The sequence below is a fragment of the Megascapheus bottae genome, chromosome 34 (genome assembly GCF_031878675.1).
Source record: "Megascapheus bottae isolate mThoBot1 chromosome 34, mThoBot2.hap1, whole genome shotgun sequence".
In the NCBI taxonomy this organism is placed as follows: domain Eukaryota; kingdom Metazoa; phylum Chordata; class Mammalia; order Rodentia; family Geomyidae; genus Megascapheus; species Megascapheus bottae.
The window spans coordinates 285,620-427,556 of record NC_143542.1 but is presented as its reverse complement, the minus strand read 5'-3'; the positions used below and the strand labels follow the sequence as shown (position 1 = coordinate 427,556).

The 141,937-nt window shown below is 49.8% G+C and overlaps 2 protein-coding genes and 1 long non-coding RNA gene across 3 annotated transcripts; 1 reads left to right on the top strand and 2 right to left on the bottom strand.

The window, feature by feature from the left end:
• Positions 1 to 22,576: 22,576 nt before the first annotated feature.
• On the bottom strand, positions 22,577 to 23,909 carry Foxl3 (forkhead box L3). The gene is made up of 3 exons (XM_090324216.1): positions 23,803 to 23,909; positions 23,118 to 23,286; positions 22,577 to 22,954 (listed from the first exon to the last, which is right to left on the bottom strand). Exons 1-3 carry the CDS (start codon positions 23,907 to 23,909, stop codon positions 22,577 to 22,579), a joined length of 654 nt encoding a protein of 217 aa, XP_090180342.1.
• Positions 23,910 to 37,668: 13,759 nt separating this feature from the next.
• On the bottom strand, positions 37,669 to 85,250 carry Fam20c (FAM20C golgi associated secretory pathway kinase). The gene is made up of 10 exons (XM_090324037.1): positions 83,554 to 85,250; positions 81,451 to 81,629; positions 71,500 to 71,578; positions 48,038 to 48,130; positions 47,032 to 47,147; positions 39,842 to 40,022; positions 39,072 to 39,181; positions 38,775 to 38,856; positions 38,243 to 38,302; positions 37,669 to 37,929 (listed from the first exon to the last, which is right to left on the bottom strand). Exons 1-10 carry the CDS (start codon positions 84,162 to 84,164, stop codon positions 37,680 to 37,682), a joined length of 1,761 nt encoding a protein of 586 aa, XP_090180163.1. The 5' UTR covers positions 84,165 to 85,250; the 3' UTR covers positions 37,669 to 37,679.
• A 33,705-nt stretch (positions 85,251 to 118,955) lies between these two features.
• LOC150042580 (uncharacterized) lies at positions 118,956 to 122,826 on the top strand. The gene is made up of 3 exons (XR_016533579.1): positions 118,956 to 119,117; positions 119,714 to 119,934; positions 122,487 to 122,826. It is a non-coding gene; the product is annotated as an uncharacterized LOC150042580 (long non-coding RNA).
• The last annotated feature ends 19,111 nt before the right edge of the window (positions 122,827 to 141,937 follow it).

Below are 141,937 nucleotides of genomic sequence, written 5' to 3'. Positions count from 1 at the left end.
GTATGCGAATGAATCTGCTGATGGTGGCTGCCTTCTTTTCTGGAGAGTTTAATTCCTGAGCTTTGATCTGATACCAGGACCCAAAGGACTTGTTATTTCTAAATAATGAGGCGAATGTTTGTGCTGTGAGATTTGAACTTTTCTGGTTTGGGGGAAAAACATGACTTACCATAGACGTTCTTTGATGCGGCCAGTGGTGTGAAGATGAAAGCTCTTTCAGAAAACAGAGACGGGAGGGGTAGCTGAGTCCTGCAGTACCAGCCCTGGGGACAGAACTCTTAGCACGGGCTCCACCCACTGGTCACCCTTGGGAGGAGTTGACCCAGGTCCACTTAGTTGGTGGGGGCCAGGGAGGGGGCGGGTAGGGTCTTCAGACTGGGGTCTGGATCCAGGATCTTTCTGTAATGGACACGCCCAAGAGACGAAGCTCAGAAACCCAGTGCAAGGATGGACACTGGAACCCATTGCTGTGGGCTGGGAGCGTAGGGTCCTCTGCTAATCGTGAGCATGAGCCTACCCCAAAGACAGCTCATTACATGACAACAGAATAGGACAGGAGGCAGTGGTAACTGCCTCTCCTAAAAGTGCTCTGTGACACCTTGGAGAGAATTGGAGAAGGGCACCCCCTACTGGTGCCCGGACAGGAGCCTTGCAGACGATGTGATCCAAGCCCTCAGACCTGAGCTCTCACTAGTGCCCTTTGCTGGCTGCTTCCCTCCGGCCCAGAGCCTGTGCTGCTTTCATCTGAGCTGGGGTCAGGGTGCAGGGGTGAGGCAGATGCTCCCTGTACTGCAAGCCGAGCAGTGACTTCGGGGGCCCTGGGAATGGCTGATTGCACAGTCTGGTAATGTTTCCCCTAGGAAGCACCCAGGCGTGGTAGAGGTCAGCAGGCGAAGTTGTCAATCATCCTCGTCAATCATCCTCCCTGGTAATTAACCTGGAAAAATACCACAGCCTGTTTCGTGGAGCTTCTGCCCTGAACTTTATCCTCAGTGTTGGCTGGCACATGGTGGCTGGGCCTGTGGAGGGCTCTGCCCCAGCTAGGCTTAGATGGCTCTGAAGTACCCTGTCCTTCTTTCTCCAGGTTCCTGCTCCACTTGGGGGGGCCACACAGAAATGCACCCAGGAGGCACTGCTCGGAGACACTCACTTGCAGCAAGTTGGGCTCATCTAGGAGTTTCTTTTCCTCCCTTCCTCCCTCCCTCCGACCCTTCCTCCTTCTCTGTTTCCCTCTCCCTGTGTGTCTGTTTTTGTCTCTGTCTCCCTCTCTCTCAGTCTCTTCTTTTCTTTTGCTGACACTCATTGCCTCATACTTGCTTAGGTATTACTTGAGCTGTACTTCCAACCCTGGCTTTTTTTTTCTGGTTATTTTTTTTTCCATTTCTTGGAGTTCATTTGAATAAGCTTCATCTTATTTATTTTTTTCTTTATTAACGTTGATTTTTACATCGTATTTTAAATGACAGGTTTCACAAATGAGTGTTCAAGAAGGGAATCTCTATTTTTTTCTGGTTATTTTGAAGAATGGAACCTCTTAGACTTTTCTAGCCTTGGAACCTTGACTTTGCTGCTCTCAGTCTCCTGAGTAGTTAGGATTACAGGTGTGAGCTGCTGGTACCTGGCTTCCATCATGTGACATTTTCTGTCTGTGGTGTCTCAGACAGGACCTTGGAGGAGGGAACCTGGAACCTGTGCCACTCAAGCTGAAGCCCCTTGGCCAGTACTACCTGGGGCCCTGGTGGACCCCCTTTGAGACTGGCAAGTTTGTTCTTGTTGGTACAAGGTGACTTGGGCTTTCTCTCTGTGGAGTCAAAGCTAAACACTGTGGGAATAGTCCAGGAGAAGGGTTTAGTAGGCAATAGAAAGAGCTAGGTAATCTGGCCAGGTGCCCCTTGGGTTCTGAAGGCAGGATTTCTGGCAGGTTGAGCAAGAGGAAGGAGAGTCCAGGTCCTTTTCCAGACACCTGTTTGAGGATGCTGTATAGAAGGGGGTGTGGACAGTCTCAAGGGAGATATCAGGTTGGTTGCATTCAAATCTAGGGTAGAAAGGAGGGACTTTCCTTCAGGGTCACAGGCTGGTTGTCTCTGGGTTGTCCCTCAGGAAGAGAGAGAGACAGGCCTAAACTTCTGTCTCCCCCCCCCCCGCCCCTCTCTCTCTCTCCTCCCCAGACTTCCGCTCAGACTCTGTACATCTTCCCTTCACTGCAAACCCCAGCTGTCCCGCTGCCTCCCTGACAGTTACCTGATGTTTTGGGGGCAGCTGTTCTCTCAAACCTCGCCAATCAATGCTGCAAGTGGACCTTTGTTCTTAAAAGTGGCTTTTCAGGCCGAGCTTGATGGCTCATGCCTATAATACCAGCCATTTTGGGAGATGAAGATGGGAAGATGGAGGTTTGAACCGACCCTGGACCAAGTGTGGTAACACACACCTGTCACCCCAGCTATGGAGGAGGTATAGGAGGAATGTCATTCAAGACAAGTCCTGGGTAAACATTTGAGACCCTATCTGGGGAAAAGTATTTTTTTTTTTTTTTTTGCTAGTCCTGGGCTTGAGCTCAGGGCCTGAGCACTGTCCTTGGGCTTTCTCAAGGCTAGAGCTCTACCACTTGAGCCTCAGCACCACTTCCGGCTTTTTTCTATATGTGGTACTGAGGAATCGAACCCGGATCTTCATGCATGCTAGGCAAGCACTTTAACCACTAGGCCAAACTCCCGGCCCTGGAAAAAAGTATTTAAAGCAAATGGATTGGAGGCCTGGCTCATGTTGTGGAGCAAGTGTGAGGCTCTGAGTTCCAACTTCAGCATGAATGAAGTTGCGTTTGATTTTATGGATCTTATGATTTATCTCACTACGACTGGAGTAAATGTCCACACCCATGGCCCGTTCATTTCTCCTGGGCGAGGAGGGTCCCCTGCAATACTGAGAGATGTCTGGGACAAAGAGTACAAGGATCGATGTTGTTTTTATCTGTTTTTGTCGGTCCTGGGACTTGAACTCTGGGCCTGGGCATTGTCTCTTAGATCTTCAACTCAAGGCTATTGCCCTACCCCTGGAGCCACAGCACCACTTCTGGTTTTCTAGTGGTTAATTGGAGATAAGAGACTCACGGACTTTTGTACCCGCGCTGGCTTTGAACCTCGATCCTGAAATCTCAGCCTCCTGAGTAGCTGGGATTACAGGTATGAGCCATTGGCACCGAGCAGGTGTTTATACTTTTTATTTTGTATTGACCATAAAAGTTGTGCTCAGAGAGTCATCGGCTGTGTGAGGCCCTGCTCACTTTCCCACAAGCTGCCTGCCTTAGCTCTCCACCAGCAGGCTGGGTAATCAAGTGTTGTTTGCATCTATGCAGTTTTTGGCTTGCATTTCTCTGATTATGAGTGCAAGCAGGCATAGCTGGCTGATTTCCATGTTTCTCCTTCTCCTGTTTCCCCCTCCCTCAGTCCTGGGACTTGAACTCAGGGCCTGGGTGCTGTCCCTGAGCTTCTTTTGCTTAAAACCTCTTTGGCTCTACCACTTCAGCCACAACTCCATCTCTGGCTTTTTTTTTTTTTTTTTGCAATTTATTGGAGATATGAGTCTCACAGACTTTTCAGCCCGGGCTGGCTTTGAACTATGATTCTCAGATCCCAGACTGGGTAGTTAGGGTGTCAGATGTGAACCATGGGCCTCGGCTCCAACTTTTTTTTTTTTTTCATTTTAATTCTAGTTTGTTTTTGCTCTTACTGCTGGTGGAATATGCTGGAATCTCTTTTACTTTGGGGAACAGAAGCTGGCACTGTGGGGAATTCAGTCAAGTTTGCTATCACATGGAGTGGCAGCAAATGCTGACCCATTACCCACATTGGACTGAAAAATGCTTTTTGTAGTTCAGGAGACACCATCAGCTTGTTCCAAATTGAGTGGAGAAAGACAGAGAAAGGCCAGGCATAGTGATTCACACCCATAACCGCAACTACTCAGGAGGCTGAGAGTGGAAGACAATGAAAAGTTATCAAGACCCCATCTCAATCAACAAGTCAGGAAAAGTGCATGAGAGGCATAAGTAGGAAGAATCCTGGGTCCAGACCAGTTCCAGGCAAAAATATAAGACCTGTCTGAGAGATACATAAAAAGGCCTGAGTGTGTGTGTTTCCATTGAGAGGCACTGCCTGGCAAACCCGCGGCCTTGAGTTCAAATGCCACAACTGCCTCTCTCCAGATTAAAGAAGGGCAAATACAAGCATGGTTGGAAGTCTTACCAACGATACAATGCTCTCCCCTCAGTGCTCCAGCAATGAGATGCTTTATTTTCCCAACAAAGTGGCTAACGCTTTCTCATGTACAGTAGAGAATGCAACAGCTGCAGGGTGTGGGGATCCTGGGATGCGGGGTGCTGGCCCTGTGAGGTTGTGGGGTGTGGGTCTCATCTGCTCCCATACATGTCTGGCCGGGGCTGGCTGGAGCACCTGGAGAAGGTGCAGGGATGGGAAGATGGGTCCCCGATGGCTGGTTAGCAAGGGGTGCAGGCACGTGGGGAGCTCCACCCCACGTGAGACCCAAGACCTTCCACTACCACCCATTGTGGCCACAGAGGAAACCTAGCAGTGGGGGGCTGTGCAGTTCCCCCCCCCACAGTAACACTCAGCCATGTGTGCACATGCACACACACTTATGTAGACACACCATGCCCTCTGGCATTCATGAACACTCCCACTATCACACGCTCATACACACCCACCCGTGTTCACACACAAATATAAGCACACATACCCAAACACTCATCATACTCATGCAGGCACACCTTGCACCCACAAACGAGCACCACCACCACACACCCACAAATATCCATATTCACACATGCACAGACTGACACACATACTTGCACACCTGCACACACACACGGCTACCCAAAACATTCACGTAGGTATACTATGCACTCACAAACACCCTCCACAATCACACACACTCATATATCCCCATACGCACTCACTCAAACACACGGACACACTTGAGCACGCTTCTACACACACACCCATGCACACACACAGACAGCCATGTAGGCACACCACACACTAACAGATACATTAAGTAATATTCCTCATAATCACACACATTTCTATACACCTATACTCACACTCATGGATGCTAAATACACCCCAACACACAGTCCCACACTTAAACACATCCACCCACTCAATCACATTCATGTAGTATAGATACCATGTCCTCACAAACACACACCTTCACAAACACCCCCACAACCACACACAATGCTCTGTCCATACACACTCACACACTGACACACACACATAACCACTCACATACACTCAGCCCCTCCCATATGCACACACATTGACACCCTCACCAACACTAGGAGATATACATACACTTGTGCTAATACAGCCACACAATCACACTCACACAGAGGGAAACAGGTGCACACGTCCACCAGCATCTCCTCACCTGCTCCCTGCAGGTGGCTTTAGGTTCCCCTGAAGCACAGTGGCCCCTTGGGACCCTGGCCTGGTGGTCAAGGTTCAAGTGCCTGAGCCAGTGACCAGGCCAGAACTGATACTCCTTCAGGACCCTGAGACCTATGACATGGCTGCCAACACGTCCATCCCTCCAGGCTGAGAAATAGGGTCCCACCTCCCACAAAAGAAGGTTCATGACCTAGGGAAGCTTGGCCTGCCCCCCCCCCAGGCTGTGAAGGTCAGCAAGAGGGCAGATGGGGAGACATGGGTGGTCACCCTTTGTGGCTGCTACCTAGACAACCAGGGCAGAGGGGAGGCTGTGCATGGGAGGCAGGGCACAGGAAGGCTGGACACAGAAGCTAGACATAGGGGTAGACATGGGGGAGCTTGGTCTGAGGAGGCCAGCAGGTCCCTGCAAGCCTGTTGCGGGGAGGGTACTGCACCCACAGGCCTCCCCACTCCCCTCCCCCTCCCCCTAGGGAGCCTCCTGTTTATAATGTTTTGGCCCGTGCTTCATTTCCACCTTCTTGAGTGTGTGTGTGTGTGTGTGTGTGCACACACACATGCACGTGTGTGCGTGTCCAGGAGACACACCCTCCAGGTCAGTGGGGATATTCTCAGGCAAACAACATCGAAGTGTAATTGCAGCAAAGACAAACACTGTAAAGCTGTGGCAGAGAATTCCTGAGGCCTCTGGCCTCCCGCCTCCCCCAGCAGCTGGGCCTATCCCCCTAGGTGGTTAGCCATTCGTTCTCCTTGATGTGGAAGGCCGGATTTGCTTTTAATCGAGGCTACTTGTAATCGCAGACCACTGAAGTTTCCAGAATCCAGAGCATTTCAGGACATGGAGGGAAACACAAGCTGAACCATGACCACCAGGGACTGGGGTGGAGTCTGCAGGCTGCCACTGCTAACTTGCTCACCCCGGGCCCCTTTCCTAGGGTTCAAGGCTTTTCTGGACAGGGACCACCTCAGTGAGTGTCTGGAGCCTTGGGCATCAGTGCCAGGTAAACTGGTGGTTATCTGGAGATAAGAGAGTCACGGACTTTTCTGCTTTGAATGGTAATTCTCAGAGCTCAGCCTCCTGAGCAGCTTGGCTTATAGGCCAGAGCTACCAGCCCGGGATAGGGGCTTCAGCGAGATTCAAATAGAGATGGCTCCTGGGATGGGCTCCTCCTACGCTGTCTATCATTCTGGATTCACACTCGTGTGAACACATTGTGGCCTCCCCTGAGATGGAACCACCTCCTAATCCAGTCCACTGCTCACACAGCGTCCTGCCCACTCCTCTGGGCTTCTAGCGACCTGGCTCTTACTATAGTGTGAATGGCTGCTGCTATTCATGGCTTTCTAAGGTAATCACAAGCCTTTCTGGGAACAGAGCTTTCAACATCAGAGGACATTTAACTGTGGTCTCCTAGGACCTGTGGGCTTGACTGCCATTTTTCCAGTGAGTTTTCTCCTGGAGAATTTTCTCTCCACCCTAAAAGGCTAGGTGCTGCTTCAGTTCATAGAGTGTCAATGGCTGTGAGGGAAGGGAGAGCCCATTCTTAGAGATGGATCTCTAAATCCTGCGGCTCCCTCGAGGGGCCTCCTGGGGGAGGGGGGGCCTCCAGTGCTAGGCAGGGCCTCCACCCCCCCCCCCAGCCTTACAGCACAGGGGACAGCACAGGGTCCACTGCCAGATGAGGCTCCCAAACTCAGCCCTTCTGCAGAATTGGGGTGTGGAAGGTTCTAGAATGTTCAAAAAAAAGGCCGGGCCCCAGCAGCCAAGCCCCAAAGGCTGCTACCGCCCAAGCTGGTCAGCCGAGCCCAGGCCCAGGCTCAGCCTGCGGAGGCGGGGCGGGCGGGAGGGGCGTGGCCTGCGCCGGCCGGCGCCCCGCCCCGCGGGCGGTCACCGGCGCTCTGCTGCCACCTGGTGGCCCAGCGCGTCCGCGCAGCCGCTCCAACTCCCTGGCGGAGAGCAGATGTGCGCATGCGCTCACAGGGCAGGTGCCCGCCCGCACCCAGCCCTGGAAGGGTCAGCTGGGGTCGGGACGCAGGTTCAGGACTTGCTTGCCCCGACGGGGATAGGTTCCTCTGACGTCACCTCGTCACCTGCGTGGACCTGTGCTGCACCGTCTCGTGTGGCAGTGGGGGGAAACTGAGGCTTGCCAAGTACTGGCAGGGCTTGGGCCTCTCGCCACCCCACGAGGTGTAAGTTTCTGATTGGGGGTGGAGGTGGGAGGGTGGGGAGGTCCTGGGTTTGGAGCAGAGCTAGTGGTGCAAAGGCCCTGAGACACCAGTGGACTGGGCCTTGGCTGCAAGATGGGTGGGGGAACAGGTGCGTGACCGCTCAGGGGGAGCGGCTGAAAGTGGCCCGGAGAGCAGCGTCAAGATGGAGCATCTGCTCCAGGAATGGAAGACAGGGAGGATCAAGGCCACCTGCCCGGTGAAATCCCCACAGGTGTGACTGGACGACTGCCAAGGGGCTCTTTAAACGGCCCTGTCTTCCAGCCCCCTGTTACCTTGCACGCTTTATCTCAGTTATCCTAGTGCAATTACCCAGGGCGTTCGTCTCCTTATCACCTCTTGGCCCGGCATGGTGTGAGTAAACTCTTATTGCCTCTATTTCAGGTATAAGGAAGCAGGTGGCCAGGTGTCAGGGTCACGAGCTCCCTGGCACACTCAGCGGTTGCACAGTGACTTCACCCCGGGCGCAGTGGGGGCGGGGAGGTGTAGGTAAACAAACCTGAGACAACTCACACCATGCGAGTCCTGATAGATCTGTGTAAAACGGAGTAATTCAGCTGTTTCTGGCCTATTCACAAGTGTTACACGACTCTCTCAACCCCCCCCCCCCATCCCTGCCTCCTTCTAGATCTTTCTCAACACCGCAGGAAGAAGATATGTGCCTACTGGTGCCCATTTCAGTAGCTGACTTAATGTTCTGCTCCTGTGGGATTGTCCAGCTGTGGAATGAAAATGGAGTTCTCCGCTTCAATGTTTGGCTCCTCTCCTCGCCCCCCATCCCCATGGTCAGAACTTAGGACTTTTGATCTTTCGCTCTACTTATTTTTCAGATAGGGTCTCACATCATCCCCTCCCTCCGGCCGTCCTTCCTTCTGCAGTTAGGATGACAGGTGCCACCACCATGCCCAGTGTGTTTGTTGAGATGAAGTCTTGTTCACAGTTGTCCCCAGAGATACCTCCAACTTGAGTCCATGTCTGCCTCCTGAGTAGCTGGGATTATAGGCGTGAGGCACCACCCCCGGCCTGTGTCTTCAACCTCTTCTAGGATGTAGCCGGGTCTGCCTCATTCTTGGGAAGTGAGCAGCAGTCCTGTGTATGGCTGGTCCACGATGGGTTTTGCCATCTGACTTTTGAGGGACAGCAGGTTGCTACCCCTTTGGGGCTGTATTGATATTCAAGTCTGGAGTTCCAGTTTTGGAATGTGTGGGGCCCCAGGAGTGGGATTCTGGATGAAAAGATAACTCTAGCAGGGTACCAGCCGCTCACATCTGTCAGCTACTCAGGTGGCTGAGGATTGGGTCTGGACCAGGCACAAAAGTCTGTGAGACTCCTATCTCTAGTTAATCACAGAAAACACCGCAAGTGGTGCCGTGGGTCAAGTGGTAGAGTGCTAGCTTTGAGCAAAAGAAACTTAGACATAGCACCCAGGTCCTGAGATGAAGGCTCAGGACCAACAAAAATATAAAACAAAAGAAAGAAAAGGCAACTGCATGTGTAACTTTTCCAGAAAAAACACCAAAATCTTGTATGTATGTGGTACCGAGGAATCGAACCCGGGTCTTCGTGCATGCTAGGCAAGCACTTTAACCACTAGGCCAAACTCCAGGCCATAAACACCAAAATCTTATGCCATCTTATAATCCACCAGGAGCATAAGAGGTGCTCATTAGACTGTGTGTGTGTGTGTGTGTGTGTGTGTGTGTGTGTGTGTGTGTGTGCGTGCATGCACAGGTACTGGGACTTGAACACAAAACCTTGCACTCTTGCTGAAAGCTGGGGGCTCTGTCACCTGGTCCACGGTTTCAGTTCCACTTGTTTGCTGGTTCACTGGAGTCTCCCAGCCTTTTCTGACCAGGATGTCTCTCAACCGCAATCCTCAAATCTCAGCCTCCTGCGTAGCTAAAATGACAGGGGTGAGGCACCATCCTCATCCACTTAAAAGTGGGCAGAAATAGGGCCGGGAGTTTGGCCTAGTGGTAGAGTGCTTGCCTAGCATGCATGAAGACCCGGGTTCGATTCCTCGCTACCACATACATGGAAAAAAAAAGCCAGAAGTGGTGTTGAGGCTCAAGTGGTAGAGTTCTAGTCTTGAGAAAGTCCAAGGACAGTGCTCAGGCCCTGAGCCCAAGCCCAAGAATGGAAAAAAAGTCTTTAAAAAAAAAAACTAGGCAGAAATAGCTCCTGTCCAGTGCCCAGCATGGCTGCCCTCTGTCTTCACTAGAGAAGGTGTGGCTCAGGTGGAAAGTTCTGGAGGCTTAGCCGGCCATGCTGCCTTGGTAATCAAGAGCAGGTTTCTGTGTGGCCTGTGAGTGGGGTTGTGTATGAGCCAGAGCAGCCCAGAGTGATAACTTAGGGACAAATAACAGGGACAGAGACTGTGATGCGCCACTCCCAACACACACCTGTCCATTCAGCGGCTCACATCTGTCCCTTAGGCATCAACTGAGTTCCTGGGGTTCACAGCTACACCTGGGTGGGGGTAGAGGCTGGGGCTGCAGTACCCTAGCAGGGGTGGGGAAGGAGGTGCCATAAGAAATCAATTACCAGGGAGGCGGCCCTGTGTGCACTGATTGTCCTCAGATGTCCCCTGGGGCTGGGGCGCCACATATGCATCTGGGGAGCATCTGAAAGAGCTGAGGGCTCCCACCAGCCATCCTCGGATGCCAGACACGGAGCACAGCAGCCAGGCGATGGGGGAAGCTGGGAGGAGAGGTGTGTGGTGCCCACCGTGGCATCCAGTGGTAGCACCCGAAATGGAACAGGACTCTGTGTTGGCAGAGAAACAACAGGATGGTGACACACAGTGATTTAGGTGCTGCCTTTGGGTAGGCGAGCAGATTAAATTAATTTCATCTTAAATTTTTAAGAGGAAAAAAAGCCCTCTGCTTGGTGATGGTGGCTCACGCCTATCATCCCAGCTATTCAGGAGACTGAAGGCTGAGGATTGCAGGTTTGAGGCCAGCTGGTCCAGAATAATCTCAGGGGTGGGGAGCATAGCCTAGTGGTAGAGTGCTGGCCTAGCATGCACAAAGCCCTGGGTTCCATTCCTCAGTACCACATACACGGAAAAGGCTGAAAGTGGCACTGTGGTTCAAGTGGCAGAGTGCTAACCTTGAGCAAAAAGTGTCCAAGGACAGTGCCCGGGCCGTGAGTTCTGTAATAACCCAGCCATTTTGGGGTCCCCAAGCAATAGAGTCACCAGCACTCAGTGAGGGCTGATTCAATGAACACCACCTTGGGGCTGAGGTTTTAAAGGGGAGCAGGTGGTGGTCCTTTCACCAGGAAAACATCACACGCAGGTGGCCAAGTATTTTTACAAAAAAAAACAAAACAGAATTAGACAGCTAATTCTGACAGGTTACTACAAGTTCAAGTCCCAGGAGTGGCAAAAAAAAAAAAAAAGAATAGTCTTAGAGACCAGCAAAAAGCTGAACTGCAGGTATGCTTCAAGTGGTAGAGCACCAGCCATGAGCAAGTAAGCTGTGTGAGAGCAGGAGGCCCTGGCTTCAATTCCCAGTACTGGCGCACACGTCCATGCACGCATGCGTGTACACACACACACACACACACACACACACACACACACACACACACACAGGTTATAGAATCGTCCTAGAGGACAGTTGGCTTTCAGTGCTTTGGCTGCATGCTAGTTATTCTTGTGGAAGCTTCTAGTGGCACTGCTTGATGCAGACACCAAGGGACTGTGGCAGATACTCAGCTGAGGAGCAAGCACCTCTGCGCACCTCCTCTCCCTTTTGGCCCCCCTTCTCTGTTGGCTCAGGGCTCACGTTGACGACTTGGGTAGTCTGATTACCTGTAAAGCAGAAACACTTGCTTTCCACCAACAGTTCAGATGGAAATAATTTAGAGTTCCCATGAAAGCACCGCAGGGTCCTTTCAGCCACAGGGCTCAGCTTCCCGGGCGAGGCTGCACACCCAGGCAGGCGGAGGCTGCTGTGAACGGGGGTCCAGGCTAGTCTCGTGGGAGAGTGAGTGGGGCCCCCACTAGGGGGCGCTGTGGTCAGGTGTGGAGGGAGGCCTCGCTCCCCAGTCAGGGTGGCTTTCTGGAAGAGGCCACCAAGGGTTGCCCACAGAGGGCTGGGGTCTGGCTGGAAAAGCCCTGGACAAGCCAGCTCTGCATGGAAGATCAGAGCGTGTTTGGGGGTTGGTGGTGGAGAAAAGAGGAGCTGCTTTGGAAATCAGAACCAAATTTTAAAAAATGATAAAAGAATTTTTTTTTAATGTCAAAGAAGCCAGGTACTGGAAGCTTATGCTTATAATCCTGGCTATTCAGGAGCTGACATGTGAGGATCATGGTTCACAGCCAACCTGGGCAAAAAAAAATGTCCATCAGGGCCAAGAGTTTGGCCTAGTGGTAGAGTGCTTGCCTAGCATGCAGGAAGCCCTGGGTTCAATTCCTCGGTACCCCACATACACAGAAAAAGCCAGAAGTGGTGCTGTGGCTCAAGTGGTAGAACACTAGCATTGCAAAAGCTTAAGGACAGTGCCCAGGCCCTGAGTTCAAGCCCCAGGACTGGCAAAAAAAGAAAGAAAAGAAAAAGTCTATGAGACTCTTATTTCCAATTAGCTACCAAAAAAACAATCGCTACAAGTGTAGCTGTGACTCCGTGTTAGAGCACCAGTGTTGAGTGAAAAAGCTAAAGGGACAGTGCCTAGGCCCTGAGTTCAAGCTCCAGGATTGGCACGAGTGTGCACACACACACGTGTGCCAATACCAGGTGCTAATGGTTCACATCTGTAATCCTCACTACTCAAGAGGCTGAGATCTGATGATCAAAATTGGGTGGGAAAGTCCCTGAGACTCTTATCTCCAATTAACCAGCAAAAACCTGGAGGTGGTAGAGCATGAGCCTTGAGTGAAAAAGCTTAGTTCCTGACCTCAAATTCCCCACCTCCCAATAAAAACAATAGACAAAAGAAATAAAAGAACTGGCCATCCAGGGCTACAATTGAGAAATATTTTTATATTTTATTGTCAAATGCAATCTGTATATAAATTATGCATATCTTGCAAGCATTTCCTTCTGGGATTTATGCTCAGGGCTTTTCTGGTGCTCTACCATTTGAGCCATACCTCCAGCCTTTTCTGCTTTAGTTTTCAGATAGGGTCTTGCACTTATGTGAGAGTGTGTGTGTGTGTGTGTGTGTGTGTGTATACTTGTGTGCTGGTCCTGGGGCTTGAATTCAGGGCCTGAGCATTGACCCTGAGCTTTTGTGCTCAAGACTACTGCTCTACCAACTTGAGACACAGCTCTACTTCGGACTCTTTGCAGCTTGCTTGGAAATAAGAGTTACTCAGATTTGTCTGTCTAGGCTGACTTCCAACCACCATCTTCAGGTCTCAGCCTCCTGAGTAGCTAAGATTACAGGCCTGAGCTGTCTGAGCCACCAACCCTTGCATCACTTGGCCTGGATGCCTTGTATATGGTGGCTCCTCAGTGCCCACACGTGCCCAGTATCCCACTGTAAACATTCACCCTGTCCAGGGCAGAGGACTCAGTCTTGATGCGATCAGGGCCACATAAAGAAAGAAACAGCGTCGCAGACCCCGCCCCCAGTCACAAGGAGGAGGCAGCTGACATTTCCCTGTGATTTATGTATTAACCTTTCCTTCCACTCGTGTTGATGGCTGTCATTGGCTGCATGGGTGGCAGTCATTGAGCTGGGGGGCCTTCGGTGGCTTTTCTCACCATATCCCCCACCCAGATGAGCCTCTAGGATGGGAATTTCCATGTGCACACTCCAGGCCAGAGGAACTCCAGGTGGCAGGAGCCTTAGGGATGCTCTGGGTATGAACTCGGATGCTTGTGTTGTTGTTAAGAGGCCTAGTGGGTGTAATAAGCTGTGGCTGTTAGAGGCTTTTCAACCCAGGCCTCAACTACCTACAACTACTTGGGCCTCAATTTACCTACAACTGTCCTGTCGGTCATAAATGAAAGATAAGTTTTCTGGGCTGAAAACCTTTGTTCTCCCATTATTGGACAACGATGAGAACCTCTATGCACACACAGAGACTAATACCCTTGGAACTATTAGACTCCTGAGTCTGATTGGTGCACGTAGCTGGGGGGAGAAAGGAAGCAGCTTCAGGTATGGTTGGATCCAGGTGCTTCCATTACAACATGAAGGACTTCTGCCTCTATGTGTAGCTGCTTCTGGAATGAGCTTTCCTTGAGTGATTCTCTTCCTCAGTCCATGGAACAGGAAGTGCTCACTGCTCTGCCTTATCTCGGTATCCCCCAGGGTTTATTTCACTGTTTGGGATTATGAGACCCTCTGAGCCTTTGATTACCTTGGGGTCTCTCTGCAGCTGAAGGGAAGAGCTAGGGCTCAGAGTGGTCGTGTGGTTGGTCAAGGGTGCAGGGTGGGTCTTGGATGGAGGAGGGGGAAGCCGAGGGGAGTGACCCAGCATCTGGACGTGGCTGTGACCTTGAAAAGAAATGAAAGAGGTGTCCCCTTCTGTAGCCTGGAGCAGTGAATCCCCCCACAGCCTAGAATTTAATTTTTTTCATGTGCTGCTGGGACTGAGGGTGCCTGCGGCAGAGCTCCAGCTAGTGGGGGACCCCCTGTCTTCCTGGCAGCTTTGAGGGTGGGGGGGCTGCTCCAGGGAAGAATGGGCCCCAGTAGCTGTGGGTCCTAGATCTAGACTAGCCCCAGCCACATCTGGCTGAGCCAGTGCATCTAAACAGAAAACTGGGGGTGCAGGGGGGATTGATCCTGGCTTTTCAAAACCACAAGACACATGTGGCATGCTTGCTTTTGTGTCTGGCATGCTGGGATCTCATCTGTGCTGGCTTTCTGGGGGGATGGGGTGAGGTGGGGAGAAAGAGGACCATGTTTGATGCATTGGGACAGCTCTAGGCCCCTCCTCCTCCAAAACTGGGGTGCACAGGGGCTCAGCCTGTGGCTGAGCAGCTTCTTTTCCTCTCTTCCCCTGCCTCCCAACATAGAGTAGAAGTGTCCTGTGCAAATTCCTTGAGGCAGAAGGAATGCTTCCCCCTGAGAGAGGTGGGGGGCTGGGGCATGTGCAGGGGTCTCTGTGTTCCAGGACAGGAGGCCACACAGGAGTTTATACGGTGGGGAAAATGAGAACGGCCTTGTGGAGAGGCAAGTGTGTGTGTGTGGCAGTGTGGGCCGTGACTGTGACAGGTTAGTGGAGCCAGCAGTGCGCTTAGCCATGCATCTGTCTGCATGCCAGGATGGCCAGGCTGGCGCCCCACAGCCCTGCCTGCTTCGCTCCCTACATGGCCTGTGTTACACAGCAGCTCACACAAGGGCGTGGGTTACTGGGGTGTACCTGTGTGTGTGGGGGGGGGGCGATGCTTGCCCATGAGGGTGGTGTGTGTGTGTGTGTGTCTATGCATGCATGCACTGGTCCGGGGGCTTGAACTCAGGGCTATTGCTCAACCACTTACCCACAGCTTTGCTTCCGGCTTTTTGCTGGTTAATTGGAGATAAGAGCCTCACAGACTTCACAGGTTGACATCAAATCTTGACCCTCTGATCTCAGCCTCCAGGGTAGCTGATATTACAGGGGTGAGCATGGGCATGGGCATCCAGCCCGGTGGTCTGTCTTTGAATATCCCATCTGTGGATGCAGGTTCTGCAGCTGCCATGCACCATAGGTGATGAGGGGGTTCAGGATCAGAGCAGCCTAAGGGTTGAGGCACCAAGTAGAAAACCCCCTTCTCTGTCCAGAAGTAGCTGGGTGGGGATCTGGAGAGTAGATTGCGTCTGAATTTGGGCGTGCAAGGCCTCAGTTTCCCCACCTGTCGGAGGAGGGTGTCCTTATGGCGATGAGTAGGGCTCAGTGGGTAAGGAGGCTTTTATCACACTGCAAGAAGTAGGCAGACTATGAAATCACATTCATGCTGGTGCCAGCGACACATACATAGCTGTAATCTTAGCTATTCAGGAAGTGGAGATCTGAGGCTATGGTTCAGAGCAGGAAAATCCATGAGACTCTCATTGCCATTTAATCTCTAACAAGCCAGCAGTGGAACTGTGGCCCAGTGGTAGAGCTCAAGCCTTGAGCATAAGAGTTGAAGGACAGCACCCCCTTGAACATCTGGGTGGGGGTGCTGGCTTCTGACAAGAAGAGGCTCATGGGGAGGCTGTGAGGAGGGTGGATGGCTACTGCCAGCATGTGATAGGGTAGCTGAGCCTCCAGGAGGTGCCTGAGGCCTGGTGAGGGCAGGCCTGGCTGTGCCCCCATGGGTGACAGCAAACATGCACCTGTACTTACCTGTCTCTCACCTGGGACCAACCGAGAGAGCAGAGCCAAGCCCAGCACAGCCCAACCTCCCCCACTCAATTTCCTCTGTAAAAAAAAAAAAAATGGCAAAGCTGAGTGACCTCTCTTTGTTTGTTATAAATCTAATACTGCAAGTTTCAGTTGAATGCACGCGGGTTATATTTGGAATGTGAGTTTCAAGTCGCCTAAAGCTGGTAGAGTTGTGATTGTACCAGGCAGAGTTCACTTCTGTCTTGGTGGCCTGGCCTGAGGAGCCAAGACTGGGGCTGCAGGCTTGGGGTCATCTCCCTGGAAGAGCCCAACTTGAGAATCCCACATGTTGTGTCTGAGATGAACTTGATGTTTCACATATCATTTTGTGACTATTTGGCAGGATGGAAAACAAAACTGCACCCTTTTCTTACCAATGTTTCTTTTTGGTTTATTTGTTTTTGCCAGTACCAGGGTTTGAAGTCACAGTCTCACATTCAGTTGGCTTGTTTATCCAACTGGTGCTCTCTCTACTAGTTAACCATGCCTCCAGTCAGGTTTTTTGCTAGTGAAGTGGAAATAGAGACTCTCGGACTTTTCTGTCTGGACTGGCCTCAAACCATGATCCTCCAGATCTCAGCCTCCTGAGTAGCTGGGATTTGAGGCAGGAGCCATGGGTGTCCGCACTTTTAAGTTTCTTACATGATTGGCCTGTAGGAGGCTGGGTGGCACTAGACACCCCCAAACCAGACAGTAGCCCCCTCACAGTGGTGGCCCCACAACCATTTTGTAGAGCAGGAGTGAAGCTATCTTGGCTCACTGTGCACCCCCTTATTTGGGACCCTAGAGCAGTGGCTGAAGCTCGTGGGAAGTCTTTAGTCTCAAGAAGTCTGGTGATGCCTTCTGCCCTGGCCACACATCCTCGGCCATGGCCTGGCCTGGCCTCTGCTCCCAGAGCCTCTGCTCCTCAGCCTGCAGGCTTTCAAGTGGTACCTGGAGTCACCAGGGCTGCTCTGCTCCTGGCCGGGTGGGTTGGCCATGCACTGAAATCCCCCTGGCTCTGCAAGACAGAAGCTGAAGCCCAAACCTCTGCCGGTTGCTGTGCTCACGTTCCAGCTAGCAGATTCCTGCCTGCAGGGGAGGGGTGCTCAGCTATCTGTGCTCATGCTACTGGGGTCCCAGGGAGAGGAGGATGGGGGGGAGGAAGCAGAGGAGGAAGAGGAAGAGAAGAAGGAATTTGAGTGGAAAGTAAGAGAGGAAGAGAAGAAAGAAGAGGGAGAAGAGGAAAAGGAGGAGAAAGTAAAAGAGGAGAAGGAAGAGTAGGAAAAAGAGAAGGAAGAGGAAGAGGAGGAAGAAATAGGAAGAGGAAGACAAAAAAAGAGGAAAAGAAGAGGAGGATGAAGTAGGAAGAGGAAGACAAAAAGAAGGAAGCAGAAGAAGAAAAAGAAGAAAAGAGGAAGAGGAGGAAGAAAAAAGGAGGAAAAAGAAGAGGAGGGAGAGGAAGAGGAAGATGAGGAGAAAGAGGGAGACAAGGAGGAAGAAAAAGAAAAGTAGAAAGGAAGAGAGGAAGGAGAGGAAGAGGAGGAGGAAGAAGAGGAGGAAAAGGAGAAAAAAAAGGAAGGGGGAGGAAACAAAGAAGGAAGAAGGGGGAGGAGGAGAGAAGCAGAAAGAGGAGGAAGAGGTGGGGGTATCCCACGGGTCCCCCCATCCTTAGCCCCCTCATATCCCACAGTGGACTCCAGCCCGCCCTCCCCCATCCCTCTAGGTAATTGGCTGGCAGGTGAGTTTGTGGCTCTCTCTGTGGCTGTCCTCAGGTCAGGAGTCCTGTCTAGGTAACTTTACCACCAGCCTCCTTGCCACCAGCAAGGCTGGGCTCCATGGCTTCTGTGTAGGACAAACTCTACCTCCCAGGTCCTCCCAGACCCTCCCAATCTCTCTACTTGTTCCTGAGCACTTAAACTGCCTCTGGCAGGGTGAATCCTGTAATCACCCTGTGTGAGGACAGGTGTCCAGGAGTCCAGCATGGCAGAGGGCCCCATGGAGGCCTTTCCTGGGCCTCTACCACACTGTGGGGTTACGGTAGAACTGCCTCCCCTCTGGTCTCTGCCCTCACTGTTTCACTTGGGACTTTTCCAGTAGCCCTGGGGTACTGGCAGTGCCTGGACACTGAGGTCACTTAGCCTTGGTGCCAGGGCCAGCTCAGTTCCCTCCTCCAACAGTCCTATATTTGTGGCTGACAGAGGACAGGGACCAGCTCTAGTCTAGCCCCAAGTCAGGGCTATGGTTCGATTTCCAGGCCATACTTTGATGAGAAGCCAGGCTGTTTCTGCAAAAACTTCAGGGCCAGCCTGGTACTGGTGGATCGTACCTGCAATCCTTGGTACTCAGGTGGCTGAGATCTGAGGGTCATTGGTTTGAAGCCACTTAGTGCCCAAAAGTCCATGAGCCTCTTATCTCCAATTAATCACCAGAAAACCACAAGTGGCATCCACAATGGAAAAAAAGCAAAAAACAAAAACAAGAATTTGGAAGTGGAGCTTGATGCAAGGTGGTAGAATGCCTTGAACAAAAAAGCTCAAGTACAGCACACAGGCCCTGAGTTAAAGCCCTATGACAACAAATAAATAAATTAATTAATAAATAATCCACCTCCCCAAACTTCCCAAACCAAAAAACATCCCCCAGTACACAACACACCAAAAAGCAACCCAGGGTCCCAAGATGAACTCACTGTTTGCTGAGGCCCAGAGCCTGGGTTGGACCTGCAGACATCTGGGGCTGCAGCCCTGAAGCCCAGCCTGGGAAACAGAAGTTGGCACAGCTTTGTCAAGGAGCCTGGGCAGGGCCAGCAGGGCTACTGGCTGAGTCAAACAGTGGCATGAGCTGCCTGGAAGCACCCCATGAATCTGACACACTCCTGTTGCTCATGTCTGCTTAGATGCCTCTGTGGCCCTGGCCCCCGGCCTTCTTGTAGGACAGATGATGGGGGAAGCGGAGGGAGGTGTCCTGAGCTCTGCCTGGCCACGAGGGCTTCTGATGTTCTTTGGTTTGTTTTGGTGCCACTTCTGTGACTTGCACTGAGAGGTTTACATTCTCACTTGGTTTTCTCATTCAAGGCTGGCACTACCACTTGAACCACAGCTCTACTTTCTAGCCTTTTGTTGTTTAATTGAAGGTAAGAGGCTCACAAACTTTACCGCCCAGGCTGGCTTTGAACCGTGATCCTCAGATCTCAGCTTCCTGAGTAGCTAAGATTACAGGTGTGAGCCACCAGCTCTGGCACTGGTCCAGTCCCTTTGGCAGGCTAGGGTTCCCTTCTAACCTCAACGCTGGACTTCCTGTTTGTTTCCCTCCAGATCTCAGCTCATAATGGCCACCTACCTCAGAGCCCTTCCACCTTGTGATTTTGTCCATTGTCCCGCCATGCTATTGAATGGTGCTGTGGGGCCTGACACCACTAGTCAAGACTTGTGTTTGTTGAGTTGAGTAAACAATAGCCTTTTCCCCACAGGCAGGAGGCAGGCAGGGCTCAGCAGGTGGCAGTTGTAGCCCATTGCAGCCTGGTGTACAGGGAGGGTTCCAGTGTCAACCAAGGACTTTTCTGGAGGGACTTGAGGCTCGTTGGACTGCATGGGATACCCAGAGCTGGCTGCTCTGCCTGTACCCATGGAGAGCTTGACTGTGGAGTCCCTGCTTCCTAAAGCGCTTCTCAGGTGCTTCTTTCTCTCTACAGCACTTAGTAAAGACACCTTGAATCTCCCCCACGTGTTGGGGGAGAAAGAGTCTGGTACCCGGTGCTACCCAGCCTGGGAACTTTGATTGGGGCTGGAGTAATTTGCACAGTCTCCCCACAACTCTTGAGTTTGTTAATGGAAACCTGGCGATCCGTAACACGTGCATGGCAGACATCTGCTCGGGGGTAATGTGGTGGTAATGTGTGTATTGATGATCAATCTGTGGATTTGCAAGAGAGGCATAAAGTATTTAATTATAATTGCGTTGGGCAAGCCTGCATCTTGGCAGCGACATTTGAATAGGTCACGGCCAGCCCTCACCCCAGTTATGTTGTTGGGATTAAATGCCATTCACTCCAAGGGCTGGGAACATTCCCGAAGTTGTAGGAGATCACAGACTAGCAAATTGAAAATGTCCCTTTGCTTTTAAGAACATGATTGATATCCTTTGCAAAGCAAATTCTACACCTCATAATACACCGACTTTGCCCAGTGCCCAGCTCATTTCATGTGGCCGCCAAACAGGCATTTATTTGATCGGGTCACCAAGAAACCCTCTGGTTCTGAGGCCCAGTCCTGCAAAGATTCTGTCTTACTTAGAGGAAAGGGGTTTTCTGTTGCAAATCAAGCTAACTAGGAAAAAAAAATATAGAAAGCAAGAAGAAAGCAAGAACTCCAAAGATAAAATGTAAATTTTATTTGCTTTGTTGGTCACAGGAAAACAAAATCTCTTGGCATACTCTATGCCCTGTACTTCTGTATAGAACCATCTGGACCTCAATGGCATCTGAATTATGTCTAGTCTAATTTGAATCGACCACATTAACAAAGGGCTATAAATAACAGTGATGCTTAGGTACAAATGACACATGCTATCTATGACACATGCTGCCTGTTCCCACAGGCTAGATAAGCCCTAAACAGAGACAGAACTCAGAAGGGAGGCTCAATTTGTGCTCAGGTTCCAGCCATTAAATGGGCACACAGCTGGCATTGTATGCCAGCCACAGATGCATGATTGGACCTCTGCATTGTGTGCAGCCAGTAGGGGGAGCCCATGAGAACCTTGCATGGCAGGCTCAGCTCTGCCTTCAGGAAAGGGCAATGGAGGCCTGGTGTCCTCTCTTCCTGCTGGCCTGGAGGGCAGTGATGGGTAGAGGCTGTGGCAGGCTGAGCCTGAGGGCCAGGAGTGGCCATCTCACCCTGAGTGATAAGGCTAGCACCATTGGACAGCATCTGCTCTCTGCCCTCCACAATTCAAGAAAGGTGCAGATTCTCATCTCTGAGTAGGTGTGCAAAGCTGACACGTCAGGCCTTCCCAACAGAATGCAGCTGGATGCTGGTGGCTCATGCCTGAAATCCTACTCGGAAGGCTGAGATCTGAGGATCACGGTTCAAAGCCAGCCCATATAGAAATGAAGCCCAGTGGAAGTGGCTCTTTCTTATGGCTCTAGTCAGCCCCTATAGCCTACCCAACTTTGTTTCTGGAAAGAAAGCAAGACTGTAATAATAATTCCTAGCCCAGACAGCCAGCTTCATTTTGGGTGGGGTTTTGTCTTGTTTTGTGTTGCTATTCACAAAATTAGCCAATCATCTGTCACCCTAGTGAATCTGATTAGGTTGTAATCCATACTAATGTTCAAATTAAGTCACGGGAAGCAATTAACTGCACGCATGCATGCACGCACACACGCACACATGCACACACACACATACACACACAAAGGGCTGGTGAAAAATGATAAGGTTGGCCAAATAGTTTCACTGTACATAATTGTGGTTTTTAAAAAAAAATTGCCCATCTCTACACTGTAATTAAATCATTTGCATTTCAAATGGAGTGTGCCCACCTCCAATGCTAGTAATTGTGTGACGATGAATGTGGCAGGCTGTGAGAAGACTCACCATCCCTCATCCAGAGAGGGAAGGCAGCTTTTGGGACTCAGCTGTTAATGAACAGGGGCTGGCTTCCTTCCTAGGAAAAAAAGAAAACAGCCAGGAAATAGGGCTTTGTCCCCAATGTCCCCATTCACTTAAATTTGGGATCCTCCCTCTCACATTTCCTTCTTTTGTCCTTTTTTTGTAGACAAAGTGTAAGAGAACAAAATGCCTGTCATCCTAGCTACTCTGGAGGCTGAGATCTGAGGATGGCAGTTGAAAGCCAGCAGGGGCAGGAAAAGTAGGTGAGACTATCTCTAGTTAACCCCCCCTCCCCCAAGGTAGGACATGAAGCTGGGGCTCAAGTGGTAGAGCACTAGCCTTGAGCACAAATGCTCAGGACATTGCCCAGGTCCTAAGTTTAAGCCCAGGACTGGTACACACACACACACACACACACACACACTCGTAAAACCTTCACCAAAACACTCTGTGAACAACACAAGAAAGAGTTGTCACTTCTGATCATATTGTAACATGGACATGATCCTAAACCTGATGGTGGGGGGTGTGTGTGTGGAATTAATAGTCAGGTGACCCTATTTTACCTTATTTTCAGCTATGGAGGAGGCACACCCCAACTTGAACTCTTAGCTTCGCCAGTGCTCTGTCAGCTCTGGGATGAGTTTTTCTGGGAAGTCACTTCTCATGCTCCATCAAGGACAAAATACTACTCACGGTGGAGTTTCCATTCTTCAGAACAGCTGAGCTCTGGGGATCCCCAGCCAGTCTTGAGGCCACACTGAAACTAAGCTGGGATCCCCTTGCAAGAAATTCTCTCTCTCTCTCTCTCTCTCTCTCTCTGAGTGTTAAGTCATAACATCCTAATTAGTCTCAAGTCATCTTCCCTCCCCTTCCTACACGGGTGTGGGGTGGGTTTGAGTGTGGTAATCCCCCCACTTTCTTAGCTCTAGGTGGGACGACCCCGCAGCCACTACAGCAACTAGCCTCAGCTTCTGGGCCTCCCCTCATGCTGCCCAGAAGTGGAGGCTCATTGGCTGGGGCTCCAGCGGGGGGCCTCTGGCCTCCTGCGTGGACCGGGGCACCCTGAGCACGGGAAAGGGGTCGGGGGAGGAGAGGATGTAATCGATGCTGAATTTGATGTCGCTGTGGGCCCCGGCGGGGCTGGCGGGAGCCGGAGGCCCCCCCTGCGGGACGCGATCGCTCCTGGGGGACACGCGTGCCTCTGGGTCCGGGGGACCCGGAGGCTCCTCGCGCTTGAGGCCGCGTCTCCGGCGCCGCCGGCGGAAGTTTCCATTCTCGAAGAGGTCCAGGAGGGACTCGCAGCCACCTGCGAACGTCCAGTAATTGCCTTTGCCTTTCTCGTGGCCCTCGGTCCTGGGCACCTGTGGAACACCAGGGCCTCTGCACTTGTACGCGCGCGCGTGCTCACGGGCCTTGGGGAGTGGGGTGGGGTGGAGTGGGGGCAGCCTTGCGCCCGGGTACCAGAACTTTCCAGCCTCATCCACAGGGATGCGGGGGGTGGGGTGGGGTGGGGGGGGGCCTCACCTTGACGAAGCAGCTGTTGAGCGACAGGTTGTGGCGGATGGAGTTCTGCCAGGCGCGCTGGTTGGCGCGGTAGTAAGGGAACTTGCGCATGATGAAGTCGTAGATGCCGGACAGGGTGACCCTGCCTGCGGGGCTTTGCTGGATGGCCATGGCGATCAGAGCGATGTAGCTGTGGGGGGTGGGGGGGCGTCAGGCAACGCCGGGGCAGGGTGACCGGATCCCCCCTCCCTGAGACCTCTGGGCCCCTCAAGAACTCCGACACCCCGCAAGCACTCTGGATCTCCCCCTCCCCAAGAGCTGGACACTCCTGGGCAGGGAGTACCCCCAAAGCGCAGTGTGTGTGCGCCTTTAGGGGCCACCCCACCCCTTTTCAGGACTCCAGTAGCGTGTGCAGGTGCAGAGTGAGGGGGCTGTCTGCGTTCATGACTCCCCTCCCCGGTGCTCGCTGCTTCCCGCGTCCACCCAGGTCCAAGAAGGCTCGTGGGATATGGGGGACCCCCCCCACTGTGGCTCCCCCCAGATGAAGAATGCGGGGAGCTCACTCTCACTAGGGCAGAATGTGTTCGTGAATCCCTCCCGAAGGGAGGAAAACCCGTCCTCCCCCTCCAACCAGGACAGGTCCTGGAGACCCCCGCGCTCTGGAGGCCCCCCCATCCTCCTCCCTGTCCCTCAGCCCAGCGATCACCTGTACGCGGGCCGCGTGAGCCGCTTCTCCTCGTCGGAGCTGCAGGCAGGATAGTCGTCGGCGTCATAGTTGAAGCAGTTATAGGGGTACTGCGAGCTGTCGAACATCCTGGCGGGGCCTGAGTGCTGAGAGTCCCCGCCGCCGCCTCCTCCGCGCAGCCCGCCGGCCGCGCTGTCAGCGCCGCGTCGTCCCAGTAGCCAGCCAGCGGCGTCTGCGCCGAGGCAGTGGGGAGCCTGGGCTTCTGGGGTCCCTTCTGCGCCCCGCCCGGATCTCTCGTCCAATCCCGGTGCAGGGGAGGCCCCAGCCACCCGCAGAGTGGCGAGTGGAGCCGGGGTGTGTTGGGGACCCTGTGACCCACAGGGGAGGGGGACGGAGGGGGAGGCACGCACTGGGTGGTCGGATCCGGGACGGCCTCGCCGAGTCCCCGGCTGAGCGTCTCGCAGCCTCTGGACTCAGAGCTCCCAGGCGCGCGTGTCCCGTGCGCCTTGGGCGCGCCGCGCACCCGCGGCAACACTCATCCAGTGCGCAGATCCGACAGCTCTGAAAAGTCCTCAGCTGGGGACAGGCCACCCAGAGCTGGACTAGGGTCAGCCGCGGCAGACCAGGGGGAGACATTGTCTGGGGCCACGTGGCTTCAGGGGCCCTGCCTGGCTGCGTCCATCCCCGCACTCCAGAGACTCCTCTCTCAGCCTCTCCTCCAGCCTCTGTACCCTCGCCCCACGCTCACTCCTGCCCACACCGGGGTCTCCTCTGGTCTATGGATCCTGGGCAAAGGGCCTGCCCTTCTGGGAGGAGACTTCAGCTGAGCGGCCATAGATCTGGTGTGTACCCCCATGCTGTGGTTCCAGGATGGTGGGTACAGGTAGAGTGCAGAGGATAAGAGGTGGAAGTGTGCGTGTGTGTGTGTGTGTGTGTAGGAGAGAGAGGGAAGGAGGGAAGGGGAGGAAAGAGAGAGAGAGAGAGAGAGAGAGAGAGAGAGAGAGAGAGAGAGAGAGAGAGAGAGAGAGAGAGAGAGAGAGAGAGAGTGTCCTGGGGCTTGCAGGCAGGGCTTGAGCACTGTCCCTGAGCTTCTTTTGCTGAACACTAGCATTCCACTTGAGCCACAGGGCCACTTGCAGCCTTTTTTGGTAAAGTTCATTAGAGCTAAGAGTCTCCCAGATGCTCCTGCCCTGGCTGGCTTCAAAGGGAGATCCTCAGATCTCAGCTTCTTAGAGTAGCTGGGATTACAGGTGTGAGCCTCTGATGTCCAGCTGAGAAGTGGGGACTTAAGGGGAGGGGGCTTCACAGTGGGCATACATTTTTTCCAATAGTTGCACAAGTCTGGTTGACAGCTGCATCTGTGAGTTTGGCTGAGGCAGGAAGACCAGAGTCTTTTTTCTCTCCCTAACCCCCCAAACCCCAGCCCTGAACTCTGAGATGACCCCTCCCAACCCCCCCCCCCAACTGCTCAGGAGCTCCCAGGGCTACCCACTGGCCTGGCCCCTACAGCTCATGGTCCTCCTTGAAGGAGAAGCCTGGGTGAACCTGATCTAACCACAGGACCTGGATAGTGGCAGAATGCCAAGAAGTACCACTGTCCCTTGCTCCAGACATGGTTTGATTTGACCCTGAGCCTTATTTAGCGACAGTATTGCCCTTGTCATCAGAGGTCAGAATTAAGTACAAGAGTACAGGATTATAAACCATCACAGATCTGTTTGAAGACAGTGTTTTAAAAAAAAAATAGAATCTAAGCTGGGCACTGGTGGCTCATGCCTATAATCCCAGTTACTGAGATTGGAGGGATCAAGGTTCAAAGCCAACTGGTGTGGACAAATCTAAGAGAATCTTATATCTAATTACTCATAAGAAAATAAATGAATAGCAACGACCAAAAGAACCGAAAAGAAATGGAGGTGTGACTTAAGTGGTATAGTGCCAGCTTTGATTGAAGAAGTAAAGAGAGAGTACAAGATCCTGAGTTCAAACCCCATTCCCAGAAGAAAAAAAAAATGAAAGTCTTCTAATGCCCTAGACTAGGTAACATGGGATCTGAGTGTGGACAGTCATCTGTAGCCAGGACTACAGTCATAAACTACCACTACCAGCTTGTTTGAGATGGGCGGGGTCTCATTTTTTTTAAAAAAATTCAGGCTTATTCAGTATCCCAGCTCTCCTATCTCTCCCTGGGATTACAGAGGTGAGCCACTGTGTCAGTACCAGTCATCCTGAAGTCTCAGCAGCAGGGGAGATCCTTATTCTCCGCTAAATGCTGCTGATAGGTCCTGTGGTTTTATGTTAGTAACAATCACACCCACAGTGTCTTATATTTTAGGCTCCAAGCTCAATGGTTTATGTGCATCATCTCTCAAACTCAGCAATCCTGTGCAATAGAAAGCTTCTATCGCGGGGCCGAGAGTTTGGCCTAGTGGTAGAGTGCTTGCCTAGCATGCATGAAGTCCCTGGTTTGATTCCTTGGTACCACATATATAGAAAAGCCGGAAATGGTACTGTGGCTCAACTGCTAGAACACTAGCCTTGAGAAAGTCCAAGAACAGTGCTCAGGTCCTGAATCCAAGCCCCAGGACTGACAAAAAAAAAAGTAAGCAAGCAAGCTTCTATCACTGGCTTCATAGGGAAAAAAACCAAACAAACCTGTATTTATGCCCTAGATAAAACCTCTGACAGGTGGCTCGCTCCTGTAATTCTAAGTACTCAGGAGGCTAAGATCTGAGGATCTTGATTCAAAGCCAGGCCAGGCTCTAAAGTCTATGAGACCTTCAAATAACCACCAGAAAACTGGAAGTGATGCCATGGCTCAAGTGGCAGAGTGCTAGCCTTGAGCTGAATTGCTCAGGGACAGCGCCCAGACCCAGAGTTCAAGCCCCATGGCAAAACAATCCCCCCAAACAAAAACAAAACAAAAACTCTGACAGACCCAGAACACAGACTAAGTGACTCTTGAATGGCTTTAGATAAAGACTAGAGCCCATTTCTGCTTTGACTCTAGGTTTGCTTAGGGGTTCCATTAGTAGGTGAGGTAGCCAGCCCTGCTGCATGTAGAACAGCCACAGCTTTGCTGTGGGGCATCCAAAGGTAGGGAACAAAGGCTGATCTGATGTCTTCATGGTCCACGTTCGTATAGGGCCACTGAGGGAAAGAAATAGTACTGGGTGTGTGTGTGTGTGTGTGTGTGTGTGTGTGTGTGTGTGCCTGCCAGTATTGGGGCCTGAACTCAGGACAGTGGGTACATTCCCTTAGCTTTCACTCACATCTTGCTTTACCACTTGAGCCACATCTCCACTCCTGGATATATTTTTTTTTGCCAGTCCTGGGCTTGAGCTCAGGGCCTGAGCACTGCCCTTGGACTTTCTCAAGGCTAGAGCTCTACCACTTGAGCCACAGCACCACTTCTGGCTGGGTTTTTGTTGTTTTTGTTGTTGTTGCTGTTGTTGTTATTTTGTTTGTTTTTTTAATATGGTACCAAGGAATCGAACCTGGGTCTTTGTGCATGCTAGGCAAGTACTCTACCACTAGGCCAAACTCCCGGCCCCCACTTCTGGATTTTTGCTAGTTAACTGGAGAGAAGTCTCATGGACTGGCTTTGAACCATAACCCTTAGCTCTCAAGCCTCCTGAGTAAGTAGGCAATATTATAGCCTGAGCTGCAGGCATCCCATTCCTCTGAGTTCTGCCCGGTGCATAGCCCAAAGCCCATGATCTTTGTGACCTTGGGGCCTAGCCCCTGTCCCTGGCTTGTTCTTTACCTCTTTATGACCTCGCTCCTCAGCACCCACAGCTCACACCCAGCTGCTGGCCTTGCCCTCCCCATCTTCAATATCAAGGATGGTGTCCACTCCCCAGTGGACGTTCACCCATGAGGGGAGGGCAGGTAGTATGTGTCACATAGTGGATGACTGCCTCAGTGTCCTCAGGACTAGGCAGAGGCCCTGGCTGGAGGTCCAGGGAATGTCACTTTGAGGACATGTTACATTTCTGCACCTGTGCCATTAGCCATGGGAATTCAGTTCACATCTCAGGACAGGATCTTGAGCTCTCAGCTGTCTCAGCTGAGACTCAGACTAAAGGATTTGTGTTTTGTCACCATCATGTCTACTGTAGCTTCCTGGGGATCTGGATATGAGCCAATCATTAGCTGTTTCTCCCTGGGTTAAATGGGACTTCTCTGAGGAAATCCAGGCTGAGCAGCAGTTGGGATTCTATAGGTCCCTGCTGTGCTCCATTCTTATACAAACATGGTGTTTTACAGCTGATGCTCCTGCAAATGAAACCAGGGTATACCATGAGGTGGGGGGAGGGAGGGAGGAGAAACTCTTGTCACCTGGAAGATGTCCTAGAGTCACCTATCAGCAGGTCAGGCCCCTCTGCTCTCTCCACATACGAGTTCTGAGCAGGCAAAGAGCAATTTATTCCCAAGTTACCATTCCTTGTTTGATTGCCTCCGATTTAGGGGCTGGATTATCAGGCCCAGGAAATTCACAGTCTAACCTCAGAGAGTGTTGCTCCAGGTTTTAGAAGCCAGAGAATTAGGGCTCTCATTAGGCTTGAGGCTGATTGCTCTGGGCTTTAACCTCAGTGGCCCTGCATTGGCATCTGCTGTAATCCTGAGCTTCCACAAGCTGGGGGTAGCAGCATCAGGCAGTCCTTGCCAGGGTTCAGGTTCCTCAGTGGGCCTGCGGTACTGGGAGTCTTTGTTCCTACACTTGACTGTGTTATAGCTCTAGTCTAGGAGGTCTGAGACCCTTGAGACTCAAGGCTTGGCAGCTTGGCCCCCTATTTTTGTTCAGCTGCTCCCTATTTTCCTATTCCTCTCTACCCCTGTCAGTTCTCATTGTCCCCTCCTCTGTCCCCATGTTTCTGCACTGGCCACTTTCTGGAACTCTTCCAGAAAATGTGGCTCCCCCAACTGCCACTGCTTCTACTCTGCCACTTTTCCCATTTTCTTCTCTTTGTGTTACCAGCTCAGCTGAGGCTACTAACAATAGTGATGGAAGGTAGACAAGAAAAGACCAGAAAATGTTACAACAATAAGGGCTAGAATAGGTGTCTCTCAGGTGACTCAAAAATTGAGAACAGCCTGCTTATATAGCCCAAAGGCAGCATGGTAAGGGTGTTTGTACCAATCATGGTTCTTCATGCAAATAAAAGACTGAATTTGCACCAAACACAGCACAGCAAATAGTATTTTTTTTTTACCAATCATAGCAACCTTTCATGCAAACGAAGCACTGTATTTACACCAGTCACAGCTCAGCCTGACATGCAATTGAGAAATTATATTTTTATCCATCACAGGCCTTCTCATGTCCTCCAAGGGAAGTACTCTCTCTCTCTCTGGCCTGGGTGAAGAAGACTGTTTGAGTTCAAGGAGGCTCAGAATCTGAGGATGGCAGAAGGTCTGGTATAAGCTCTGGCCTGGGCAGTGTCTTCTATAGCTAGAGCTGTGTTTGGAGCAGCAAGCAGCTGGGATTGTAGGGTCGATTCTTCGAGGTTTGGGGCATGGTCCGGTGCTCAGGGCAGTAGAGCAGCAAGGAAGGTCTGACAACTGTCAACCAGGACTCAAGTAGCTCCAGTCCCCAAAGTCTTATGGGCTCACCCCTGTAATTCTAGGAGGTTGAGGATCTGAGGATCTTGGTTCAAAGCCATGCTGGGCACAACAATCCATGAGACTCTTTTTTTTTTTTTTTTTTTTTTTGCCAGTCCTGGGCTTGGGCTCAGGGCCTGACCACTGTTCTTGGGTTTTCTGAAGGCTAGAGCTCTACCACTTGACTCACAGCACCAGTGCTGGCTTTTTTCTATGTATGTGGTACCAAGGAATTGAACCCGGGTCTTCATGCATGCTAGGCAAGCATTCTAGCACTAGGCCAAACACCCGGGCCAGTTCATGAGACTCTTATCTCCAGTTAACTACCAGAAAGCCAGAAGTCGTGCCATGGCTCAAGTGGTAGAGCAGTAGCCTTGAGCTGAAGAGTTCAGGGAAATGCCCAAGCCTAGAGTTCATGTATATATGTATATATGTATATATATACATGTATATATATATATATATGCAGAGATATAACAGTATTTGACAGTGTTCTCACAATGCTTCACTCCTATCCCAGAACCCCAGGGAGAGGCTGGTTCCTCTTCCCCAACTCTCCAGTTCACTTAGAAACAACAATGAGACTAAAGAAGAGATAGGATGCGCCTGGACTTAGGGCATCAGTGACTCGATAGTGATTCTCCACACCTACCATCCCTCTTCCCTGCCTCCTAATAATTCTCATCCATTGTGAATCTCCAAAGACAAGTTTCTTTAGAAATAAATAGCTAAGAATCTTGAAAGGAAGCCATTTTGGACTTTTCAAAGGCAGTTTTTGCTGGGTGCCAGCACCCAGGCCCAGAGTTCAAGCCCCACAACAGACAAAAAAAAAAAAAAAAAAAGAAAGAAAAGAAAAGAAAAAAACAGTCCTTAATTCAATGCCAGGAATCCTTATTAAAAAAGAAGAGAAAAGCCTAGGCAGGGTGTATTGGGTATCTACCACTGAATAACACAGCAGAGTAAGTTTAGGATTTGTCATTGTACAAGATTTCTGAAGGTCAGCATTTCCTTGTGGGCTTAGCTGGGAATCTGATCTAGGGACTTAGGCTGGATTGGTTGAGCCTCAGATTCTTCATTCCCTGGGCCTCCACAGGCTGCTCACTATAGTAACCGCCCACAGAGGAGAGCCAGGGGAAAGTATACAGAACCTACTCTACTGGGGATTGAACCCAGAACCTTGTAAGTAAGTGCTAAGCAAATGCCATGCAAGCCATGCTCTAAGCCTTCTATTTTCTCAGACCTCAGTCTCCTGAGTAGTTTGGATTATAGGGCCACTTGATTGCAGTACAGCGGCTTCTAGGGTTCACCTAGCAGGTTTCCCTCTCTTTCTTTCTCTCTTTTTCTTTCTTTCATTTTCTTTTTCTTTCTTTCTTTTTTTTTTTTTTTGCCAGTCCTGGCCTTGAGCTCAGGGCCTGAGCACTGTCCTTGGGTTTTCTCAAGACTAGAGCTCTACCACTTGAGCCTCAGCACCACTTCCAGCTTTTTCTATATATGTGGTACCAAGGAATCGAACCCGGGTCTTCATGCTTGCTAGGCCAGCACTTTAACCACTAGGCCAAGTTCCTGGCCCCTCTTTCTTTCTTTCTTTCTTTCTTTCTTTCTTTCTTTCTTTCTTTCTTTCTTTCTTTTTTTGTCTCTCTTTCTTCCTTCCTTCCTTTCTTTCTTTCTTTCTTTCTTTCTTTCTTTCTTTCTTTCTTTCTTTCTTTCTTTCTTTCTTTCTTTCTTTCTTTCTTTTCTTTCCTTCTTTCGTACTACTACCGGGACTTAAACTCGGGGCCCAGGTGCTGTCCATTAACTTTTTCACTCAAAGCTACTACTTGAGTCATGCATACACTTCTGGTTTTTTTCTTTTGTTTTGTTTTTTTCCTGGTTAATTGGAGGCATGAGTGTCAGACTTTCTTCCCCTAGCTGGCTTTGAACAATGATCCTTAGAGCTCGGCCTCCTGGCTAACTAGGTCAAGTTTATCTTATTTTTTAAATATTTTTTTGGTCAGTTGTGAGGCCTGAACTCAGATAATGGCTAGTGTTCTACCACTTTGAGTAACAGTTCCACTTCTGGTTTTCTGGCAGTTAATTGGAAATAAGAGTCTCATAGACTTTCTTTCCTGGTCTGGTTTCAAGCTGCGATCCTCAGATTTCAGTCTCCTGAGGAGCTAGGATGGCAGGCGTGAGCCACCAGCATCCAGCTCGTTTATTTTATTGGACATTTTTGCCAGTCCTGGGGTTTGAACTCAGAGCCTGAACTGTCTTTGGGCTTTCTCAAGGCTAGAGCTCTGCCACTTATGCCACAGGACCACTTCTGGTTTTTTCTATGTATGTGATACCGAGGAATTGAACTCAGGGCTTCATGCATGCTAGGCAAACACTGTACCACTAGGCCAAACTCCTGGCCCTCCAATTTATCTCACTCTTAACGCTATACTGGCCTTAGACCCTATTTCTGAGTATCCGATGGGATTATAGACATGCACTACTATGCTCGGTTATGGTGCTGTGGCACAGGTGGGTTGTGTCACAAAACAGAGGTCTTCTGTGTGGAATGTCCTGTCTAGCGGAAATGAATACTGGCAGATGGATCTAAGACATGGCATGTGATTTCTAGTATGTGGATGAGGGTGGAGGCAGAGAAGAGGACACACTGAGACAGGAGGGGTTGACTAAGCCCAGGGACTGTTTGAATCATGTTCAGAACAGAGATAAACCAAGTGAGGAGAGGAAACAGGGACATGAGTTCTAGGATGAGATTTCTGGACATGCAAAGGCCCTATGGTACCATGGAAGTGGTGGCTTCCAGAAGTTTCCATGAGGCCAGAGTGTGCCAGTGCCACTGCCTTCTGGATATATTCATAACTTCTTACTTTGTGCCTCAGTACCTTCGTCAGCGGGCAGGAATCATCTTCACCACTTGTTAAGGACGTTTGTACTACATTTATATTACATCTACAGGCATGAGCCAGGTGCCGCGGCTCATGTCTGTAATCCGACCTATCCAGAATGTAGAGATCAAGAGGACTGACGTGTAAGGCCCACCTGAGTAAAAAGGTATTGCGATAATCATTTCAACAAAAAAGCTGGGTGCCGGGGCATGTGCCTATAATTCCAACTTTGTGGGGGTTGTAGGTTAAAGAATCTTTTGTCTAGGCCAGCCTCGGCAAAACAACAAAAAGAACAATGTGACATCTTATCTGAACAGTAAAAACAGAAAAAGTAGCAGGGCACGGTGGCTCACATCTGTAATCTTAGCTACTCAGGAGGTTGAGATCTGAGGATCAATGTTCAAAGCCAGCCTGGACACTAAAGCCTGTGAGACTCTTATCTCCAATTAACCACTAGAAACCAGGAAGTGGGGCTGTGGCTCAAGGGGTAGGCTGGGAGCCTTGAGCTGAAGAGCTCAGGGATAGCGCCCAGGCCCAGAGTTCAAGCCCCATGACCCCTCCCCTCCCCCACACAAAGTAAGTTCTGTGGCTCAAGTAAGAGCATCTGTTTAACAAGCACAACTCCTGGAGTTTAAACTCTAATTGACAACAAAAGACTGTATACATGGCCCGGAAGCATAGCATAGTGGGAGAGTGCTCGCCTGGCATGCACGAAGCCCTGGGTTCGATTCCTTGGAATCACATACTCAGAAAAAGCTGGAAGTGGTGCTGTGGACTCAAGTGGCAGAGTACTACTAGCCTTGAGCAAAAGTGACCAATGACAGTGCCCAGGCTCTGAGTTCAAGCCTCAGGAGTGGCAAAATAAAAAAAAAGAATGAATAATGTATACATTAGAGAATCTATTGATCAAACAGAAATTTTTGGAAAGCCAGATATATGCTGGGCCCAAAGTAGCTACAAGCTGAATTCTGACCACCTTTAGGCTTGACTGTGTGAGGCTGGTGGGGGACCCTGAAGCCCTGGACACTGGTAGGGTCCAGCTGGCTTGGATTTGAGACTGGCTGAGGATAGGCTGTTGTTTTTCTCTGGTTCTCCTCTAGATGGTGCAATGGACCAGGCAGAGCAGGTGCCCCAAGGATACTGGCCTCCCCTGTGCACAGCAGGCCAGACACACCTGGATATAGCCAGCACTGAAGAAGGTTCTGCAGTCCTGAGTAGATGTCCTGGGCAGGAAATGCCTCTTCCTTCCCTGCCCTCCCCTCCCATCTCCTTCCCTCCCCTCCCCTCCTCTCCCCTCAGCTCTCATCTCTCTACTCCCTCCCTTTCCCTCCCTCCTTTCCTTCCCTCCTTCCCTGCTTCCTTTTGTGTTGGCACTGAGGTTGGAATTCATGTCCTTGTGCTCTCACTTGGTGTTCTATCAACTGAGCCACACCTCCACTCGGGCTTTTTGCTGGGTAACTGGAGATAAGAGTCTCATGGACTTTCCTGACTTCGAACCTCAGTTCTCAGACCTTGGCCTCCTGAGTAACTAGGATGATAGGTGTGCACCATGGTGCCTGGATCTTCTCACCGACTTTCTGGTCACTCCCTTGGTCATTTTCTCACCATGCCCAAGGCTGCATCCCTGGGTTTTGTATCTGCCCAGGTGACTGGAGCCAACCTGCAGTTCATACGTACGCTTGAGACCTGCAGGTGAATATGTGTCCTTGTCCTCACTATCCCTCCTTGTCCTCCCTTCCCTCCCTGAGGACTCCAGTGACATTCTGGAAGTGTCCCTTTCTCCTCCTTTCCTCCCTTGCCTCCACTCAGCTCATCAAAAGATCTTGCCATTCACTGTGATGGATCACTGACATCCCCGAGCCAGGCTCACCCATATGCCAACCTCTGCTCCCCTGCTTCTTGCATATCCCTCCATCCTCCTAGCCCCCAAATTTGTTAAGCATTAATTAGATTAAGGCTGAATACCTAGCACTGACGACACTGGTTGTAATCCGAGCTAGTCAGAGGCTGGAATGTGAGGATTGCAGTGTGAAGTCGGTCTGTGAGACTCTTATCTTGCAGTAATCAACAAGAAAGCCTGAAAAGGAGGTTTGGCTCAAGTTAGTAGAGTGCCAGTCTTGAGCAAAAAAAGGTCTAAGGACAATGTACCCAGGCCCTGAGTTCAAGATCCAGGACCAGGACCGAGCAAGAGGGAGGGAGGGAGGGAGGGAGAGAGAGGAAATATTCCCCTTTTGCTGTTTCAGACTCTGCACCTCCATGGAGTGATGGTTCTCTTAATAGTCTACCTGCTTCTTGTCTCTCCCCGTCCCAGTCTCATCCTATCTATAACCCTGCCTGCTACCTGCTACGTGTGTCCTTAGTCCTAGCATGTCTCACCTAAGCCCTGGGCATCAGGTTCCAGGGACCCCCAAACCAAAGTAGTGAACCCTAGAACTCTGTTCTCACAGTGATGGGGGCTAGAGCCCCAGGGCCAGAAGGAGCAGGGGGGTCTCCTTCTGATATGGGTCCCTGGGCTGGCTTTTTCCCATCTCCTCATAGTTTGTCCCTCTGGGACTGTCCCCCAGAGGATTAGGTGAATTTATCTAATTGGTTTCTCCTCCATAAAGATCCCGTCCCTCAGAGTGTCACTGGAGACTGGGTATCAGCCCTGGGACTCAGGATCTGGGTGATATCCTTTCTATTCCCAGGAGATAATGTGTCTTTGGTGACTTTGGTCCCCTTAATGTCCCCATGGGCTGTGTGGAGAGCAGTGACTCATCTAGGTGAGTCTCTGATAATGACAGGGTCAGCCACAGGTCTTTGTAGGGCTGTTTATGACTGGCCAAAGCCATGAAGACACTGGAGGGATGGGGTGGAGATGTGATGGGTCCCCACCAGGCTGGTGACAGTCAGAATGTCCCTAGTCCTCAGACCCACATGTGAAGCTATGGCTGGCCTGTCCCCTGGCAGAAGGACAAGCAGGAGGTAACTCTGCTGCCTCCTCCACTGGGTAAATGTTGGGCTTTGTGCTAAGGCAGGAAGATGGGGAGTTTTCTGGGTCACTCTGTCACCCAATGCTTCCCTTCCAAGATTCACCAAAGCTGGAGCCCAGTTAGGGATTTGGAGTCCCACAGGGGCCTTTGTGTTCCTCTGGGACTTTAGGCTGTTCTGGGAATCCCCTTAACTCTTCCCTCTCAGCCTCAGTTTCCCATATGGGGAAATGAGAAAAAACAAGGTGCCTTCATGTTCAGTGTTACTTCCAGGTCTACAGCTCACTACAGCTGTATACCCCGACAGTGGAGGAGGACCAGCCACCAGTAAGGATATACCTAGAATAGGAGAGCTGGGTTGGCAAGTCACACCTAGCTCTTGGCTCCTTTTTGGGGGGTGGACAATCCTGGGGCTTGAACTCAGGGCCTGGACGCTGTCCCTGAGCCTCTTTGTGCTCAAGGCTAGCACTCTACCACTTGGGCCACAGTGCCACCTCCAGCTTTTTCTGAGATTTTTTTTTTTTTGGAGATAATGAGTTTCAGACCTTTGTGCCTGGGCTGGCTTTGAATTGCAATCCTCAAGTCTCAGCTTCTTGAGTAGCTGGAGGAGTGAGTTACTGATGCTCAAGATTCTTCATGTGTGTGTGTGTGTGCAGGTATTGGGACTTGAACTCAGAGCCTAGGTCCTATACCGACAGTTTTCTTTTCTTGTCTTCCTCCTCCTCCTCCTCCTCCTCCTCCTCCTCCTCCTCCTCCTCCTCCTCCTCCTCCTCCTCTTCTTCTTCTTCTTCTTCTTCTTCTTCTTCTTCTTCTTCTTCTTCTTCTTCTTCTTCTTCTTCTTCTATTTCTTCTTCTTCTTCTTCTTCTTCTTCTTCTTCTATTTCTTTTTCTTCTTCTTCTTCTTCTTCTTCTTCTTCTTCTTCTTCTTCTTCTTCTTCTTCTTCTTCTTCTTCTTCCTCTTCTTCCTCTTCTTCCTCTTCTTCTGAATAGCTAGGATTACAGGTATGAGCCACCAGTGCCCGGCAAGGATTCTTGTGATACAAGAGTACAGAGGTATTCATTCGAGAGTGTATTGAAAATGAACTGTGTGTAAGGATGGGAGAGAAAAACTGGGAGACAGTGAGGGAAAGGATGACATTGTCCACAAAAGAAATGTATTCAGTACCCAACATATATACCTGGAAGCCCCCTGTACATCACCTTTATAGTAACAACCCCCCGTCCCCCTGCTAACCAACCAGTACAGAGTATAGAGGCCTCTGTCACCTTGCCCCTGGACCCTGCTCCAGACATTTGACCCCAGCAGGGGACTCCACCAGCTGGAAGGAGCTGGGCTTCTGGGCTCAGTCCACAGCTAGCTGTGAGGGGGAGCTAGCTGTCCCAGGACCCCAGGGTCCTGGTCCTGGGGGGGTTCTGCTGGGCTCAGCCCTCCAGGCAAGGTAGGTAGGACACTGTCGCCCAGGACCTGCTGCAAATTTGTTCCTCTGATCCTTATGGGAGAGAAATGGCAGCTCTTGTCCCCTGTCCTGCTTCTTGGAAGCTGAGGGTTCCCCTATCTGTTTATCTTGGGGCTCAGCAAATAGTTTCCTCTGCAGACTCGGTAGGACTGCAGGCTCCTGGCCACCTGGGCATGGGAAAATGGGTCTTTGCCCAGGCCTCACTGTCTGGGAGGTGGGCTGGAGGGGGCAAGACAGACAGCCAAGCCTAGGAGGTAAGACCCCACCCAAGACAAAGCCAGGACCCACACTTGCTGTATCTTTATTATGACTTGTACCATACTGAAAACAATCCACAGAAATGTTGCACAGTTGGCCTTGTGAGGCTAGGGCCCATGGCCATGGGGCAACATTGCTACACCAACTGTCCCCATCAAAGCCGGGGTGCGCAGTGCCCCTGCCCACAGGGAAGGTCCAGCTACTGCCAAGCAGTGGACAAGTACATACACTAGCCATTGACACCCCAAAAGCCATGCTCTGGAGCCTGTCTGTCCACACATTTGGGCCCAGGTCCTCTTCTATGGTGGTAGAAATCGGCAGCCTGAGGTCAGAAGCCCCTGGAGGGAGAACTCACTTCCACTGAGGTTCTGAGTTTGAGAGTGAGCCAAGGAAATGGGGTCATGTAGGAGCTACTCTGCTCCCTCATTTAATCCCAGATGCAATGTGAGGTCTGTGTGGGTCGCTGCCCGTTGCGTTATATACACCTTATATAAATACAAAACAGTAAGTAAAGGCATGGTGTCTTTCTTAAAAAGGACATAGTGTTCCCACTGCAGCTGCTGGGTCGTGAGTTTCGGGCGACTCCTTCAGTCTCTGTTGCAGACACTTGGAAGGTCCAGGCCTCCAGGGTCGCAGTTCACACAAGGTGTGGGGATAGCCCCAAAGCTGCCTCTAATTCCTGTGTGGCTGCGCCCTCCTCCTTCCTCAAGGTCATTACAGACGGGCACAGGTCACTACCTCTCAGTGGTGGCTGTGTGCTCCGTGCCCAGGTCATCCTCCACCACACTGCCCAGTCCCTGCTTGTCCACGCAATCCCGCACGGCCTGCAGAGCGATGCGGAGCCGGCGGTCCAGGGCGTCCAGGTGCAGACGGTATAGGACAGGTGTCACCCGATCCCTCCGCAGGGACTCGGCCATCAGCAGGCTCAGTTTGTACTCCTCCTTGGCCAGCAGCTGCAACCGCAGGTAGGTGGACTTCCGGATTCTGGGGAAGAAAGAGAGAGCACTGGAGGTGACAGCCTTGGGAAGACAAGGCAGGCTGGCACCTTGGATGGGGTGGGGGGGGGGCAAGCTCAAAGGCCTCCTGGCTGCTGTGTTCTAGTGTTGGTTCTACCTTGAACATGTGCAGGGCCTGGTGGCACAGCTGGTGCCCTGTGTCCCTAGGGGACACTGGTAGTGGGCAGTTCACCAAGGGTACTGTCCCCAAGTAAATTGGTTGTCTATCTGGACAGATGGACATGGGGGGTGTTGGGCAGAGGGGCAGATGGGCATCCATTAAGGGCTGGTGGAAACCATACCTGCAACACTGCTGTAAAGGTGCTAGGATAGAAAGTTCATCGTGAGAATACTTCCCAAACCTGTGGAAAGAAGGAAGAGCTGTGAGGACCCCTTGATGGCTGCAGATACCCAGTCCTGGGACAGCCCATGTGACATCTCTTCAGGGGTCCATGACCACAGAGGGGCCAGCCAGGCGTTAAGCAGGCCTTCATGGCATCCAGCGTGTGCCATTTTTGTTGTCATTTCAGAATGGACTTTGGGAATTCCAAGATAGCTTTTCCCAGGTGTCTGCCTGTCAACCTTGTTCTTGGGGGGGAGGGGAGCAGTCTTTAGTCTCAGTTTCCCTAGGTGAACAAAACATAAGTCATAGGGGGACTGTCAGAGACCCTGCAGCTGGCCATTTCCCAGCCCTGTGCCCCTGTCCCTGCCTTTCCCAGTGGGAGGGGATGCCTATCTCCACTGGGGCCTGCTACTCTCCCCTGGGGTGGGCTGGATACCCATGGGCAAGGAAGGTGGGCAGCCATCTGGGGTCTTCAGGGCAGGAGGCCTCACCCTCGCCCGTTGTCCAGGTGAATGATAAAAGTCTCATTTCCGAATTTCTCAAAGGTCTCGTAGTGGTGACGGTCCATGTTCCCTAGGGGGATGAAGAATGCTCAGAGGCTTCTGTCCCTTCTCCCCCCACCCCCATGCAGGCTCAGGCCCCACACAGCCCAGCAACAGTGGCTCAATCAAGCTGCTCCTCAAGCCTCCAGGGTCCCCATTGCTGACTATGCCCAATCAGTGTTGCATGGGTGGGACCTGAGTCTGGACCTGGCCTTCCCATTGGCCAGCTCACCCTGATGGACATACCCATGAGGAAGTCAAAAATGGTCATGTCTATGATGTCCAGGATGCGGTGGCCGCTGTCATAGGGCGGGGTCTGCTTCACTTCTTCACAGTAATCGGGGTCTACTTCCCACCTGCAGAGAGCCAGCATGAGGGGTTCCTCCTCTGAGCAGGTAAGGGGGTGCAGTTCAGGAGGGCATGGAGCGAGTGGGGTGATGCTAGGAAGAACTGGAGCTGATCCCTTAGACTGAGTGTCTGCTGACATCCAGCCCTGGCCACAGGGCATTGGTAAAAGTATGGGGCTGGGAGGGGGCCAACAGAGCTCAAGCATTGAGGGGATGTGGACCCCAAGGGAGGGCAGGCTAAGCACATGTTGTTAGTCATGGGACTTGAACTCTGTCCCTGGGCTCTTAAGCTCAAGGCTACTGCTCTACCACTTTGAGTCATAGTGCCACTTCCAGTTTTCTGGTGGCTAACTGCGGATAAGAATCTCACAACTTTCCTACCCAGGCTGGCTTTGAACTGCAATCCTCAGATCTCAGCCTCCTGAGTAGCTAGGATACAGGTGTGAGCCACCAGCACTGGGCTATTCCTAGGAGTTTCTGATTCTCAGATCAGAACTCTGCTGGCCAGCCCATAACCCAGCCACTGTTGTCACACATATACTGGGGGTGCACATGTCCCTGTCACCCTCTATGTGTCCCGGGATAAGAATAACCTGACCCCCTCACTGGGTTGTGGGTACTATAATACTCCAGACTTTCCTCAGCCACAGCCAGGGGCCCGGCACTCACTCTGCCTTCTTGCGCTTATGGTAGGAACGGCGCCAAGGGTTCCGCCATGTCTTCCGCTTGGCCAGGGACAGGTCTGGCAGGAACGCAGCCAGGGACCCCTCTATCTGGTCCGGTCTCCCGCACAGGGCATGCTCCGTCGAGCAGTAGTATGAGCACTCTCCATAGAAGCAGATGTTGTTGGCTGATGGAGAGACAAAGCGGTCACCTGCAGTTATTCCCCCAATGTGGTCCCAAGGGGACTGATGTCCCTAGCCAGGCTTTGTTCCATGTGCCATCCCATACCCTTCTCAGGGTTCTGCCAAGATCTGCCTGGGCAGGAATCATCACCATCCTCACCCATCCTCAACAGCCACCTCTAGCTCGGAAAATTGAACTTCTAGAGCCACAAGGCTTGGAGTCAGAGCAAGGATCCAAACGACTTTGTCTCTCTCAGAACAATCAATGTTCAATAGCACCCCGTTACCCCCCAAATGATTCACATCACCAAGAAAGCGAAGAAATACTTCACAGAACAGGAGGAACTAATTTTGCAAAGAATACATTTGGCAAGCATTTTCTAGGATTTAGAACATGTGAAACACTTTTGGGTCAGGCATGTGGTACATCCCATAATCCTAACTCCTTGGAAGGCAGAAGTAGGAGGATCTTGGTAGACAAATATTATGTGAGATTGCCTGCAGAACAAACTAAAAAGTAAAAGGGGTGGGGGAATGGCTGAAGAGGTAGAGTGTCTGCCCAGCAAGTTCAACACCTTGAGATCAATCATTAATCACACACACACACACACACACACACGCGCGCGCACACACACACACAGAGTGAGAAAAGGAATACTTAAAACTCAATAACAAAAAAAAAGACAATCTGACTAATACATGGGCAACGGATGGAATTGGAGGTATACATCTTCTTTTTCTGTGTTGGTCTTGAACTTAGGACCTCAGTGCTGTCCCTGAGCTTCTTTTGCTTAAGGTTAGCATTCTACCCTCTGAGCCACAGCTCCACTTTAGGTTTTTTGGTGTTAGTTGGAGATAAGAGTCTCACGGACTAGGGTTGGCTGTCTGGCTGGCTTTGAACCACAATCCTCAGAGCTCAGCCTTCTGAGTAGCTGGAATGACAGGTGTGAGCCACCAGTACCTGGCTCCAGCTTCTTGAAGAAGCACAAGTGGTCCAGAAGCTCATGGCAAGACCATTGGTTATCCAGGCAACTGGGATAATTGTGACCAAGTATCAAGAGGATTGGAGCTTCAGAACCTGGGTGCAGACATCGAAGGAAAGCTGATCTCTCTCAGATCCTTCTTTCCACCATAATTATCCAGACCTGGTTGTGGCGTGCTGAGGCCTGGGGAGAGGGTGTGGCGGGGAGGGAGCGGCAGGAGGCTGAGCAGGGAGCTCAGCCAGTCCCCCTCAAGGTAATCACAAAAGAGAGGAGGGAAGCTATTTCTGTCAAGCTTAAGAATGTTCAAGGCAGCAGTGATAACACGTGTCACAAATGCCCAGAAGCTGGGCAGGTGATAGAGAAACATTCAAGTTTTCATATGGTGAAATATTACTTGCCACTGAAAAGGAATGTGGCTCAGATACAAGCTGTAGCTTGAATGAGCCACTAAGAACCTCCTGCACAGTGAGAAAAGCCAGGGTAAGTCATGAGTGGGATTCTACTTACACAAACCACCCAGAGCAGCTAAGGGCTGGGGGACAATCTTGGGGTTCTGTGACAGGTATGGGGGTTTGGTTCTGGGTTCTGGATTTAGTGAGGGGTCAGGTTTGAGCACATCAAGAATTGCTGGAATCACTCAGTCACTTGTTTACGATGATGAGTTTTATGCTGTGTGGATTACAGCTCGATTTTTCTTTAAGAATTTACAAGTTCCTATCTACTTATCAGGTACCTTCGTTCAAGGGTTTAAGCCTTCCCCCTTGGCAGGGGAGGGGGCGTGGGCTTCCGAGCAGATCACAGCCCCACAGCCCTAAGCTTCATTTGCCTGACAAGGAGACCCTTGAACACTTGGGGCTCTAGAGGTTCAGTTATGTTACTTCTTCCCTGAGTAACATGTCCAGAACTTTCCCAGGATCTCCCTGAAAACTCTTAGGGGATGGGGCAGCATTACCAATCTACAAGCTGAGGCCCATGGAGGCAGAAGTGCCAGCAGGGCCCACGGCACACTCACCTTGCCCTAGGCACAGCAAGCCAGGACCAGCTCCCCTGGCTCAGCCTCCTGCCTCTCCCTGTCCCCCCTCCCTCCCCAGGCCTCAGCACTTCACAACTAGGGCTGGATAATTATGGTAGAAGGAAGGATCTGAGAGATATCAGCTTGTGTGGCCCCAGGGTGCTGATACTGTTTAATCAGCAATCCAGAGATTTGGGGGCGGAAAAGAAATCCCAGGCTCAGCTTAGGCAACAGCTCTATTTTCAGATGGAAAAAAAGAAAACAAATCTCTATCTCATCTCTCACTGGCTGGAACTGTGAGATTGGATGGCTCTGTTGGGCTTCCTGTCTTGCCTAAGCTGGGTTTAGATGCTATCATGTTGAAAGGAAAAATGCATTTTGCAGTGCCCGTTCCTTCCTCTCCAGATGCAATGCTGGTAGTAAAACTGCACTCAGAGTGGAGAGATGGGGCTTGGTGGGCGGGGTACTCATCTCACCTGCTGTGTGACTTGGGGTGAGATGAATACCATTTTGTGTCCACTTGTCCAGCGAGGATCAAATAGGGCTCTATGTCCATTAAGACAGAGCCAGTGAGCTCCCTGGTGGCCAGAGAGTAGTGAATTCACATCCTTAGACTCCTGACCCCAAAGGGCTGTGTACCCACAAAGGGCGGTGTGACTGTCCCAGAGTTACTCAGTGGTCCCCAAGGAGGGAACCTTTTGTCCTCCCTGGAAACGCTATTACATGGGTCTGTTCACTTATGCAGGGTGGTGCTCTGGCCACCACCAGCAGAGGGCCACATAAGGACCTTCTTCCCCCCTGGAACTGGACAAGGTGCAGATGATCTGGAGGATTCCCCAGGTTCACCCAGGCAGCATGGCAGGAAAAGACGTTTATAATTATGAGCACTGGGCAGATCCCATCTCTGCTGCATGGGGCTGAGGTTGGGCAGTGCGGGGGGGGGGGGGGGGGGGACGGTATCTGGCTCTGGAGGAGCCACCTAGGCCTGTCTCCCTCCATAGAAGGGCATAGGCTGGCCCAGGTGACTAGGTTGAGTGTCACAGGTCTGGAAAACTTCAGAGTAAGGCTGGGAGCAGAGCTCAAGTGTAAAACACTGGCTTAGTAAATGTGAGGCCTTGAGTTCAAGCTCTAGTAGAGAAGAAGAGGAAGGAGGAGGAGGAGGAGGAAGAAGAGAAGGAGGAAGAAAGAGGAGGAGGAGAAGGAGGAGGAGGAGGAGGAGGAGGAGAATTCCACAGAGAAAGTTGTGTTCCATGGGATTGGGGGGACTTTGAAACCTGGGGTTCTCTCTTGACGCTGCTTCTCATAGCTATTCTGTGTGGGGCGACTTAACTGCCATCTCTGAACTCATTTCTGAGTTCCCTTTTGGTGCCAGGGTGAGGACTTGGGCCAGCCTGGGCTTGCAGAAGGGCCCTGGGATAATGGGGGGCAGCTATCCTCCTCTCCCCTCCCTGTCTTCCAGCTCTCCCTGGGCAGGACAGGGTTTTCTCTTTGACCTACTCAGGAGCAGAAGGAATCAAAGGATTTCCTGAACTTAGCGGCTGCAAAGCAATGAAGGCAAATCTGGCATTAAAGAGAGAGATGGGGAGAGAGAAAAGTCTAGAAGTACAAGCTAAGCAAAAAACCCAGACTCAGATGAATTCAAACAGGCTTCATTTTCTAAAGCAAGATCAAAGCTGCTTCCTGAGACCCCACACTTTGGAGAAACCAGACATTCATTCCCAAGGGCTTCTGGGGGAAAAAAAAAATCTTGCTGACAGACTCATGGTTGGGTAGACTGGGACAGCCCAGCAGAGAGAGAGGTGTGTGTGTGTGTGTGTGTGTGTGTGTGTGTGTGTGTGTGTGTGTGTGTGTGTGTGTGTGTGTGTGTGTCCCCTGGGTACTGGGGCTTAAACTCAGGGCCTGGGTGCTGTCCCTTAGTGTTTACACTGAAAGCTTGTATTCTACCACTTGAGAAACACTTCATTTTTTTTTCTTTTCCTTTTTTTTGCTAGTTAACTGGAGATAAGCATCTCACGACCTTTCTGTCCAGTTTGTCTTTGAACCATGATTCTCAGATCTCAGTTTCCTTAGTAGTTAGGATTTATATAGGTATAAGCTACTGGTGCCTAGTGGGAACTATATAAATTTATCTGCTTAGATTCTTAGCTGAAGACTTTATTTAAGAAAAAAAAGAACAACAACAAACTAATGGCTGGGTCCCCATGTGTGCCTCAAACCTGTAATCCTAGCTTTTTGGGAGGCAGAGATACATGGATCTTGGTTCAAGGCCAGCCAAGGCAAAAAAGAAGCTCAAGAGACTCCATCTCAATCAGTGGCTGGGCCTGCTAGTGTGTGCCTGTTATGGCAGCCATAGGGGTGAGCACAGTAGTGTGTGTCTGTCAAGCTCTGAATGGCCTGAGCATAAATTGATGCCTTTGCCTTAAAAATAACCAGTGCAGAAAGGGGTTGAAGATGTAGCTCATGCAGTGGAATCCCTGACCAGAAATTGTGAAGCCTTGCATTCAAATTTCAGTAATTTCTGCCTCCCCTCTCCCCCAAAAACCCCTAAGACACAGTAGATAGATGCACAGTAGATAGATGCCATTCCGCTATGATGCCCATGGGTTGACAACAGCTGGATAGAGGTGAGTTGGCTCCTTGGGCAGTGGGAGAAGGAAGTAGAGGTTGGGAGATAGAGAGGCTGGGATTTGAGATCTGAGGAGGGAAAATCGGGGCTGACGCCCCAATGACTGAAGCAGGCAGGAGCCCAGATATAAGGAACCCACTATGAAGCTCTGAGATGCGGCTGGAGGCAGGGTTCAGCCTTTTGGGAAGGAATCCCTTTCTAACTATGAATTACTCTCAGCCGGGATTATGCTATCTGGACCCCAAGATCTTCCCAATAGAGAGGGTCCTCTTTAGTTCTTTTAAGAAAAAAACACTTTCTCTTGTTAATAGGCTCTAAGGAAGAGACCATGCAAAAGTCAGAACTGGGTGAGTTTGGACAGAAGTGGCACTTAATTAAAACAAGCATTCATAGTCCTCGATTCTGACAAATCTCTGACTGCAGTAAAACAATGCAGAGAAGCTGGGTGCTGGTGGCTCATGCTTGTCATCCTAGCTACTCAGGAGGTTGAGATCTGATGATCATGGTTCGAAGCCAGCCCAGGCAGGCAAGTCTGGGAGACTCAGCTCCAATTAACCACCAAAATGCCAGAAGTGGAGATAATACGGCTCAAGTGGTAGAGTAGTAGCCCTTAAATGAAAAAGCCAATGTTGGCAACACCCAGTCCCTGAGATTAAGTACCAGTACCAGTTGAAGAAGCAAACAAGTAAGCAAACAAGTAAGAAAGCAAGTAAGCAAGTGAGGGAGAGAGAGAAGGAGGGAGGGAGGGAGAAAGGAAAAGTGTAGAGTATCAATCTCAAACATCTATAAGAAATGAGCTTTTAGATTGGGCTTTTATGTGCCAGCAAATCCTTAAGACCCAGCTGACAGAAGGTCTTATAAATAAACTGAATTTATCTATGGGAATGGCAGAGCTGGAGGGTACAGGGTTAGCTGGTGTTGGGAGGGGGTAGCCTCCAGACAAATCAGGTCTGCACAGCCCCAAAACTCTGCTTTGCCAGCATTTGTTGGCCACTCAGAACCTTCAAGAAGGGTCCACACATGGAAGGGGCTCATGGGAAAGAGCTCGGCTAAGCTCAGAAGAGCTCAAAGATCAGTGGGTCATCAGGGCCTGGGGAGCCAGGTCAAAGCATGCATGACAGCAAAGGGACATGACTTTATTCTCCGTGATTTTGGGGGTTCAGACAGTAAAGGCCTCGAGGGCTTGGAAACTTTCCATCTCGGCCATACACATCTTCTCACAAGGCAGGTCATGCTGGGTGACCTTGGGGCAGCATCAGGGATCAGAGAAACCACAGTTTAAGAACCACTGCTGTAGCCAGGCGTGGTGGCTCATGCTTGTAATCCTAGCTACTCAGGAGGTTGAGATCTGAGGATCTCGGTTCAAAGCCAGCCCAGGCACTAAAGTCCGTGAGACTCTTATCTCTAATTAACCATTAAAAAGCCAGAAGTGGTGCTATGGCTCAAGGCTCAAGGGGTCGAGAGGTAGCCTTGAGCAGAAGAGCTCAGGGACAATGCCCAGGCCCAGAATTTAAGCCCCACAACTGACAAAAAAAAAAAAAAAAAAAAAAAAGAACCACTGCTGTCTCCAGGAAGGGAGGCCATAAGCCCTTTACCAGGTGAGTCCTACTGTGGATGCTGTCAGATCTGGGCGGGCCTCTACCTGGAGGCTTCCTGGAGAAGCTAGGTACTCAGGAAGTGCTTCCATTGAGAGCTGGTATTCATACCTATCATCCTAGCTACTCAGGAGGCTGACATGTGAGGATCATGGTTTATAGCCAATCTGGAATAGAAAAATCCATAAGATTTTTTTTTTTTTTTTTTGCCAGTCCTGGGCTTGAGCTCAGGGCCTGAGCACTGTCCTTGGACTTTCTCAAGGCTAGAGCTCTACCGCTTGAGCCTCAGCACCATTTCTGCCTTTTTTCTATGTATGTGGTACCGAGGAATCGAAGCCGGGTCCTCGTGCATGCTAGGCAAGCACTTTAACCACTAGGCCAAACTCCCGGCCCCAAATCCATAAGACTTTTCTCTCTAATTAACCACCCAAAAAGTCAGAAGTGGAGGTATGGCTCAAGTGGTAGAGCATCAACCCTCAGGTCACACACACACACACACTTTTAAAATACACACTCAAGGTGGGGGGGACATTGTCTAATCAGAAACGCACCCTTTATCTGACTTATTTATATCACCTTTATAATAATAAAAGATTAAACAGTAATCCAAAATAATGCAGGAAAATAACTGACCAATAAAGAAAACTCTTTGATTAAACAACAACAACACAGCAAACCAGAATGGAACCAGCGGGTAGGAGGAGACAGAAAGAATGGTGGAAAGCTTTCCAACTCTTTCTTAGAGGGGACCAAGGTCATATGACAAGGTCATGTGAGGGCAATGCCCATGGAGGCTACCTGGAGAGACAAAGAAGGTCCGCCACAGCTTCTTGTCTCGGGTGACGTCCCGAATTTCCTTGGTCATATTGATCATCCTGCCGGCCACAGGAGGGACCCGGCGGAAGTCCAGGATCCTAGGGAGAAAATGTCAGGGGGAGAAAAATATCTTTATTTTCCATGGCTCATGGCTAGGGAGCTGCACCTCTCCCATCTTCATTTGAATCTGGCTTTGGGGGTTTGTGGCTCTACCTGAGTCCATTAGAAATGGAGAAAATGTACTCATATGGAGGCACCCTCACCCACACTTTATGTTCTTGATGCCAGCCCTACCAGGGCCCGGGGAACTAAAATATGCCCTCATTCTCGGGCTAAATTTAAAACAAAATTAAATTAACCCAACTTAATGGAACTCTTTCCGAACCGAAGTGCACACACGGCCACTTTCTTAATTAAGTGGGGATGCGGAAGTAGCTTTTCTGCTGACACAGGACGTCGCCATGGGCGATCCTGGCTGGGCCCTGCTCAGAGGTGGGGGGAGGGGCAGAAGGCAGAGTTGCGTGCCTGGGACCCAAGCTCTCAGCACCCTACACTGCCCAGCGTCCTGCCATCTCTCCACTGGTAAAAGCCCCCTAGAGTCTGCTGCTCTATTTTCTAGATGAGTTGACCTAAGGGTTAGCTGAGCTGAGATGCTGTGTCTGGCTGGGACTTTCCTTTACTTCTAACCATCCATCACCTGCCTCCTGTTTGACTGAGAGTATTAGGTGCTTTGAGATCAGTATTCACCTCCAGTTAAGGACATGGGCTCTGGGGAAATTGTTTTCTCAAGGCCTCGGTGTTCTAGTCTATAAGACAGGCTTGTGGTGGATCTCTCCACTTGTGTGTCTAAGCTCTGAACAGAGACCCAGGCATCGAGAACAGCAACTGTGGCAATAACCCCTACCCCCCACTCCCACCCCAGCCCAGGCATTTCTAGGACCAGTGTGGGCAGCTCCTCTGAGGAAGGCTGATGGGGAGAGGGACTCACCTGTCCAGGTGGAAGGCTGCAATCTCTGCATTGTGTCTCTCATAGTCTGAGAAATAAAAGAAGTCTGGGGGTGTTTCTTGCTCCCTTGTCTGCCTGGAGGAAAGGGGGCAGAGATGGAGGGGTTTGGTTCATGGAAGAACAGGGTTCAGGCTGGCTTTCAGGGCTCATGTGTACTTCTGAACATTCTGTTAACCAGTTCTCATGGCCATTAAACATTCAATTATAAAGCCAGGCACCTGTGGTTCAATCCTATAACCCCAGCACTCAGGAGGCTGAAATGTAAGCACTCAGACGGCAGACAAATCCATGAGACTCTTATGTCCAATAAGACAGCAAAAAGCCATTAGTGGAGATGTGGCTCAAGTGGTAGAGCATCAACCTTGAGTGAAAAAGCAAAGCCAAACCTCTAGGTCCTGTATTCAAGCCCCAGAACCAGCACAAAATAAAACATAGAATTAAATGATATACACATAGAGTGAATACATTGCATTTTTTTTTTTTGAGCTGCTGATGGAACCTAGGGCCTTGCAAAATCTAGGCAAGAGCTCTGCCACAGAGTGAATCCTAAATACACTAGACTAATTAAAAGTCATAAATATGAGGCTGATTGCTTATTAGTTGCTACATTTTGCTACTCTGGGATTGATAGCCCATAACTTTGGATAGAAATGCTGGTACTGAGCCAGCCCTGGCCCACACTTAGTGACCTCCCAGAGGAGCTCAAAATCAGCTCTCTAGACAGTGTCTACATCATGGGAATTGGTTAACTAAGAATCAGCACCTCTACCCCATGGTGCTGGGTGTTAAGTATTTACCACTCCATCAACAGCCAAACCTATCCTCTATTGAAAGGGCCAAAGGGCAGTACTTGCTTCTGGGCCAAGAGATTTGTGGCTCTGGATAGACAGAAGTCTGGCTGACAGACTAGACCAGCTTGACTTCTCTGGGGTATGTGGCCTAAGGGGTTAGGGCCAGTCTATTCTACACATTGGCCTTCTCCATAGCTATTCTTTCATCTGGCACTGAACCTGTGCCTCAGTTTCCCTGCTCTTTTGACCAGCTCCTGGGATTATGTCCTGACTACCTGCACCATCTCCAGGTCCTCCATCCCTGGCTTTCCTCAAACCTTCCTGTTCCACATGTGTGAACCCCGCATATGGGGTCCTTAGTAAGAGGAGTTGGGAGCTTGGCTCACAGAGGTCCCAGGATTCCCTCCTGGAGTCTCAGCAGTATACATTTACTTCATAAAGGCTCTGATAAGACCTGTAGTCACACTGCTTTTCCCAGCTATCCGTGGACCTGGAAATAGCTAGGATAGTAATTTGTCACTGTGACCTGCCCTTCCGGCAGCTCTGGCTAAGGGTTTAAACAGAACTCATTTCCAAACCCAGCTGGAAGACAAACCCCATCACCTGCCACCCCTGATGCCACAGCAGAGACACAGCCCTACCCGGATGTCCTCCTCGGCTGGGAGCCAACAGGGATATTCTGTTGCAAGCCACCTGGGGACACATGACACTGAGGCAGTGGGGCCACTGGATGCCTCAGCACTATGGCTGGCTAACTCACCTGTGGTGAGGGCTGGTTGTCCCAGAGGCCCCTCAAATACCCAGTGGCTGGGACAAGTTCAAGGTCACCTGGGACTGGGGGGGGGGAGCCATGCCCCTAGGGGTGAGGTGTGATGTCGTCACCAGGCGCCTGCTCCTCTGACTCTTAGTCTGCCCATCACCATCCAGGCTGTTGGGTCCTTGCTGGCAGCAGGCAGCCAGGTTCTGAGCAAGTGATGTCCCCTCCTCTCTAAGAGAATAAGTCCAGAGAGAAGCCCCCACAATGGACTAATAACCACCCCTGGGGCACTTCTGGATGAAAGAAATGCAGCCATCACAACTGACCCACATTAAGACAGAGATGCTAAGGTCAGGGAGAGAGGGGACTCCTCAGAGGCCTGAGAAGTGCTGGTGGCAGAGACGGGAGACTCTATCTGCACATCTGTCCCTATTTCTGTAAGTTAATTCACTTAGCAAGCCTGTGGGCTTTCTGTGTGCTGTAGTTCCTGCCCCACCATCAGGGGCTGGCAAGGGCTCACAGAGGCTCTGCAGGCAGCAGGAGCTGCAGCTGGGCTTCTGGAACACAGTCAAGGTCTAGCTGGGCCCTTCCTTTTGGAGGACAGGGTGTGGGAAGTCCTAGAGTCTGCCACTACATAGTGTTTGGCTCTGAAAGGTCGGCGTTGTTCTAAGCATCAACGTGCCCAGTATCTCAGGCTGAGGAAGACACACGCAAGGTTAAGGTCAGCCAAGGAACTGCCTTGAATGCCTGTCATCACACACAGATGACTGTCACAACGTGGACATGTTTATCTCTTGTCACCTGAGAACAGTGAAGTTTCTGGCATGACATCAGTCCTCCCATATCCCTTGCCTGCAACCACCATGGGAACTCTGGGAGGATTTTTCCCATCAATGCTGGCACCTGTTCAAGTGTGAAAGCACAGGCCTGGACCTTGCATTTGTGCCAGGTGGACCCCAGGCCTGTCCTGCCCAGAGCTGGCTTGTGTTGCCCAGTGTTGTTCTGTGCTGGCCTTTAGCTTCTCTGGCTAGGTCCTTCTCTCTAGGTGTGCAGTGGAGACCATTAAGCTTCTGAGTCTCCAGCATCATTCCAAGGCCAAGGTCATGGGTATGAAACTTAGAATGGTGGAGTATGAAGTTTGGTTGCAACTCAACTGGTGGGTGGATCCCCGTCTCCTTAGGTGCCATCCCAAAACTGTGCTCCCAAATGCCACGCCAAGAATGGATTCCTCAGCTTTCTAGGAAGCAGTGTGGACACCAGGTATGCGGGGGGCGGGGGGGGGGCGGGAAGGCTGCTCCTGGGACTCCAGGACTCCATGGACACATATTGCCACAGGACTCTGCTTGAAAGGGTCTGGGCCAAAGGCCACTTTAGAAGCTGTTAAAGGCATAGTACTATCAGGCACCAGAGGCTCACGCCTGTAATCCTAGCTACTCAAGGGGCTGAGATCTGAGAATCATGGTTTGAAGCCAGCCCGGCCAGAAAAGTCTGTGAGACTTGCAATTTACTTGTAGGTATGGTTTAAATGGTAAAGGACTAGCCCTGAACAAAAAAAGCTAAGAGACAGTGCCTAGGTCCTGAGTTTGAGCCCTGTACCCCAACCCTCTGCCACAAATAGTGTTTGTAAACTTAGCTTTCTTAGAATCACATGGAGGTGGTAGTTGTGGCTGTCTATGCACATATTTCAGCTGACAACAGAGGGTGCTAGAGGGTACTAATGTATAGGGCAGGGTAGCCAGGAGGGGCCAAGGATACCCAGAACTATCCAGCCCTGCCTGATAGTGGCCCAGCAGTGTGACTGTCCCTGCTGGAGGTTCAAGAGAAATTCTTGACTTTTTACATTAGCGTGTGTGTGTGTGTGTGTGTGTGTGTGTGTGTCTGTCCTGGGACTTGAACTCATGGCCTTGGTACTGTCCCTTATCTTTTTCACTCAAGGCTGGAGCTCTGCCACTCAAGCCACAGCTCCACTTATAGCTTCTTAATTGGTTAGTTGGAGATTAAGAATCTCAGGGATTTTTCTGTTCAGGGTGGCTTCGAACTATGTTCCTTAAATCTCAGCCTCCTGAATAGCTAGGATTACAGGTGTGAGCCACCGGTGACCCAGCCTGAGTGTGTTTTTTAAATGTGGGCAAGCAAATCACTGTGGCTCAAACAAAGTGCGTCAGATTGCTGTCTTCAGCCCGTGGCTTCAGAGTTCAGCAGTTTGAACAGTGGCCATTGTGGAGCTTGGAAGAAAATACTGGCTTAGCCAGAACTCCGGTTCCACTGGATTTTGGTTGGGTTAAAGCAGAAAAGAGGATATAATTAAGGCATGCTTTCTAGGCTTCAAGCTTCCTTGAGCTCTGTGTAGGCACATTGCTTCAAGGGTGACCTCATGCACCCGGAAGTGCTGTAATTCACACACACTCCTCCCAGACCCTAGTGTTGTGGGATTTCCTGGTGTGCTATGGAGAGTACTCTTCTCTTTGGAGAATACTGATGTGGACCACTGGTGCTGGGACAAGCGGGGCTCCCCCCGAGGGGACCAATGGATCTCATCTTACTGGCAGTCTGTGTGATCTCTGCCTATAACCTGGATTTCAAGCACTTCTTTCATTTGCAGTCCAGCCCAGGCCAAACTTGGAACTTTCCATGGTGATGGATGCATTGTTCTACACTATCATGCCTTATAGTTGCATGTAATCAAAGTCCTGGAGAACCCAGGACTCACCTGTCTGGTTACCCCTGCCCCACACACATGCCCACACACATACCACATCTTTCTCCTGCTTCTTTAGGCCCCTCTGCAGGCATCAGCTCCTTTTTTTTTTTTTTTTTTTTTTTAATTTGTGGGAGGAATCTCTGCCCTGCCTGCACAGCCCTTCTGGGAAGGAATTTATTGCCCTCACTGTCCCTATCCTGGGGCACACAGTCACTTCAACAGACACACAGAAAGGACATTCAGGGCTATGGATAAGGGATGGCTAAGTTTAGTTCTGCACATACGTGTGCAATCACACATACACACATTGAACATGCGCTGATACATGACTGTACCCTCACCTCCACAAAGCAGAGCCAGCAGATGGACCTTGGAAAGATGGGTTAGGATCTAGTTTGGCTGATTTCTCCAGAAGTGACCGCGCGGGTGGGGGTATGGGGGAGGGGGACAGGAATCGAACTAGTGGCCAGCTATGATGGTGGTCTGCGTCTCCCTCCTCCCAGTGTCCTCCCCACCCCATAACACACACAAATGAGCCTCTAAGACTGGCTGTAGTAGCACAGTTAGTTGCCTAACAGAGCCAGCTACACAAATCCAGTCACAGAAAGAACCCGAGACAACCTGTCAGGCAGCTCCCTCCATGTGTATGGTGACAGCAGTGGCAGATAATTTGAGGTAGCTGTCTTGGCTATTGACAAGGCTGTTGCCAAGACCCCAGGAATAGGATGGACAGCCCCAGGCAGGGGATGGCCGGGCCCAGTGCTGCATGCAAGCTGAAGATGGTGTCCATAAATTTAACACTCGTGTGTGTGTGTGTGTGTGTGTGTGTGTACGCGCGCGCGCACGCATGTATGAACACATGTGCGCCGGTCCTAGGACTTGAACTTGAGCTGGGGTGTGCTGTCCTGTTTTCTGCTCAAGGCTAGTATTCTATCACTTGAGACATAGCTCCACTTTCAGCTTTTTGGTGCTATTTAACACTTTTTTTTTTTGCCAACCCTGGGGCTTGAACTCAGGGCTTGAGCACTGACTTTGGACTTTCTCAAGGCTAGAGCTCTTCCACTGGAGCCACAGCACCACTTCTAGCTTATTTCTATGTATGTGGAATTGAAGAATCAAACCCAGGTCTTTGTGCATGTGGCATTCTACCACTAGGCCAAACCCCTGGCCCTAATTTAACATTTTTTAGTTTGTTTGTTTGTTTGTTTTTTTGCCAACCCTGGGGCTTGAACTCAGGGCCTGAGCACTGTCCTTGGGCTTTCTCAAGGCTAGAGCTCTACCACTTGAGCCACAGCCCCACTTCCGGCGTTTTCTATATATGTGGTACTGAGGAATCAAACCTGGGTTTTCATGCATGCTAGGCAAATACTCTAGGCCAAACTTCTGGCCCTAATTTAACACTTTTTAAAGGAACCCATTCCTACCCTGGGGGATCACATCATCACATGGTCACCCCAAGGGCTCAATGCATGGCACAGATCACCTCCCAGGTGCCTTCTTGTCCTGGCACCTGCCACACTGGGCAGCATTGTTTATTAGGTTCAAGGGGAAAGGCCTGAGGATAGGAATGTTCTGTCCTCGGAATTCTGGGCACAGCCAAGGGCCTGCTGCAATGGAGCCATGGGGGTGGGGGTGGCAGGGAGGCCTCAATCTACCTGCATTCTCATGGCCACCTCCTGAGGCCTGGGGCTAGCACCCAGCTGATGGCCCTATGTGTGCAAAGACAAGGCACCTAGGACTAGACATGAGCAGGCCTTCTAGCCCACGGTCCAGCTTTATTCTCACCCTGCCCGGCTTTCTGAGGTCACACACCTGTAGTCCAGGTGGCTCTGAGCCCTGCAGCTCCAGGAGTCTGGACATTTCCTTGAAACCTCTCTGACCTGGCTCAGAACAGTTCCTGCTTCCCTATCCCTGAGTTCTGAGAACTATTGCCATCCTTTGTACCCCCTGCTATAGTACAGGAAGTTCAGGAAAGGGGTAAGGGGTTTCTCTCTCTATCCACCTGGTCCTTCCCAAAAGGCCTCTGAGGTGCTGTGGGGACCTTGCTTCTGGTGCCTCCTGACACACTCCAGACCCACCCAAACCCTGACACTTGATGCTCGCCTGCAAGAAACCCAACTGCAGCTCTGAGACTGCTTTGAGGATCCCATGAAGACCCCAGAAAGAGTGCTGGTCTCGGGCCTCAGTTTCCCTTTCTACATGATGAGGAGAATAAGAGGATCCTAAACGGGTCCTGCAGTGGAGGGGAGGAGAAAGGAGGAAGAAGCTGATCTCTACTGATGTCCATAGACCTCAACCAGTCTGCACAAGTCAAGTCTCTCTAGCCTGCTTTCTGGATGCTTCTCCTCCCACCTTTGGGGAGAGATCTCAGGACATGGAAAGAGAGCAGCAAAGGAGCACAGGTACCGTACTCCCCCCCACTGCTGGGACATGTGCTGCCTGCAGAGAAGCTTGGTTCTGGAGAGGCAAGTCACCACCACTGAAAGGGAGGGAGAGATGGAGGGAAGGACAATGGGAGGGAAAGAAAGAAGGGAGAGGAGAGAGGGAGGGGGAAGAGAGAGGAAGAGGAGAGAGGAAAGAAGATAGGGAGAGGAGGAAGGGAGGAAGAGGAGGGAAGGAGAGAAGGAGAGAGGAAAGGCAGGAGAAAAGGGAAGAAAGGAGGGAGGGAAGGAGTAATCCATTATGAATGAGGCCATTCTTGCTGCCTGTAGTTTGTCCTGTTGCCTGGAATGCACATGGGAGTTGGCATGGGGCGAATCATAGACTGCCCGGGCCGGAAGCAGCCGGAAGCAGTGGACCATGGATGGATGACAGACTGGAACAGTTTCCCATGGGCTGCACCAGCCTTGAAGATATGGCTGTGGACATAGGGCTATGGCCTGTTGTGTAACTCAGCTTCCAGGTGTTCTAGGAAGCTGTCCCTAACCTGGGTTGTCACTTGGGGAGTTTGGGAAGAGAAACAGACATGGTGTAGTCCTGCTCTGCCCCTGACTCCAGATACGCATGGTCAGGCTTGTCACTAATTCGCTCGGAGCACTGAAAGCCTCTGAGAGCTCAGTACCCACCAGAGACAGTGTGGATGAGGGGTGCAGGTGTGACAAGACCCTGGCCATGCACTGCTCTGAAGTCATGCTGGCCAGTGCCCCCCCTGAAGCAGCTTTGAAGTACCCCTCCCTATCCCTCTCTCTCCTCCCCCCCCCCGTGTGTGTGTGTGTGTGTGTGTGTGTGTGTGTGTGTGTGTTCCTCAGCCTCTGGCTATACTTTGGAAAAGTACTGGACCTGTCTCACTAGGTGGGGGGTGGACTTGCTGACCTCACCTGGCAGGGTGTGGAAGGCGGGAGAGGGTATAACCTTGTCTCCTGGACTGAGAAGTTGTTCTCAGATGCTTGGTTGGTTGAGCACCTGACACATGCTTCCTGAGACAGGAAAGTCCTGCTCCAAGCACCCTGGGAACCCAGGACCAAAGTCATATCATGCCCTCTCCAGCCTTGCCAGATCATAGAAGATGGATGGGGAGAAACAGGGTAAACCTCTTATATCACCCACCAGACACGGATGCATTCTGTAACCTGGGTCCAGGTGTGGGTTTCACAGTGGCCACCAGGCATTCAGCTGCCAGGCATCCAGACCAGCTGTCTAAGCCCAAAGCAGGAGGGCAGAGAATGAAATAATCAGCTGGAATCTCCATTCATGGGATAGGGGTGTTTACCTAAAAGTCACCATCTCTCCACACATGGTTCCTGGGCTGCAGGAAAAGCTTAGGAAGGGTGGGTGTGCAGAGTTTGGGGGGGGGCATGGTGCTGGTGGGTGGGAGAGGGGAAAATGAGTACTGGATTTGAGTGAGCAGGGGAGGGGCTGTATGTAGAATTGGGGTAGGTGGGGGACTACAGTATCCTCCCCCTCCCTTGTGACCAACATGTACCTCAGTTTTTGCTAACCTGCTTATAACTTTCATTATCTTTAATTTCCTGGGAAACTCCAAGAAGAAATAGGTGGCCTGTGGTCCATCCTTCCCGTGGCCTATCTTCCTGTGGTCCATTCTTCCAGTGGTTCAACCACCTTTTGGTCTAGCTGTCCAGAGTCCCTTGGGGCTTCCCTGGGTACTGGGGCAGTGCTGATGGGGACTTCAGGATGGGGGTGCTGTGGTAACCCCCTCTTGGAGAAGGACTCTGGCTTCTACAGACTCCTTCCATGGGGAGCAGCTGGGCTATTCCTGAACCTGGGATCCTGAAGAGCAGAACAGGCCTGGAGGAGTCTTAGACAACTGCCTTCTGTTCTTTGTAATCCACCTATTCAATTGTTCTGGAAGCTGACACATGCTGGGCAGACACTGGGCCCACTCCCCTCTCCCACTTGCCACATCTGTCACTGACCCTGGGTGCTCACCAACAGCTGGGCTGTCACCCAGAATGGTTCCCACATACCCACCATCTTCCATCTGCAGCAATGTTTCTTTCCATTAAATAGGAATGGGCACAGGTTGCTATAAAGCCATTTCTCTTTCTCTCTCACTGTGAGTTGACACTGTGTAATGTACATTAGGTGAATTTTTTTTCTAGAAACTCCAGGATGTCTATCCCCCAGATGAGACATGGCCAGTCTGAGGACAGAGCTCAGGGCCATTTGCTTGGGTCCAAGAGTATCCACCTCCAACAACTTCCTTGATGGAAGCCACAGGATATCCAGGGGATGGCCTCATTGGTGGGACACTGGGTAAGGACAGGGTCCCAGTTTTCCAGCTGACAACATAGGAGCTTTCAGAGGTATCCCCCAAATAGGGGTGGCTTCAGGGGTCACCCCAAGTGGAACAGAAGGCAGATGTCATCCCCCTTCCAGCTGGCCATGGCCAGGCAAGAAGAAGGTGGCCAGATCACAGCAGTGAGCCAGAAGCCTGCATGGTGTTCTCCATTCAGTGAATGAGAGCCACAGCAGAATCCCACCATGCATGACAGTACCATGAGTCAATTCTGGAAATACTTGTCCTATCACATTTCCGAAGAGGCTGGGCTCAGATGTCCCAGTGGAGCCTGCTCACAAATGGGAAACTGAGGCCTGGAGAGAGTGGGCACCTCTCTGGACACTTGACAGGATGCACTGTATCAGGCAGGGGAAGAAAAAGCCACTAGAAGAAAAATATCACTTCAAGGAAGAGGAGACACAGGAGTGAGTAGACACTGTATATGCCCATGGCTTGTCCTACAGATGGCCTATACCTCCGTCCCCCCAGCCACACTGGTTTTCCCACAGATGAGCGTCCCCAGATAAGCATCAGGCTGCCAGAATCAGGATGTACCACTATGTGCTTCTGGGCCTTTCCAGGGCCTTCCTTCCAGGGGGCAGTCTGACACGGGTCTGCAAGCACCACAGACCCTACCTGCTTCAATCCTCCTATCGTAGCCCTGGGTAACTGCTTCAGAGAACATTTCACATAGCAGACTCCATACCCTCAGATGTATGAGCCATCTGCCCAGCCACGTGTCTGTTCCACACGAGCCAGAACTGTGGCACCTGCTGGCCCAGATGTGAGGACACAGAGGGTTCACCTCTAAGTTCCTGAGGGTGGCCTCAGCAGAGAAGCACATGACAGCAACTAAAGATGACCACAGTATATCCCATGTCAGTCCTGGAAGCCTGGGGTACACTGTCAAATTGTGACAAAACCATGTTCCCTCTGGGGGCTCCATGAAGACTCTTCTTAACCCTTCCAACTTTCAGAGGCTCCAAGTGTTATTGGCTCCTAGCTCCATCTTTTTCTTCCTACCTCTGCCTTGACCTGGTGTCTTCAGTGCATGTGTTGCATTCCCCTCAGGTTCCCCCTTTCTTGGACACACGGTTACATTTGGAGCCTGGACAACCCAAGTGCTCCCCCATCTTAACATCCCTAATGTAGATGGGTACCAATGGCTCACGCCTATAAATCTTTGCCACGCAGGAAGCTGAGATCAATGGGTCTGGGGTTCAAAACCATCTGGGGCAGAAAAGTCCATGAGACTCTTATCTCCAACTAACTAGCAAAAAAAAAGCCACACTAGAGGTGTGGCTCAAGTGGTAAAACACCAGCCATGAGCCAGTAGGAGGCACTGAGCTCAAACCCCAATATGGCCAAGAGAAATCTTGAATGCAATCACATCTCCAAAGAAGAGACCCCACTTGGTCTCTTCTCAGGTTTTTGGAATTAGGATCTATATTCTGGGGTTCCCTCACCCATAGGGCTAATCTTAAGGAAGCAAAACCCCAGAGAAAACAGAAGCTTAGATTTTCTTCCCTGGAGCTGGGCGGTTCCCTGACTCACCAAATGAAAGCCCTGAAGGCAAAAATTAGACTTGCTGTCTTGGGTAATCTTCCCATCACTCTTGCAGGAGAGAGCAGCCACCTTGTCATTAACAAGATATATTAAGCTGTTTAATATCAGGTTTTCAGTGGGATGAATGTTGTAGAAGGTGAGGGGGCTTCTCCCTGGCAGGTGCTCAGTATGGTCTTTAGTCCTGGAGTGCCAGAGATGAGACACTTGGAGCTAAATCTGGCTCAAACCCCACAGGGGAGCTACCATGTACTGGTTTCTCTTCCTCAGAGCCTTGGGGGTACCTTTTCTAGTTCTCCAGTCTCTTAGATGGGGCACAGTCATGTTAGCCAATCAGGATTGGCCTGGCGGGCTCAGCCATGGAGACTTGTTTCCTTCTATGCTCGTGTCCCATTTTGGGTGCAGGTCATGGGAAATTGTAACTGAGGAAAGAAGGGGGCCCTAGGAAGGTAAGGGAAGGGCTCTGGCTATTAGGGGAGAGCCTGCTAGTTGGCCCTGTCCATACTCCTCACCCACAGAGGCCTCTAGAGGAGGTTCAGCCTCTAAAGGCGGACCAGGCCTAGCTGGTTGGTTCATGCTGACATGACACTGGCTCTGGGACCAGCTCTCTGCCCAGCCTGGGGGGGGGGGGGGTGTCCTCAGTGAGGACAGGGGGTTAAGCCTTCATATTGTCAGCGGGGACCCCTTGAGCTTTTCCAGGAAATTTACTTCTCTAGGACCCTGAGAGCAGGAGGTACCATGCCAAGGCTGGGCCCAGGGAGTAGAATTTCTTCCTAACTACCTCTGGAGCATCAGGAGAACTACACAGGGGACATGCATGGGCCTATCAACTGGTAATCTGTTACCAGGCAAGACCTGGGCACCCAGTCCTGACTCAGCTTCCCTATGCTCTCTGTCTGGCATCACGTACAGCCAAAAATTCAAAATCTAGCAGTCAAAATGATCCTACAAGCCGAGTTGATGAGCCCTCTCTCCCTCCCCGTGAGTCTTTGGGAACTGGGTGTTGGCCTTTCATAGCTGAACCACAGACAGGGGTCACTTTAGTGAAAGCAACTTAACAGTGAGTCAAACATTTAAAACTAATAAAAGTCTGAATTCACTCCTGCTTAAAAATAATTGTGGCTGGATGCCAGTGACTGATGCTTGAAATCCTAGCTACTCATGAGATCTGAGGATTGAGGTTCAAAGCTAGCCTGGGTACGAGAGTCTAAGAGACTCTTGTCTCTAACCAGCAAAATACTAGCAATGGAGGGATGGCTCAAGTAGTAGAGCCTTGAGTGAAAAAGCTCAGGGACAGTGCTTAGACTCTGAGTTCAAGCCTCAAAACCGACGTGCACATGCATGCACCCCTCCATCCCCCCCACAAAACAAAACCTGTGATGGGTTGAGATTTTGATTTAAGTTCCTCAAAAAACAAAATATAGAAGTACCCTATGACCAAGCAATCACACTGCTGGGCATTTATCTAAAAGAATACAAACAAGGCTACAGTAAAATCACCAGCACAACTATGGTCAGTGCATCATTATTCACCATAGCTAAGATATGGAATCAACCCAGATGCTCCTCAATGGACAAATGGATCAAGTAAACGTGTTATATATTCATAATGGAATTTTACTCTTTCATTTGAAAGAATGGTATTGTACCATTCGTAAGGAAATGGAAAGACCTGGAAAGAATTATGTTAAGTGAAGTGTAGGTCAGATCCAGAGAAGCAAAAGTTGCATGGTTTCCCTCATTTCTGATAGATAGAATGTGCCTATAAATGTATAAGTAAACACACTGGGTAGTATGCAAACAGCTACAAATGAGTTAACTGAAAAATAAGAGCCTCTATAGAGAGGTCAAATAGTATATATTTCTTTAAGAAAGACTAAATCAGAGCCCATCAGTACCAGGAGATGGGTACATGCAAGAGCGGGTGGGGCCAAGTGGAGAGGGGTAATGAATGAGAGGGGAAAGGGAGGGAGAATGCAGGCAAGAACTCTTTGTATATACCACACAATTAAAAAAAGGGCAGGGGTGGAGCCAAGGGGGTGGGGTGAGAATGTTGAAGGAGTGACATTAATAAGATCAATTGCATTCATAAGCCACTTTGTTATATGACACCTCATTTGTACAATTATTTATAGATATTTTTTTTCTAGTTGTGGGGCTTGAACTCTGGGCCTGGGTGCTGTTTCTGAGCTCCTCAGCTCAAGGCTACCACCCTATACCTAAAGCCACTCCTGATTTTCTAGTGGTTAATTGGAGATAAGAGTTTCACAGACTTTAGTGCCTCGGCTATCTTTGAACTGCGATCCTCAGATCTCAGCCTGAGTAGCTAGGATTACAGATGTGAGCCACTGTGCCAGTTAAAGATAATTTTTTAAGGTTTAAAAAAAGGCTAGCAGGTGTGGATCTAATGTATTTATGTGTTTTTTTTAGGCCTGCACTGGGACTTCAACTCATGTTCTTCCTAGCACTCTAACATCTGAGTCATGGCTCCAGCCTGGCTTTTTGCTAGTTAGTTGGAGATAAAATCTCATCTTTGAACAGTGATCCAGCCTCCAGAGTAGTTAGGATTATAAGTGTGAAGCCAACAGCCCTGGGTGTTCATCTGAGATTCCCATCTATGGCTAAGAGGCTATAGGGTGCTTAGTAAATGCTCTCTCCAGGGACCCAGAAATATGGGTGCCTGTTTCTCTCTGTGCTCTGGTTCTATGGTGCCTCATTTTATTTAAAGGTAATAAAAAGATGAGATGACACTTAAGGATGAAGTCTGGGATTAGATATTTAGTACCAGGTTGCTGCCACCACTTTTAATCTTCTCTGCTAGGAGCCTTAAACCTTTTGAAAAATATCAATAGGAGAAATAAACTAAATTCAGAGAGCGAGGCTTTGTGCCTCAGCCTGCTCTCTGAGCTGTGAAAGATCTGAATTCTGCTAGATATCCTTTAGGGATATTAAAAACAAAACAAAGAAACAAATAAGCAGACTCAATCTAAATGCTCTTGAGTAAGATTCCCAGATTTCCTTACTCAGAATGGGGTGGGAGGGAATGAAGGTCATATTTCCTTTCCCTTCCTTGACAGTTAGAAGCCCTGCCTCCACACACACACACACACACACACACACACACACTCACTCACACTCATCAGCGACTGCAACAACCATCAGAGAAAAAACACAGGAGGGGGGTGTGGAAAACGGTTGATTTGATTTTCCACTACAGGGGTCTCGCTGTATGTCTAGGGGCACCCAGGACATTAATGCTCCCAGGAGGGCAGGAAGGGAGTCTCAGGTATTTGGGCTATTATTGTTCAGCCCTAGTAGCTCCGAACATTGCCTTAGTTTCCCCACTGCGCTCTGGGGCAGGCAGGCATGGCCTGGGGCAGTGTTCTGAGGGCTTTCCTGGGTATGACTACTGAAGTTATTTCCCAGTGAGATTCCTGGTGCTGCTGGGGTGCAATGGCTCCCAATTCCATTTCCCTTCTATTGTGTGTGTGTGTGTGTGTGTGTGTGTGTGTGTGTGTGTACTGGGACTTGAATTCAAGGCCTGAGCATTGTCCTTTAGCTTCTTTGCTCAAAAGTGGCTCTCTACCACTTGAGCCACACCTCCACTTCTGGCTTTATGCTGGTAAAAGAATCTCAAGGGCTTTCCTGTCCAGGCTGGCTTTGAACCATGATCCATGGATCACAGCCTCCTGGGTAGCTAAGATTACAGGCCTGAGCCACCTGTGCCTGCACCCACTCTCGGGTCTTTCTTTGCTGGTCTCTGCTTTGCACACCGGAATTGGAAGAGCAGGCTCATTTCTCCAGGGCTCACAGCCCTGGTTGGAGGCCTGGAATTATCTGCCTCAGGCTCCTAAGGACCTTCAGTGCCAGGCCACTCTGGACTGAATCTCTCCAGCCTTGTGGCTGATGCTACGGCCAAGGCTTACTAGGCCTCCCCTGAGAACACGCTGGTCCCCAGGCAGCTCAGCTTAGGACTCAGCAGGAAGCAGATGATATCACAGCATGGCCCCTGGCCCTCAGGGCCAGACGTCAGCAAGGCCCCAGGCTCTGCACAGCCCCCAGGCTTCCCTTGGGTCCCTAGGTTCCAGCCATCCTCACTGGTCCCACTGTACAATTCTGCAAATGCCACGCTCCCCACAGTGCCTGCCTGAGCCAACTCCTCTTCACTTGCTAAAGCCCAGATGGGAAGAGCCACATAGTTCCCTTTCTTGCCCTAGAGGCTGTTCTGGGCATCATGTCCCATATCAATATCTCCTGGCCCACTTGTCCAGGCTAGTACCTTGTACATGATGTGACCCTTAGCAGAGAAATGTCACAGAAAACAAAAGGGTTGCAACAGTCCCAACTTCTCATCAGAGGCACCACCTGTCTCTGCTCAGGTCCATGGGGATCTCTCCCAGAAGCAGCCTGATCATGCCAGGTCTAAAGTCATGCTGTGAAGGGCCTTATGATACCTGATTGCTGCCTGCTTTGATCTTGTAGCTTGGGCTTCGGCATAAAGATTGAGGCTGGAGTAGAGTGGGTGCATTTGTGTGTATCATAGGGGGAACCAATGGGCATCACTGCTGGAGAGACCTTGCCTGTCCCTGAACCCATCTTCAACCACATCCTTCCCCCAAAGGCTCCCTTTCTCTCCGAGTTCCCCCATGTATCTGTGCATGTGTCCACTGCTTGTTGTGGAAGAATGGAGTTGGCCTTGAGACAAGGTCTTGATCAGATTCACAAGAGACACCTTTCCTACAGGGCAGGAGGCCGGCCAGCTGTCGTCCTGTGGCTCTAAGTGTGGGAGATTCCCCAGAAGCCTGGAGGGCTAGAGGAGTCTGGGCCCTCCTCTTCCCAGTGCACCAGAATCTGACTAAGGGTCCTGGCTTGGTGTCCCCTCCCCCTCACCTCTGGCCCCCCACCAGGGAGGAGGAGGCACCATTACAGCCAGTGGCAGGGTAGGAGCAGGCTGGGAGGTGGCCCCAGCCCAGTGTGGGCACAAAAGGGTACTTGTCCACTTCTGGTCAGTCCCAGGCTTCGGCTGGCTGCGCACCCACCGCTAAGGATTGGGCAATATGTTTGCCTTCAGGGCCTGGTGAGGGCATGGCACAGGAAAAACATGAATTATTTATGAACCCAACAGTAAATCCTTGGAAATTCCAAACCTTGCCCTCTGTTTCTCAGAATCCGTGGTCTGCGTGGCCTGTACCTAGAAGGTACCCCCAGGGTGCCCCTGGACAAACTTCCCAACCTACAACCCCCAACAGAGCACCGCTGTTCACCCCCAAACCACACAGGGGTCTCTTGTTTTCCCCAGAACCAAGCAGAAATTTCTGGCTCATCCCAAGATCCTGTAGAGGTGCCCTCTTCACCCCAGGGCCACACAGGAAGGCCTTCCGCCCAAGGCCACACAAAGCTCTTTATCAGGGTTGTCCAGAATCCAAGATTCCCCATTCCCAGCCCTGCACAGCAGGGGTCACAATTCCTGTAGGCTATGTGCAGGGAAAAACTGATCTCCCCCCCCCCTCTCTCTCCTCCTTCTTTCATATGTGTCCATACTGGGATTGAACTCAGGACCTCACACTCCTTTATTTTATATGTGTGTGTGTGTGTGTGTGTGTGTGTGTGCGCGTGCGCGTGTGCACATGCTGGTCCTAGGGTTTGAACTCAGGGCCTGGGCACTGTCTGAGCCTTTTCCCTAAGGTTAGGGCTTTACCATTTGAATCATACCTCCACTTCTAGCTTTTTGAGCACTTACTTGGAGATAGGCATCTCAGGGACTTTCCTGCCTGAGTTGGCTTGAAATTGCAATGCTTAAATGTCTGGCTCCTGAGTAGCTGGGATCACAGGTGTGAGCCACCAGTGCCCACACTTCCTTGGCTTTTTCACGAGACTGTCACTTTACCACTTGAACCACAGCTGCACTTCTGGCTTTTTTTTTTTCCTAGTTAGCCGGATACAAGAGTCTCAAGAGCTTTCCTGCCCTGGCTGGCTTTGAACTGTAATCCACAGATCTCTGCCTCCTGAATAGCTGAGATTACAGGCCTGAACCACTGATTCATTCCTCTGTTCATCCACTCGGCAACTTCAGTCTGTGTCTGCAGCAGAGTGAACACACAGACCCTTGTCCTCAGGTCTCTGTCCCCTCACACCTCTGCCAGTTCCTCCCAGCCTTTCCCTTACTGGGGGTCTATATCTACTCCTGGCACCTGGAAGCAGGAGGTCGACACCTGGCCACTGTGTCAGACAAGCCCTCAGTGACCCCAGGTTGTGGGGAGGCACACCTGTGCCCAGCTGGGTGCAGGCTGTGTAGTGGGTCTCGGGCTTGTCCCTATCATATCTCACTTTATTTCCCAATCAGATTGACAAGTGGGTACTGGCTTGGTGAGGCCAGGTGTGAGGACCTTGGCTAGCTCAGACCAGGGCTGAGACAGGCTGTGGACTCAGTCCTGCACAGAAAGTGGGAGAGGTGGAAGGCCACTGCTGTCCACACACTAGTCCACTCAGCCCTGCCGTGCCCCTGGGGGACCAGGATCATGGTTTATCTATTTACCCCTAGTTTGACTCTGAGCTTCCTGAGGACACTTGGACCAGTAGTGTCAGGGGGCACATGGTCCCAGCTCCCCTAAGAACCCACCAAGTTCCCAGCTCATGACCCAGAGTTGGACAAAGCCTCAGAGCGGCTGAACCCAGAGGTGCAGCATGCAGTCTTGGCACTCAGGAGGCTGGGACACACAGCTAGAGTACACTATAATTGGGAAACAGATTATGGACCAGATGAGAGAGACAGGGAGAAAAAAGACACCCACCCACCCCACTTGCCCAAAGTCCAGACCAATCTCTGAATTCTTTCTTCCTGCTCTGTTTAAAATTCAGTTCCAAAATCAAACCCACAAACCCTGGCTTGTCCTGGAAGAGACATGGCAGAAAAAGACCTGCGAGACAACGAAACAACGAGAGATAGAAAAAACCCTCTCGAAGCCGGGCATGGTAGCTTACGCCTGAATCCTAGCTATTCAGGATGCTGAGATCTGAGGACCACAATACAAAGCCAGTCCAGGCACTAAAGTCTGTGAGACTTATTTCTCCAATTAATTGGAGAAATGATGCCTTGGCTCAAGGGGTAGGGTGTCCCTGAGCTGAAGAGCTCAGTGACAATGCCCAGGCTTAAAGTTCAAGTCCCACAACTGACACAAAACAAAAAAAAAAGAAAAAGAGAGGACCAGGAGTTTGGCCTAGTGGTAGAGTGCTTGCCTAGCATGCATGAAGACTGGGGTTCGATTCCTCAGTACCACAGACAGAGAAAAAAGCTGAAAGTGGTACTGAGGCTCAAGTGGTAGAGCTCCAACCTTGAGAAATTCCAAGGACAGTGCTCAGGCCCTGAGCTCAAGCCCAGGACTGGCAAAAAAAAAAGAAAAAAGAAAAATAAAAAGAAAAAAAGAAAGAAAGAGAAAAAGAAAACCCCCACTTGAGAAGCAGAGTCAGGTACAAGAAGCTCCTGCTGTCTGCAGGTCTAAAGAAAAGGTGATGGTCTAGAGGGGCCCTGTTGCCTAGGTAAGGTACAAGAAGATGGGGAGGAGGAAGAGAAGGGAAGAGGAGGAGGAGGAAGGGGTGGAGAAAGAGGAAAACAGGAAAGAGGAGGCAGAGGAGGGAGAGGTAGAAGTAAAGAAGGAGCAAAAGGAAGAGGAGGAAGAGGAAGGAGAGGAAGAAAAGGAAGAGAAGGAAGAAGAGGAGGAAGAAAAAGAGAAGGAAGAGGAGAGGAGGAAAAGGAGGAGGAAGAAGAGGAAGTAGATGAGAGGAGGAAGAAAAGAGAGGAGAATGGGGAGGAAAATAAAGACATCCATTTGGTTAAAAAAATTACCAAAAGGTCTAACTTGAGGTCTAACTTGGCCAACCTGGCCGGGCTATGGGCTACCTGACAGCGGCTGTCCCCGTCCGCAGAACAAGCCTGGCTAGGGGTACCGCCATTTCTCTGGGCCAGAATCCTCCACTTCAGAGCCCACACTGACCCAGAACAGCAGCACAGTTTGGGAGCTCTGCAGGCTCGGTGCATATCCCCCCTCATTGCTTACCCGTAGGCCACCATTTTAGAGAGAAGGGGCTTAGGGGGAAAGGTCACAGTGTTACAGAGTGACTACAGTTTATAGGAATGATGGCAACTTTCCCATCAACTGGACCAGGGTCGTGCACTGAGTGGGGTGGGCACGGGCCAAGGCTGAAGTTCTGGATATCATCAGCTTCCATATGGCACCCCACACCTGTGGGCAACTTGGGCTCCACGGAAAGGTCCATAGCCAGGGCCTGAGAGCTGGCCAAGTGCGCCATCTCAAACTAGCAAGCTAGTACCAAAGCCCCACGCCCAGCTCACACCTCCCTGTCAGGTCTGCCAAGAAGGCTCATGCTCTGCCACTCCTGCCCTGGCCAGCAAGTTTCTACGCAGACACTACTGTCCGTGTGACTGGACCCTGAGGACGGCCTGTGCCTAGGGACAGCTGTTCGGGGTGACAACGATACATGGCTACCTTTTCTTTTTTGTACTTGTCCTGGGACTTGAACTCAGGGACCTCACATTCTTGCTTGACATTTTCACTCAAATCTGGGGTTGTACCACTTGAACCACACCTCCACTTCTAGCTTTTGCTGGGTTAAATGGAGTTAAGAGTCTTCCAGACTTTTCTGCCTGGGATGGCTTTGCTCCAGGATCCTCAGATCTCAGCCTTCATTCATTCATTACATGATTTTTAAGTAGCTGCACAAAAAGGGTCTCAATTCAACCAATCAGTTAATGGGTATGGTGCATCTTGATCCATCTTTCTCCATCTCTCCCAGCCCTACCCATCCCAAGTTACCTGGATCCATTTTTATACACATATATTGATTATTATGACTGCCTTCGCCTACCCTTCCTCCCCCCATTTGTCTGCTCCCCCTTCCCTTTACCCAATTCCCACTCCCCTCAAAACACAAGTTCCAGCTTCTTTGTACTCATTTCTTAAACATTAAGTTAGCTGTTCAAAGGAGTTATATCACTGCAAGCCATACTTTATATTATACTTCAGTAAATAGTTTGTGTCTGTCTGCATATGATACTATGTTTTCATATCTGTTAATAATTTAAATCTTATTTTTCATCTACGAGGGAAAAGCTGTGTCTATTGTTTTTCTGAGTCTAGATCTCAGCCTCCTTGAGTAGCTGGGATTGCAGGTACAAGCCACAATACCTAGCTCACATACATGTTTGTATTGTTTATAAAAGGAGGGAGGATGGGGAGACACAGGGAAGGCCCCGCAACTCATGGGCTGTGACTTTCAGAGAAATGCATGGTAGTGCTCAGAGGTCCTGGAAGCCAAGCTAGGGACTAGGGATATGTAGCAGGGCTGGTCACCTGCTCAGTGCTTACCTTTGACCTTCCTGAAGTCAATGTTTTCCCTTATGAAACTGTCATTACCTACAGTTCTCTGACTGCCTATACCCACCAGTCTCTAAGAATTGTCACCACAGAGCATCCATCCATCAGCACAGCCCACAGAAACTGCACAATCCTGGAAGGTATTGAAGCCCTGAACTCAGGGCCTTTGCACAGATTGCTCCTGTGGCCTAGAAGTGAACGTTCCCACCCCGGGCTGCCTGCCCACTTCTCTGCCTACTCAAGTTTTCTCTCTATATGTGGCCTCCCTACACACAGAAAGCACAGCTGTTCCCCTTTTCTCTCCCTCAGCAGCGGGGCTGTTTAGGGAACAGCTGTAGTGGACCCGAATTCTGGGGTCAGACGGGTCTGAGTCATGTCTGGATTCCCAGTACTTGGCACCAGGCCTGACCCAGGGGCTCTGTGAGTGTCTGTAGAGTTAACTAAATGAGTATGTGCCAGGCAGCGGTCATGGCTGTGTCCTGGGCAGCCATGGGCATGCCTGGAAGGATCCTTTCAAAGATGCAGGTTGGAATCTGTGCTGGTGACACAGGCTCTGACCCCACCCAGCTCCTCCCAGGCCAATTCAACAAGGGTTACTTAGCCCCAGAAGTCTTGAGACTTGCTCTTACAAGGCCTGTTGACACACAGGGAAACTGAGTCCTACTGGGTAAGTCTGGCTGTGGGCCATGACCCTAGAGCCAGCTGCCTCGCTGATAAGCACACCATAACAGTGCTTCCCTAATGTGTTCATTATTTTCTATATTAAAACTTACAACCTAGCGCTGATAGCACATGCTTATAATCCCAGCTACTCACAAGGCTGAGATCTGAGGATCTTGGTTCAAAGCCAGCCAAGGCAGGAAAGTCCATGAGACTTATTGTCAATGAACCACCAAAAAAGCCAGAAGTAGAGCTATGGCTTAAGTGGTAGAGTGCTAGCCTTGAGCAAAAAACTCAAGGATAGCACCCAGGCCCTGGGCTCAAGCTCCAGAATCAGCACAAAACAAGCAACATTACATACTGCAACAAAAGCCCAAACAACAAATAAAGGAAGTATCCTGTGCTTCAAATGGCATCAATTATAACCGTCCCATCTTCAGGATATGTAAAGACTTTTACTACTTAATGATGAAAGGACAAATACCCTAATTAAGAGAGAGAAAATGAGCATTGATGGCCAACGCCAATCCACTTAGGAGTCTGAGATCTAGAGAATCTTAGTATCAAGACAGACTGGACAGAAAGTCCTCAGGACTCGATGTCTAAAATCACCAGCTATAAACCAGACTGTAGGTTTGGTTCAAGTGATAGAGCACTAGTTGAGAAGTCTGACAGACACTGTTGTTAATTAACCAGCAGAAAGTATGGCAAAGGCATGGCTAACGAGTGCCAGCCAAGTAAGAAAGTCAAGCAAGAGCTGCTGTGGAAACATGCTACAATATAGTTAAACTCAGTTGTCATGAGACTCAGACTCTGAAAGAACTAAAAACACATTAAATGTTCAAAGGGATGTTAGTCCTTACTGACAAATGATAATAGCAACCCAAATATCCATGAGCAGATGGATGGATGGATGGAGAAGGCAGGGTTCACATATATGATGGAATATTACTCAGCTGTGAATAGGAGTGATGCTCCAGCATCTGCTACAATGTGCATGAATCATCAAAGTACCACATGACAGGAAACCAGCTTGACACAGAACACTGTCTAGAGTAAACAGTTCTATACGAAGGTGAAAGGAGAAGGACGATTCTAGGGTGGTAAGACAAATGTGCTCAGGGGTCAATTTTAAAGAGATTTTTCTTTTTTGAATAATGAAAAGTTGGTGGGGCCTAATGTATAAACAATGCTGCTGCCTTAGCACCAGCTGCTCTGACATTCTCCCAAATGCTGAGACGATAGATGTGTGTCACTGTGCACAGCAAAGTTGGCTATTCTCGGTTTTTACTAAGACAGGTAGCCACTAACATCTCAGATGGTCTCCCATCTGTCTTCTCTATCACATTTTGTGCCCCCAACTGAGATGCTCCCATTTCCTGGGCTCCCCTTTTCTAGTCACACCCACTAAGATCCCAGAGGTAAAATTCCATGTCCATCTAATTAATCGATGCTTCTGTACTGAGAATTTAGTATGAGCCCACCAGAGAAAGTCCCTTCTTGGACAGAACTGTTAATTATAGATTTTTTAATTTCTTAATGTAAATGCTTGTGAACCACAGCCATTTTTGATTTAAACCACAGCCACCTGGGAGTAAGAATCTGTGGGCAGTAGCCCAGACCTTAAGCCTAGGCTGAGATGACCAGAATCACCAGTCAGCAGACTCTAATCCATGATAGACTGGGGTCTGGGTTGGCAGAGGGAAGGCCCAGGTACCCAGAATTGACTGGACCCAACCAGGTAGAATCAGCAAGAAGTCACAGCTGGAGGAGGGGTGGAGTGAGGGCAGTGTGCCATATACTGGTCATCTGGGATATCCTCTGGAGTCCAGGGCCTGGCCATTATTGAGTAAATTCTCTACCGCTTGTGCCATGTCCTGCCACACCCCCTCTCCATGGAGGAGGAGCCCAGGCTGGCCTCAGCATGCCTTGCTCTACCTCTCACTGTCCAACATATTCTTTTACTTCCTGGGCCTCAGTTTCTCCAACTGCTGCAGGATCTCAATGCTGTCTCCGTACCTACATCCTGAGCTAGCCTCCACCTCCTGATCCCTAAACACTCCACTTATGCTGACGGGGTGGCCCTGGGGCGGGGGGTCTCCCAGGCCCCAGAAAAACTGGGAGAGTGGGAAAGTTCTGATCCCACCTAAGGGCTTCCCAAGGGAGCAGAGCACCTGGTGTCACCAGAGGCAGGTCATCTGAGCTCTGAACTAATCCCTGCACTCACCACAAAGGGATGCAGAAGGGGGAAGGGGTCTGGGTTCCATGGACTTCTTGTCTGCACAGGGCCATGAGCCCAACTTTCTGCCAGTGTCATGGATTAAAATGACCCTCAGCACAGAGCCCACTGTACCCTGTGGCTGATGGAGGAGGCTGGCAGGGTGACATGGGATGGTCCAGTGTCCCCAGAAGAAGTCTGAGGGACCCAGCAGGGACAGGGGGAAGCCTGGAATCCTGAATCTCTGCTGCTGTCCACAGATCCTGGTGAATAGCTGATGGTTCAGCCCTGTCCCTTCCCTCATTGGCCTTCTGTGCCATCAAGAGAACTAGGAGCCTAAGAGGGTCTCTGTGAGAGGCTGAAATCCCTCACTCCTGTTCCCAGATCAGCTCCATTCCACCCTTCAGGACATCCCCTACCCCAACCCCAAGAACCTTCAGGTTCCACACCTGGGGTGGTCAGAGTAAAGAGCTGTACAGCAGGCTGGTGGGAAAGGGTGGTAGACCAGCTGCTTGTCACCCACAAGTCAACTCTCCTGGGAAGAGACACTGTCTTTCTTGTCTGGACCTCCATCCTGTACCTATCTCCCCACCTTACCCCACACCCAACACCCCCAGCACTTACTTCATGGGCTTGAACAGCGCTTGCCCGTAATTCTGGAACGTCATAATGAGCTTCAGCTGCGTGCCCCCTGACTTCATGGCTGCAAGAAAGCAAGAGATTTTTTTTGGGGGGGGGTGTCCTAGAAATGATGTCTCCCCCCACCCTACGTTGGTACTGTCCTGTTGTCACAGCAGTTGGAAGGGCAGGGTGGGCCCACAGAGAGAGGACTGGGCAAGCACACACGTGCAGGTGTACACACAGCTCCCCCTCCCCCCACACCTGGTACCTACAGGGCTGGAGAGGCCGACCCAGGAAAAGGGCAGAAGACCAGAGGGTGGCTATGTGCCTGCCTGGGAAGAGAAAGTTCTCTCCTCCCCCTAGAGCTGGTTCTGGGGTTTACAAGAAGCTTGAGCAGAGTTTCGGGGAGATCCTAGAATAAAGCAACTCTGATCAGGATATGATAGCTATGGACACTTCCAGAAAGTATATGACTCAGCCTCTTGCCAGCTGAGAAGGATGAAGAATTTCCTAAAAAGACACTTTTGTTTTTTTTAAACAGTCCTAGGGCTTGAACTCAGGGGCTGGTTCTTCAGCACTTTTACTCAAGGCTAGTGCTCTACCACTTGAGCCATAGCACCACTTCTGGTTGTTTCTGTATATATGGTACTGTATATATGGTTCTATATATATAGAACCCAGGGTTTTGTGCCTGCTAGGCAAGCATTCTACCACTAGGCCCCATTCCTGGCCCCACTGACTTTTTCTTTTCTTTTCTTTGGGGTATTTGGGCTTGAGCTCAGGGCTACATATCTGTTGGACTGGTTTCTTGGTTGGTACTCTGCCTCAAGCCCTGTTCTTTTGAGTTGTTCTTTTTGAGAAGTTTTCTGCCTGGGATCAGCTGTGATCCTCTGGATCTCAGCCTCCTGAGTAGCTAGGATAACGTCATGGTGCAAGCCACCCATGGCTGACTTGGATTTTCCTTTCTGCCAGTGGAGAAGTAACTACTGGAGGGTCACCCACACTGGCAGGGACACCACGAGGTACAAGGCTGTGGAGGAACAGGTGCAAAGTGGCCGAGGCCAGGCACATCAGCATGGAGGGGAGGCTGTGCAGCGATGAACACAGTTGGGTCCCCAAGTGCCAACCTGGATAGCTGAGCACCAAAATCGGAAGCCAGAAGTGTGGGGTGCAGGGCAGGTACAGGAGTGTCCAGTGATGGCAGTTAAGGTGAGATGGACATGGTAGATGCCAGGAAACACCTGGCAGAGTGGTATGGGCTGTGGAGGATGGAGAGACTGGGACCACCTTGAGTGACAGCTGGAGATGTTGGTTACCATGGAAACAGTAGCTAGGAGACAGAATGAAGTGCTCTGGGGCCTCAGGATGACATCTGCCAAGCATGTAGGAAGGCCTGAGGTGCTAAGGCTATCCCACATTTGGGGAAGTCCTGAAGCACAGATCCCTTGGGGGATCTAGTGTGGAGATGGAGGGTTGAGTAGGAGATGGCAGAGTAGTCTGAGGGGTCTCCAGGATCCCTTTAAAGAAGGCTTAAGGTGCTAGGGGGCCCCTGTTTGGATAGTAGGGGCCAGGAGGTGTGGGTATGGCTGAGGGGATGGGGGAGGATGAGGGACTTGGAGGTGTGGGGTGGATGCTGCCAAAGGGTTAATTTGTAGATACAAAAAAAGATGCATGTGAGGGAGGGCCCCCTTTCTAGTCTGTTCAGTTTCTCAAAGGCAGCACTTTAGAGGGAAGGAGGGAGGGAGGGAGGGAGGGAGGGAGGGAGGGAGGGATAGAGGTAGGGAGGGAGAAGTCTTCACCTGTTCTGCCTCAGTTTCTCCTTCTGTAAAATGGGGCTCAGGTTGCTTGCTTAGCCTCCTTCATTCACAAGACTGTGGGACTGAGGAGTTTCTGGGGTGCCAGTATCTCAGGCTGCTCTCCTGTGTACTGCAATGTTTTGTTAAAGGAACTTCCAGGTTCCTACAACACAGGTGAGGCAGAGGCCCAGCGCTGAGGGGTGTGGACAGGGACTGGCTGGGGTGCTGCATGAGTCAGGTAGGCCTGTCTTTTACCCTCAGATCAAGCAAGGGCTTAGCGCCAGGAGCCTGGTGGCTTATGCCTGTAATCCAAGCTACTCAGGAGGCTAAGATCTGCAAACAGCAGTTCAAAGCCAGCCTGGACAGGAAAGTCTGTGTGACCCTCATCGCCAGTTAACCACTAAGAAGCTGGAAGTGGAGCTGTGGCTCCAGTGGTAGAGAGTTAGCCTTGAGAGGAAAAGGTAAGGGACAATAATAAGGCCCTGAGTTCAAGCCCTAGGACCAGCACTAAAAGAAAAAGAGAGGAGGCTTTTGGAGGCCATGATCCGACCATTAAGCAAGCAGTTTAAGGAAATGTTTCTTCTGAAAAGGCAGGCATGCAAAGCCCACACCTTTCCCAAACTAGAGTGCACAAACTGACACCCCAGAGTCTGACTTACTTCTCAGGAGAAAACCTGCAGGTGACTTTCATTCCCTACTTTTCTTTATCCTAACTTTCTAGATCTCTGCAATGAACACTTGGGGGTAAAATGATTCAACAATTATTGAGTCTATTCAACTGTATTGGATGGCCCAATTTGTGTTTAATAAATGGGGAGTGGAGGGTCTCTTGGATTTAGTTATTCCTTCCTGGATGGGTCTTGAGAATGGCACATTAGTGACTATAAATTCTGATTCTAAAACAACAGAATATTATTCAACTCTGGTCAGCTATAATCTTTTATGGGAGGTACTGGGTATGAACGCAGGGCCTTGTGTTTTCTAGGCAGGCTTTCTTTTTTCAGATAGTTATCTTTTCTTTTAGGGGATTGGGAGGGTAGGGACCAGTCCCAGTCTGCAGTTCGCCTACTTATGCTTCCTGCAGAATTACAGAAAGCACCACCAAACCCAGTTTATTAGTTGAGATGGGGGGGAGGGAGTGTCTTGCTAACATTTTGCTCAGTCTGGCCTTCCACCACAATCCTCTTTGTCTCTGCTTCCCTAATATCAGGATTGCAGTCATGAGCAACCTAGTCCAATCATTCTTGTTCTAAGTAAATTCTCATTAGTTCCCTGACCCTCCCCAGGGAGCAGACAAGTGACTATTACCAGGCAGAGCTGGGCATCAGCAGGTCATGCCTTTAATCTTAGCTATTTTAGAAGCTGAGATCTGAGGCTCAGGAAGACAACTCTGAGAGATACTTCAATGAAACAGAAGGGTGGAAAACGCCAGAAGTAGCTACAGTAGTAGAACCCCAACTGTGTGGAAAAAGCTAAGCCAGAGAACAAGGTCCTGAGTTCAAATCCCAGCACAAAGAAACCAACAAAAGATGTTATAACAACCTCATAGAAGTGCTTTACTCCAAACACATCTTGGTTGACTTTGCCTCCCACTTTTTCCACCTCCATCTATAGCCATTCCCCAGGTTGCCATACCATTGTCTAAACCAGACCCTGCTAGGCCTCCACATTGAGTCCCTCTCCCCCCAATCACCCTCCCCCTCTGGTCAACCCTACTGTCTGCAGAACCTCACCAGACAGCTGTGCCCCTGCAGCCCCTGACATGTGCTAACATAGGCTGTTAATTAACACTGATTATATTTTGACATGTACCATCGCCATACTTCTTTTTTTTTTTTTTTGCCTGTCCTGGGGCTTGAGCTCAGGGCTGGAGCATTGACCTTGGGCTTTCTCAAGGCTAGAGCACTATCACTTGAGCCACAGCACCATTTCTGGCTTTTTTTTTTCTTTTCTTTTTGCCAGTCTTGGGCCTTGAACTCAGAGCCCAGGCACTGTCCTTGGGCTTTCTCAAGGCTAGAACTCTACCACTTGAGCTAAAGCACCATTTCTGGCTTTTTTTCTACGTAAGTGGTACCAAGAAATCGAACCCGGGTCTTCGTGCATGCTAGGCATGCACTCTACCACTAGGCTAAACTCCAGGCCCCTACTTCTGGCTTTTTCTATGTATGTGGTACCAAGGAATTGGAACCCAGCCTTTGTACATGCTAGGCAAGCACTCTACCACTAGGCCAAACTCCTGGCCCATTGCCATACTTTTCAACAGTAGAGTGATATCTTTATCTCATAATCTCACTGCCATCTTCATCTCATAACCTCCAAACTTTGCCCATCTTTGTCCCCCAAAACACAGCACAAAGTGAGGAAATATTTCATACATAGTAAAGATCTTTAGGGGGCTTCTAGAATGCTCTGGCAACCTACCAGGGACTCCTGGAACACAAGGCACACATGGAAGGAGAAATGAACACTTGAAGGAGAAAAATGTGGGCAGGGCTAGGGTCTCTTGCCCTGCCATGGGAGGATGAGGAGGCCCGGAAGAGGAGAGGCATTTTATGTAAATTAATTCTTTTTTTTTTTTTTTTTGGTCTGTGGGCTAGCTCAAACCTGTAATCGTAGCTACTCAGGAGATCTGAGGACCAAGGTTCAAAGCCAACCTTGGGCAGAAAAGTAAAGGAGGATTATTTCCAATTTACCAGAATAAAAAGCTGGAAGCAGAGCTGCTGTGGCTGAAGTGGTAGAAAGCTAGCCTTGAGTGAAAACCTAAGGGACAGCACTCAGGTCCTAAGTTCAAGTCCTAGTACCACAGCAGTAGTCCTTGTATAGTACTACCTTGGCCATGAGTACAGGGATAATCTTTGGGAAAAATATTTTGGTAGCACTTGGATTTGAACTCGAGACTAATGTCTTGAAACTATGACCCCAGCTTTATGACCCCAGCTTTTTTTTTTTTTTTTGGCCTTGGGCTGGCATTGGTCCATGATCTCACAATCCTCCTGAGTAGCTGGGATTACAGGTATGCACAACCATAAACAGCTTCCGTTGTCTTGTTTTTGTTTTAAAGGTCAGAGTAAAGATTGTTCAGGGAGATTAATGGGAATGTCATACCAGGTTCTTTCTTGTCCATTGACTCGACCAGTCCCCTGGATGGAAGAGGAGCTTGGCTAAGTGACTCAGACACATGCAATCCCAATGCCCACTGACCTGAAGCTCACAGACTAGGGCATGGGGTGTGTCTACCTGTCAGGGGTCCACACCCTCCAAGGGCTGACGGCTTGGAAGCTGGAACTATGGGTACCTACACTGATATGAGAATTTGGGTGGTTGCCACTATCTGCTCCAGAAAAGGTGGGGGAGGAGTCTTCCACCCCCCAACCCGCTGGGAGGCCCCTCTGGGAGGCCTCCAGCCTGGGGTTATTTATGTCCCCGTCTACCAGGCAGCTCACTTTTATTTTGAGAGTTGCAGTCACCAGATGCTCCCAGCACAGCTCTGTTCTAGTAGAGCCGTGTCACCCCTGCAGTGAGAACAGAACCATCAGTCCCTTCCTTGGGGTGCATTCTAAGTGTCCCAAATCACAGCTGTCCCAGAACACCAGTCCTGGTCTCCCAGCTGATGTCAGGGGCTGAGCTACTACCTCATCCTGGTACCCTGCAACCAGCCTGTGCTCGTGGGGTCCTGGAGGGGGGTCCAGCATTTGGGTATCTTTGGGTCTTTCTCTCTGTCTGGGCCTGTGAGGGGCCATCCAGGTAAGAGGGAGGGGCACCAGACCCCACCCCCTGGCACTGCTTTCCTGGGCTGCCCCTAGCCAAGGACTCTTTATTCCTTGGAAAGTTCCAGGCCAGTTATCCTAGATTCCAATCTGGTTCATTTTTTTTGTCCTGCCCACCCCCCTTTTGTTCGCCATTCTCTCAGACAGGCTTTCCTCCTGAGCTGGAGGGAACAATTTTGAATTCTGCTCTTCTGGGTCAGAGGCTGTACCATCCATCTCTCCTAGACCACCATGGTGGAATTTCTTCTTTTTTTTTTCTAGTTTAAAGTAAAATCCAAAGTGTTGAGCTGCTAATTGTATCATTTATTCTTTCGCATCCTTAATTGTATATGATAGCAGTGGAATTCTCACTGGCTCTAACGGAAGCTGCTGTCAGGCCTGACTTCAAGCTGAGCAGAGGTGGAGAGAATGTGGAGCCTCTTGAAAGGCGGCAGAGGCCGCTTACCAGGCAGTCTGCAGCCTGGCTATAAATAATCTCTGTTACAGAAGCCAGCTGTGCTGTAGGCCACACGAATTGGATCGAGTGGTTCTGAACAGGGGAGATTTAATGGAATGGGGGGGGGAGGAGAAGGGAGGGAGGGAGAAGAAGGAGAAGGAGGAGGAGAAGGAGGAGGAGGAGGAAAAGGAGAAGGAGAAGGAGGAGGAGGAGGAGGAGGCAGCGACTCAGAATCTCTCGGGTTACATTACAACATTTCCAGGCTCAGGTTTAATATTGGGATGAATAACTTGAAGATTAAAGTCATCACCCGTGGGCTAGAAGCAAAGAAGTGGTACCCTGGGGCAAAATCTCCCCTCTCCTGGGGTCTCAGCTGATCTAGCTGTGATGTTGGGGTTGGAAAGCAGGATTGGCCTTCAAAGGTTTCACTGTGTGTGTGTGTGTGTGTGTGTGTGTGTGTGTGTGTGTGTGTGTGCGCGCGCGCGCGCGTGTGCGGAGGGGGGGGAGAGTCACAGTTATGCTGGATCTGGGCAGTAGGCAGATTTTGTCAAGGGGGGTGGGATTTGGCTTGGTGCCTCAAATACCGACAGCTGACTGGATGAAAACTTCACTAGAGCCGTATGTGTGTGTGAGTGCGTGCACGTGTGCGGAGACAAACATGTGTGTGTGCAATGTCAGTACAAGGACTTGAGCTCACAGCTTGTGTGTCCTTTAGCTTTTTCACCCTGGGCTGGTGCTCTACACAGCTCTACTTACAGCTTTATGTTGGTTTTATTGGAGGTGAGAATCTCATGGACTTTCCTGCCCAGGCTGGAAAACCATGATCCTCAGATCTCAGCTTCCTGAGTAGCAAAAATATTGACATGAGCTATCATTGACTGGCCAGAGGCAGCCATATTTTAAGTATCCATCAAAGGCCTCTGACAGGGTCTTCAAACCCACAGATCTACTGTCATTTTTCTCCTCCCACCTCCAGCTGTGGGGCTTGAACTCTGGGCCTGGGCATTGTCCGTGAACTCTTCAGCTCAAGCCTAGCTCTCTACTACTTGAACCACAGCTCACAGACTTTGGTGCCTGAGCTGACTTTGAACTGTGATCCTCAGATCTCAGCCTCCTGAATAGCTAGGATTACAGGTGTGAGCCTGGCTGCTGTTATGTTTCTTGAGGCTGAGTTAGTTATCCCAGGAATCTGGGAAGGGGGATACTGCACTCTGCCACCTCCAAGAGGGGTGCATTCTCTGGAGACACTGTGGTATGGCTGGGGGACGACCCTGCAGAGCAGGACAGCTGGGTCTGGGTACCTGGCACTGCTGCTGTGGTCTGCTATACCCATGGCATCTCTCTCTGGCTTCCTTAGATAGGCAGGGTTTCCATGAATGAGAGCTCAATTCTGGGTCACCGGGCCCTAGAGCAGCAGGGTGAGATGAAGCCCGGGGAAGACTGAGACATCGCTAAAGCCTGGTTTCCTTGATCAGGGTGCTCAGCCTGCCCAAAATGTGTGTCCCACATAGAGACTATCTGGTAGTTTCTGCCCAGATCTGCGCTCACCCCTTGGATGTATGTACTCAGTGGAGGATCTAGGGGTCTGTTTGGCAGGGGTCACAGGGACAGGTCTTTTTATACCGAGCAATATCTAGGGATTCACCGTCTGCACATACATCTCCCTAGCAATGAGGACCAGAGCCAGTAACTAAGACTCCCAGGCATCTAGGTTGGGCCAAGATTTGCTATTGTGTGGGTTTGGGTTTCTGGTGGGTGGTAGAGATTAGATTATCATTATTCCTTCTGCAGGTGACAGTCAGAGGCACTAGGGGACGGCACTGGTTTGCCTGAAGTCACCTTGGCCAGTAGCTGAGTAGAGCTGGCATAGTTTCCATCCTCTATGTCCTGCCTGGGGACAGCCTGTCTAAAACTCCACTTTCCAACACCTCCTGGGGATCTGAATACTGACGGACCCCACTATTGAAGGACAGGCCCCTACCCAGGAGACCACAATGATCAAGGGACAAGTGTGACATCTACTCATACAGAGATGGGTACTAGGTTGACCTCAAGGAGGACTGAGTTATAGGCCTCGACAGAGCTAGGGTTTTCTGGCAATAGAGAAGGGGTGCTTCCACTGAGCTGTGATGTCAAGTACTCACTGCTCTCCCTGGAGAGTCAGATCCAATGGAGGACCCCAAAGCCAGGCCTGTCAAGAGGAGCAAAGGGTCGCTCAGGTGGGCCAAGGAGGTCCCGGAGGCCCCTATCCATCCCTGCTTTCCTGAGCCCAAGATAGATCCCCACACTTCTGACCCAGTGGGTGCCAGTGACTGCAGCGACATGGCAGGTTGGCAGTACCCACCAGAAACCAACTGGCCGTAGGGATCACACAGCTTTTTCTCCACTCTAGCCTGTCTCTGCACATATCTGAGGCCACCCACACCTTTGTCAAGGTGCCTACAATGCAGGAAGCGTCCATTAAACTTTGCTGAAAAAGATCACTAAGTAGATAGTTCTTTGGAGTCATGTCTACATACTTGGGAGCGAAAGGGGAGCTAACAGCTAACACTGGTAGCTCACACCTGTAATTCTAGCTACTCAGGAGGCTGAGATCTGAGGATGGCAGTTCAAAGCCAGCCTGGGCAGGAGAGTCTGTGAGACTCCAACTAACCAGCAAAAATAAAACAAAACATGCTGAAAGTAGAGCTCTGGCTCAGGTGGTACAGTGCCATTCATAAGATAAAAAGCTAAAGAATGTGCTGTGAACTCAGGCTCTGAGTTCGGACCCCAGTATTGGCATGCGTGCACATAAGTGTGCTCACAGATAAAAGGGACATTCTACTGGGGCTGTGTGACACAGTCCTCACATCCACAAGAACCTCTCCCTCAGCCCAGAGCCTCTGATCTTTCCCCCAAAGAACAGGACAGCATTGAGATTCCTCCTGCCAGTGAGTGGGGTTAGAGGAAGACAACTTTCAGCCTATATTCTGATTGAGCCTGGTTGGCTGGGAGAGGTGGGGGGGGGGAGCTGGACATGGACACGACAGGGAGCAGCCTGTCTAAATTTCCTCAGCCTAGCGATGTCCTGTAAATAGCTCAGCTGAACCACAAATGCCTCAAAAAGAGACACTTGCTGGCCTTCAGGCCACTCTTAAGCACTCTGTATCAGCAACTGGATCAAAGCCTGTGACAGGAGGGGGCCTTTTGTGCAGAACCTGGGTGAAGAAAACCAAAGGAAGACAGGCTTAGGGTTGTGTCCAGGCTTGAGGCTGTGTCCAGGCATGGAGGGAGGCTTGCCCTATGTGCAGGTGTAGAGCCTGGGCCCTCAGCTGGTTCCTCACAACAAGCCTCTCCAGCCATGGGTGACTCACAGGAACAGAACAAACAAACAATCGCCTGAAGCCCAGCTGAGACCCAGCTTTGTGCTCAGAAACCACCCCTGACACATTTTCCTGAAATCAGAAACTGGATGCTGTTATTTTTGTTTTCCTTTTTTTTTTGGACCAATCAGATTACAAAGCCCTTAGGGAAGTCACCTTTGAATCCCTATACCCTGGAGATCCAGGTTTCAGGATACCTCATCAAGGGAAGACCCCTGAGTATTTGTGCTGGGAGAGGAGTAGAACCCAGGCTCTACAGACCCTAACTAACTCCTACCTGGTACTAATCAGAATGAAAGCTGAGTCCTGGAAGGACAGGCCAGCCACGGCCACTGGGGGTGTCCTCTTTCCTGTGGATGATGTGTGGCCAGGCCCTTTCTGAGGACTGTGTAACCACACCTTACAGCCTACATTGCTAGAAGCATCCAGGGCAACTCTCCCTTCCCATCACAGCTCAGAGGTACTTAACCGAAGAGCGGCTTCATAACAAGGGAATTGGACTGCCAAGATCCAACCAGGAAGCCAGGCCTGTGCAACCCTGCCACCTCCAGGTAGTCAGTCCCATGTGTGTCTCTGGCACGCAGGTCACCTACCCACACTGGTGATCTTCTGGGACCCGAGGTCCTGTAGCAGAGCCTCGATGGCTGGGTTGTGTCTGGAGTATAGCTCGTATCGGTTAATACCGATGTGGAATTTGAGCCAGTTAGGGTAGAAATCCACTGCCCCTTCCCCAGTGGGTAGAAATTCTGCGCCTTGGGCACCTTCATGTGGCCTAGAAGAGAGGGAGATATGTCAGAGTCAAAAAAAAAACCCCCCAAAGTCCAAGGAGCTGGTGTGGGTGCCAGGGGTTGGGAGCTGGGGTTCAAAGTGCAAGTTTGTAAAAAGGTTCTGCTCAGAGAGGGGGCCTGCAGAGTTTGCACTTTCCTCCAGGCCTATGGTTCTACCCCCTAATCATAGACCCGAAGGCCTGTAATTCCTACTCATCCATAAGAGACACCACAGACAGGGAGCTTAGACTACAGTAAGCTGTCAGCGCTCTTCCTGGGGTTACCAAAAGTGCCTGTCAGGTGTGTGGGGGATGGGGATGGGGTGGGAGATGTCAGCCCTTCCCCAGAGCAGAGGTCAGGAGGATATCTGCACCAGACAGCCTGAAATTCACAGACATCCTGCAAATTGCCAGCAATCTCTCCAGGTCACTGCTTATGTTCCGAGAACCAGAGACAGAGCCTCGCTGGATTTTAATCAAAGTCATCCTAGGTGAAGAACCAAGAATTGAGTGAAGGCAGTCTTTCACTCCAGCCCAGGTTCCAAGGGAGAACCTGCCAGCCACATGGCATGTCCTGGCTTCTGTGGTCACAGGGCAGTCTGATAGCCTCTGTCAGTCTGCTTGCTGGGCCTGTAGGAAAAAGAACTTAACAGACCCAACTGCTAGGTTAAGACTTTCTTGCTCAAATTCTGTCCTACCATGGACAGAAAGAGTAAGCTGGATACTCCCCCCACCCCCTCAGAACAGTGCCCTGACCCCTGGACCTGGACTGGACTGTCCCATTCCCCAGGCTTGGATCTCCTGTTGTGACCTATATTTCTAAGCATTTTCTCAAATCGGGCCAGCAAAGCTCACAGGCTGCCAAATGGCTCACAGGTGCAGAGCTAACACATAGCCTTCACTCCCCACCCTCTTCAGATTTCAGAGGAGAAAGGGTTTTGTGGATGTTTTCAGAGTTCTGGCCTTCTCTTCTCTCTGCTGCTGGGTAACCTTTGCAGGTAGTTGTTTGTTCTGGCCTCGCTGGTAGTTAATATTTCACTGCCCTGGGCCCAAGCATCTGCTTATTTGGATCTGGGTGACTGAGAGAGAAGGGCCTTGGGTGGGGAGGGGGAGGCAAAGCAGGGCTACTGTAAAGATGTGTGTGATTTTGTGTTCAATGAGTGAGTTCTCAAGACTAATAGGTGCATCCAAGCCTTCTCAAAGTGCTACCCAGAACAGCTCTCCAAGTCTCGGAAAGCTGATGGCCCAGCCGCTGTCCTGGGAAGATGGCTCCTACTCCCTCTCTCCCTAGCTAGCTCTAGGCTCTCTAATGTATGCATTCATTATTGGCTACCCAGGCCAAGTTTAGCCAAGCTCTTCCTTGTAAGAGAAGCATTGGGGCCTGAAGTTGGTAGCTCGTGCCTATAATTTCAGCTACTCAGGAGGCTGAGATCTGAAAATGGAAGGTTGGAGCCAACCTGGACAGGAAAATCCATGAGGCTCTTATCTCTAACTGATCACCAAAAAGCTAGAAGTGGAGGTGTGTCTTTACTGACAGAGCACCAGCCTTCAGAGGAAAAGGGATAGTGTCCAGGCCCTGAGTTCATGCCCCAGTACCGGCACCAAAAAAATAAATTTTAAAAAAGAGGAACTCTGAGGACCCTGGAGTCCTGCCTGCCCCCCACACACGGGCCAAAACCAGGAGCCCTACTCCAGGAAGAAGTCACCATCAGCACAGCAGACAAAGAGTAGAGGAGCATCTGCCCCGCCCACGGGGTGTCTCTAGGGGGGGGCCTTTCCGAGGGGTCCCCAAACATGCATGCACAATGCTAATGCCCAGGATGTGGAACAGAGATTCTGGGGAGCACCTTTACTATGGAAGGGTGTGCCCTATTCTTCCAGAGGCTCTGGTCCATCCCTGCCCACTTTCACTTCCAAAAGCCCTGCTCACCAGTCCGGGTTCTCTGCCGCCTTAGGGTTGAACCTGAGGTCGGTGTTCACATTAAACAGGACGTCGTCCTCAATCAGGGGTGGGACAGCCCCCAGGTAGAGTGGATGCTCGAACAGCCTGGCCAAGAGAGAGCCTTCCCGGCTGGGAGAAAGGGGCGGTGCGGGCCTCCGGATTCCCGGGTCTCGCAACAGCGGCCGGTGAGCAGGGTCTCGGGGTCGTGGGGCTCCAGGTTCCTGTCTGCCCCGTGGGGCGCGCTCGGCCGGCTCGGCTGCGGGTGGCAGCTTTTCCAACGAGTGGGACGTTAGGTTGGAGGCCGGGTCAGAGCTGAAGTCCTGTAGGATGCGTAGCGTGTGTTTGTTCGGCCAGCTTGCATCGCCGGCGGCCGAGGCGGCAGCCAGAGGCTCTCCAGCCCGGCTTCCCCGTGCTTGGGCCCAGCCGGGAGCCGCTGCCTCGGCCCCGGTCTGCGCGCAGGAGCAGCCGGGCTCCCTGGAGGGCCGCGCGGCGCGCCTCTCTAGCTTAGGCAGTAGGTCCAGCACGATGTGTAAGGCGCAGGCCAACAGGAAAACCATCAGGATGAGCACGCGGAACCTGCGAACCAGGATCATCTTCATGGCCGGCTGCGCTTTGGGAAAGCCGGGGTCTGGCACTTAAGGAGCCCCCTCTCCCCGCCACCGAGAGTCGCGCTCCGTCTTCGCCCCTCAGTTGGAGCTCGGCACAAATGCGGTGGCGCCTGGCAGGTCAAGGTCCATCCGGAGCCAGTGCAGCTAAGCTACCAGCTCCCGGGTTGTTCCCAAGCAAGGACGACGTGGAGAGCGAGGACCTGCCGCCAATGCATTGGTTTTCTGGGCCATCTCGGGGCTGGTCCCTTTTGGTCTCTCGGGAGCGCCCAGCGACGGGTGGCAGAGGGCGCAGCCGGTACTCATCTGACCCTGAGGGCCGCGATGCAGTTGCCCAGCGCGGCTGGGAACCGGCGATCGATTTCACTGCACGGTTCTCCCGCTGGGCCACGCTAGGCGCAGCGCGCCAGAACGCGCGGGTGCTTAGCGCACGGCTAGGTTTTGCTCAGGCCGCGCGGCCCCGGAGACCCACGCCTCGGGGAAGGGGCGGGAGAGCGCTGGACACGATGGCGGCGGGACCGGGCAGGTGCAGCTGCTTGGTCCTAGGGAGCGCAGTCCGCCGCTTCCACCAAGCTCTCGGCGCCCCGCGCCCGGCCGGCTGATATCCGAGCGGCCCGGAGCCGCCCCCCCGCGTCAGCGCCCGCAGATTGGCGGAGCCGCAACCCCGCGAGGCACGGCTGGGCCCAGCTGCGCGCTCGTTCGGCGGCTTTCTCCTCCCCTCGGCCGCGCCCAGCGATGCCGCCGCAGCTCCCGGGGGCCACCGAGGAGAGAGAGGTCGCCTTCCTCCGCGGGGCCCAGCTTGGAGAAGCGGCAGCCTTGGCTCCGGCAGCTGCCCAGTCCAGCAGGATCTCAGCTCAGCCACCTCTTCAGGACCTCCACTCGCCGCCGAGCCTGTGGCCCGGAGCCCGGAGCCCGGAGCCGGCAGCAGCCTCCCGGACTCCTCCCAGAAGAGCCGGGGCCGCGCGCAGGCCAAGTCCCTCCCCGGGGCCGCTGGGCGTCTGCTCTGCCCGACGAGCTCCCCGCCGGGCAGCGACCTTGTGCCTTGCGCCTGGATCTGCCAGGAGGACGAAGGGGAGACCGGGCCGCCACGCCGCAGACACAGAGGAAGGCGGAGAGCGCGCTGGGCCCTGGTCCTAGACGATGGATGCCTGGATCGCGCCGAAGCCGCCAACTAGCCCGCCTGGCCGGGCCCACCCCGCCCCGAGGGGCTACGCCTGCGCCTTAACCCCAACGGCGCCGCGCCCAGCCAGCTCCCAAGTGCGCCGGGGAGCGTGAGGCGGGCGGTCCTCGCCCCAGGACGGGGGTGGGGGTGGGTGGGGTGCGTCTTTCCGCCTTCCCTGGAGCCAAATCAGGATGCACACCCTGGGAAAGAAACTCTGCTTCTACATCGGGGCCTCCCTGGCTGCCTTGGGCCTTTTGGATTAACAGCAACCCCTCCCCCCATAGGGATTAGCTATCAATATGCTTTTTGCCTCAAATCCCTCAAATTGTAGGAAGGTAAGTGGGGAAGACACACAGATCCAACACCAAGTGAGAGCCCTCCGCCCCCCATGCACCTGCAGGTTTTCCACGCAGGTGTAGGAGGATTCTGGCTCAGTAGCCTCTCTTAGTGGGATGCAGGGATGGAGGGTCTGGGAGGGAGGGGAAGCTCCTTCTTTGTTATGGATCCCCCAAGCCTGTGTTGCCTGTGTTGCTCTGTTTGTGCCTGATTCTTCTCGATCGAATCAAGCACCCTGAGCAAATTCTTCCTGTTGTTATCCCACTGAGTCTAGTACCTGACATCCACTGGCTTCTTGCTGAGTGAGAAGGTTAGGCGTTGGTCAGTTTGACCAGTCTCTTAGGTCATTTGAAAAGTGAAAGGAGTCCTCAAATTCAGCCTCCCTGGAGCTTGAGCTGGAGGCTCACCCCCAGGGTGAAGGTGGGTGGGACCTGGAAGTGGATCCCTGGGAAGTCACAGGCTGGTGGAAGTGTCCTTTCTTCCTTCTAGTCACACCGAATGCATTTTTGTACTGAGGAGAGATTCCAGAAGGCCAGGTAAATACTGAGATGAGGGGTTGACCTCCCAGGCCTTGGGGGTGAGCAGTGTTAGGAGCCTTCCTCTCCCCTCCCCCAACTAGCTAGCCTGTCCCTCAGCTTTATCCTGTCCACAGCCTCTAGGTTCTGGAACAGTAGAGCTATAGCCAGTGTCCTGAAGGCAGACACATTGGGCAGCTGGACCTGAGGAATGGGGGTACACCACAGGGGTGGGTCTCTGGGACTTCCTGGAGTCTCCAGGTGTCACCATGTCTCCCGGCCACCACTGGATGGCTCCCTTGTGTGGTTCTTGCCTCTGTGGCTCCTACACTAAGAAAATGTCTGGTAACCAGTCATGGGGAGCCCCTTTCTGTCGGGGTCCTTCGTCCCTGGGCCCCCTCTGCTAGTAGGGGGATGGGGAAAAACACACCCCGACCAGGCCAAGCCGAGAGAGGAAGGGGCCCAATGTCCTCCCGCACCCAGCCTTCTTACCCCAGAGCACGAACAGAGACGCCACCCAGATTCATCAAGGCAGGAAGATATCTCTCTCTCTCTCTCTCTCTCTCTCTCTCTCTCTCTCTCTCTCTCTCTCTCTCTCTCTCTCTCTCTCTCTCTCTCTCTCTTCCCTAAATCCCTCCTCCTTATATTGAGTGAGGGAGCCTATCAGTATACAAGATGGACAGGACAAAGAGATCCCCGTGTTTTATCCCTACTACAAGCCTCAGCAGAAAGTTATTAGGCATGGCGTTACTCGGCCCTCAACACCTTTCTCCCTGTCCTACTCCATCTAGTTTTCCCAGACACTCTCACCCACATTCGATGACAGTGGATTCTCTTCTCCCATATGTATGCACTCCCCCAGGGAAGGGTCCCCACAAAGGCTGGGGAGGGAGCTTGACTCAGAACCTGTGCTTATGAATGGGGCTACATTCAGTCAGGTCAGATATCAATAGACCAAGGAGACACATGCAACAAAGGCCTGCCCCTTTCTGCTTTGAACTGGAGAATATCTTGATGTGATTTAGTCCTTTTATGGAAATCACGGGCAGCCGAAACGAGGGAGATACAGACACAGGCCCATGTACACACAGGACACAAAGACACATACACAAGTACACTGAGGTCCACACAGACTCGAATTAGACCCACCTCCAATATCCAGGGGAAGAAAACAGATATGTGCAGGTGACACCCCCATCACAGACTGCAGGATAGCTCTGTGGCTTTTGTCACCGATGCCTGAGTTCCAGCAAACATGTGTAGAACATGTCCAAGGGGTGACAGAAGCTAGGGACTGCACAGAAGGATGACACTTCTGCTGTGAGGACATTGCTACTTTATCTGGGTGGTCAGGGATGACTCAAGAGTGCCATTTTAATGAAAACTACCTGTGCTTCTGGGAGTTCAGAGATGGTCCAGGCAGAGGTGTAGGTGTAAAGGCCCTGGGGAAGAGATTGAGAGACCATTCAGGAAGCCTGAGGAGAGGTGAGAGTCTAGAAATGAGTGGAAAGTATTAAATGGGAGGTTAGGGAGCAGTGGGATTAATTTCCTTAACCCCTCCTCAGTCTGCTGAGAGTGGCCCCAAAGGGAAGGCAGCAATGAAGCATTTAATATGGACACCTCGGGCTCCATTCAAGGCACTGAGGAAGCCTAGTGGCTGCTGCTTACAGTTGTAAATATTGTTGTACAGGAAACATGGAGAGAAGACAAAGGCAGGTGAAGATGAACTGATTGCTGTTTCCTGTCCTTCTTCCTGTGGAAGAAGAACTAGGGCCCGAGGAGGCCATTCATTTTTTGTTTGTTTGTCAGCCGTGGGACTTGAACTCAGGGCCTGGCACTGTCCTTGAGCTCTTTTGCTCAAGGCTTACATTTTATCACTTGGAGCCACAAATCTCCTTCCAGTTTTCTGGTGATTAACTGAAGATAAGTCTCACAGACTTTCCTGCCCCGGCTGGTTTTTAAACTGTGATCCTCAGATTTCAGCCTCCTGAGTAGCTAGGATTATAGGCGTGAGCCACTGGCATCCAACTCCATTGATTTTTCATGTCATGGCTGATGCAAGAAAGATGCAGGGTGAGGGCCATGAACTCCATGCGTGTGCAAAGCCTCAGCTAGCCTTGGCTAAGAGCTGCTATGGCCTCAGTAACAAGGTGGGCAGAGCAAAACTGTGGGGAGGGGAGCTTGCATGTGGATGGCTGTACCCAGGTTGAGTGGAAGAGAACTGAACAAGACAGGAAAGAGATTTGGGGCTGGGACGTGAGGGTGAATGGTGGGGAGTGTGGAAGGATCTAGAGGAGGGCTTTCTGGAGCTACATGTTAAGTGGGTCATATTTAGACAGGGGCTTTGCCTATCTCCTGTTCCCCTAGGCTTAGCTTTCCTGCCTCAGTGGCTGAGGAACATTCTAGAAGGACCCAGCACTTCCTTTCTGGGTGTTAGAACAAAGCAGTATGGTTGAGAACCCCTGTGCTCTGCTGCCCCAGACAGGCCACGAGTGGCACAGCCTAGGAGGCAGGGCTGGCTAGAGAGGCCCCCCGGCTCTGGTTGGCCACTGTCCTGTCCTGTCCGGATCCTGTGGTGTTTTTTTCCAAGGTTTCCTCGCCCACGATCCCCAGGAGGCTCCAGAGCTACTGACCACAGGCCAGCTCTGGCCACAGACTATTCTGGGAGCTGGGAGTGGGCAGCTGGCTGCAGTGGACAGAGCTGGTGCCCAGGCAGCAACAGGAAGAGCAGTGCCTAGTGCTATATGTGGTCTCATGTACTTTAGTGTCTCTCTTGTTTTATCATGGGGGAATAAGACAGAGACTCCCTTCTTCCCCCCCACCCCCTCTCTGCATCCCACCTTACTTGGCCTGGTTATTGAGATTCTCTCTGCAAACCAGATACCAGCACTTTGTGGGAAAGGAAGCTGACATGAGCTGAGACCTATGGATTGAACCCAAGCGGGGACAACTGGGGCAGGGGGCCATGCCTGCTGGGGCCCTACATGGCTGCATTGGGAGCAATTGTCTGCTTTAGGTAAAAGCAATAGGTCAAGGAGCCAAAAGCTACACAGATGTAGCGATGAAAAGGCTAGATTTAACCACGTGCCAGTAGCTCATGGGAATAATCGTAAGCTGTTCAGGAAGCTGAGCTAGGAGGGTCAAGGTTTGAATCCATCCTGGCAGGACAGTTCATGAGACTCTTATCTCCACTTTACTAAAAGTGGAACTGTGGCTCAGGTAGTAGGATGCCAGCTTTGGCTGCAAATAGTTATTGAGTTCAAGCAGTAGCAATGAGTTCAAGCCCCAGAACCAAAGTCTGTTTGCACGTGCATGCGTGCACACACACAGACACATGAATTGTTTGATGATATTGGGATTTCAACTTACAGCCCCATGTTTGCTAAGTGGGTACTCTACCTGCTCTACTTGAACTACACCTCCAGCTCATTTTCTTTCTTTCTTTCTTTCTTTCTTTCTTTCTTTCTTTCTTTCTTTCTTTCTTTCTTTCTTTCTTTTTTTTGCCAGTCCTGGGCTTGAGCTCAGGGCCTGAGCACTGTCCTTGGATTTTCTCAAGGCTAGAGCGCTACCACTTGAGCCTCAGCACCACTTCCGGCTTTTTTTTCTATGTATGTGGTACCAAGGAATTGAACCCGGGTCTTCATGCATGCTAGGCAAGCACTTTAACCACTATGCCAAACTCCTGGCCCCTCATTTTCTTTTTAACAGGGTCTTATCTTGTTGCCCAGGCCAGGCTTCAACTGAGAGTCTCCTATGCCTCCCTTGTAGCTGAGATTACAGTTGTGCACCACCACGACTTGCTTGTTGGTTGGGAGAGTACATTTCATGAAATTGTTGCCCAGACTAACCTCCAACTGTGATCCTCCAATTTCTTCCTCCTTCATAGCTAGATGTGAGCCACCATACCTAGTTTAAAAATAGGTTTTTGAGGTAGATATTTTGTTAGCTCAGGCTCGCCTGGAACTCATAATGCTCTTGCTTCAACTTCATGAGTGCTGGGATTGCAGGGGAGTACCTCTGTTCCTGGCTTTCCTTAGGGCTCATTTTCTGGTCATGATACCCCTTTTGAAACTCTCTCCTCACTTCTCTCCCTACCTCTTGTCCCTGCGAGAACCAGTCCTATCCTAGCCTCTCCCCTGATCCCTGTTGGCTCCCATGTCCTAGCTGATAAGGTTTGTACGTTGAGCACCCTACATTTTTGTGTCAAGCTAGATCTCCCCTGAGCCCAGAACTCTTGTTACATGACTGATTAGAAACTTGTGTCCAAGACTGAAATTTCCCAGTATTAATTCTGAGTCGAGTTACTTAGGCCCCAACCATGACGTCATTGAACCCTTCACTGACATATATCCCATTAACACCATTTTCTTTTTTCCCTCCCTCCTTCCCTCTCTCCCTCCTTCCCTTCCTTCCTTCTTTCTTCCCTTCCTTCCTTCCTTCCTTCCTTCCTTCCTTCCTTCCTTCCTTCCTTCCTTCCTTCCTTCCTCTCTCCCTCTCTCCCTCCCTTTCTTTCCCCCTCCCTCCTTCCCTTTCTCCTTTCCTCCTTTCTTTTCTCTCCCACTCCCTCTCCCTCTTCCCCTTTCCTCCCCCCTCTCCTCCTTCTCCCCCCACTTGTGCTGGTCCTGGGACTTGAACCCAGAGCTTGGGTGCTGTTCCTTAGCTCAAAGCTAGTGCTCTATCATTTGAGCCACAGCTCTACTTCCAGCTTTTTTTTTTGCCAGTCCCAGGGCTTGAACTCAGGGCCTGAGCACTGTCCTTGGGCTTTCTCAAGGCTAGAACTCTACCACTCGAGCCACAGTACCATTTCTGCTTTTTTCTATACATGTGGTGCTGAGAAATCAAATCCAGGATAGGCCAGTACTCTACCACTAGGCCAAACTCCCAGCCCCTACTTCCAGCTTTTTGTGGTTAATTGGAGATAAGAATCTCATAGACTTTTCCTGGTCTGGTTTTGAACCACAATCCTCAGATCTGTCTCCTGAGTAGCTAGGGTGATGGGCATGAGCTTCTAGCACCTGGCCATTTTTTTTTTTAAATCTGCAGTTTGGATTTAGGGGCTTAAGCTCTCACTTAGCTTTATTGTGTGTAGATGGTGAGCTGTCATTTGAGCCACACCTCGTGGCAAACCTTTGCTGGTTGATTGGCCATAGAGTTTCTTAGCCCTTTCCCTCCAAGCTGGCCTGGAATTGTGATCTTTCAGGCCTCAACCTTCTCAGTAGCTAGGCTGACAGGCCTGAGCCACCTGCACCAGCACATTGACACCATTTTTAAAGTGTCACTCCCACCTTAGTGTGAAGTATAGCTGTGCTCTGTGCTCTAAGTCAGGGTATCACAGAAACCTGAGCCAGCCTCCTGCTTTCTCAGCCTGTCTGCCACAGAGAAAAGCCACAGCTAGGGCTCCACTTAGCAGTACATCGCACCCACTGGGAGGAAAAGAGTTAGCAGGAAGGCAGGAGTCTGAGGTGTTTGCTTTGAGGCAGGATCAGGCTGTATACATACTGAATTCCAGCCTGGCATAGAATTATATCTGTAGCTCAGGCTGCCTTAAACTCTTCCTGATTTGGTCTCTCAAGTAGCAGAGATTACAGATGTGAACCACCACACCTGATTTGATATATTTATCATTGCAGGAGTGTAGAGCAGAGCTGATGAGTATTCCAGTTTTTAGGACCCATGGTACACAGAATGTGTAGATTTCAGACTTTCTGAGAGGCCAGCTTCCATACTATGTTCTTTGTCTTGGAGAAAAGTGAATGTGTAATTTTGTATAACAAAATGGTGTCCTAGAATTCATAAAATAACCACTCTGCTGAATGGAGAAATGAAACAACCTTTAAGAACAGTAGAGCCCTGGGCCTGGATCACGCATAGATCCTCCTTGTGAGTGAATTCATATTTCAGACAATATCTAAGTCTTTAAAACGAGTTGTTAAAACCAAGTGCTGTGACTCACACCTGTAATCCTCTCTACTCAGGAGACTGAGATCTGAGTCATCAGAAAGTCCATAGGAATCCATCTCCAATTAACTAGTAAAAAGCTGGATGATTGGGAGTATGGGTTCAAGTGGCAGAACACTATGAACAAGAAAGCTGAGCAATGGGCCTAGAGTGCAGCCTGGTGGTAGAGTGCTTGCCTAGAACGAACAAAGCCCTGAGTTTAATTCCTCAGTATCACATACACTGAAAAAGGCACAACTGGTGCTGTGGCTCAAGTGATAGATTGCTAGCCTTGAGAAAGCTTAAGGACAGGACCTAGGCACTGAGTTCAAACTCCAGGACTGGAAAAGAAAAAGAAAGAAATCTGAATAAGAGCATGAGGCCCCTAGTTCAAGTCCTAGTTCCTGAACACACTCAAAAAGGAGTTGTTAATGGGCACTAGTGGATTGTTTCTGTTGTACCCGAATCCCTAGAACCCCGAAAAGACCACCAGAGGCCAAAGTCAAAGCTAAAAAGCAGGGATCGTTTTATTTATGAGTCTAGACTCGGGCCTCCGCGTACCAGCAGCCAGCAACGCTGAAAAGGCCCTGAGCAAGAACTTTCCACTGCTTTTATAGGAAAAGTACAATTACCTGATTGGCTATTTAACTCAAACCACTGGTCGAATCAGAGCTCAGGTGTCTAACCACTGAGCACCAAGCTGTTACCACCTGGGGTTCAAGTACATGGGCCCTAAACAAGGGGGGGAGGAGGTCATTCCCAGAACATGGAACAATCTTGGCACAACATTCCCCCCTTGCCCATGATACTTTTAGAGCCAATCTTGGATCTATCTAGTTAAAAATCACACAAGGGCCTAAGGGTCCAGCTAAAACAACAACAACAAAAAAACCAGGGTTATCAACCAAGGGGAAAAAATGCCTTCACTTTACTCCCTTTCCCATTTTAACACCATTAGGTGGAAATGCACAACTATGAGTATTTACCCACACAAAGTCCCTATCCAAATACTGCCCATAACTATTATTGATTTTGGTGGCATAACTTAATTTTTAAAGGGCTACTTTTGGTCCAATCAGTCTTCCAAGCTGTTTTGGACAAGGGTACTATGAAGTCTGGAAACGGATCCACTGGCTTGGCATGGGTGTAATGGACCCAAGAAGCCACTCCGTCTACTTTGAGGGCGGTGGGTGTTGTCAGGATGACCTGAAGGGTCCTTTCCATCGTGGCTCCAGATTTTCTTGCTGGTGGCATTTCATGAGTACCCAATCACCTGGTCTATAGCGATGAGGCACCAGAGATGGTTCCGTCTTGTACAGGTCCCTCAGCTTGGGCCAGACTTCTTGGTGAGCCCTTTGCAGGGCTTGGAGTGAAAACAAAAATTCAAAATCACCATCCTCTTCTTTTCTAACAAGATTTTCTTTAAAATTGGGTATTATAGGGGGAGGTCTACCAAACATTATTTCATAGGGGGTAAGTCCTAATTTAAAAGGGGAGTTTCAAACCCTGAACAGAGCATAGGGGAGAGGAGCTACCCAGTTTGCGCCAGTCTCCATGGTCAATTTGGTCAGGGTCTCTTTTAATGTTGTATTCATTCTCTCTACCTCTCCTGAACTTTGGGGTCTATAGGCACAATGTAATTTCCAATCTGCCCCAAGTATGGAAGCCAGTCCCTGACTTACCTTCAAGACAAATGCAGGTCCATTGTCTGAACCTATCATTACTGGAAAGCCATACCTGGGTAAAATGTCCTCAAGTATCTTCTTAGCCACTATCTGTGCAGTTTCCCTTTTAGTGGGGAAAGCCTTGACCCATCCTGAGAAGGTATCTACAAAAACTAACAAATACTTACATCCATACTTCCCTGGTTTTACTTCAGTAAAATCTACCTCCCAATACGCTCCTAGCTTATCCCCTTGCTGTCTTGCCCCTAAATTTTGCTGATTTCTCCCTACATTATTTAGCTGACATACTCTGCAACCTGAAATAATCTGATCAGTTTTGATGGTTGCTTCCTTAATTCGTAGTCCAGTTTGTCTTATTAAGTCTTGCATCTTTCTGGCTCCCAGATGAGTACTATGGTGAATTTTTTGTAACACCTTCATCCCTAATTTTTCTGGAAGTACTATGTGACTTCTGGAATCTCTCCACCATCCATCAAGGAGCTATACCATAGGTAGTTTCTCAATCCATTGCAAGTCTTCCTCCGTATACCCTAGGATTGGTGGTAAGACTCTGGATCCTGGGTCTGGGAGTTGGAGGGCTAGAGCTGGAGTTGAAGATAAGGCCACCTCCCGGGCAGTCTGATCAGCCTAATGATTGCCCCTGGACACTAGATCTACAGGTTTCTGGGGTCCTGGGCAATGGACTAGTGCAGTTTCTTTGGTTCCCAAAGAGCAGCCAGGAGTGCCAATATTTCCTCCTCATTTTTGATAGTCTTTCCTTCTGCTGTAAGGAGGCCCCTCTCTCTGTATATTGCCACGTGTATGTGGGCGGTGGCAAAAGCATACCGACTGTCTGTATAAACTGTCAGTCTTGTATCCTTACCCAGTCTTAAAGCTTGGGTTAAAGCCACCAATTCTGCTCTTTGTGCTGAAGTTCCTGCAGGCAGGGACTCAGCCCAGATTACTTCAGTCTCTGAGACTACTGAAGCCCCTGCATACCTCTGTCCTTGGTGTATAAAGCTGCTTCCATCGGTGAACCAGACAATCTCCGCATTTGACATAGGCTTATCTTGCAAATCCTCTCTTACTCCATGCACTTGGGCCAAAACCTCAGCACAATCATGAAGTGGGGTTTCCAGGTCTGGATCGGGCAGCAGCGAGGCTGGTTAAGGGCAGTTGGAGGCTGGAAAAGAATCTTGAGAGGGTTTAGCAATAGTCCTTGATAATGAATGAGTCGGGCATTACTAAGCCATCGGTCTGGGGGCTGTTTAAGAATGCCCTCGATAGCATGAGGTGTTGTAATCTGTAACTCCTGTCCCAGGGTCAACTTATTTGCATCCTTTACCATCAATGCTGTGGCTGCAATCATTCGGAGGCAGGGAGGCCATCCAGCAGCCACAGAGTCCAGCTTTTTAGATAGATAAGCAACGGGTCATCTCCAGGGACTCAGGTATTGAGTCAGAACTCCTTTAGCTACCCCTTTACTCTCATCCACAAATAACTGGAAGGGTTTAAGAACATCCGGGAGTCCCAAGGCTGTGGCTGTCTTTTTTAAGTTAAAAAGGGGGAGATGTTGGGGGCCGAGTAACGCCATGTGTAATAACTTTCTGCTGAAGCTTGTAGTAGGGATAAAACACGGGGATCTCTTTGTCCTGTCCATCTTGTATACTGATAGGCTCCCTCACCCAGTGTAAGGAGGAGGGATTTAGGGAATAAAGAGAAAGAGAGATCTTCCTGCCTTGCTGAAGCTGGGTGGCGTCTCTGTTCGTGCTCTGGGGTAAGAAGGCTGGGTGCGGGAGGACATTGGGCCCCTTCCTCATGCAGCTTGGCCTGGTCGGGGTGTGTTTTTCTCCATCCCTCTACTAGTAGAGGGGGACTGGGGATGAAGGACCCCGACAATCCTGTGCAGGGAAGTCTGTGTGAGTCTTATTGCCACAAAATCCAAAAGGAGATTGCCAGGCGTGGTGACTCATGCTTGTATTCTTAGCTATTCAGGAGGCTGAGATCTGAGGATTGTGGTTCAAAGCCAACCCGGGCACTAAAGACTGTGAGACTCTTATCTCCAGTTAACCACTAGAAAATGGGAAGAGGCGCTGTAGCTCAAGAGGTAGGGCAGTAGCCTTGAGCTGAAGAGCTCAGGGACAGTGCCCAGGCCCAAAGTTCAAGCCTATGAACACACACACACACACAAAATCAAGTAGAGTCATGGTTCAAGTAGTAGAGTGCCAGACTTGAGTGCAAAAGCTCAGAAACAGCACCCATGCACTGAGTTCTGAGGTCAAATGCCAGGATCAACACACACATACACACACAAGGAGTTGTTAATTGTAGATCAAAGGGGGTGAAAGCATGACCACTTGTCCCCTAGCAGATTAAACAAAATGCCTCTAGCCAGCTAAGATGAAAGCAGCAGGCAAAAGGTCCCACACCAATATGCTAAGTGGCCATTGGCCATCTGAATGACAGAGTTGTTTAAGGAGGCAAGCAGGGCAGGAGCTGTGGCCCTGTGCTTGGCTTTGCTGGCATCGTGAAACCTACCAGAGCCCTGGCAATGCAAGGCCTTCATTGCTGACCACCCAGCCGGGAAGCCGGGCAGCTGTGGGTCATTCCTGTGTAAAACTCAGTCTGTGGGCTCCAGCCTAGGAGAAGGGAAGGGAGAGGGGTACCTGGGCTCAAGGGGGAAACTGCAGGGCTCAGAGTGGCCAAGAGGACCAGCTGGCTCCAGCCTCCTGGCCTCCGCATGGGAGGCCTCCCCTCAGGGCTCTTGGAAACTGCACCCTGAATTGGAAGTGAATGGGAACAAGGTCTCTTTTGACACAGAGGACCCCGAAACCTAGAACAGTGCCTCGCACAGAGCCAGGCTCACTCATTATTTTTATTGAATGGATAGGTATGAGCACCTCTGGGCTAGTTAGATTTCTTAGAGGGGAATTCACCCTTAAATTATTCTTGAGATAAATAAAGGTCAGGTCACCAGCAAGCACCCCTCCCTTCATGGACTGAATCTCCTGGTCTACAGCGGAGGCCCTCTGGGAAGAGGCAGGGCAAAGTGGGTGGGTCTGGACTAATCAGGGGATGATTGAAAGGTAGGCCAGAGGCCTTCTGGGAAGAAGAGAGCCAAGAGCAGCTTCAGATCCACAGCCCTGTGCTTGCATTAATGCTTGTTGGAGGAAGTGGATTCCCGCCAGAGCAGCCTCCTGTGGGCTGAGAGAGGCACGGGTGGACAGAGAGGTGTGGGTGGAAGGTCCAGAAAATGTGTATTCCTAGCCCCTGTGGGCATAAGGAAGCCCCTGGGACAGTCTTGGGGCCCAGCATATTTGGGGAAGGGCTGGCTTCCTTCCTTGCCAGCTACGTGAAGTGGTATTAGAATAAATCACTCAGCCCAGCTTCCCAGCTAGGTTTTCCCCCCCTCCCAGGGGGCAGGGCTGGCATAGGAAATGCCATGCTTCCCCCTCCTGCATATCCTATCTGGGAAATGCCAGGGTGCTAGGCTCTTCTGCACCTGCCCTCTCATTGGGCAGTTGGAGTGCACCTCACTTCTCTGAGCTTAGGGCACCCCAGCTCCAAGGGGCCTGGTGTGCCCAGCATCTATGAGATGATTCTGGTCTCTTTTTCATAAGGGGTGGAGCCCACAGGCTGCTCTGGCATCTCCTGCCTGGTAACTGGGTGTTGGGAGCGCTTGCATGTGTTACTGGAATTAGGAGAAGCAGATGAGCAGAAGCAGACCTGTAAGTATCTGCCAGGAAAAATTTAGGGAGGGAAGGAGACTGTGTGAGGAATCCAGGGGTAGGGGAAGATGCAGAGGGAAAATGCGAGGGCAGATGCCCATCCTGGCATCTCAGCATGATGGGCACCTCAGACCAATAGGTGGCAGAGCGCCCCAGGGACACCATAGGCCACACTGTCTCTGGCAGACGTCCTGGCCTAATTGCTCTGGCTCCCAGTGCTGTCTGGAGTCTGGCCCTTGCTCTGGAGCTTATGCTTTCTTGTGAATGCATGGATGTTTATTGGAAAGCACCTCCAGTTGGAATCCAAAGTATTTGGGGGGAGGGAGTGCTGCTTCTGTGGCCACAGAACATAGAGGGACCTGGAGAACAATAGAAAGATAATGGGCCGAGAGTGTGGCCTAGTGGTAGAGTGCTTGCTTAGCATGCCTGAAGACCACATACACAGAAAAAGCCAGAAGTGGTCCCAAGGCTTAAGTGGTAGAGTGCTAAACTTGAGAAAGCCCAAGGATAGTGCTCAGGCCCTGAGTTCAAGCCCCAGGACAGATAAAAAAAGAAAAAGAAAAAAAGAAAGAGGTTGACAATATCGTCATTTAAGTGGTCTTCCTCAATAGTAACAATATGATTCTGAGGTCTTCAACAGTGGCTAATTCCAGTGCAGAAGCAAAATGGGTAGGATTTGGCCACGAGTGGTGGTGCTCACTTGTAATCTCAGTGCTCAGAAGGCTGAGGCCCAAGGATCACACTTTCAAGGCTAGCATGGGCTATTCAACAAGACCTTATCTCAGATACTAAAGCCAAACAACTACAACTAAAAAAGAAAACAAAAACTTGCAAACTACTGTGTGTGTGTGTATATGTGTGCGTGTGCGCGCACGCATGCGTGCATGGGCATGCACGAGTGCATGCGTGCACGTGTACATAAACACACAATATCAGTGCTTGAACTCAGGGATTCAGCTCTATTGCTCATAGATGGTGCTTCACTACTTGAGCCATGCCACCAGACAGGCATTTTTCTGGTTGCTTGGAGATGGGGCAGAAAAGTCCAAGACTGATTGAGACTTTCTTTTTTGGTGTAGGTCATGGGGCTTGAACTCAGGGACTGGGTACTGTCCCTGAGCTGGTTTTCTAACAAGTAGGACACAGCTCCACTTCCAGCTTTTCTGGTGGCTAATTAGAGATAGGAGTCTCATGGACTTTCTTGCCTGGCTCACTTGCAGGTATGATCCTCAGATCTGACTCCTGAGTAGCTGGGATTACAGGCGTGAGTCAGCAGCACCCAGCCTGGCTGAGACATTTGAAGGACTTTTATTTCTCAGTTGCCAGTGAGATCATTCTCTCTCTTTCAGGACCTGGAGAAATACTCCAGGAGAAGACATTGAGTCAAATTCAAAGGCATTTAAACCCACATTACCTTCTGCATGAATGCAATTCACAGGTTAGATAATTAGGTATGAACATGCAAATACCAGACAAATGAAGAGGAGATATTTAGAGGCCGGTACAAAAGCCAAGGAAAAGAATAAATTACAAGGAAATGGATTTCCACTCTCAATTTGCAGGGGTCTAGAAGAGAAACCTCAGGCTCTGCTCTCCTTACTGCAGGAGGACAGGCACCCTCCAGCCAACCAACTACCCTGCCTAGTTTTCTCTTTTGCCAAACCACTTACATTGCATCATCTCTTGGGGTGGGATGAGTCTAGGTGTGCCAGCCTTCTGTTTCCACACACTAAGCTTCTACGTACCACGTGTTGCCTGGGCCCAGAGGTCATAAGCAGAGGGACCCTCTGACAGAGCAATTGTTGGGGAGCATAGTATACTGCTCTTGGAACCTCATTTAGGCCCAAACATCCCACGACAGAAACCTGCAATTGTCAACATTCCCCATAGAAACAAAGGAGCTCAACTGGGCACTGGTCCTACTAGCTACTCAGGAAGTTACAATCTGATGATTGAGGTTCAAAGCCAGCCTGGGCAGGAAAGTCCATGCGGCTCTTATCTTCAATTAACAACCAGGAAACTGGAAGTAGAGCTATGGCTCAAGTGGTAGAGCATCAGCCTTGAATGAAATGGAAGGGAAGGGAAATTAAAAAAAGGAAAACGCAGCTCAGCAACAGAGACTCTGCTCTCAGAGAGTGAGTGGAGCCTCCTGGTCACCTGCACACATCTGATATTAAAGGCCTCTGTGAGCATACTGGGTCACTTGTCTCCAGAGAGCAGATCCCAGAGCCCACCAGCATGTCACAGACACTTTAGTGCCAAAGCAAGAAGGGACCAGACACTGACAGAGAAATAATGATGAGCATCAAATTATTGCACACAAATAAATCCTGGAAACAGCTGCCAGGAAGCTTTGCTATATTGGAAAGTGCCTACACTGAGGTCATTACTTAGGATTTTATAGGCCATTTTGTGGCTCAGCCCCAGGATGACTTATGGCTTTGTAGGAAAGCAACTTGGCACTGTGTGAATAACAGATGGTTTTTAACACACCTTGCTCCATCACTCAAGGTAATGGGACTGGGCAGCCCAATGAGTAGAGCCCAAGTGGGGTACAGGGTTGCAGGGAAGGGGACACCCATTTAGAGCTAGTGCGTGTGTGTGTGTGTGTGTGTGTGTGTGTGTGTGTGTGTGTGTGTGTGTATGTATCCTGGTGCTGGGACTTGAACTCAGGGCCTGGGCACTGTCCCTTAGCATTTGTTTGTTTTTGCTCCAAGGCTGGTACTCTACCATTTGAACCACAGCTCCACATCCAGCTTTTTAGTGGTTAATTGAAGATTAGAGTCTCATAGACTTTACTACCCAAGATGGCTTTGAACAGGGATCCTCAGATCTCAGCCTCCTTCGTTGCTAGGATTACAGGTGTGAGTGACCAGTGCCCAACTTCTTGGTCATAATTTATATTTTTACTAGAAAATGAGTAGTTAGTTCTCCTTGGGCAAAATCCTGAGCTTGCCCTTATCAGGTCTTCTTGGAATAGTAGGGACAGGGGTTCTGGCTCTCTGCTCACTCTGTCTGGACTCTGGCAGGATGGTCGCCCGTCTCCTTTGTGTCCAGGATAATCAGAGCTCAGATCTGTACCACATTGTGCTGTCTCATGGTGGCCCCACACACAGAGAAGCATCTGACAGCTGCTAGAAATCCAGCTGTCAAATGGGTAAGGAAGAATTGGGGACCAAAGGACAAGGGAAGGCTGCAGCTTGTGGGGCTGGACACACGCAGTTTCTCTGCCTGTAGCATGCTCTACTAAAAGCTGCATGGACCACAGAGTGCACAAGAGTGAGTGATCCTCATGGGGAGAAATGGGAAGAACCCACTCCAGAACACCCGGGAATTAGGTGGGGTACACAAATCCAGGCCTCGTCCCCCTGGAACATCACTAGGGCAGGAACCAGGCATTCTGGTCTCCACCACAGACCATCAGGTCATTGAGGTCTGTGTGATGGCTCCAGAGGTCCAAATGGCCTGTACTGTGGCTCATACTGGCCATACCTCAGCTAAAACAGTGTTTTTTGTTTTTTTGGCCAGTCTTGGAGCTTGAACTCAGGGCTGAACACTGTCCTTGGGCTTTCTCAAGGCTAAGGTCCATGCCTAATTGACACCCCAAATAGCACTTTTTTTTTTGCACGTGTGCCAGCACTGGGACTTGAACTCAGGGCCTGAGTGCTGTCTGTTAGCTTTTTCACTCAAGCCTGGTGCTTTGCCACTTGAGCCATAGCTCCACTTCTGGGTTTTTTTTCTGGTTAATTGGAGATAATCAGTCCTGCTGGGCTGGCTTTGAATATGGATCCTCAGCTCTCGGTTTCCTGAGTAGTTAGGTGTGAATTCCACTTTTGATTCCTTCTCTGGACTGTTTCAGAGGTGGCAAGAAGCCGTCTTGCCCTGACTCCCCAAAATAGTCTTACTCTGCCTGTGCTGGCTGCATCTCCCTCTCAGTTGAGCCCTTGTCCCAGTGTGCCAGACACAGGCAGGATCTACCTTGATACAAGGGAAAGCTGGAGAGAGACAGAGAGAGAGACAGAGAGACAGAGAGAGAGACAGAGAGACAGAGAAAGAGAGACAGAGACAGAGAGATACAGAGACAGAGAGAGAGAGAGAGAGAGAGAGAGAGAGAGAGAGAGAGAGAGAGAGAGAGAGAGAGAGAGAGAGAGAGAGAGAGAGAGAATTCGCACCAGGTCCTAGAAAGACAGGGAGAAGCAGAGGTCTGCAGGAGCATGAGCTGGGGAGACATTACCATAGTGAATTTGGACAATGGACAGAAATCTTGCAGGAGGCTCCTCCTTTAAAAGGGAAGGCTATGTCCCTGTCCATTCCCTCCCTGAAGGCCAGCCTCAGTGAGACCTAGACCATACGGTTGGCCATGTCTTCTCATGGCCTTCTCCTAGGGTCACACCAAGGCTCATCACACAAAGAAGTAACAGGCTCTGGGGTCACCTTGCACCCCAGCACTCACATACAGCAATCAGTATTTGCTTGTGTTGCATGAATAGTGTCAGTACTGGAACTTGAACTCAGGTCTTGGATACGGTCCCTTAGAACACCAGCCTTGAGAAAGAAAGCTGTCTTTCGAGCCACTGCTCTACTTCTGGCTTTTTGCTGGCTACCTGGAGATAGAAGTATCTTGGATTTGTCTTTTGAGGCTGACTTTGAAACATGATTCTCAAATCACAGCCTCCTGAGGAGCTAAGGTTGTAGGCATAAACCACTGGGTGCTCAACACAAGGTTAGGCACTTCATGTGAACCCCTGAGAGGGACTCCAGGGCAGAAGCTAGACTAAATCTCCTAGGTTGGGATGCAGGGACAGCTGGAACCCCAACCCTCTGCAGCTGGGATCCTGCACTCTGCAATACCAAGATGGAAGGGTGACTGGCCAGGCCCCCCCCCCCCCTTGCAGGACCATCACTCCAGTACAGTAGGACATGTTTAGGTCCTGGAGGAAGTCAGAAAGCCTGTTATAGCTTAGTTACCAGGCTAAGAGTGTGACACAATGTCTCATTCTGAGAAAGAACTGGAACCCAGCTCTCCACATCCACCCAAAGTGACTCCCTAGCCCCTGGGGAAATGTTGGCTGTGGCTGCTTCTGTGACTTCTGTCCCCACGAATGCCACAACAGGAAGTGGCAGGTGGGTGGCTCTCCACCGTCTCATTTGGTTGGGGCAAAAGGTCATTTCTCCAAACTGACATTCCATGGGAATTACAGCCCATAGCAAGGTGACCAGAGGCCCCAATATCTGGATCTCCATATGCCAAGGGAGTGATAGAAGCATGGAGGGCACACCCCAGACAGCAAGTGGGCACAGTGATGCCCACGTACTCAGAGGCAAGGAGCCAGCTGTGGGAAATAAGGACTCAGCTAGAGCTTGTACTGTGGTCTAGCTTTGTGCAGGGCTATGGGTCCGTGCTGGGCTGCCCTTGGTGGAGGGGATGTGGAAGAACCATTCCCACCCTGTAAGGGCTTCTGACCAGCAGGAAGTAGTTGGCCCAGTGATGGGCCCTCATCAAGGAGCATGGGGAAATCTGAGGAGGATCCTGAAGAATGGATAGGAGTTCTATAGGAAGGGTCTATGGAAGGAAAGCTGGGCAAGGGGCCAGTTTAAACCAAGGCCATATAAATAGGACCTGGATCTTGGTGGGAAAGAGGGGTTCACCTATGCTGGAAAAGCTTTGAGGTGGGAAAAGTGGAGCAGACCCTGCAACAAACTCAGAACTTGCCCTACCCATCCTCAGCCACCAACAGTTACATCAAGAAGCCTCTGGGGAAGCCCCTAGCTGGCGCTCACAGCTAGATACAGGAGTCCTCGAAGCCCAGCTCAGGACTTCAGAGGTGCATACCTGCTCCTTTGTAACCACCAGGTGGAGCCAAGCTTGATGTGGCAATAGAGGCTTCTCACATACAGACAACCCCTGGCCTTCACCTTCCCTTCCCTCTTTCTCCTCATGACCACTCCCCTGGGTCTCAGGGCCTCCCCCAGAGCCCTTTTGGTGAAATGATCTAGAAAGGAAACATGTCAGAGCAGACCTGCCTGTCTCTACTGCCCAGCCAGGGCTGGCTTGAACCAAGCTGGCCCAGATATCCAGAAGGGAATTTATCAATTATGAACTATGAGGCAAGTGGAGGATTTGAACCCACCCCAATGACCAATGGACGTACACATCTGATCTACAGGTGCCAAGTGCAGAGGAGTAGAGCTGCTTCTTCCTGGTGAGAGCACCCATCACTTAGCTGGGATGCTTACCCTCTAACTGCATAAAAATCCTAAGCAGCAAAAGAGAAGCTCTTCCAGGGCCACCAGTTATTGGCCCTTGAGTGACTCAGACTAGGGGCTAGACTGTCAGGCCCAGAGGCTCATACCCCCAAGCCCTGAGAATGAGGGGCTTGTTGCTTCCAGGATCTAAAAGCCAGAGACTTAGGGATGACTGCTTTGGGCTTTAGCAACTATTGTAATATCCAGCATCACTGAGTGGCAGCAGCAACCAGTGCCCGCTAGTGTTCCAGCAGCTGAGTGAGCTTGGGGTGCTGGAACTCTCAGCTCCTTCAACTGCTAATGGTCCAGCTTTTAGATGAAGAATATCTGTGACACTTTGCTATTAAGGCTTCAATTTCTGCCCTCCAACCTCTCCCACCTTCCATCTGCTTCTTCTTCCTGTGCCAGCTCAGCCAGCCCCTATGAACAATAAAGACTTGAAGTAGGCATTGAGATAGAGGCCTTGCACTGAGTTAATAAGCCTGCTTATATAGCCAGAAAGGGGGTGTGGCAAGGGTGTTTGCACCAATCACAGTCCCTCATAAAGTGAAGGAGTGTTCTTGCACCAATCACAGCACTTCTCTCATGCAAATGAAAAACTACTTGTACAAATCACAGCACCAACTTTTGTTGCGAATCAAGGATCATTTGTACCAATTATTGGCCTTCTGATGGGCCCTCAGTGGGAAATGGGACCCTTCTGGCCTGGGTAGAAATGGCTACAGGGTGAGCTGAGTCATCTGGAGTTTACACGGGTTGGCTTGTGTGGCTTGTAGGGATGCTTTCTAAGGCCTGGGCAGGCTATGGATGACTTACAACTGGTGATGTTTTCAGCCCTTCTGCTGTGGTAACTTAGTGGTTATAGGCAGCAGGTAGCTTCCTCAAAGGATTGGTGGAGAATAGCTTGGGTTGACATAAGAACAATTAGGCCAACTGCCAAAGAGGGGGCTGCTTGGCAGATACCCATGGGGTATTGAGTTCTCTTACCTATCTCAGTGAGGCAAGGACAGCTGGAAGATGGACAGGAATTAGAGCAGAATCCAGGACCATGGCACATCTAGTGCTGGGATGTGCTGGGATGATTCCTCCAGGAAGCCTACTTGGATTTCTCCATTAAGATGAGCTCTCAGGCTCAACCTCACTCAGTCCACCCACCTGGATTCCAGAACTTCAACTCCTTGCTAAGTTCTGTCCTGGACAAGTGGAAAGGACTTGGCTGCCCCAGGAAAGTTTATTTATCTTTTCTATGTATTGATGGACATGTAGAAGTCTTAGAAGTTGAGAGCCATGTGTTTCTTGTACCACTCTGGTGTAGTTTTGTTTGCTACACACAGTCTGTGACCCATGGGCATGGCCAGGGGAAGAGGACTTTGTGGAGCAGAGACCTCCTAAGGAAGAGTGAGGTGCCAGCAGGGTGGGAAGGGTGGACCCAAAATCCAAGGTCCCTTTTCCCATTCAGTGGTTTCAGAAAATAGGAGTTCCTCTAGGTCCAGCTTGGCTCTACAAGCATTTGAAACAACTCCAGCCACAATCCAAATTATTGCCTTGTTCTTTAATTCTTTAATGGCAAGAATATCCCTGAGGTGGGTGGGGCCCAAGGTAGCTCCAGGTCTGTGTCTGTAGCTTGGCTGTCTGTCTTTGGGGGTCTCCATGTTCCCAGGGCAGCACTGAGTATGGAGGCTTTGTTGGTTGTCAGTCCAAGAGGCCAATTCTCCAAGACTTAGGAGTGAGTCCTTATGTAGTACCCAGCCTTTAGTTGCCTTGCAGCCCTGTCAAGTGTCAGGGTGAGGGGAAATCCCCTCAGTGGGTGTAGCTACAGACTGAGCACAGAACAAGAGGGTTGAGAATCATAGGTGTGGAAATTTCTGGAGAGTGTGCATTGCTTTTAACATCATTGTGGGGTACCAGGGCACTTTCATGCTTTGGCACCTGAGTCTCTATTGCTGCTATATCTGGAGTCTAGATTGCAAGACATCATTTAAGTCTTTTGCACTTGTTGTTGCCAGCACCAGGCCCTACGGGTCTGGGTGTCAGTTTATAGTTAATGATGGTGAAGACTGTGACCAGGGAGAGGGGCTGGCCCCTGTGAGACCCTTCTTCAGAGGACTCACCTGCCATCGGGCCTTGAGGCGTGTGTTAAACAGTTTGCATTGTTAAACAATATTAAGTATGAAGGACTGTAAAGTGAGTTTAGAATTGTTAGTTCTGTGTTAAAGCTTTATTATAAACATACTTGTAAGGCTTTCTGTGGGATTAAAGCTGTCAAGAGCAGCCTGTGACAGGCCCTTCTTTTATGTCCGAACTGGAGCTGGGAACTGTCAGCCAAGAAGTCTTTTTTTCTATTTTCTTTCTTTCTTTTTTTTTACAGGCAAAGGGCTGGACCTCCCTCATGGCAGCCTCATGCTTTCAGACACTTCACAAGCCCCTGAGGACACTCCAGCAGGTGCAAAGATAATACATCTGCAATGGAAGAGTTGAAGACATGTTCCAGCCCTAACTAGTTCAGACAACCTACCCTAGTTTTGGGATGCATCACTCTAAGCAAAGCCTGGGCCAGCTCTAGATGACCTGGCTTATCCTGCAGCCATTTCCACCCAGGCCAGAGGGAGGCACAATTCCCCTAGTAGCCCAGAAAGCCTGGGACTGGTGCAAACACAATCCTTCATTTGCACGAGTAATTTTTGTGTCCTGCTTTGATTGGTACAGCATAACAATCCACAAGCTCTGCCTCCTTCTCTAGCTATATAAGGAAGCTGTTGGGCTGGGAGTTTGGCCTAGTGGTTAAAGTGCTTGCCTAGCATGCATGAAGTACCGGGTTCAATTCCTCGGTACCACATATAAAAAAAAAAGCCGGAAGTGGTACTGAGGCTCAAGTGGTAGAGCTCTAGCCTTGAGAAAGTCCAAGGACAGTGCTCAGGCCCTGAGCTCAAGCCCAGGACTGGCAAAAAAAAAAATAAGGAAGCTGTTCTCACTTTTAAAATCTACCTTGACAAACTCTTTTGTGATTCCCTTTTAGTGCTGCAACATTTTTTATTTTATTTTACTTTTCAATATTTTAGAGAGCTGGTGACTGAAGTGGTAACAACAGTTCAGCAGATGGAAACATAAAGACAGCATCAAGGACAGGGAGAAGAGGTGGAAGAAACAAGGGACTGTAGAAGACAGAAGGTGACAGAAGTTGGAGAGTTGAGCTGAAGGAAGACAGAAGGTTGCCAGGCACAGTGGCTTATGCCTATAATCTTAGCTATTCAGGAGGGTGAGATCTGAGGATCGTGGTTCAAAACCATCCTGGGCAATAAAGAACGTGAGACTCGTGTCTCCAATTAATCACTAGAAAACGGGAAGTGGGGCTGTGGCTCAAGGAGTAGGGTGGTAGCTTTGAGCTGAAGAGCTCAGGGACAGCGCACAGACCCAGACTTTAAGCCCCATGACCCCCCCCCCAAAAAAAAGCAAGCCAAAAAGAAAGATTGTGAAGAGTAGTCAGTGAGAAATGTTGGGTCCCAGTCCCTAGAAGAGTTTCATAGAGCTTTAAGGATCAAGTCTCTGACAGTTTAAGCTCAAGATCTATAATACCACACATCTGGTTCCCCTGGGGGAGGGCCCATCACTGCTATGCTTCTCTTTTGGAAGCTTTTGTCAGTTCCACCACCAGAAAGAAAGCTGCACTCTATTGACAAGAAGCAGCACTTTTCCATCCCCCCACTCCCCAGACCTCTTTCAGTGGCAGAGGCACTAAGTATGACCAGTAACCATCCTTGTTTGGACAAGGGCCCCAGTCTTGAGATGTGCCTAAGTAGATCTATAGGAAAACAGTTTTCAAGCTCCAAAGAACCCCTTTTAGGACTCTGTGGGGTTGGCAAATGATAGTGGTCAAAAGTGCATCTGAGCTGTCATTTGAGATGGTAAAGCAGAAATATAAATCATATTATTTATTGGATGGGTCCTTTTTGCTTTCTGGAACCAGTAAAGAAAGGAAGTCAGCAACCGTGAAAACTTGAATAAGAAAAAGGTTATTTGAAAATGAATGAATAGCTATGAAAAAAAGCAGCAGAAGTTTCCCATGAGGAGAAGGCCCTAAAGAAGAATCCAATAGTGTCTCCAATAGAGTCTTCTCAAGGAGTGGATTTTATAGTAAGGGATCTCTCCCATTTTTCCCCCTAGGCTTTGCACTGATTGCTTTCTGGCTTGGACATGCACTGCCTTGGCTGTTTTCATTGGTGAAGGGGACACCCTGGGAATTCTGGGAAGAAGAAGGCTTTTAACAGGAGCCTGAGGTACTATGGGAACAAGAAATGCCATGATAGGATCCATGTTACCAGCCATAATCGATGTCTGCCACTTTTTATTCCTGTTCACCTTTCTGTCTCATGAGCAAGCAGAGGCCACAGTCTACAGCGCCTGGACTCATGTGCTGGGTCATCCATTGGGACTGGCTGGGACACTGGAAGAGGGTATTATTTAGCATTGGGGCTGTCAAGTCAGGCCTCTGTAGCAACTTCCATGCCAGGAATCTCCAGGAAGCAGCTTTTCCAAGCCCTGAACAAGACTGGCTTGCTCCCATGGGCAGCTAGTCAGTTCTGGGGCAGCCAACCTACCTACCTGGGTTTTGTTCACTGAGCAAATGATCAAAGCTCCTTTTTATTGGAGGGGGAGGGAAGGGGAGGTTCTCAGATTTCTTATTTAGGACATTGTCCAAAGGATCTCTGTCTCCAGTTCTGGCTGGGATGGGAGGGTGGGGTGAGAAGTGTTCTCAGCTTTGTTCCTTAGCACTGGCCCCAGAAAGACGAAGCATATGACACACAAAGCCTATGCCATGGCTGTCCCCACCATCCCTCCCCTTTTCTCCAGATTCCCCTATATCCTACTCACAATGATATGGGATCAAATGCCATCTTCAGAGCCTAAAACCCTTATCCAAACATGTACATATCACACACAGAGAGAACCCTGTCCCCTGCCCAGCACCTCACCTACAGGTGGCCCCATCTACTTCTGCCTCTTCTTGGGACTCTTTCATGAACACAACTTGGTGGCACTATTCCTGTCATTCATGCCAGAGCTCTTGACCCTTCCCAGAGGCCCTTCCTTCCCACAACAAAATCTCCCAGCAGCCCCAATAAACCCAATACTTGGGACACTGGCCCCAGACTGTCCATCTCTCTCCACTGTCTCCTGTCATTAAAGGTGAACAGGGGCTAGGTGACCTCACAGTTGAGCTGGAGAGTGCCCCATACAGGAGGCATGGTGAATGACCCAAGGCAGAGAGGGAGGACACCATACTCTCCTTTATCCCCTATTGCCTCTGTGTTCCTGATCCTCCCTCCATGCTGCTATTTCTGTGCCAGGCTATGTGTCCAAAACACACTCCATGCTCTAAGGCCATAGAGCCTGGGGCAGCTTTGCTCAGAGGGACAGGGTAAGGCAGTCAGGGTAGGGTCTCAGTGCCCCTTACCACCAGACTCAGATGGGAACTTCACTGATGTGGTAGGCCTCAATAGAGGACATTTTCCTGAGAAACCTGGATATGATGGGCAGAACAGCTCAGCCCACACTCAGTTGTCACTATGGGTAGATTCAGGTTGGGGTCTTAACAGGAGCCAATCTGCCTCCCTGTCCTTAGACAGTCAGCTGGCCAAGCTGCCCATATCTGTCTGCCCCTGTTATTAAAGGCTGAAGTTGCTTTTCAAAGAAAGACTCCTTTTTCCCTCCTGTACTCCAGTGACACTCTATTTCAAGAGCCTGGAGGAAAGCCAAGCACAGTGGTGCATGCCGGTAATCCTGGTTACTAGGAAGTAAAGGCAGGAGCACTTATTGAGTCCCTGTCTTTGAAAAATATATAAAATAAAAGGCTAGACTATAACTCAAGTGGTGGAGCAATAGCCTGCATATAGGTGGCCCTGAGTTCAATCCCCAGTGCTGCAAAAAAGCAAACAAACAAAATAAGCACTTACGGACCTGATCAAGAGTCAGAGTACCCAGCATAGATATCTATTGCTCTGGAGAGGCAACTGAACCTTGGCCTTAGGCTATGGCCAGCAGCAGTATCTCCTGAGATCCTGAGAAGCTTCAGATGTAAGGAATTTCCTTCCCTCCCTCCCTCCCCCGTCCCTTCTTCCTGCTATGTATGTATGTATTTGGTGTTGATACTCAGGGCCTAGGTCCCTTAGCTTTTTTGCCCAACCACTTAAACCTTACCTTTACTCCCTGCTTTTTGGAACTGGAGATAAAAGTCTTGTGGACTCTCCTGCCTTCAAACGTCAATTTTTAGATCTCAGCCTCCTGAGTATCGATATCCTTGCATTTAAGCTCCTGCTCTGGGGAGCTGGGACCCTCAGCAGCTAAGTACTCTACCTCCCCCTGCCTCTCCTTTCCCTGCCTGCCTTCCTGGGAGTTCCATGAGTCTTCCTCCCATGGCAAAAGCTCAGGGAAGTGGGATGGAACAGAGAGACAGGGACTCCCAGGACTTCCTCCCAGAAATCTGAACACCATACTGGTTTCTAAGCTTTTAGTCAGCTCAGCCATGCCAGGAAAGGCCTTGAAGAGTCCTGGAGGCCCCACATGGCATTGCCAGGCAGAAAGTACAGGACCCAGTGCCCAGAAAAGACCAGGAAAAGCTATTAGGCCTGAAGTACCTTTCTGGTTCTCCCCCCCCCCCAAAAAAAAAAAGCCCAGAAACTTTCTGCCAGGCCAAGGATAAATTAGCTAAGGACAAATACAACTCAATGATCATTTATCATCGCCAGGCCAGAGAGGATTCTGGGAGCTTGTCCTGGCCTGTGACTCAAGGTCAGAAACCTTGCTTTCCCTCATTATTTCTATTTTTAACAATTGTGTTCTGAGCCTCTCATAAAAATAGCAAGAGGTGAGACCATTTCAAACACCAACATTCTCCTCTTTGTCAGGAAACCACCAGGATACAGGAAAAACGTGGCCAGGACTTTAGTGATGCAACCCGAGTCTTCCACCTGCCCAGCTACAACTGGCCCTTAGCAAAGGATACTCTAAACTCTTGCAGAATAGTGTAAGTGGGTAAACTGAGGCCACCTTGCCCAGGCCCACGAATAGGTTTCACCTGTCCCAATTTCCAACATCACAAATCTATTTCACCCACGGTTAAGATTACTTATAGATGGAGTCCACAAAAAGCTCTGATTCTGACTAGCCTCCATCTCAGTATGCTCATGTCATTGTCCTGGTTCTTTTCTGTCACTGGGAGAAAGGCTTTCTGGTTAGGGGTCAGGTCTCTCTCCTCTATGATCGGTCTTTTGTGACATCACATATGAATATGGGCTTAATGGTGCCCCCCACCTCTTGGGCAGGGGGCTACTCTTCAAAATCCTTGGGACACCTGTCAGCTACTTACGTTTACAAAGAGAGTTTACAAAATAACCTCCCACCTAGAATGGGTCTGTCCAAATTGACAGTTTAAGTGTGGAAGATTCAGGGTGCCCCACCCCAGTCCTAGCCAAGCTTATATAATGAAATTAAGGATACTAGGTCCAACTGGTGCCATCTTGACGACACAGTGGCTGATAGGTAATTGGGTGTACCTGGTACCATCTGTCTTCTTGGTGGATGAAGGTTAAGTCCCACCTCCAGGTGAGGGGCATGCCTGAATTTCTAGAGATAGGACCAGCCCTGTGCTATAAACTCATGAGACTTTCAAGCTCCCTGTGACCCTGCCCTCTGGCCACGACCCTGACCAACTCAGGTGCCATGCCAGGTCTCCTGGCTCTCACCATGGCACCTCTTCAGCTTTCCATTAGGGTTTATCTGGTATTTTCCTGCTCTTTCTTTTCTTTACTACCCTCATGTCTTAGTTTTCTTTCTAGTGTTAAGTGCATTCAGGCTGAAAGTTTTCTGGCGACATGTGTCCTGCAGTTGCTAGCTTCCTAATAAAGACTCCTGATTCAGCCTCTCAAAATGTGGCTTCTCTGTATCTTGCTGATCTAATTCTTATATAACAATATTTTTTTAAAAAATCAAATAAGAGCTGAGCACTGGTGGCTCACATCTTTAATAGTAGCTACTCAGGAGGCTGAGATCTGAGAACTTTTTCTTTTCCTTTCTTCTTTTTTTCCCTTCCTGCCTGCCTGCCTGCCTTCCTTCCTTCCTTCCTTCCTTCCTTCCTTCCTTCCTTCCTTCCTTCCTTCCTTCCTTCCCTCCCTCCCTCCCTCCCTCCCTTCTCTCTCTCTCTCTCTCTCTCTCTCTCTCTCTCTCTCTCTCTCTCTCTCTCTCTCTCTCTCTCTCTCTCTCTCTCTCTCTCCCTTTCTTGCCAGTCCTGGGGCTTGAACTCAGGTCCTGACCACTGTCCCTGGGCTTTCTCAAGACTAGAGCATTATCAGTTGAGCCACAGCACCACTTCTGGCTTTTCTAGTATGTAGTACCAAATAATTGAACCCAGGTCTTTGTGCAAGCTAGGCAAGCACTCTACCACTAGGCCATGCTCCTAGCCCAATGAGGATTTCTCTTTGAAGACATCCTGGGCAGGAAAGATTTCAACATCTCGGCTAAACTTGCAGTGGGGGGGGGGGGGGCGGCGCGGGAAGCAGAGCTATGGCTCAAGTGGTAGAACACCAGCATTGAGTGTAAAAGCTAAGGGACAGTACCCAGGCCCTGAATTTAAGCCTCAGCACTGGCACACACACACACCAATGTGGTAACAATTTCCCTGAATGATGATGGGGAAACTAATTACTTAGAAAATAATTTGGAGATAATGAAGGATGAAGTGTTCGTGTGTGTGTGTGTGTGTGTTACCTTTTAATCAATTGTGATTAGAGGAGCCAATGTCTTAGCTGGGGGCCGGTAAGATATATGGCTTTCTTGTGTGCCCTGGTCATTACTTAACCAGGGGGCTGACGGCGGGAAAGAAATCATCTTTGGTTCGTTTTATGGCTCATTAAGCAAGCATAGCACACTCCCATTACTGCTTTTTTCCCCCTTTTTGGCATTAAGGAGATTTTGAAACGTATGCATTGCTAATGACACTGGAATTAGCAAAGGTCAGAGCGAACATTAATGGAATTCTTAGAACGTTAATGGAATTCTTATCCGCACAGCCTAAATGGATCCATTAACTCCTCTTGATAATGGTACCAGTGCTATTAAAAGCCAGGCACGGAGCCACACAATGAACAAATGGGCCACCCTGGCAGGAGGCACCCACCCAACAGGCCTGATGCATGGCTCCACCCTGCTGTGGGCTCTGGGAGGGGGTGGGGCCTGCTGTTGCATCCCAAGGATGGGCAGAGCTGACTTTATGATCTTCCAATAAAAGCTCCATTTAGCTACATTTCCACAGTCTTTCCTTTAGGTGTAATGATTTCTAATGAAGACTCAGGTTCGATTCCTCGGTACCACATATAGAAAAAAAAAAAAAGCCGGAAGTGGTGCTGAGGCTCAAGTGGTAGAGCTCTAGCCTTGAGAAAGTCCAAGGACAGTGCTCAGGCCCTGAGCTCAAGCCCAGGACTGGCAAAAAAAAAAAAAAAAGAAAGAAATGTAAACCAGGGGCCTGGTACTAATACTTGTAATCCTAGCTACTTGGGAGGCTGAGTTGAGTCCCAATGTTCAAAGCCCAACCCAGGTAAGGAAGTCTTTGAGGCTCATTGCTAATTAACTAACAAAATTCTGTTAGTGGAAGTGTAGCTTAAGTGGAAGAGTACTAGCCTTGAGTGGATGAGGGTAAGAAACAGTGACCAGGCACTGAGTTCAACCCCCAATACTGGAGCACGTGCCTGGGGAACTTCTGGAGTATGGCTGGATCCCTCATGAAGCTTGCCCTTAAGGCACCAGGATATTCCTGGCCCTCTGCAGGACCCCACATTCTTTAGAGATGCTGGACTTAGGAGTTGTACTGTCTGTTTCAGTGGGCCATCAGTGCAACTCTGTCAGCTCCAGGAACTCTTCTCCCAGAGTCACCCTCAGGGGAAGGTACTGCACCTGCAGCTCCTCTTGGCACAGGATATAGCCAGCCTGGTATCCTTGATGCTTAGTCGGCACTGCTGGCTGCTCAGAGATTTGTGCCAGTACTGGGGCTTGAACTCCGCTTGCAGCTTTTTGCTTATTAATTGGAGATAAGAGACTCATGGACTTTTTGGCCTGGGCTGGCTTCAAACTACGATGCTCGGATCCCAGCCTCCTGAGCAGCTAGGGTTACAGGCGTGAGCCACTTGCACCCAGTGAGAAAACAGAGAAGCCATATTTTGTGAGGTTGAATTGGGAGTCTTTACTAGCAACTGTAGGTAGACTCTTGTGCCCAAGACCCAAAGCCCCATGAATACATTTAATACTGACATAAAACTGAGCCATGAAAGCAGGAGAGGAAGCAAAGAGCAGAAAAACAATATCAGTAAACCAGATCAACTCCAATGAGGAGCTAAAGTAGGATGCCATGTTGATCAGAGGAGACTCAGGTGACAGAACAGGACAGAACAAGAGACTGGTGGGATGTCGTACTCATGCCTAGAGAGTCAAGTCAGGAGGCAGGGTCACAGGGAGCTTGAGACTTCACCACCCAAGACTGGCAGGTCCATAAGCTATGATCCAAGTTCCCGCCTCTACTTTTAGATGGCACCTGTCAAGATGGCACTGGTTAGATTCAGTATCCCTACTTCGAAATCAGAATTAATTATTCCCTTTCACTAAGTGGGAATGGCACAGCATGGTAAATCTAGGCCAAGCTAGGCAATATCAAAGGAACAAGATCTGTACGGAAGATTCGTTTGCTGTATATTTGCAGACATGGCAGAGCTTCCTCCTGGGTCCCAGTGGGCAGAATGATTGCCAGGTTGCCCGCCTGGCACATAGCCCAGGTACTATGGGGTAGAGGCACTGTGTAACCATGGTGGGAGGTTGTGGGGAGGTTACCAGGATACTGAGGCAGATGGTGAAATGCTCTATGGAGCAGAAAATGGCCTGTAACACCATGGCTGGTCAGGCTCATTTAGTGTTCCCTTACGATTAAGTTCAGCTGCATAAACAGAAACCCAAAATAGTAGTGGCTAAAACAAGACAAGAACATTTTCTTTCAGGCACAGGGAAGTGTGAAAGGTGCCATCCGCATTCTCATGAAGCTTTCAGAAATTTCAGGATCAAGAACACTCTGTCGCTTCACATCACCCTCCTAGCTCATGGTCCCCATCCTCACCTCCCAGAGTGGCTACTGGGATCCAGCCCTCAGTTCTCATCTCTCCCTGGTTTTTAGGTAACATCTCTATTTACAAGCCATCCTCTTTACCTTAGTAGCTTGTCTTCACCGATTTTCAGAGCTGGGAAGTGTACCTGTAATTCAGGTGACCAGGTGCCACCAGGAAAAGCCTAGACCCATCATCAGAGACGACAGGCAAAAGGAGGAATGGCAGTGAAAACTCTCTGTCATAGTTTTCACTACTTCATCCTCTTCCTTCTATGGTTTTTCCTCTGGGAAAGCTCTGGGAAAAGGTGATTGTTGTGTCCTACATTATACCTTAAATATAAATCCAATCATGAGAAAATAAAGAAGCCACATTTGGAGAGGTCGAATTTTGGAGTCTTTACTGGAGCACTAGTGGTGTGCAGGTGGCCAGTTATACAGACCTGCAGCCAGCAAATACACTTAACTCGGTTAGGAAACAGGACCATGAAGGCCAGAGAGGAAAGAACAAAACCAATACTTACAAACCAATTCAGCTCCAATGGAGAGCTGAATGGTGGACACCATGGTGACCAAGAGACAGGCGAGAACAGGGAGACACATGACATGGCATAATGGTACCTGAGCTGGTTGGGGGTCTATATAGGGTCAGGTCAGGAGGCAGGGTCACAGGAAGGTCTCAGTACCAGGCACAGGACTGACAAGTTCAGTAACCTATCGCATAAGTGCCCACTCCTGTCTCTAGGGATTCAGGCATGCCCATCAGCTGGGGGTGGGACTTCCCTTCTTCTAGAAATTCAGGCACACCCATCATCTGGGAAGCAAGACTTGCCCTTCCCCCAGAAGACAAGATGCCAGACCACTGACCACATGGCCAAGATGGTGCTGGTCAGATCAAATTGCTCTGTGTAACAGTGGCCTGCTGGGTAGAGTCAGGAAAAAGCCAGAAAAATCAGAGGTGAGGAGGATCAGGAGACAACAACAGATGTGTCCAGGAAAGGAAGACAGTGAAATAAGGATACTGGGTCTTAGTGGTACCATCTTGGCAACATGGTGGATGATAGGAAAGTTTCAAAAAGTCCTGGAAGTAGACTCCTATCCTCAGGTGATGTGTGTGCTTGAATTCCTAGAGGCAGGGGTGGGGACTTGGCTAAGAGGTTACTGGACCTACCAGACTTTTACCACGCACTCACAAGACTCTTTGAATCCTCAAGCTCCGTGTGACCTCTTCCTCCTCCCACACCTCCTGGTCCATGACCCTATATGGGCCCTGACCACGTTGGCCGCCATTTTGTGCTATGCCTCTCCTGACTCTCCTCAGGTGACCATGGCATCCCTTTTAAGCTCTCTATTAGAGTCGATCTCATTTGTTGAGATTGTTTTTGTTAGGTCGGCCTGGGAAAATGGCCCCTTCCCTTTGTTTTCTCCCTACTGGTAACCACATTTAATCTTTTCCTCTTTGTTCTCTCCCAATGCAAAACTATATGTGGCCCTCCTTAGAAGTCCCCACTCAGCATCTGTAACTGCCTGGTAACTGGTCTCTGAATACCTACAGGTCAGGGGGAGGTCCCCCAGGCTCTGAGGTCACTCATCAGCTGTGGTCATACCTTCTTTTCACCCTTCCCTGTATAATCTCTCTCTACCATTACATCCTTAGAGTGCAACCCCACACTTTGGTTCTCCCCATAAACTCTTTTTCTGAACCTCGTGGCAGATTCCTTGTGGCAACCCTTTTTAACTGCTCTTTCTTTACTACTCTCGTGGCTCTGTTCTCTAGCAATGTTATTTGTTCTCTAGCAAGTGTATTTGAAGCTGCAAGTTTTGGGGAGTTATGTGTCAGCTCACAGTCGCTGGCTTTCTAATACTCCCAATTAGACTTCTCAATATGTGGCTTCTCTTTATCTCGTGATCAAATTCTAGCATAACATTGGAATCAAGGAAGAGGAGTCCAAGTGAGCCTGTGCTGGCGAGGTCAGCAAAAATGTCCCTTCTTAGCTGAGCCAAAGCCTCTGAGAGAGAGAGATGCTTCTAGCACCATAAAGTCTCAATGTTGGTCCCCAGACATGAAATGAGACACACATACATTCAGGTACACAACCATGTACACATGCAAGGCTTCTGCCTCTAGTCACATGTGGGGCAACTCAGAGGGAGGAACCAGGCTTGTCCAAAATGACATCCAGGCTCCTGACAAATACCTTCCTATGGAAGTAGCTCTCATCCCCTTGGGTTTTTCATGGTAGTATCTTGCATGATAGAAATGAGCTTCCTAGGCCAGGAGCGTAGCCTGGTGGTAGAGTGCTCGCCTAGCATGCACAAAGCCCTTGATTACTCAATACCACACATACATAGAAAAAGCCAGAAGTAGTGCTGTGTGTCTCAAGTGGTAGAACACTAGGCCTTGGAAAAGCCCAAAGACAGTGCTCAGGCCCTGAGTTCAAGCCCTGGGATTGGCAAAAAGAAAAAAAATGACCTTCCTAGAGAAGTAGGGGACTGAATCTAACTGGCACTATCCTAGCCATGTGGTGGATGATAGGGTATTCGATTAACTGGTGCCATCTTGTCTTCATGGAGGCAAGGATGTCCTACTTCCCAAGTGACGGTCTACCTGAATTTCTAGAGATAGTGGCAGGGAATTGGACAATATGTTACTGAACCTTCCAGTGTTGGGCTGTGAACTCTTAAGCAACCTGTGACCTGCCCCTGATCCGATCTATTTAGATCTGGACCAGTTCAAGTACAAGTATGCCATGCCTCCTGTCCTGTGACATTTCTCTGTGTCTCTTGGTGCTCCTCTCAGTTAACATGGTGTCTCACATCTCCACTGGAGCTGATCTGGTTTGTTGGTATTGTTTTTTTTTTGCTCTTTCCCTCTTCTCCAGCTCTCATGGCTCAGTTTTCTGACAGTGTTAAATGTATTTGCAGGGCAGCAGGACTCTGCAACGAGAGTCTACCTGCAGTCAGTGGCCTTCTGATAAAGAATCTTGATCTGACCTCTCAAAATATGGCTTCTCTGATTTCTCACCAGATAATAATTTCATCATTGTCAGAAGAAAAAAAAATCAACCAATCATCATGGTTCAAGATCTGACTACTTTGAGGCCAGGAAGCCATGATCTGCTCTGCCAAAGTCCATATCCCTCTGGCCTATTGGTCTCATGTCTTAGGCTACCTGTCATACTGAATGGGAGCAGGAAGGACAGAAGCTGGTTGAAGGTTCCAGGGTGCTGTGCATCCAGGTCAGGCAGAATACCCATCATTAGCCAAACCCATTCCCAGCAGGTCTCTGAGATGGCTGGATCCCTATACCATGCAGGTAAAAGAGAGGGACCTGTGTAGGGCCACACAATGGATCATAGTCTGTCTTGGACCTGAACTGTGTGCCAAGCTCTGAGTTTGTTTTGTTAACCTCTGCTCTGTGTTGTCTTTGTGTTAACTGTAGTCATTGGGGTCCACATCTGGGGCAGGTAGTGACATCTACATCTCCTGAGGGTCCTCAGCTCCACATACAGGGCTCAGTTTAGGCTGGTGCCAAACCACAATGCCACCCACTGGCTTAGCTCAGCCACCTGCACAGTCCTTCCAGTAAAGCCATGCATGCAGCAATCCCTGCAGAGATAACATGTTTAGCAAGCCGCAGAGCACCTCTGAGGGCAGGCTATGCATGAAGGAGAAACAGTCAAAAGCTCAAGGCTGGTAGCTCACACCTTTAATCCTTGTTACTCAGGAGGCTGAGATCTGAAGATTGAGGTTTGAAGCCAGTCTGGGTAGGACCACCATAAAGCCAGAAGTGGCACTCTGGTTCAAGTGGTAGAATGCCAGCCTTCAGTGAAACAGTTAAGAGGCAGTGCCCAGGCCCAGAGTTCAAGTCCTAGTACCAGTATACACATAGAGCCACTAAGATTAATGCTCTCAGACCAAAGCTCTTAGGCTCTTAGTGCTCTCGGCTGGCCTGTGAGCTGGGCAACAGATGCACTCGCTCAGGGTAACTTTGGCTTTGTTGGAATTCATCAGCTGGCCCATCTCATTATAATCTCTAACCATGAGTCATTTATCACAGTTACAGCTCTGGAAGGAGTGGGGAGCAAGTGTCAGGTCTGGGTAATGCCTCTAGCAATATTTCTTTTTTCTTAATTAGGGCCACTTGGATGCTGGAGAGACGGTGGGAAGAGCTGTGAGTGGAAGCACATGGAGCCTGTTTTCTTGTTTCGAGATAAGAAGGAAGGTGTGTGTGTGTGTGTGTGTGTGTGTGTGTGTGTGTGTATGTGTGTGTTCAAGAGGGGGGGATCAGTTCTCCCCTTATTCCCTTGGCTGACAATGACTGGAGACCACCTCCTAGGCCAGTCCTCGGCAGTTGTCTCCCAGGAAGGGCCCCCAGTGGGGTCCTGGGGCTGAATTTTTGGCACAGGGATAGCCTAGGTCCTTCCTTGCATAAGGACTCTGATCTGGCAATACTGCCCACTGCTGTGGTGTGAGCTGGTGAGTTTCCAGCTTGCTCAGCTCTCATTCCTCACAGGGGAACCCTGTGGGCACGGGTGTGGAACAGAGGGTCCAAAGCTAGGAGTAAGGCAGATGCAGGTAGGAAGGTTTGTGTTTTCTCCTTGCTGGCATAAAGGGTTGTTTTTGTATGTGACACATGGTCTCAAGAAAAGCTCAAATGCTTTGTTCTTGATTTTACCAGAAAAGGAAATAGCTTCAGTCTCATGCTGAATGTTCCTGCTTCAACAGCCTCTAGCTCAGTTAGTTCCCAGGCTAGACCAGAAAGCAAGGCAGGTGTTTGGAAAGCTAGGGCTCCATCTTGCCCCAACTATTGACTCTAAGGATGGACTGTGGATCTCAGAGTTCACAAGAATAATGAGAAGAAAATCAAGCTGAAGTAGGCCAGCCCCTGTTACAGAGCCTTCCATGACGGGGAAGACATCATTAGAACAAGGACACTGGGTGTCCGTGAACAACAAGCTCCAAAATCCAAAATAGCTACCCACTACAAAGGCAAGAGAAAGGTGCCAATGTGAATGGGAAGGCAGAGGACCTTGAGATAGGTAAGAAGACCCAACTTTCTTCAAGGGAGTTTGACTAAGATTAGAGCCCTGTTAAATACTGTTTTTAAAAGCACTGCTAATGTTAATGATAGACTTGGTATAAGCACCCCTTTTAAGGTTTTACTTTTCCTCTCAATAAGCTAAGAGATTAGGGACTTGGGTGATTTGAGTCCTGACTGACGAATGTCAGTCCAGGTGCCCTGAGCCCAGGACTGGCCCTAAGAAGCTGCCTGTTGCCCTTATGGCAGTTTTGCTGCTTTGAACACAACATAAGCACCTTGAGGAAGTTGCCCTACAACCCCAGCTGCTTGCTGCCCAAACACAGCTCCAGTTGCAGAAGGCAGCCATGGTTTCCAAGCGGCTTGTACCAGACTTTCTGCCATTGCTGAGTTTCAGTGAACTTTAGCAGTCACTTTTCTCCCAGGCCCACTGGAAAAGTACTTCCTCTGGAGATCCAGTAGAAGGCTATTGATTGGTGCTAATACAATCCTTAATTTGCAAGAAAGGCTGTGCTTTGATTGGTGCAAAGATAGCTCTTCATTTGCATAAAGGATGAAGTATGCATGAAGGTCCAACATGATTGGTGCAAACCCCTTGTCACACCCAATTTCAGACCATTTAAGTAGATAGACTCACTTTTCAAGTCACCTCAAGGGCAACTTCCTGTGTTGCTTTCTGGCACTATATCAGCAGGTTGGTTAAAAAAGCTTTCGTTGGCCTAGTGGTAGAGTGCTTGCCTAGCATGCATGAAACCCTGGGTTTGATTCCTTGGTACCACATATAAAGAAAAAGCAAGAAATGGTGCTGTGGCTCAAGTGAGAGCGCTAGCCCTGAGAAAGATCAAGGACAGTGTTCAGGCCCTGAGTTCAAGCCCCAGGACTGGGAAAATTTAAAATAGCTTTCCTTAACCCTGAACTAGTGACAGGAGAAGTAAGAACCAGAGCAATGGAGGTGGCAGCTGCACTATCAGCAGCAATGACAAGAGGCAACTGAAAAGTTTCAGCTAGCAGCCAAGGCAGAAATGACAAGGGATGTCAGAAGTAGAGAAAAGGCTAGGGAGGGCAGAGAGCTGATGCTAAAAAAAGAGATAAAGCAGAACAAGAGAAGAGAAAGTGAGGACTTTGGTTTGTTACAGGAGTTCCAGCAAGCTGCCCAAGCATTAAGAAATGGGTTTAAGACACCCTGGACTTGGGAACTGTAATGCTGGCTTTTATCAAGGTCTGAGGCTCCTGATACTTTAGATTCTAGAGCTGTAATACCAATCATTGTAGGAACTGAGGGTTTCAGCATGCCAGACCCACTCAGGAGCTGAAACACTAGTGGTCACTTCCTGCTGTCACCATTCCCTGTTGCTGTGTATCATAGCATCTTTCATGTGCTGGATTGCTGATTAAAGCCCAGAACCTTGAGCCTACAGCCTTACTGCAGTCATAAGTGTCTGATTTCTAAAGACTGGGCAACAGGTATGGTATGACATGCCTGTCGATCTCAAATACTAGAGAAGCATAAATAGCAGGACTGCAGTCTAGGCCAGCCTGAACATAAATAAGAGATCCTAGTTCAAAAATTAATATGTCAAAAGGGCTGATATATAGCTTAAGTGGTAGATCACCTGTCTGGCAAGTACAAGGTCCTGATTTCAAAGTTTAGGACAAAATAATAATAATAATAATAATAATAATAATAATAATAAAATGATAAATGGGACAAAGGCCAGGCCTGAGCACATTAATGCAAAGTCTTTTTTTTTTGCCTTTCTCTTTCTTTTCTTTTCTTTTCTTTCCTTCCTTCCTTCCTTCCTTCCTTCCTTCCTTCCTTCCTTTCTTTCTTTCTTTCTTTCTTTCTTTCTTTCTTTCTTTCTTTCTTTCTTTCTTTCTTTCTTTCTTTGTCCTGGGGCTTAAACTCAGGGCCTGGGCACTTTCCTTGGACACTTTTTGCTCAAGGATAGTGCTCTGCCACTTGAACCATAGTGCCACTTCTGGCTTTTTCTGTGTGTGTGGTACCGAGGAATTGAACCCAGGGTTTCGCACATGTTAGGAAAGGACTCCACCACTAGGCTATGCTCCTGGCCCTTAGAACACATTTCTATACCCAACACTGCCACCAATGGGCAAGGGCAGGAGGACTGCATGTCTGCGGATACTTTAGTGCTGTGTGGTACAGATAGATGGCTGCTCCCTTGCGTTTTCCCTCAGTGACTTTGCCTGCCCCAGTGGTTCCTGCTGTGTCTCAGTGACCTCATATTCTCTGGTGGCTGACATCTCTGGATGTCTCCACCACCTATCTTACTTTCCTGATTATGAGACACTGTAAAACAGCTCTTCTTTATTAAAATCCATTTATCCTCAAAGCTCTTAGGCAGTGTTGTAAATATTGGTTTAAAACACTAACCAGGGAGTATTGATAAAATATAAAAGAGAGAATGTTTCCCAAGGAAATGCTGTCTAAAAATATACCCGTTTCCACTGTCACTGAGTCTAGAGGGATACAGCAATGGGGACTTTGGGATCTGTGTCAAAATGAAGGTCATGTACTTTAATGTTTTTATGTAGGAATCCAGGAATAAAGAAAAACAAAATCAGTGACAATGCAGGATGGACACTAAAAAGAAATGTGCATGCTGAAAATGCTGAGATCTGAGGATCACGGTCTGAAGCCAGCCCAGGGAGGTACGGCAATGAGACTCTTAACTCCAATTAAACATCTAAAAACTGAAAGTCGAGCTGTGGCACCAAGAAATAGAATCCTAGCCGTGAGCAAAATCGCTCAGGGACAGGTCCATAACCACTACCACCACCATCAACAAAAAGAAAATGTGCGAAAGTAGAAACTTTGCCACTAGGGAAAAAGCCCTGAATAAACAATGCAGAGATACCTGATGAATCCTTTGAGACTCCCATATCCAATTAACCAGCAAAATGCTTGGAGTGGAGCTGTGGCTCAAGTGGTAAAGCATCAACCCTGAATGAAAAAACTAGGGGGGGGGGCATGAAGCCCCAAGTTCAAGTCCTTGTATTGGCACATACCACAAAGTTATAGGTTTTTTGTTTGTTTGTTTGTTTGTTTGTTTTAGAAAAGGCTCTGGAGGTGTCTTATCTGTGTGCCATTACTCCTGTGACCTGAGAGAGACAGATGCTGAAGAAGTTGCCCTCGTGGCCAAGCCCCAGGTTTACGGTGACCAATGAGTCCCAGATGATAAACAGGCCACTTTGCTATCACACATTTCATTTCACTTTCCATTTGCATAATATTGTTGAAATGAAATTCCAGAATTACAATGAATACTAATTAGCCAATCACATCTTCAAAAACGGTCATCTGGATTAACCATATCAAGAACTGATGTGGCTATGAATTGTACACACTGTTCCATTTTTAAGAGCAGACAGGTCTAGCAGAAATTGAACTAAAAGCCAAATTATGACACCCAATTCCAGCAAAATGTTGGGCTTAGTGCATATCTGTTTTGGTCCAGCATTGTCTACCCTGTAATATATGATCTGCCTAAATGGTTTGGGGCCTGCTCCCTGGCTACCTGGCCCCTACTCTGGCTGCACATTCTCATTTTCAACACTAGCCCTGGTCCTGACTCCTATTTGTTTACCTACTTTGTTCTGTTGTTCCTGGACTGGGGCTTGAACTCAGGGACTCTCCGTCTCCCTTGGCTTTGCTTTCAAGGTTAGCACTCTATCACTTTTCTGCCAGGGCTGGCTTTAATTGACGATCCTCATATCAGCCTCCTGGGGATTTAGGATTACAAGTGTGAGCCTCTGGCTTTTTACCCATTTTTCACTCTGATGAAAATCTTCCTTTGGTCCCTTCATGGTGACAGGTAGGCTACACATGGGGCAGAATTCTGAGTCCCCCAAGCTAGCCCATTCAGCCAAATTTTAACAGGAATCCTGCTAGGCCATTTAAGTAAAAATCCTAGTCTGGACATTGCTTCATAAAGGCCCCCCTTTACCCTCACCCTGCATACTTGTCTTCAGCTAGGACCTGGTGGATTGCTTCTAGCCATTTTTGCTGAGATTAAGTGTTAGAACCAGTTGGGCCCTGGTGGTTCATGCCTGTAATCCTAATCGGGAAGCTGAGATCTAAGGATTATCTAAGGAGGCAGGAAATGCCTGGGCAGGAAAGACCATGAGATCCTTATGTCCAGTTAAACACCCAGAAGGCAGAAGTGGAGCTGTGGCGCAAGTGGTGTATTACCAAACGCTTTGGGCATTGGGCCACACTCTCCCCTGGCTCTGTCTCCTATCCAGCTTGGGAGGGAAAGCCGGGGTCACAGTACAAAGAGGGAGGGCACCCCATAACCTTTCTCTATCCAGAAGCTGGGTTTATGGTCTCAGGGTTTCTTTGCTCACCTGCATGGATAGAACTCAGGGTCACAAGACTTTGGGGGTGAATCAGAGTAGGCTGTCACTTCACTCTTCCACTTGTGCTCCTTACAACCCCCAACTGTCCCCCCACACCCCAACCTGCACTTCCCTTGTCACGCTCAGCACAGAGCAGGGTGTTGCTGCAGGATCCTCCCCCATCAGGAAAGCAGGCACATCAGGCATTTGCTCCTACATGGGCCAAGGGCACCTGGCTGGAACTGCGCCTGATCCCCAGCCAAACCACTGGCATTTATTTTAAAACTTACTTTTTATAACTTTTTTTTTAATGAAGAAATCCTGCATTTAGAACAACAAACTCCAACGACATCCGGTCCGTAGGTGCATCTCTCCCTCCAAGTAGCGGACTAAACTTCCTCAATTCGGGGTCAGAAAAGGGGGGGGGTGGGGGCGATTGCTGCGCACGCGCACAGGGGAATGTGGGGGGGTGGGGGATTCATGCGCAGGCGCAAAAGGGAAGTACTGGGTCGCGGAGCGCGCTGGCAGGGACTCCCGGGAGTCCCCTGCACGCTTAGAGTGCAAGATAACCCTGTGCTGGGAACTCGAGCAGGTAGGTAGAACCTGAGCACGCGCAGAAAGTAGACAGTGGGAGCTGGAGCTTCGGCTGGGGCTTCTGAGCATGCGCAAAGTGGAGGCCCTGTCAAAAGGGAACGGGGAGGGGGAAGGGGGGAAAAGGGGAGAAGAGCGCAGACAGTTCTGCGCATGTGCAGAAGGGAAAGTTTCAGGTGCGCTGACATGCGATCTGGAGTGCCAAGGAACAGACCAGCCTGCAAGCCCTACACAGTAAGGCTCCAGTGGGAGGGTTTGCCAGTGGCACAGACAACAAATTAGACACCTGTTGCACAAGTGCTAGGTGCAACTTGTCTATAATCTGTTTTTACTTTTGACCTAGAGTGTTTTAGGTGCTGGGACCTCAGGTCCTAAGACAATACGTTATCTGAGGGAAAAAATGCAATTGCTAATCTCTATCTTTGCATTAATAAGAATTTTTTTTTAAGTTCATCTGCCCTGCCACGGTGCCAGGGCTTGAGCTTTGGATGATTGGTCCCATCCAGGTGTAAGGATCTCAGGTCTGCTTTTCACATACACAGTGGACATCATTGATGGGTTCTGGCTGGCATTGCCATGGGTTGGCATGGATGTAGACCCAGGTGGGCCCATTCTCTAGGCATTGTATCTCCCTCTCCCTGGCCTACTGAATTCTGATATTCATCACCCATAGTCCTGCCCTTTCCTCTTCAGGGTTGGAGTTCTGCATTAGTGACCACACTGAGTGACCACAGGAGTGCTATGAGACTTGCTGTTCCTGGACCCCTCATTCTCTCCACCATGAGAATTCATCAAACTATTTTGCCTTTCAGTACAAAATAATCACTATCAGTTTTGAAAATCATATGATTTGAAAATTAGATAGTGGCCACTTACCTCCTCAGACCCCTTCCCTCCCAAATAGAAGAGGTCCAAACCTGTGCCTGCCTGACCATATTAAGAGAGGGACCTGGTGAGGATGGAGCTATGGGATTTAGGGCTCACAAGACCCCAGAAAACTCAGTCCTAGCTGAGTCCTTGCTCTCCAGGGAATCGAAATTTCTGAGCTGTGACATTATGTCCCAGCCCAAGATGGTTTCAAACACAGAAGGGCTATCCTGTCCTCTAGAGCAGCAGCTAACGGCTTCAGGCTTCACCATCCCTTTCCCCCTCTCCAGCTCTGTATGCACAGAATGCCTACCAGAATCTCAGTGCAGCACACTTGGGCTTGATCATGTCCCAGGGAAGCACAGTGGGGGCTCTGGCTTCCTGGAGACTGCCTGCCTCCAAAGAGAAAGCAGTAATCACCCCATCAGCAGGCATTGTACAGATGCAAATGTGTGTCTTCTTGCCCATTGGGAGTAGGGTAGGGGGCTCTGGAGCCACTTTCTGAGACCCAGAAACTTGGTCAAAGCCAGTGGGAGGGAGATGAAGGCCAAGTGAAACCTCCTGCTGCTCTTTTGTGAAGGTGATCCTCCCAGGGGGTCCTCCCAGCCCATCAGGCCAGCCTTAATCAGAGGCCTCAGGGCTCTTATAGCAGGTGCTCAGCTAAAATGATATCTCTGAATAAATAGGATTTTAATCACATTTTGCAGTGACAGTGCAGTCTACTTGGATGGATGGCATTCTTCAATGAGGCGCTGGCCTGGGACAATGCCCACCTCTGGGGAGCTCAGCCCTGTAGTCCCTTGTAGTAGGAGCAGTTGGAAATGGTGCATGTCTGACTTCTGCTGTCTCTGTCATGATAGCTTCTAAATGATGGGATATTTTCTTTATTTGGGGAAAAATTCCAGAATATTTGTGTTATGTAGAATAACCATTCTGAGTGTGTGGTTATTCTGCTCTGTGGTTTTCTAGTCTCTGACAAACAAGCCAAGTTTCTGATACTTAACTAACATTGGTTTCACAGCTCAGAGGTGGAACATGAAGCCTGGGAGGCCCAGGCAGGGAGAAAGAAGGGAAGGGTCAAGATTTCTGTAAGAGACTTGGAGTGTTGGGGGAGGGGGGCATTTTTGGATGAGTCCCAGCTCCATACATGGGTGTTGGGTGGGTCTGTTTTCAGTTGTGTGTGGTTTATATGCATCATCCGGTCCAGGTCACTCAGCTTTTGGAGCTCTAGAGTAGCCAAGTGATGCCTTCTGTGAGCATCTGGGCATGCTGCCATTCCTCTACAGGTGGAGCTCAGGACTAACAGAAACCCCATGTTTCTGTTTGTACAGAGGATGTAGGCACCATATGTCATCATGTTTCCCATTTCTGAAAATTCAGCTATATGTGTCCCTGGAGACAAGACATATAGCATGGATTCCAGCCAGGTAGCCATCATGGAATTCACAAGCTAGATTCCATCCCAGACGGGCTCCTAAGCCTCAGAAGATCTCTTAGTGATTGTCTATGGAGGCTGGCAGAAAAAGAAACTCTTCTTGGCTGGACTCAGTGGGTCACATTTGTAATCCCAGCCAAAATTGGGAGGATCTCAATCTGACGCCAGCAAATGGAGAGTGGAGGGGACAAATCCAGGTTAGGCCAGGTATTAAGGTAAGACTCTAACTCAAAAATAATCTAGTCAATAACGGAGACCTGTGGTTCACATCTGAAATGCTAGCTAATTGAGAGACTTGACACTAGACAGTCAAGATTAGTCCAGCCCCAAAGATTTGAGAGACCCTTTTTCAAACCATACAGCTGGGTGTAGTGGCATGTGCCCGCCATCTTTGCTATGTGTGGGAGGCTGAGATCTAGAGGACTGAAGTTCGAAACTAGAGAAAAGTCTGTAAGACTGGAAGAAGCTGGGTATGATCATAGTGTACCCCTCCTCCTAGTTAAGATGGGACATGAAAAATAGGAGGGTTGTGATCCAAGACTCTGGTTTTTTTTGCCAAGACCCTCATTCCAAAATAACCAGTACAAGTGACTGTCTAGCAAGCATGAAGCCCTGAGTGTAAACCTCAGTACTGCTCCCCACCCATAAGTAAAAATAAAAACAAAAAATGGAAACCCATTATCCATTACCATGATGACCAGGGGAGTTCTGAGCAACAGCAACCCAGCCTTCTCTTGTTAGGGTCCAGTCCCCCAATATTAGGGTCCGTGATCAAAGGAACGAGTCTGACACAAAAGTGGAAGTTAAACAGAGTTTTATTCCACGCCTAGCATGGAGAATCATACTGACCGGTCAGGGCTGTCTCTAAGATGTGAGTGAGAGAGCGACCCGCCTGAACTTACAGGCTACCCTTATAGACCACCAGCCGTGTGGCTGGGCTGGCCATACACAGGTGGCCAATGGAATTCAACATAGTTGATTGATGGCTGGGGCAACCACTGACACCTTTGCTGTTTGAACCGACCTATCATCTCGGTGGGCTTCTGGCACACTGCTCTGACGACCAAGGAAAGGGAGGGAGTTTCCTGGCAGGCCAAGGGGGGTGGGGTGGGGAGGAATTGGGGAAGTCCCTTTCACTCTGAGCACAGGCAGTTCAGCACAGTCCCATGTACCCTATGGCAAGTCCAGACATGCAAGGGGACAGGGACACTGGAGCCAGGTTTTGATCTAAGCGCTGGATCTCCATTGTGCATAGGGCTCCTTGCAAGGAACTAGCCAAAGATGGGGTATGGGGTACGAGTCCATTTTTCTGTTAACAATGACACAGCACCACAGTCTGGCTGAGTTTTAAGGAAGAGGTTTATTCTGGCTCATGGCTCTTATCCAAAGTCAAGGAAGTGTGTATGTGTGTGTATGTGCGCATGTGTGTCTCCTGGTCTTTTCTTTCTCTGAGGCATTTAGCCATGAGATCTCCACCTGATGACCTTACCAAAGCTTAGTCCTTTCTCAAGGACCCATGTCTAACCACTGTGGTTGGATTACATTCTCAGCCTCTTCCGGCCTCATAGTAGGGATTAAATTACAGCATAGGAAGCCAGCATAAGCCACCGCAGAGGGTGACTGACTAGTGGCACTCACTGCTGTCCCTTCCTTTTTCCAAACACTTGTGAAAACTAAAAAGAAAAAAATACAAAGTAGTCCACATCCTATGAGGCCGGGGACTGGCAAGCAATCCAACCCAGAAACTACAGGATTTGTTTTAGATTGTTTTCCCAGCCAGCACCAAACAGCTGGCTGTGGGTGGGTTACCCACAGGGCAGGGGAAGTAGGGATGTTTCCTGCCCACTTGTGGAAGGCTGGTGTCTCTTGGGAAAATTGGGAGAGCCTCTCCTGAGGCTGCCATGATGGGGGGAGCCTGTGGTCATCTGCTCCTCCCATAGTGGACCATGATTCAAAGATTTAGAAGGTGTTGGTGTTGGAGACAGTCCTACTTCCTAGGGTAGACAGCAGGGCAAGAATGGAGACAGATGTGGTGGTTATGCCTGAAAGAGACGATTCCTGTCACTAACAAGGCCAGTTAACCAGGAGGTAGGGCTGGGAGAGGTAGGGCATACTTCCACTCCTGCCCAGAAAAAGCCTGGTCTGTCTCTGAAGTGTGGCTAAGTCCCTACACATGGACTGACGGCCTGTCATTCTGCAGACAGGGACAGGGACAGAGATAAAGTCAACCTGTGATAACCATCTAGCTGGAAAGGCAACAGTTTTGATGTGGAAAGTCCACTGAAGACAGGAGGGGAAGGAAAGGAGAACCCAATGACAAGCATATGAGCTATGCCCAGGGTGGTTTTGGTGGTGACTGGGCTTTGAAGTTATGGCCTTATGGTTGGTTGGTTTGCTTGCTTAGGGCTGGAGCTCTACCACTTGAGCACGGTCCTACTTCCAATTTTTTGCTTAGTTAATTGGAGATGGAGTGGCTGGGACTTGTCTGCTTGGGCTGACTTTGAGCTTTGATCCTCAGATCTCAGCCTCCTGAGTTGTTAGGATTACAGGTATGTGAACCACTGGTGTCTGGCTCAACTTATTATTATTATTTTTAAAATTTTAATGATCTTTAAGTAGTGAGCAAAGGTGGCTTCAATTCGACATTCTTGATGAATGCCACCCTTTCCACCATTCTCCCCCATGTCTTCCAGACTCATTCATCTTCCCAAGTTCCTAGTTTTATCTTCATTCATGTTCATTGAATATTAGGAATATTATATTCACCCATATTTCCTCTCTCCATTGCTCTTTTCTACCTCCCAGACCTCCTACCCGTTTGGACAACAGATGTTTCAGCTCCCTGATAGTTCTCTGGCTAAATTTTAAGTTAGTTGGCTAAAGGAATTACACTACTATAATTGCAATTCTCCCTTGTATATACCATATGTATACACATACACACAGACACTTTTTTCCCTGTGTGTGATCCTCAGATCTCAGCTTCCTGAGTAGCTAGGATTACAGGTATGAGCCACTGGCACTCAGCTATATGCCATATATGTTTTTCTTAACCACTTGCATTTCAGCCATTAGTGGATTATTGTAATGTTACCTGGGGACCAGGTTTAGGAGGAGCTGGTTGTGTGGTAGATGATGCTGAGGGTCTGGAGGGGGGCTAGACGACAGGCAGAGTGAGAGTTGATCAATTTGGAGCACAGGCAGTGTGATGGGTAGACATTCACCATAGATGTGTCAGGCCTGCTAACCGGTAGCCTCTGGGGAGATGTCAGACTGAGCCAGTTAAAGTCTGGGCTTAGGAAATTGCTCCACAAATGATTTCCCAACAGCTGCCTAGAAGAAGATTCTTTACTGTTCAAAGTTTGCATTGCGGTTATCACTCAGGATTTTATAGGCTATTTCTTGGCGAGGCCCCAGGGTGACTTACATAAAGACAACATGTCACTATGTGAGTGACAGATGGGTTTTATCACCCCTTGCTTGGTTGTTTCACGATAATGAGACTGCAAGGCCCTGCAGGTATAATCCTGGTACCTGGCCAGGCAAAGCAGCTCTTCAGCCTGGAGAGAGGTCCCCATTCTCAATTCTCTTCTGAATAAGATATTCTTGTAGGTATACTGCTATATTCTGGGTTCACCCAACCCTGATGCCAGCCAGCTTGGGCCATATGCTAAGCCCAAGGATTTGGACTCTCTGCCAGGCTTCACCCTTTGGCTCTGTGGGTATCTTGTGTGGTTTTTCTTGACCACCCTCTTTCCTCATCAGGCCTCGAGTTTCTTCTAGATACCCAGAGTCCAGACCTGGCATGTGATAAAGTTGTAAGTTGTTATCTGCAGCTTTGACTGGAGAGATGGAAACTGGTCTTCTAAGAAATAAAGAGATTTGGCTGGGAGAGTGACGTAATGGTAGAGTGCTTGCCTAGCATGCATGAAACCCCGGGTTCAATTCCTTCATACCACATACACAGAAAAAGCCAGAAGTGGTGCTGTGGCTCAACTGTTAGAACACTAGCCTTGAGGACAAAAGCCCAAGCCCAAAGATAGTTCAAAAAAAAAGGAAGAAAGGGAGAGAGAGAGAAAAGAGAGAGAGAGAGTGAGACAGAGAGAGAGAGAGAGAGAGAGAGAGAGAGAGAGAGAGAGAGAGAGAGAGAATGAGATTCAATCAGACATGGTCAAGGATTTGAAATTAGCCCAACTTTGTCATACCTACTTTTCTTATAGAGTTTTCTGAACACATTAAGACAATTTAAGAGAAACCAAAGAATCCTGGAAAGTGGGGTCTGAACAGTACAGGCACCCCGGAAGGTTATAAAGATATGAGCCACAGAGCTGGGCAGGGTCCTCACCAGACACCAGCTGCTTTATAGAGCCTGGACTGAGACACAGAGACTGGACTGTGGAGGGAGGAGAGACTGTGGAGTTGGGGTGGGTGGAGGAGGTAGGCGATGTCAGGAACTTGGGGAGCAATGGGGAAGGGGAAGAAGGGCCTAGGAGGTGAGGAAGGGTAGGGGTGATAGGGAAGGGACAGGAGGGAGGGGAAGGGTCTACAGGGTGTAGGTATGGCTTGGGGAGGAAGGGAGGGGCCAGGGACTTAGGGCGGGGTGTGGGAGGACTGGGGAGGAGTCAAGAAGGAAGACTAAGGGCAGGGAGTTTGGCCTAGTGGTAGGTACCATATACATAGAAAAAGCCAGAAATGGTGCTGTGGCTCAAGTGGCAGAGTGCTAGCCTTGAGGAAAAAGCCCAAGGACAGTGCTCAGGCCCTGACTTCAAGCCCCAGGACTGGCAAAAAAAAAAAAAAAAAAAAAAGGAGAGTAGAGGTCTGGGAGGAGGGAGGGTCCTGGAGGAATGGCTCCAGAAGGGCAGGTGGTCTTCTCTAGCCTCGGGAATGATAGAGACCCTCCCTGATTGGAACCTGGTCCAGTATGTGGAGGTAGCTAGGGTCTAAGGCAGTGGTTAACCATGGCTGTATGTAGTTTTTCCAGGCAGTAAAAGCAAGCTTCTTATGAATACTTACCATAGCTCATTATATAACAGCCCACTGTTTAGTATAGGGATGAGTTTAGCTTAAGCTCCAGAAATGCAAAAGTGGGTTAGAAGCACAGAAGAGGGCAGATGGGGGGGGCCCTCCTGAAGATAAACATGCATCCCCAGGGCCCCCTTCTCTGGCTGCAGCTTTGATGACAGATGCAGCTGTAGCTGATATGCTTTGAAACCTGCCCACAACAGAGCAATGCCAGGCACCAGATTTCCTGAACAGTAAGAATCACAGATTCCTTTACACGATTGGGTGTCCTGCCCACCAGTGACTGTTCAAATCACAGTATATTTCACTGATGGTTCACATCTCTAATCCTAGCTCCTCCTAAGTACTGCCCTTTAATTTTTTTTTTTTGCCAGTCCTGGGGCTTGAACTCAGGACATGGGCACTGTCCCTAAGTTTCCTTTTTTTTTTTTTTGCCAGTCCTGGGCTTGAGCTCAGGGTCTGAGCAATGTCCTTGGACTTTCTCAAGGCTAGAGCTCTACCACTTGAGCCTCAGCACCACTTCTGGCTTTTTTCTATGTATGTGGTACCAAGGAATCGAACCCGGGTCTTCATGCATGCTAGGCAAGCACTTTAACCACTAGGCCAAACTCCCGGCCCTCTAAGTTTCTTCTTGCTCAAGGTTAACACTCTACCATTGGAGCCATAGTGCCATTTCTGGCCTTTTCTGTTTATGTGGTACCAAGAAATGGAACCTAGGGCTTTATGTGTGCTAGGCAAGCACTCTCCACTAAGCCACATTCCCAGCCCAGCCTGTTAGCTTTTTAATTCAAGGCTAGTACTCTACCACTATCACTCTACCACTCTAACAGCCCTATCTCTAGCTTTTTACTGGTTAACTGAAGGTAAGAGTCTCATAGACTTTCCTGCCTGGCTGGCTTCAAACCATGATCCTCAGACCTCAGTCTCCTGAGTAGCTAGGATGACTGTCATAATCACTGTGCCTAACTGATTCTTCTGCTCTTCTAATGTGGTCTCAGGTTCCCTTCCATTGCATGGAGATAGCCTTACAAAGCTGAAGTTATAATATTTGCAAGCAAGCCCTGGCATTCCATTTCATGTTTCCATAGAATGGGAAGTCATCATGTATCTGTTATTGTCCAACTCTAGACCCCAGACTGTGGGAACCTGTAAAAGCTGAGCCATAAGGAATAATTAAGGGAATTGGAATGCCATTCCCTGACTCCCAGAAATCTGGAGTGGCCTGAGAAAGATCAATTACTCTTACCATTATAGATATCCAAGATTCTGCCTTAACTCACCATTACAGATATCCAAGATTCTGCCCTAAATGTGAGTTAATCAAAATCTAAACTTCCTGGGGCCAGGAGTTTGGCCTAGTGGTAGAGTGGTTGCCTAGCATGCGCGAAGACCCAGTTTCAATTCCTAGGTACCACATACATAGAAAAAGCCAGAAGTGGTGCTATGGTTCAAGTGGTAGAGCTCTAGCTTTGAAAAGGTCCAAGAACAGTGCTCAGGCCCTGAATTCAAGCCCTAGGACCGACAGATGAGCTGATGCCATTTCCAGCATAGCCTCCCAGACTGGGCCTGAATGACAGTGCATGGGGAGGCAGATACTCAGCAGTAGCTTGTCCCAGGCATGTGATGAAATCACCCTCTCCCACTTGGGCAATTCTTTGGTGAGACTACAGCCTCTACCCGTGCCCCAGAGTGCAGTCTTATTTCCAGTATGCTTGGCTGTAGGGGGTGACTGCAGCCTCTAATCACAAGCTGCAGAGCAGAGTTTGTCATCAAAAGACAACTCCATCTTTGGGAGCAAAGCCTCTCCCTGTGAAAAGATCCAAGCGGTTGTCCCCTACATTCTTTTTTTTTTTTTTTTTTTTTTTTTTTTTTTTGCCAGTCCTGGGCTTGAGCTCAGGGCCTGAGCACTGTCCTTGGACTTTCTCAAGGCTAGAGCTCTACCACTTGAGCCTCAGCACCACTTCTGGCTTTTTTCTATGTATGTGGTACCGAGGAATTGAACCCGGGTCTTCGTGCATGCTAGGCAAGCGCACTCAACCACTAAGCCAAACTCCCGGTCCCTGTCCCCTACATTCTTATGACTATGTTACTGTCTGCTGGTCCTGAAGAAGTCCTCATGATACAGGAACAAAGTAGGATGGGTTAGCTGCACACAAGCTTTTATTAGTCACACTTCCCAATTGACAAATCATAATCATATAATTGATTGGGGTACAGTGCAAAGTATGAGAAGAAATCGATACTCTGGGACGACTTAAATCCTTCTACTTAACATGTCTATCACTTCAGAAAGGGAAATCCTGCTGGGTATGGAATTTAAACGGGGTGGAGGGGTAAGCAGGAAGAAAGATGGGGTTGGAGATCCAAGGTGGGTAGGTAGAGGAGGTTACAGGTCAAATGTAACAAATAGTTTTAGACAGGGGGAATCAGCTTGGAGAGATGTCACATAGCAAGGCGGCTACAGTCAAGATTAAAGTCCTGTATATCTTGAAATCTCTAAAGAGTCTATGCACACCTGACTTGACCTAGTTCTAGTACTTCCATGTCAAAGGTCTCCCAGTGGGAGATCACAGATGTTTACTTTGATGAGTGGGCAGAGAAAGAGTGACTTAGGTCTCCCAAATGATTCTCCATAGAGATTGTTAGCATCGCCGGGAGTTTGGCCTAGTGGTAGAGTGCTTGCCTAGCATGCACAAAGACCCGGGTTCGATTCCTAGGTACCACATACATTGAAAAAAGCTGGAAGTGGTGCTGAGGCTCAAGTGGTAGAGTGCTAAGCCTTGAGAAAGTCCAAGGACAGTGCTCAGATCCTGAGCCCAAGCCCAGGACTGGCCAAAAAAAAAAAAGAGATTGTTAGCAGCACACATCTGGGTCTCTCTAGACCTCATGAGGTCAGGGGCCTGATTTAACTGTGTGAAGTGCAGTGTGACATAGGAAGCTTTGGATCTCTTTTGACTCTCATTCCTGTGCCATTGTTTGCTGCTGGTGCTACAGAGGCTCAAAAGAAGAATCAGTAGGCCAGACTGTCTCAGGCAGAGGTCAAACTCACAGATCATTATAAAGGCCCTCCAGACCATCAGGCAGGATTGCTTTGTTGAGGTCAAACTGGCCAGCCACAAGCTTAATGATGACCCAGATGTTTGTGGAAAGCCTACTAACAGGAGAGCAGACCCCTTCCCTTGGTTCATCTGAAGTGGACATCACCAAAGTTTAAATCATTCAAATGTGATCTAGTTACTTCATGAGATGGATCCTGGAAAAGGTCACCCTCAAACTTGGAACAGACCAGAGGTTGAGAATGCCTGGAGGAGGAGGAGCAGGAAGAGGAGGAGAGGGAGGAAGAGGTCCCGGGAGTATTCTTGCAGATCACAGAATATCACATATACATATCTGAAGCTGGAAAATATTCTGGTGGGTAGTAAGAGGCGATTGCCTCAAGGTCAGCAACTCGAGGTTGTGTGCATGCACACACACACACACACACACACACACACACACCCTCCCATTTTGTAACCCACACCAGTTCCAGGTTGATGTTTGTAATAGGGCTATGGTTGATGTGTGGAGACCCAGAAACAGATTTGCCTGGCTGCATGCCAACTAAGCCAGGTATTTTCTCTCATTACGCTGCAGAAATGTAGAACATCATCAATTATTTACGATCGAACCCCACAGAGAGAGAGACCATATTAGCACACAGGAGGGTGTGCCTGCAGCTGAGCCAAGGTAAGACCTGTTTACTGATTCCTCCCAGCTGAGACTGTCCCAAATATGTGTAGTCATCACCATGATGTAGGATGCAGTTTGTCAGGCATGGGAAAGCTGAGTGTCTCTGCTCGAGAGCAATGCAAGAATACATGCTGGTTAGCACATCAGTTGGCTCTAGCACAGATGTTCCAGTGGAGAGCATCATCCAAACCAAGGCTGGGTATCTCTGGGCTACTTCTGACTACTCACTTCTCCCTCTATACTTCTACGTTTTCCTCTCCTCACAAAGACAGGAGATGTGAGGCTGCCCTTTACCTCTTCCCTTTTCTCCCTCACATAATCAGATGTCTGAGAATGACTAGTGGTCAAGGAGGAGGGTGGCAGAGAGAGTCCATGCTTATCATCCCCTCTGCAGCCTTGCAATGAGTACAGCCTTTCCAGCTTTGCCTTTCAGGCCGGGCCTGTGGTTGTCTCCTTGGGTTCCCTGCATGAAGAACCATGGACAGGAAACAAGTTCATCTTCCATGGCATATGATTAGACAACTGTCCTTCCCATTGGCCAAACCCATGATTGAGACTACAGCCTCTGCTATTGGCCCAGAGAACTGTCCATCTTCCTAGAGGAAAGTTGCCTGAAGCAGAGTCCTGCCTCCCTGTAACTCCATGATGTGACAGTAGCTTCTGTCTGAGACCCAATGAGTGTAGGGACTTCCCAGTGTAAATTATCATTCCCAATGACGGTACCAGTGCCTCTGCTGGTGAGACTATCCAAGGCCGGAAGAGGGTGAGTGACTAGCATTTGGATTGGCATTTGGCATTCTAAGTTGCTGCCTGTCAGACCAAATGATACCCCTATAACTCAGGAATAAAGTAATTTCAGTAAAAGGGTAGCAAAAGACAGACAACCAATAAGGGTGTGTGTATGCAGCTTTACTCTGTCTCATTTCATCTATCCCTTTATTAATGGCCTTTTCAATAGACAAATCATAATTGTGTGACTTACGGGCTGTAGCGTGAAGTAGAGAGACATCTATAGGCTCCAGGAGAACTAAATCATTCTACTGAATGATTTTCCAACAGGAAAACAAATCCTGTTGGATCTCACTTCAGAATCTATAAAAGTTGAACTAGAAATGGACAGTAGGACAATAGTTACCAGAGGCGGAGGAGGAAGGAGCAGGAAGAGTTGTCTGCCCAGATGGGAGGAGTCAGTTTGGGGATCCATCATACCCAGGGGGGAATGTGTCTCCCCACATTTGTTTTGATGAGTGATGAAACCCGGGCCTCTGGAGAGCTTGATTTCATAATGCTGGAGATGAGCAGATGCGCACTCAAACAACAGCCAGACATAAAGTGCATAAAGATATGTGCTTAGAGGCCTCATCCGGTCACAAGTGGATCCTCCTTTTCCGTTTCCTTTTCCTTCCTTCCTTCCTTCCTTCCTTCCTTCCTTCCTTCCGTCCGTCCGTCCGTCCGTCCGTCCTTCCTTCCTTCCGTCCTTCCTTCCTATCTTTCTGTCTCCTTTCTTCCCTCCCTCCCTTCCTAGAGATGAGCTTAAGGAAATAAGATCATTTTCAAAATCGCTAAGTTGAAAAACAGACCAAAAACTATATTAGCCATCTGTGACAGTGACAGGGATGGCCAGACATTAGTTTCTAGCAAAGATTTCCCTTTCTCTCATTTTTCAGTGCTTAGGCTAGAACCCAGGCCTTCTTGGGTGCGAGGAGATTGCTTTACCATTGAACCCATGTGTGTGGTAACTAGTTTCCTGGGTTTGAAAATACTGTCACCATGTTGTGTCAGGAGCTGTTATTGTGAGGGATACTAACTCCTAGAGGACCACAGAGATAATCCATAATGAAACTGGTAACATTGCCTCCTGGAAATAGAAGTTCTTATAAACAACTGCCTTCCTGAGAGATTTCCCTCTTGTTACTTGTAAATATAAAAATAAACATAATCATGGGGTAGTGGGACTTTGGTGGAACAGCTCCCCAGGGCCACTGCTGGTACCAAAACATACTGAATTTTTAGGTTCAAAAATAAGAAAAAGAGGGCCGGGAGTTTGGCCTAGTGATTAAAGTGCTTGCCTAGCATGCATGAAGACCCGGGTTCGATTCCTCGGTACCACATACATAGAAAAAAGCTGGACGTGGTGCTGAGGCTCAAGTGGTAGAGCTCTAGCCTTGAGAAAGTCCAAGGACAGTGCTCAGGCCCTGAGCCCAAGCCCAGGACTGGCAAAAAAAAAAAAAAAAAAAATAAGAAAAAGATAAGCTGAACATCAGGCTGAGACATGCAAAACGGTCATTAAAAAAAATTCTTTTGGGTGGGAGTTTGGCTTAGTGGTAGACTGCTCGCCTAGCATGCACAAAGACCGGGGTTCAATTCCTCAGTATGACATACATAGAAAAAAAGCCAGAAATGGTGCTGTGGCTCAAGTGGTCTAGCCTGAAGAAAACCCAAGGACAGTGTTCAGGCACTGAGCTCAAGGCCCAGGACTGGCAAAAAAAAAAAATAAATTCTTTCTTCTTATTCATAAGTAGTTGTGCAAAGAGGTATCAATTCAATATCAATATATCATATCAATATATCATCCCCTCATATTACCCAATCACATGTTCATCGATGTACCTGTGGACATATATATATATGAGTATCAATGACTACTTTAGCCCTTCCTTCTCCTTGTGTCTGCCTCTGCTCCTCCTCTCCTCACCCATCCATAACACACAATACATGTTCTCACTTCCTAGTATTTATTTTTGGAAGGGTGGTGGTGGTACTGGATTTATTATTATTATTTTTTTTGTGGGTCATAGGGCTTGAACTCAGCCTGGGGGCTACTGTTATGGAGTCAAGAGGAGGGGATTTCACATCCCTCCAGGTGGGGATTCCATGTCCCACCAGAGTCCACCACACAGACACAGTCTCATATAAAAAGGTGAATTTATTGGGGAAGTAGATGGTGAACTGACCAGCCAGGGACACAGTGCAGACTCGGGAGCTGACACTGTGACCCTGAGTGGCTCTCAGGCTGGGCTTTTAAGGGCAAAACCCATGCGGTTGAACCTGGCCACACAGGTGGCCAATGAGATAGTCACATACACAGAGGGACCATTGCCAGCTCCGGCCACACACAGGTAGCCAATAGAGTTACAGCCTGGTGTTTGAATTTACCTATCACCTTAGTTGGAGTTGGCGCGCAAATTGGGAAGGTCTCCACACAAAGCAGTCCCACCCCCACCCAAGCGGATTTCCCTCCTCATGGGGGGTGGGGAGGTCAAGGTGGCTGGGCTGTACCATTGTCGACCTTCTACAATGTGGGGGGGGGGCGGGAAATCCTTAGGCATTCCAGATGACGCCAGTCCCTCCTCCCCTTAACAGCTACCACCAAGTGAGCCAAGCCTCACTTCCTGTTTTCTAGAGGTTAATCAGAGATAAGAGTCTCAGGTCCTTTTGTGCCGAGGCTGGCTTTGAACCTTGATGCTCAGATCTCAGCCTCCTTAGTAGCTAGGATTACAGGCATGAGCCACTGCACCCAGAATTTGGCGCTGGATTTTAAGTTGGCTTGGATGCTGGGTATCACCCAACAGGAATGCCTATCATGGAGGGAAACCAGAGATGAATGTTCTTCACAGCTGCACACTCAGAAAAGCTCAATAGACAGAAACCAGGTTAGGAGACCATGCTCTGAAGACTTCCCTGGAGTCTGCAGTTGCAAACTATGAGATAAAATTGATTCCCCTCCCTTCCCCCTTCCTTCTCTGCTCTCTCTCTCCACTTTCCCCTTCCCTCCCCTTTCTTCCTTTCTTTCATCTTTTCATCTCCTTCCATTTTTATATTTGTACCCTTTACTTTCAAAAGCAGTCTTTGTTCAGTGCAGGAAACCTGGAATATAGACACAAATATCCACAGCAGATTTACCTAAAGGCCACTGCCCCAAAGTAACTAAGGGTACTCTGTCCTTTGTTTTCCTGACACTGTGGGAATCCATCCCCACTGGGGTGTGTGTGAAGCAAGGTTAATTTCTGCAGCTGCACTGTGGAGGTGTATTTACTTGTGTGATTTCTATACAATTATAGATGCCGAGGAAGAAGCTCATGGCATCGAGGGGAACCACCTAGTTAGAAGCGGCTGATACCAGTAGACTAGAGATTTCCAGAATCGGACAATGAGAAAGGACTTTGGGAGAAAGCGGAGCGAAGAGTATGCTTCAGGACCTTGGCTCTTTGGGGGGCAGGGATGGAAGACTGGGGAAACTGGTTCATAGGCCTCCACCCAGACAGGAGCAGGGTTCTCATGAGAATGGACATGAGGCCCCCCTGGAGATGGCTGCTCCCAGCAACAGGTCAATGTCTCAGGCTGATGCAAAAGTATGCAAAGACATGATGTCACAGAGCAAGGGCCAACTTGACTGCAAACTTTCCACCTGTGCTCAGAGCCCCAGGTTTCAAGGCAGACACTCCAAACTCTAAATTGAAGTCTCTCTGGTTCACATTGCAAAGATCTAGACTCTTTTTCCTTGCTGACCTGCCAGGTATCCATCTGGGGTCCCTTCTTGAGTCACATCAACCCAGCTCTGGCCACTGCGGGGTCTGGGTGGTGGCTGGAGATCTCCTCTGCCTTGAGATCTGTCAGGAAGGGTCTCCTAAGTGAAAGAATTATCCTTTTGCAGAAGCTAATCTCCCATTCCAACCCTTTCTGACAGCATTATTGAAAGCCCAGTATTAGAGATGCTCATTTTTTAATGACACGCACATTCAGGAGTAGCTCTGCCGAGTTTATCAGCAATGAGTGAAACACCTGATCCTGAGCCATACAGATAAACCACAGGGAACTGCAAGGCCTCCTCCCTCCACCTAGCAATGGGCCCAGCAGGGAAGGAAATTAAAATGCACAATTTAATTGGATTTCTGTAGGGGCCTGCTGGCTACAGAGAAGCCAACAGGTTTAATTCTGGGAGAGCGGCTGAGGAGATGGGGGTCATTTGCAGTAAACACTCATTAGGGACATGTCTAGTCTTGCACCACCTTAGAGGGTAGAGTAGGAATTTGTGGGATTAGATTTAATTAAGAACGGAGTGAATGACCCTGAGTGCACTGGGGGCCAAGAACAGCCTCAGACATTTCTACTCCTGCTCTCATTCACTTTTTTTTTTTTTTTATGGGATTTGAACTCGACCTGGGCACTGTCCCTGAGCTCTTTAGCTCAAGGCTACCACCCTACCCTTGAGCCAAGCTCTACTTCCCATTTTCTAAAGGTTCATTGGAGATAAGAGTCTCAGGTCCTTTTGTGCCTGGGCTGGCTTTGAACCTTGATTCTCAGATCTCAGCCTCCTGAGTAGCTAGGATTACAGGCGTGAGCCACCACGCCCTGCTCGTCTCATTCACTTCTGAGTGGAGTCAAGAAAAATGCCTGGTTCTTGTCTGAACCTTCATGTGGCCACCAGGTGTTGTTGACCCACTGGGGGAGGAGGAATGGGGATTCAGATCTCCTGGCTGCAAGTGGGTTAGCTAGGCTTTGGCCTGAAGGATCTCACTAGATTACATGATTGGTGTATCTATCCCAGGAATGAACCTTTGAGTGGTAGCTTCCTGCCTGACATTACACTCAGAATGACACTGTCCTGGGAGCTCAGCAAGGCCCCTGGAGATAGGTACCTGTTAAGGATGCTATGTCTAGAGGGAAGGGTACAAGAGTATGCTGGGGCAATGGGGATAGATTGGCATACAGTGTAAACATGCGGAGATGTAACACTAAACATCACCCTGTATTTCTGACAAAAGATAATACAAAATACACATACGCTTACATAGACATATACACACAGGTGTGGGGCACGTCACATCAGGGAAATGGAAACCTATGCTGTAAAAGGAGGCCTAACTCGTGGCCCAGTGCTCATTCCCTGGTCTTGGGACCACACCTGGCTGAGATGGTGCCTGCCGCCCGGTTGGAAGGCATGGCTGTGGTTTGTAAGGCCACCTCTGGGATTGAACCCTTCCCCCCCTCTCAGACAGGACAC

Coding starts and splice junctions, on each gene's coding strand:
- Foxl3 (XM_090324216.1), bottom strand. CDS start 23,909: ATGTTCGACAGCTCGCAGTACCCCTATAACTGCTTCAACTATGACGCC. Junction 23,287..23,802: donor CTCACGCGGCCCGCGTACAG/GTGATCGCTGGG, acceptor CACCCCCCACAG/CTACATCGCTCTGATCGCCA. Junction 22,955..23,117: donor TCAACAGCTGCTTCGTCAAG/GTGAGGCCCCCC, acceptor GGTGTTCCACAG/GTGCCCAGGACCGAGGGCCA.
- Fam20c (XM_090324037.1), bottom strand. CDS start 84,164: ATGAAGATGATCCTGGTTCGCAGGTTCCGCGTGCTCATCCTGATGGTT. Junction 48,131..71,499: donor GCGCTGTTCAAGCCCATGAA/GTAAGTGCTGGG, acceptor CCTTTCCTCCAG/GCAGACAAGGGAGCAAGAAA. Junction 39,182..39,841: donor CATAAGCGCAAGAAGGCAGA/GTGAGTGCCGGG, acceptor GGCTCTCTGCAG/GTGGGAAGTAGACCCCGATT.